This window comes from Heterocephalus glaber, unplaced genomic scaffold, assembly GCF_053883595.1.
Source record: "Heterocephalus glaber isolate CG9 unplaced genomic scaffold, H.glaber_assembly_v1.0 deba00001442, whole genome shotgun sequence".
In the NCBI taxonomy this organism is placed as follows: domain Eukaryota; kingdom Metazoa; phylum Chordata; class Mammalia; order Rodentia; family Bathyergidae; genus Heterocephalus; species Heterocephalus glaber.
The window spans coordinates 44,304,532-44,446,647 of NW_028258296.1; the positions used below are offsets into that span (position 1 = coordinate 44,304,532).

Genomic DNA, 142,116 nt, shown 5'->3' on the forward strand with positions numbered 1-142,116 from the left:
CAAACCCTTTGGCCTCCTGATACGGACTTGCACGGGACACAGCAGTGAGCTCCAGGCCTTTGATCTTTGACTGGATCTTTTGGATCTCCAGGGCACAAACAACCCTCTTTCAATCTTCCACACCTGACTCTGTAGGCAGCCATTGTAAGCCTACCTTGTAAATCCTTATGTATTTATTTTCATTTATTATTATTATTATTTTGTTTTTTGTTTTTTTGAGACAGGGTCTCACTATGTAGTTCAGGCTGGCCTTGAACTCACTATGTAGGCCAGGCTGTCCTTGAACTCATGGCAATTCTCCTGCCTCAGCCTCTTGAGTGTTGGGATTACAGCTTTGTACCACCACACCTGGGAAATCCTTATATATTTATATATTTTACATTAAATCTATTTCTCTAGTGAACACTCACAGATACACTGAGATTGAACAATCTGAAAAAAGAAATTAAAAAGCATTTTTATTTATAATACCTACAAAAAATAAAATAAAACATCTAAGAATAAGTTTAACAAAGAGGTGAAATATCATTATAATGAAAACAACAAAACACTTAGAATAGAAATTGAAGAAGACAAGTGCAAAAATGGAAAGACATTCCATAGTTATAAAATGGAAAAATTAATATTAAGATGCCTCTACTATATAAACCAGTCCATAGATTCATTAAAATCCCTGCCAAGATGCCAATGCCATTCTTCACCGAAATGGAAAAATCCAAAAAGTGATATGGAACCACTAAAGACTTTTACACCAATCTTGAGAAAGAAGAACAAAGTTGGAGGTATCATTCTACTTTATGGTAAAATACTATACTACAAAGCCATAGTAAACAAATAGCATGATATTGGCATAAAAATAGATACATTGATCAATGAAACAGAATAGAGACCAAAGAAATAAATCTACGTGTTTACAACTCACTAATTTTTAATACAGGTGCCAAGAACACACAATGGGGGAAAGGACAATAAATGGGTTGGTAAAACTGGAAATCCACTCTTTTTGTTCTAATGAATGAAGAATTTTTTTGTTTGTGCATTTTTAAATTAGTACATGCTTGGGCCGGGGATTTAGCTCAGTGGTTCCACCTTCTGCCTCAAAAGCACAAGGACTCAAATTCAATCTCTGGTACCAAACAAACAAACAAACAAACAAATTAGTACATGCTTGCCATATATAATGATCACATTCATCATGGGGGGAATTTGTACCTATACATAAAGAAAGCAATCAATAGAGTGGAGGGCCAGGGATTTAGCTCAGTGGTTTCGTTGCCTGCTGTGCAACTGCAAGAACCCGAGTTTGATCCCTGGTACCAAAAAAAAAAAAATAGAGAGAGTGGAGAGACAACCAATGGGATGTGAAAGAAATACATGTAAACTATTAAACCAAAACAAGCCCAAATACTCTTGATTTTAAAATAGGCAAAAATATGAATACAGATTTCTCAGAAAACATACAAATGACCTATGAGATATGAAAGATGCTCACTATATTTCATATACCTGTAGTTATCTGGTTATACAATTACCAGGGAAATGCAAAGCAAAACTATAATGGAATACCACCTCATCCCATTTAGAATGACTATTATAAAAAAAAGGAAAAAAGATGCTGGCATAGATGTGGAGAAATGGGAACCCTTATACACTGTTTATAGGAATGTAAACTGGTAGAGCTATTTTAGGAAACAGTATGGAGATTCCTCAAGAAGTTAAAACTATTACATAATCTAGCAATTCCACTACAGGCTGTTTCTTCAAAGAAAATGAAATGAATATTTTGAAGAGATGCCGGCATTCTTATGTTCTAGCAACACTATTCACAATATCCAAGATATGAAATCAACCAAAGTGCCCATCAGCACATGAATGGGTAAAGAAAATACAGTAATCTACGCAATGGAATACTACTCAGCCATAAAAAGATGAAATCCTGTCATTTGTGGTAATATGGATGAGCCTGGATGTTATTATGCTAAGTGAAATAAGCCAGGCACAAAGACAAGTACTGCATGATTCAATTTGTGGAATCTAAAAAAGCTGATCTCATAGAAATACAGAGTAATGTTTAGCAGAGCCTCAGGGCAGGATGAGTGTGGACTGATCGGCAAAGCAATGGGTACAAAATTACAGCTAGATAGGAGGAATAAACTCTGGTGCTTTATTGCATAATAGGGTGACATTAGTTAACACTATTATATTATACAGTATGTGTGAAAATACATAGAAAAAATGATTTAGAATGTCCTCATCAAAGATACAATAAATTGGGGAAGGGCAAAGGAAAGAAGGGAAAGAAAAATCATGAGAAAAGGAAAAAATGGAAACAAAGCCTTTGTAAATAGGAAGGGGTGGAGGGGGTGAAGGGCGCACAGATAATGGGGAAAAAATAACCAAGATACATCATGTACAGGTACAAGCACCCAGTGATAAATGTAAACGTATTGTATACCTAAAATGTACAAATAAAAATATTTAAGCAAAAAAAAAAAAGAAATGATAAATATTGAGGTGATGGATGAGAGACCTAAGTTAGCTTGAGAGACTCCATTTTGTCTGAACTGCCCAGTTCTGGTGGGAAACTGTCCTCTGTGTGAACTCTGAGGGGGGGGTCTTATCTCACATTTGTACTTCTGTGTGATGTCTCAACACACCAGATGTTCTTATCTCATGCCTGTACTCCTGCTTTTGATTGATGTTTAAGGGTTTAGACAACCACAAGAGCGCATATGAAACCCACCCATCCTAAATAATGTAAATAAAGGGATGTGTGTTTACATTTTATAAGGGCTGGTTTTACAACATACACCTGGTGACCCAGAGATGCTAACCACGAATTCTTTCTCGCTTCTGTAAATATGCTTATTGTAGGGCTAGGGAGGCGGGAGGAGAAAGAGGTTTTTTCTATAAAAAGCTGACCAAAAGTTCAGTCCAGGGCCAGTCTCCTTCCAGGGGATTTGGTCCCGGCCAGTAAATAAAGTTCTTTGTGGACTTTACATCGTGTCGTGACTCGGGTGATTGTCGCTGTCGGGAACTTAGTTCCAACAATGGATATGCTAGATACCCTGATTTGATTATTGCACAATGTATCAAACATCTCATGATACCCTATAAATATGTACAATTAGTATGTGTCAATTGCAAATAAAACTTTTTAAAAATGTAAAAAAATAGGGCTGGAGATTTAGCTCAGCGGTTTGCAAGGTCCCGAGTTCGATTCCCCAGTATCAAAAAAAAAAAAAAAGGTGAAAACATAGTAAATTTAAAATGTTAAAAACAGAAATAGATTAAAGCAATTTTGGGATGCATTTCATGTAGTTAATGCCAGTCTTAGGGGATGAAATTCAAATTAATTAATAATATACGTACATGAATTGTGGATCACATGGAATGTGTATTTTTTAATTTTTTATTTTGATATAATAACAGACTTTGGGAAAATTTGGAAAAAGAGTGTAAGGAACCCCTGCACACCCCAATTGTCTGCTGTGTCCTCAGGCCCTTCTCTTCCCCCTCTCTCTCTCTGTTTCCAAACCCTCTCTCTGTCTGACTCTAGCCCTAGCTGCTGTGTGCAAGTACAAATGCGGTTGTATTAACACTTCACCTTCTTTCTCTAAGCTCCAGGCCTCGTTCCGGATTATGCTCCGTACAGGATAGTGGCACAGTCACCGCACGGTGTCAGCTCCCCAGGTTAGGTCAGTTGACAGTTTGTTTATGTAACACTTTCCTTTTTGGAAAGCTCTGAAATGTCAGGCCTCAGATTTGTGAAGAACAGGTGTCCTTTTGTCTTATTATTGCCCGTTGTGATGCAATATGACCTCATTCAGATCTTAATTTCTTTCAATTATTTCTTTGTATTTGTTCTACTTGTTTGTACAATTAACATGTAGATAAGAAAAAAAATGCTCCTCGCTCTCCCGGGGAGTTGGGAAGACTTCAGACTTGACGTTTGATAAAACCACCGAGTGACATAAGTTCGTCTCTGTTCTTTTACAAATAGAAGTTAACTGTGCAAGAGTCGGCCAGCTGCCCCGAGAGACAGGTGGCGCAGGACCAGGTGAGAGCTGTCCCTCCCCTCCACCTGCAATGAAGTCAGTGGGTGCCTCAAGGCTCGTAAGATTTTTAACTTTTATTTGATGTCTTTCACAAAATTGAAGTTCTCCTTTCTTTTTAATCTTTGGTGTTATGCTTGAGGAAGAGAAGGCACCCTCCCTGGGGTGCTGCCCCCCTCCCGCCCCTGCATTTGCTTTCCCTTCCATGTGACTAAGCCCTCAAAGCTGGCTCACAGCCTTTCCCTCGGGGCCACACCGCCTAGAGCATTCTCTTACCTCCAGCTCCCTTCCCCTTGTTTACACCTGTGGACACTTTGCCTCATTCACCACCTCCCAGGGGTTCAGAGGAAAGGACAGGATACAAAGTCAGTTGTATTCTGATGTGTGCCCAGGAGCATGTGAAACTTAGTTCCATCCAGGGGAAACTGAGCTTTAAATGGCTGATTCTCAACTCCATGCACAATTATTTAGCCCAGCCTTCCAAACCGGAGAAAACCGGCCCCTAACCGTATGATGTTCCACACTGCCCTCGGGGAGAAGCCTGTGGACGCTGTTTGCGGTCACATGTGGGGTTTGCCTCCGTGGTGGGATTCTAGTCAGAGCCTGATCCTCGTGTCTGTTACCTACAAAACAGACTGGGAATGTTGCTGGCCCTGTAGCCCTCCTCTAAACACCTGCTGCCATATACGTTTTCTTTTTAAATTCAACCTCTTCCCAAAAGTGAGAGAGAAGCCCTCATAGACTTGTGTCGAGGGGCGCCCTGCTCTCCTCTACACACCTGGGTTCCGTCTGCCTCGGCCGCTGGGCCAGAAAGGGACCTGCCCTCCCCCATACCCACCGCGGATGAAATACAAATCAAAAAAATTAAAGATGTCTCTCAGTTGACAGATTAGACCTTTAGGGTTTCTTCAACTTGTAAGTCTTACCTGTTGAGTGGAACTTTTGTAGCGTCTTGCTTTTCTGAGCAAGCTGGTGAGGCATGACAGAGCAGAGGTAAGTCAATTTCACTGTTATGGACCTCTCCTAGCCCGTTGCAGTTTTATTTATTTATTTATTTATTTATTTATTTATTTATTTAGTAGGTGCCGGGGATTGAACTCGAGTCCTTGCACTTGCAGGGCAGGCGGCAGAACCACTGAGCTGAATCCCCAGCCCATGCAGTTTTATTTTTAACAAACTGATAAGTGATATGAATGTAAAGGTAATTGTGTGTGTTTTAGACACAACAATGAAAATTTAAAATGTAGCTTCCATACTTGTGCATAATTCCAAAGTATTTTATTTTTATCAGTGTTAAATAACTTTTTGTACATGCTTCAATCCATTTTTCTGAAATGTACTGTTTTTTAATGAAAGTAACTATAATCTTTTCACATCCCATGGAACTGCTGTTTATATGTTGCAACTGTTTAAATTTAACCATATTTTTCAGAATTAACTTTTTTGGAGAGAGGAAATTCCCCACTTGCTAAATGATACTAAACTGTTGTTTGAGCTCTTATAATTAGGTCCTCAGATTTTATAAAAGGATAGTCTGTAGCTTTCTAGGTTTTTCACTAAAGTTGGTTGAACATAAAGAATATAGAGTGACACCCAAACCCTTTTAAATGTCTGGGTTTTCCACTAGTGATATAGGGTGGGGAGTATGTTGTTCATGCATACTTTAGCCATTAAATTAGGCATGTCTTGAGCTTCTCTTCGTTAATGCGAACCGTTTGTTTTTTTACTGGGCTTGAGGAGACCAGATATTTTAATATAATTTTTGCCTAAATCAAACAACCCACTCTAAATGTTAATTTTTAAATGTCAAACTTTGGTGAGCCATCTATTTGGGAAGTGAGATTACAGTATGCTTAATTTTCAGTGGTGGCTAAAACCAGAAAATTCTGGGATTTGTTATTATTAAAACTTCATTAAGAGGGCCAGGGATTTAGCTCAGTGGTTTCGACACCTGCTGCGCAAGTGTAAGGACCTGAGTTTGAGCCCCGGTACCAAAAAAAAAAATTTTAAAAACTTCATTAAGAGAAATTGATAGGGACTTTCTATTTTTGAAATAAATTTGATAACTTTTCTAAAAAGAAAGAAGCTTGAAGGTTGGGGATTCTAAAGACCTTTTCCAGATGGCGCAGACCACTTTGACTCAAGTCTAAAATTGATGAAGATGAAAAGATGATCCTTTTACTATCCTTGTGAACATCTCCAGAGGGGGAGGCTGGCAAGTTCCAGGCTTGACCAGCATTCTCCTTGGGATCATCAGCAACTCCTGTAGGAGCTCGGTAGTCCCAGCTTCCCTCCATCTGTTGCCCTCCAGTGGCTACAGCTTATCCTCCTTAATCTGTAGTCATCTGGGGCCCCGTACCTGCTGGCACCCCTGGAGCCTGGCCGCATAGAATACACTGGGACTTCCTATTTTTGATCAACTGAATAGATAACCAATGTCAATATATGGGAAACTTTTCTTAAAACTTGTTCATGTATTATTTTGATCCATTTTCTGTGGCATTTGGTGCAATAAACCTTTGGAATTTATCTTGAAAAAAGAAAAAAATGCTCCTATAATTTGAGAAGTCATATCTACTAATTTTTGAAGTTCTTCCTTAGTTCTGATTTATATTAACTTCAATTTCTTTTTTGTTTTTGTAGTTGGAATAATGCTCTATCATTACAGGTAATATTTTTAGAACTTCAACTATTGGTGTCATAAGCATATTGGTGAAAGTTTCAATATTTTCTCCATGTTTTTTTTCTTGTTTTTCATAATTATTTTTCTTAAAATTTTTTTTTTTTTTTGGTACCGGGGATTGAACTTGGGTCCTTGCGCTTGTGAGGCAGGTGGTGGAACCACTGAGCTAAATCCCCAGACCCTTAAATTTTGTTGATACTCAGCTTTCTGAAAACTTGAATTTGTATTACCAAGTTAATACCTGAGACATGTAGGTTTTTTCCCTAAAACCAAGTTGGCAGCTTCTTGTAAATGGCGATTTTAATTTTTTTACACATTTAAAAAAATATCATTTTTTTGGTTTTGCTAAGTTTACTCAGACAGCATGTCTTAGTTACTTTTCTCTCATTGCTGAGAAAAATACCTGACACATAAAATTAAAGGAGGAAGGTTTATTTAGCTCAGTTTATAGAGGTTTCAGTCCATAATTGGCAGGGTAGCATGGTGTACAAACATCAAAGAAGAGAAACAATTGATGGTTGGCAGACGGTAGGAAAGCAACAAGGACGACCACAGACCTTTCTATCCCTTATATCTTCTCCAGGCTACTCAAGGTGGGTACCACTAACACCCTTAATCCTAGTGGCCTTGATCCTAGCCTAGCATAGTACCACGAATCAACCTGAAAGTCACACACTCTAGATCCAGGTACCACTGAAAGAGCCCCACCTACGACTGCTTGAGGCTTTTGGGGGAACATCTAAACATAATCCATAACATTTCACCCCTGGCCCCCCAAAGACTCATGCACATCCCTTTATGCAAAGGGCATTTAGTCCATCTCTAAGAATTGCCAAAGTCCTAATAATTGCATTGCTGAAAAGTACAAGTCCAAAATCTCCTCTGAGATTTAAGGCAAATTCTTAGCTGTAAGTCCCTGTACAAATGAAAACAAAGTTAAACACTTGCAACATTCAATGGCGCAAGATAGACATTTCTATTCCAAAAGTTAGAAATGGGGGATAGCAAGGGGAACAAGGGGGATAGCAGATAGCAAGGGGATAGCAATGGGAACAAAGCAAAACCAGCAGGGCAGCAAACGTTAAATCTCACAGTTCCACTTCCAGCATCCATAGCAACCTGTGGCAAGTTGTGAACACCAAAGGGCTTGGATGGCTCTGCCACTATGGCACTGCCAGTGATTGTTATAACTCTCATGGCTTCTCTCTGGGGCCAGTTCTGCTCTCTCCTTGCAGTTTTCCTCAGATGACCCACCACATTCCCGGCTTTTCCAAATTTCTGGGGTTTCTACTGTACCTTTCCCTTTACACTCACGGCTTCACACACTTTTGTCTCAGGAGCACACTGCCCAGCCTCCCAGGCTTTCTTCTGAAATCTAGGTGGAAGCCTTCCTGACTTCACAACTCTTGCATTTTGCATGCACCTAAAACTAGCGCCATGTGAATGACGCCAAGGGCTGCTGCCAGCTGGAGCAGTAGCCAGGCTTCCTTCTCTCTTGGCTGTAGAGGTTAAGTGCCTATGAACCAAATCCCAAGGAACAACTTCCCTAGGGCACCGCCTTTCTGGAAAATGGCTCTCTGGGGCTCTCTTCTCAAAGCAGTCTTTCACCTTTGCAACTCTGATGCTGCCAAGGCTGGAGTCCTATTGATTCTTGTGATGTCCTCAGGCCATCTCTTCTGTTGCCTTCTGAAATACTTGACTTTTTCTTGCTAGTCTTTTCAGCAACCAATTTCTCCTCTGTTCCATCTTTGCAGGCTACAAGTTTACTGAAGCTACTTTTCTGGCTAAACTCACATTTTCAATTATTCTGCTGGGCTCTTTGTTCTTGTTTCTCAACAGAAATGTGGCTAAAAGCCCCAAACAGTACCCATGCCACCACCTCAACATTAGACTGTCTTGAAATTTCTTCTGCCAGATTAATTAGTCTGCCACCTTTAATCCCAGTCTCAGGCAAAGTTTCTGGTCACAAGCAAAATGCAGGCAAACTTTCTGCCAAGCCATAACACACATCATCTGGAGTCCAACAGCCAATGTAGTCCTTCTTCCCAGCAGAAACCTCCTGAGCCTGGTCTTTACTGGCAGCATTTCTATCAGCATTTTGGTCTTCTGAGCTCTGATCAGAATCTCTCATCAAATACAGCCTAAGGCATTCCAGCTTGACTTTTCAGCTGGCATCTCCAAACCTTTCCTAACTCTTTCCCTTCCCACAAGCCAGCTCCAAAGGCTCCTAAACCACATGGTCAGGTACAGTCACAGCAATGACCCCACTTCTCTGGTATCAAATTCTGTCTTAGTTACTTTTCTCTCATTGCTGAGACAAAATGCTCAACACTCAAAGTTAAAGGGGAGAAGGTTTATTTAGCTTACAGTTTGTAGAGGTTTCAGTTCATAATTGGCTGGCTCCAAGGCAGGTTGGCATGGCACATGAGCATTGAAGAGAAGAGTTTATAGTGGGCAGAAGGTAGCAGAGCAAAAAGGGACAACCACAGCTCTTTCTATCCCTTATGTCTTATCCAGGCTACTCAGGGTGGGAAGCACTCACAGCCTTAATCCTAGTGCCCTTGAGCCTAGCATTGCACCATGAATCAATCTGAAAGTCACACACTCTAGATCTAGGCACCGCTGAAAGAACCCCATCGATGACTGCATGAGGCTTTGGGGGGACATCTAGACACAAGCCATAACATAGTACTTAAGAAATTTTAAAAATAGTTCCATAAAGGAGGGCACATTTTAATCTGTCTGTTATTTATTTCTAGTAAGTTGAATTTTAAAAGAAAAATTCTGAATTAATTTTATGTAGAATTTCTGTGAATTTTCCTTGAAGATGTTAAATATTAGTTGCAGAGCTTAAAGGGATTATGGAATCCAGCCCAGAGGTCATCGTTCTATGAGCTCTTGGCCAGATTGACCCAATATATATTGATTATCCTTCATAGTGTCTCTTTAAACAATGAAAATTGGCCCACACTGTATAGGTGGAACTAAGCACACAGATGTCCATTGTATCAGGCAGCATTGGGATGAATTTCTGCAGGGTCACTAATGGCTACAATCCCTTGCTTGAGACCCTGCCTAGTGTTCCCAATCCAAACTACTCCCTCTTGCTTTTCAGAAATCCATGTCACCCCTTCGCATGATCCCGAGGGACCCTGTTTTTGAGAGCCTGCTGGTGCAGCCCTTCCCCTCCCTTTGACAGGTGGCGCATCCTTCTCTGAAAGGCCCGTGCTCTGGGCCCCACCTTCCCAGCTCCTCAGTGTCCTTGTCCTGGCCAGCAAGGCCTCCTTGTTCTGCACGTGACTCTCTCTGTCTCCACTCCTTTCAGGGTATAAAGACATTAGGATGTGTTTCATACTTCCAAAATTTTCCTGAGGTTCCCATCTGACTCGTCTTTTAACAGTAACTACAGTGAACTTGAAGGACTCTTTGTGACAGTATCTATCTGTGGCATGATCTCTACAACCTTTTTTTCAATAAAGGAGGGACCAGATGGGTGAACAGGAATATACAATACCTGTCCTATGTCTTTCAAAATTATTATTTTAATTGATGCTACTTAAAAACATTTCCCCCCATTGGAATCTAGATTTCTTTTGAAATTCAAGATGTATATAATTCAAAATGACAAACTCTTAAGGGTTAGAACCATACCAGTTCAGAGGGCCAGGTGCTGTGTGAGGGCTTGGCTCTATTGCATCTCTGTGGACAAATTGCAGGGGAATTAACTCAAGGTCAGAGGCTGCTTCCTGAGCCTGGAGGTTGGTCCTGTCTGAATGGGTGGGGAGCATATGCAACAGGGACTACATTGTGCCAGCTACAGGGCTCTGGTCTCTGAACTGGCCTCATTAGCAAAGGCGTGCAGACCATCTGATGTGCATTGATTATTGTGGATAAATTTCTATTAATTATTATCAATAATTATTGTGGATTAAAGTGGTGTACTGGTCTTTCAGGTCAAGGCACCCCTTATTGGCCTGACCCAGTAACTAACTGTAGGGTTGAAGACTGAGCAACGGCAGGAAGGGAAAGAGGGGATAACCACACTGCTTTCAACAGCCAGCCATGGCCAAGGGCAGTTGTTAGCTCTCAGAGGACTCAGCAGGTGGGGGCGGGGAGCCGCCGCCGAGGCTGGGGAGCAGAAGAACCCAGCTAGTCCTGCTTTGGCTGCTGGGCGTCCCAACCTGGCTCCCAGGACCCTCCCGTCTAAGGCAGCAATACTTCCAGGTTTTCATACTCGCCTTGGCTCAAGCTAGGGCGTCCTGGGTTGGCTGGAATTGGGGGCGGGGCGGGGCGGGGCGGGGCTGGAATTGGAGGTCTCTCTGCAACCAGGCGCCCGCTCCTGGGAGAGTCCGGCTCTCCCAAAACTAAGAGACCAACCTGGTAGAGGCCCGGCCTCGCAGTCCACAACACCGACATGTCCGTGACTCTAGGTTACTGGGACATCCGCGGGGTGAGCTAAGGATGAATAGTGGCTTGGGGCGGGGACCAGCTGAGAGGCTAGGGCCGGATTCTAAAACATAAATCCTTTTCAGGATTTGCTGGAGCCCTCTGTCCCAGTCAGAAGGCCTCTGCAAGCTTCCTGGGGTGTGTGTGTGTGTGTGTGTGTGTGTGTGTGTGTGTGTGTGTGTGTGTGTGTGTGTGTGTGTGGAGGGGTGGGGTTCATATGGAGGACGTGAAGGTCATTCTGAATATCCCGGCCGGATTCTAAAACATAAATCCTTTTCAGGATTTGCTGGAGCAAGCTTCCTGGTGTGTGTGTGTGTGTGTGTTAGGAGAGGTGGGGTTCATATGGAGGAAGTGAAGGTTATTCTGAGTCCCTGCATCTGTGACTTCTTTCACGGGTTATCTCTCCCAGCTGGCTCACGCCATCCGCCTGCTCCTGGAATACACAGACACCAGCTATGAGGAGAAGAGATACACCATGGGGGACGGTAATGGCACCTTCCTGCTCAGACCCCTGCCCAATCCTGATGACTAGTGTCCAGCAACCCATGCCCTGGATACCTGTCACTCACCTTGGTAGCTCACTTTCAGCTGTATCAGAAGTCTGGCCCTTCCAGAAACCTCCCTGAGGGTGCAGTTTGGCCAACAGAGTGATCCTCAAAGCTTAAGCTCATGTCAAATGAAAATTCCAAGGCAGGTCTGGGCATTTAGCTCAGTGGTTCTGCTGCCTGCCTGGAAAGCCCAAGGTCCCCAGTTTGATCCCGGGTACAAAAAAAGAAAATTCCAAGGGGTTTGGCCCTATAATTTGGTTGGGTCCCGCTTAGTACTTGCAAGCCTTAGTCCTGTGGGATTCACAGCCCCTGCAAACACACTTTACCCTGTGACCTTGGAACGTGGGACTCAGTGGTTCATATTCCAGATGCGCTATCGGGGAGTCTTGCCTTTGATTCTTGAGAGTGACACTAGAGGAGTGACAAAATTAGGATAATTTGTTTCATCTTCCTCACCACAGCTCCTGACTATGACAGAAGCCAGTGGCTAAATGAGAAGTTCAAGCTGGGACTTGACTTCCCCAATGTAGGTGCAGGGGATGGGCTGGTTTGGGGAAAGTAAAGGTGTCTCTAACTCATCCTAGTATAGTTTCTAGGATCAGTACTTCTGCTTACTTAATCTCATTCCTGGTTGTCCTGCTGTCTTTCTATGATGGCAGTGTTCCAGCTCATTCATTCATTCTACAGTATAGGTGTGCAGGGCTTGCCACAGGAAGATACACTGAGGGCCAAGTCTCATGTCTGCCCTAACTCAGGAAAGGGATGCTGGGACCTAGAATCCCAACTGACCTTTCCTGGTTGTCCATGCAGCTGCCCTACTTAATTGATGGGACTCACAAGCTCACCCAGAGCAACGCCATCATGCGCTACATTGCCCGCAAGCACAACCTGTGTGAGTAGGGCTGGCTGCTGGGTGTGGGGGGACAGTGGCCATCTTCATGGGCTTGGGTGCGGTCAGATGCTGAGGGGGAGTCTCTGTTGTGTGGGCTGCAGGTGGGGAGACAGAAGAGGAGAAGATTCGTGTGGACATTTTGGAGAACCAGCTTATGGACACGGGCATGCAGCTGGCCAGGCTTTGCTACAACCCTGAGTTTGTGAGCCCCCCACCCTACCCCAGAGTCAGATCACTGGCCCAGATCCTTGCATTCCCATGTACTCTAGTCCAGTTTGCCACCTGAGCTCCTTAACACTACTCATTCAGAATGACACTCAAACCCCAATGTCAAGTCAAATGAGAACTCTCAGTAGACTCTCACCCATCTTAGGATATGGGCCAGTAGGAAAGTTAGTACCTGGAGAGTAAACTTGTGTTCAGATTCCTCCATATCTGACTGCTGGTTTCTGCCCTGGGCCTTGGCTTCCAGTTGCTTTAAAGCACCATAGCCCTGGAATACACAGACTGAAACTATGAGAAGTATAAGCTGGGCCTAGTAGGGCACCCTTACCTCCAGACTCTTTTCCAACTAGTTTCCCAGTAGTGTCTCCTTGACACCCATAGGGATAGATAGTTTTTCCAATAGGCAGTTCAAAGTTGGTCTAATGGCCTTTGTTCCTCTCTCATTTTCCTTTTGCCCTGGCAAATTTGCTTCATCTGTTTGGAAATTATGCAAAAGCCAAGCCCTTTTATGCCTCCCCACGAAGTAGAACTTTCAGCTTTTTTTCTGGGCACAGTTAATTGTTGGGTTCTTTGATTCTGCCTAATGGCTGAGATCAAAGCCTGCCAAGTACACAGCACTTTTGGGTCTGCCTCACACTACTTGGTTTGAACATCAGTGGTAACAAATTCAGGGGCACCGTTGTATTCCTACCAATTTCTCATTACCTCTGATGGATCATGTTTGGTATGAATGTTGATATATTAAGTTGAAACTTGGGCATTTGCCCATTCCCAATCTCAGGAAGATGGCTATTCACACTTGGCCAGTCAGGACCATGCATAGCATTGAGGAGCCTGGCTTTCCTGCCAGGGATTCTGTGTCTAAGAGAGGTGACAACTGTTTTCTGCCTCAGGAGAAACTGAAACCAGAATACTTGGACCAACTCCCTGAAATGATGAAGCTCTTCTCACAGTTCTTAGGGAAGCTACCATGGTTTGCAGGGAACAAGGTAAAGGAGAGGAGAATGGAGAGAAGTAGCCACTCTTCCCAGGCTCTGAGCTTCCAGTTCACTCTTCCTTGGCTTTCTACAGATCACTTTTGTGGATTTCCTTGCTTATGATATCATTGAGATGAACCGAGTATTTGAGCCTACATGTCTGGATGCATTCCCAAACCTGAAGGACTTCATATCCCGCTTTGAGGTGATTCCTCTGATTCATTTTTCCTCTTGGATATCCTTTTCCTCCTTAGGTATCCTTTCCCTTCCCCATTTCCCAGATGCTTCCTTGAAGCCGAAATGAAGAATAACTAGCATTTATTATGGCAATGGATTTCTGCCAGGACTTGTGCCCAGCATATCATATCCATGGTGTCAAGTTTATCATTACAACATTGCTACAAGGCTAATAGAATTACCAGCACCACTATGCAGATAAGGGAACTGAGACTGTAGAGGGTAAATCATTTGCTGAAAGGTCCAGTGCCAATGGAAGTTGTGCCGGGCTCCGTGTCAGCCTTTGGCTTCTAAGGACAACGGGAGGTGGTTCTTCCTATTTTGTGCTCAGAGAAAAGAGCTTTAGACCCATGTGCAGCCTGGGTTTCCAGCCCAGCACCCTTGGCAGGAGGGTGAGCACGTGAGGAGTGTGTGCAGCTGGCGTTAGGAGGGCTTGGACAAGGCTGCGTGGATGCGATACACCAAGATGCAGACCGTATTGACATCTGATCTGCAGAGCACTTTGCCCAGTCAGACATCCATCTGGGGCAGCCCTGAGACCCTGTGGGTTGTAGTTGGTCCTGGACTGAGTACACATATGGGAGCCCCATTGGAGGATTTTATCTTGACCTGCTCTATGGTTGGGGACGTTCCTTCTCTCCCTCCTCCTTCTCCTGCTTTCTTCTAATGCCCCAATTCTCCATTTGTGAAGTGGGCAGTACACTAGTTTCTACTACTCTTCACTGACCCTCTCCACCTCCTCTGTATGAGGCTGTGTGTCAGTCTCAGAGGGAGATGCAGAGACCCCTCAGTCCTCTCCTGGGACTCAGTGTAGCCGAGGACAGCAGACATACCAGATTGTGGGGTACATGTGGCACCACCCGGGTGCTGGGGAGCACAGCCTGGACCTCACCTCCTAGCTAATCATGTATCACCCAGAGTCTACCTTTTTGAGCCCAGCAAAGCCTATTTCATTAGAGGTTTGGGAATTTGAGGCCTTAGTCTATGTGGTTTTTCAGCCTGGAATCTGCTTTCCCTTCCCCCCCATATGGCATAATGTGCTTTCTCAGCTAGTTCTCATCAGCTGTGGCTCTGGTCCAGGCAGAATGGCCTTGAAGATTGTGCAAGAGCTGATAGACTGTGGGGAGGGAGGGCTGAATTCCCAAGCTGAGAGTTGCAGCCTGAGGCCAGCTGGCCTGGCTTGTTGGAATCAGGCAGCTCTGGATTTTGAGTTCTTCAGAAATCATCCTGTACTCATTCTCCTGGTACGTTGATGCACAGCACCTGAGTGTCATTCTGCACATCCTCAGTAGCAGGGCTCTGGATAAGGTAGTCTGGGACACAGTGAGCTTGGGCTCAGGTACCAAGTAGAAAAGTTTGAACTTTCTGCTTTCAGGGGAATGATTAGAGTCTGCCTGGCCTTTCCAGTTGTTTTACTGCCTGATGTCCAAGTTCATCCAGGATTTGCTGAGTGACTGGATGAGGTCTGGGCTTATTCCTAGGGAGTCCAGGCACATTTTGAGCCCCTTTGTCCTACTGGAGCCATCTTCTTCCTTTAAAGTCAGGCAAGTCAGAATTGTCCCATTGAAGAAAGACAGTGTCGGTGAGGTAGGGAGTGACGAGTCCTCCCGTGGGGAGAGCAGGAGAGCAGCAGAGACAGAGAGTTGGAGAGGCAGAGCCAGGCTGCATCCAGGCCTATCTCACTTCCTAGCTGTGTGGGCATGAGGAAGTCTCTTCCCCTCTCTGTGCATCTGATAATGGGATGGTAGAACCCATCTTGCAGGACTGTTGAGTGGATTTTCTAACTCTGTATTATAATCTGTAGTGTGTATAAAATGCCTTTAACAGAGCTCCTCCATGTTGTCCCTTGTGACAGTAGGTGTAGGAAATTGAACAGTTCCTTCACCAGACCTGGACCCAAGCAGTCTGTGTTGTGCTCTAGCACTTGAGCCACATGGATAGGCTGTCCCTGGATGCCCCTGCCTGAACTCACTGTGGCCTAGATCCTGAGCTCCTTTTTCTTTCCCACTCCCAGGGTCTAAAGAAGATCTCTGCCTACATGAAGTCCAGCCGCTTCCTCCCGAGACCTGTATTTACAAAGATGGCAATATGGGGCAACAAGTAGGGCCTTGAAAGGCCAGAAGACCGGCGTGAGAAGCCAGTTCTCTTCTTGCTGCCCAGAGCCCTGTGGATCAGCCAGCCCCTCTGCAGCCTTCATACCACCTTCTGGTTCTTTTCCCTTCTCAGGCCCAAAGCCTTGTGAACACTCTTTTCTCTCACTTCGTCCCTGCCTCATTCAAGCCCTTTAAAGCGCTAGCTCCTCATTTTCCTCTAGCAAAGCCCTCTCCTAATGCTACCTCTATGGTGTCCTGTACTAAAGCCTGCCCGACCACCCTGCCCATCAGTGGCTGTGTCTGCTTCAAGGAGCTGGGCCGAGACTTCCGGAGCTCAGCTCTGTGCTCCCCAGAACTTCCAGGAAGACCAGTGTTGCCTGGTGTACAGCCCTGCACCATAGTGGGGTCCCTGCCCCAGGCCTGTGTGATCCCAATAAAGTTTGAATCACACTTTCTATTTTTGTCTTACTGTGTCTGGCTCCATGCACTTGACATTTGGAACTGCTATTTCCAAGGGACTGACTGGTTGAGTTCACAGGGATTCTGGTAGGGGAGGAAGGGGGTTGAGAGTTCTGGGTCCCATTTCTGACACCCTCAGTGCAGGCAGCCCCAGGAGTCTCTAGAGAATTAAAGGCCCTTGTTTGGAGCTTTCACCTCTCCTGCAGCACCACTGAAGCATCCACGGCAAGACAGGGCTGTGTGTCACACTGACTAGGGACCCAGGCTAGGGAAAACCCCAGCAGAGAAAGGCAGGATCCTTTTTGCCTCCCAAACAGTGTGGCTTTGTCATACCTGTTAGATCGCCAAGATCTTATGTCTTCTCAGTTTCTCAGATGCCTTCAAGGGTTCTCTGCTGGCTTGCAGCCCAGTTGGCATGGGGACTTGGTTTATTTCTTCACTTTCCTGGGTACTTGTAAAATAAACTTCCTTAGTCCTTGCATAAATGAAATGTTTTTACCCTGGTGTATCAGTACTTAACTGGGAATAAAATTTGAGAAAATAATACTATATATTTCTACTGGATTCATACACACCTTTTTGGTAACATATATCTGAAAAGAAGGCTAACTCCAGTCTGACTCAAATTCCTTTTCTAGATATCTGCTTTGATACTTACCATGATCTCTTTTGTGTTTCTCAGGTCTCTAAGTCAAAAATCTATGGGAGGTGGCTGTAGGTGACATGGTACTACTTCACACTCTCACAAACATTGCTAGCATAGGCTTCCTCCACTTACATTCATTGATTATCAGTTCTTTAGCTGCATCACATCCTCCTGAAGTAATTTTAACTCACAGAAGTTTCTAGTAGTTCAGTGATTCCTACCCATGGTACCAGAATGAAATGCTTAATTTGTGAGTAGACATTCAGGTCAGGCTTAGGTGAAAGAAATTATTGCAAGTCAACATAGCACAGGCCTCTTACCCAAAACAGCATATACAGAAGTACACCTCCAAACGTGGGTGAAAACTGGAGCAGGAATTTCCCATGAGGTGCAAACTGCTCTCTACCCTCTCCTGGAAGATGAGGCTGCCCAGAGCAGGCTCTCTACTTGGAAGACCCAGCTCTCTACCCAGGTCCCCTTTTCTCTATGCTGATCTGCAACCTGATGCCACTGGAGCCAGGATAAGATTGTTTCTAGGTCCTCCCTGTAGCAGCCCCCTCTGTCCCCTGGTTGCCAGGGGAGCCAGTGCCTACTCTGGTCTCCCTCCTGCTAGACAGCATTTCTTGGGCATTATTTTTCCAACTGTGGCTTTTTACTGATTTGTGGTCCTAGTCAAGGATTTTACAAAAATTTTACCCCCTTCTCCAAGTCAGTCCCTTTAATTATAAAAATGGTAGCAGAAAAAGGAAACTTCCATAACTTAAAGGAACACAAAGTAGGTTAAAAAAAAATCCTTTCCACTTAAAGAAAGCACCGTAAAACATTTCAGGAATTGTTGACAGAAGTGTGTTCAATGTACTCTGACCCCATTGATTTCAATATTTGAATCCAAATCTATCACATATTTAACTACTCGTTTACAACAAAGGAAAATGTTATTTTCTTTTCCCAAATATATGAAACCATTTGGCTTTCATCAATCAGAAACTCGACTGGCTTTAACTAAACCCTAATGAAGAGGAACATAGGTTATACAGAGTCCTTTAAAACAAATTACATAGATATGTGTATACAAGCAGGCCAAAAAAAAAATATATATATATATATATATATGAATGAAATGAAATATGCATACGCTACTTATACAACAAAGTCTGAAGGAACTTAAACTCCTAGACCACATAATACCTTAACTAAACTTTTTACACATAGACTAATTCCTTGGAAAGTAGATATCAGATGAAATAAAAACTTTTGTCAGAGAATTTAGTCCCTTTGATGTTATTTTCTTCATGGTTTTTCTCTCAAAAGATAAATTGTATACTTTTTGTATTTGTAAACATCAGACTTTCAAGCCATTTTACTACAGTTCTTTGAAAAAAAAATTCACTTTTTCAGGTCTTCACGTACACCTAGCTGGGAGAGGTGCTAGCTAGGAGCTCTTCTATTTCTTCCTTCAAAACAAACCCAGCAGGCCCTGGGTGTTCCTGTACCAGGAACCTCACAGCATGGTTACACAGTGAAGGCTGGTATTTTCTCTCCAAACCCAGTAACCCAGAAGGGGCTCTAGGGCATTCCTGCTACCTTCTGAACTGACAATTTGATTCCAGAATGCTCTCTAGCTTTCAGGTCAACAAATTTCTCCCATACATTATCTTCTGGTACAATTCCTGCAATTTGTTCTCACAAAAACAATTTCCAAGGCATAGAACAGATGTGTCTTGTTGATTGTAGGAATGAATTAATAGCTACCAGGTTTTAGCACTTGACAGCAATTCTGTATAATTGTTTCTAGATCAACCACATGGTCTGCAACTTCAGAAGCTACAAAGCTATCAGATGTTCTTGCAGTCTCTTCCACAATCTCCTTCAGGCAACACACTATACTCTGTACTCCCATCCAGAAACTGATCAAATGATTCATGGCACTGAGCTGTTTAATGTTCTATTCACAAGATTAATTCAGTAGAGGAAGCCCCAAGCTGCCTTAGAGGATAAAGGCACCAAAAAACCCCACAAAAAACAAAACAAAACAGAAAACCAAGAAAACCCACCTGTTTCCTTCACTTAGCAATCCACCACCATGACCAACATGGAGAATCTTCATCCCAGACAAAGGCTTTCCAGGCTGGTGATTAGCAACAACTTTCACAAGATGGTGTCCAATGAAAAGTGGTGCTCTTAGATCATTCATAAATGAAGGGGTGCACACCTCCCTACTTGTGAGCCAGGGCCAGGAAGAGTTTTTCTTCACTGCTGTTGGTGGTGGTTTGTGAAACATATACAGTAGTCTTGACCAAGGAGATCTGTAGATTTGTAATCTGTTCCAACAGGAAAAGGTCATCCTATAGCAGTGATAGCAAACCTTTTAGAGCTTTCAATGATACAAACAGCCTGCTTCAGCACACATACCATAGGTTCGCCACCACTGTGATTTAAAACATATGGTTCTGTACCATTAAAACTAGAGTTTAAGGGCTGGGGATTTAGCTTAGTGGTTCCGCTGCCTCCCTCGCAAGTGAAAGGTCCTGAGTTCGATCCCTGGTACCAAAAACCCCCCACAAAAACTAGAGTTTAATCAATAGAGTCCAGCACAGTTTATTCTTTGAATAAATTGTCCAAGAGGTTAAATAAAGATGCTCTATTTGCGTGTCTCAACACCCACACCTAAGGACTCCTGAGAAACTGACCACTAGAGGAGTTTAGTGACAGACTAGCATTTCTTTCACTTTATTTTTTTGTGCCCGGGATCGAACTCGGGACCTTGCGCTTGCGAGGCAGGCGCCGGAACCACTGAGCTAAATCCCCGGACCCAGACTAGCATTTCTTAACCTCACCATTACTGATGAGTTGGAGCACATGTTTTTTGTTGTGTGTTTTGTTTTTAGTGTCTTGATTTTTATAGTACAGTACAGGTAAACATTCTGAGATAATTATGCTTTAAATCGTTTTTAGAGGCATACTTCTGTTTTTATAATAAGCAAATTTGCAAGACGGTAGATTTTAGTTGTCCCAAGTGTGTTGCAGCCTGAATGATATCAAGAGGCTGACCTGTCCATTTAATTGTACTATCTTTAATTTGTTCCTTAGGGAGCAGATTTTTAGCTGAGATGGTATGTTGATCAGCTTTATGTTACTGTAACTGTAATTTTGTATAAATCTGAGTTCTTTGTCTCTCAAAATTGAAGAATAAATTTGAGGATAAAAGGAGGATTTTAAGACAGTGTTTATTAGAAATTATAATAAGAAAAAGCTCTTGGTAGATACCATTAAGAGGGTGTTGCATCCAGTGAGTCTGGGGTCTAGGGCCCCCTGACTCACCCTAGCTGGGCTTGTCTCTCTCTCTGACATAGAAAAAGACCAATGCAAAGCAACTTTACTACAGGTATTTCATGAGAAAGTGGTATGAAGCTACTCCAGAGGAGTAGGGGGTCCAGAGCTGGGACACCATCAAATTTGGGGCTGTGGTCCTGTTTTATGGGGTAGGAGCCCATTTTCAACCCCTCTGAGGGTCACTACTTGATGGGTTATTGGACTTGTTGCTAGGGGACTAGGTTTGGTGGGCCACTAGGGGAATTTTGATGGAAGAAGTAACCTACTTGAAGGGGAATTTAGGTGGATCAGTGTCAGCTACACAGAAGGTATCAAACCGCAGGCTGCCGGCTCAGCTGCTTGCTGCAATGCAGAGGTTATTTCCTTCTTACTTCTTGAAGGGGTCTGGCTCCCTAATCTAACTCCACCTAAGGGTCCTGACTGTCCCTTCAAGGGAAAAGAAGTCCAACATGATTTCTTTGTCTTGGCCTTATATAGATGGGCAGAGTACAAGGCCTTGTTTAAAACAGCTTAAAAGAAAACTGGTCATCTTGCATCTATTTCTCTGGTTGAAATCTGGGGTCTGGAAACAATTGTTAAACGTGTTAACTAAATTAGCACTCCCCTGGAGGGAAGAGTCTTTATCTCTCTGTTCTCATCCCAACTTTTTATCCTTTGTTCTTGTGTTTTCTTTTTTCATTTCTAAGCATAACTGGCTGCTTGCTTAACGAGCTGCTTGATTAAATGGCTGCTTGTATTAGCTCTTTTATCTGACCCTAGCCTTAGGCTTCTCTAAGTACCTTGTCCTAATAACTAAGCTACTACATTTCCCCCTCTGAACAAGTGTCCCTAACTGCCCTTAAGGGAGAAGGGAGGAAGACTGATCTGGCTGCATCAAGCTGAAAAGGGTATGTATAAGGGAGATGGCAGTCAGGGATTTTCTCCAGAGAACTGATCTAAGGAGTCCTCGATGGAGGTTGAGTTGGACTTCAGCAGCTATGGACTCCTTAGGGGGACAATCTAGTGGACCTTGGTAAAGCAGTGTGGCACGTTCATCATTGGCTCTATCTGCATGACTGGAGTTTGACAGATTCTAGGTGAGAAGGAACAAGTTTTACCAAGAGATTAAGAATGTACAGTAACCCAAACATAAGGACCAGAATGAAAAGGCAAAGGAGTGTAATTAGAGAAGCCCGGTCGACATGCTGTCCTTAAAGGATTGGAGTAGGCATTGTAACCAGCTGGGTCCTAGACTTCCCTGCTCATGAAGGTCATCTATAAGTCTGATGTTTCCTTTTATGGTTTTAAGGTCTTCTTCTGCCTAATGTGAGTTATTTATCTAAAGATGAGTTTTATTTATTTGTGTGAAAGTCCCTCCAATTTCAGTCCAGGTTTGGGAGAGGATTCTGTGGTTTTGAAGTACTATCTTAGCTAAGAAAATTATATACTCTTACTATGTCTCTATAGCTGTCACAATGGCCTTCTTAAAGCCTTGTTGAGCCATAATAGTGATAAATTACAGGTGTAGCTGAAGACTGCCAGCAGGAGTCAGTGTAGTGATTGGAGTCCCCTTTTTATACCAGCCTGTATTACTAATCTCTGTATCTATATGTTTACATATCTCGATCTCTATCTCTATTTATCTTTTGGGTTAAACTTTTCTGCTGGGTTTTGAAGACCAAGTTAAAATGAGACCTGTGGGCCTGGAGATGTAGCTCAGTGGCACAGTGCCTGCCTGGCAAGTGCGAGGTCCTGAGTGCAATCCCCGGTACCAAAAAATAAATAAATAAATAAAATGAGACCTGTGTTAACTAAAATTAACCTCTCTCTTTGGCCAGGTGTAGTGGGAATGCCTCTAATCCCAGCACTCAGGAGGCTGAGGTAGGAGGATTGCCACAAGTTTAAGGCTAGCCTGGGCTACAAATGAGTTCAAGGCCAGCCTGTACTATGCAGTAAGATCCTGTTTCAAACAACAACGAATCAATCAGTCAATCAATCAATTAATCTCTACATATCAAAGTCAGTAAAGGCTCCTCGGGGATTACTTTTGGTATCATGTGTGGAGAAGCTAAGATAGCTTCTCTATCAGGTTATCTGCAAGGATGGATCACAGTCTTGCTTGACCATGTGACTTCCCTGGAAAGCATGGAGACATTTCCCTCTTTGGTAACCCTCCTTTTAGCACAGTGTGCATTGGTAGACTCCCGTTTTCTAGGGTCTAACAATCTCTCTGCTCGGTTTTTAGTAACCAAAAGCCTAAAGTGGGAAACAAGAAATTATTTTAGTAAAACATAGAACCTTTGGGCCGGGGATTTAGCTCAGTGGTTCCGTCGCCTGCCTTGCTAGCGTAAGGTCCTGAGTTTGATCCCTGGTACCAAACAAAACAAAACAAAACAAAGACATAGAACTTTTGCTTTTTAATCTAGTTTTGTAAGTTTAACCAAGAGCATCTTAATATTTTAAGAAAACCTTATTGCTTTAGACATAGAAAACTTTTAGACTCTTAATTATAGCTCACTTAAGTATATATCATAGTAATTGATTTAGTAATGTTTGTTAGGGTGTGCTACAGTAAGACTCTGGGAAAAAATAGAGAAGTCACCTGCTAGTGGAGAAAATGGAAGCAAATTTGTTTAGGAAACTGCTTTTTCAGCTGCAGAAGCGAGTTTTGTTCAGTAGTTCCCCAAACCCAAGCCCAAGCCCAAGAGATCCCTGAGATAGGACAGAAGGCATGACTTAGATTGGCTGGGAAGAGAGGCATGATGGGATCCTAGAATCTATGTGGCACCGTATCTCAGGACTCCATATGTAGAAGTTTTCATGGGTTCCTTCTAGGTGTGGATGGCATAAAATGATGCAGACACCATGAAGAACTCATTATCATAGCTTTCCTCATGGTTGTCTGGCCTGTATTCATCAGGGTGTGCTTTTTTCTTTCTTTTATTCAGTGAAGTTCTCTCTGCAGAGCCAATTTCTCCCTTACATTTCACTTTTACTTTTTCAAATAAACTTTGTCACTGGTTTTGCTTGTCTTGTCCAATTCATCATTTGAGAAGAGAAGAATTTAGAAACCCCCTCCAGAAGGAGACTCCAGTACCCCAAAACGTGGTTACCTTTTTTGGCTTAGCCAGCCAAGAGAAGGCCAAGTAAGGCCCAATGGGCATACTCTTTTGTTTTTTTCTAAAACTTGCTGAAGTCTTCTCTGCCCCTTTCTCTTACTCTCTCCCCTAAATTGGGTATACTGGGGACTTTTTTATAGCATGCAGGCAACTGTTTGCTGCTTTTCTGGCCATAGGGGATGGAAGAGGGGAATGTATGGCTTTTGTTTTTCTTCCAGCCACAATAGACTTTTTTTTTTGTGGTATGCCTTACTGTCCACTTGTTTGTTTGTACCCTTTTTGGAAATTATCATGGTCTCTGCTTACCCCAGTTTGTATATGTGCTGCCGAAGTGAGCACTGAGGCAGAAAGAGCTGCCAAACATAACTTGGAATGGATGATTATTGGAAAATATTTGTTAATGAGCCCTGTGCTAAAACCCTGTTTGAAACTTGTCCCTGTGTGAAAACTCCAGGTGGGCCTTCTCCCTCTTGTGGGGCAGCCTGTTCCCGGAGAGATTAGAAACCAGTCTTGAAGTGTGTTTATCTAAGCTACCCTCACCACGTAATGCTGCTTCATCACATCTCTGACACATTCTGCTATGTAACAGCAACTTAAGCTATCCTGTAAGAGATATAAAAAGGAGAAACTGTCTTAACTCGTGGTCAGCCTGTAAGTACTTGTTTCCAGAGGCTGTCCATTGCTGTCAATAAACTTTTTTTGTTTTACCCAACTCTCCTGTCTCTGAAAGATCATTTCGACTCCTTTTGGCACAACACCATGACTCTGTAACTTTTATATTCTGCATGCCTGAAAAGTCAGCATTACATAAATGATGCCACCACCCACCACCAGCACAAGCAGTTACCTGAGCATGCTCGAGTCATACCTGCAGTAGCCTCAGATTCCTTGCCAGCTGAACAAGAGCACATAATTGCCTAGGCTATTCTCAGCAGGTAGGGCCCCCTGGATCTGTTATTGCAACAGATTCTGACCTGGAATATCTTTGAAACAAATTTGCCTATGATTCAAAGATGGATGAGGATGGTCTTGAAGATTTCTGAGATGCCCTTGAGGCAACTCTTTTACTGCCTTGATGTATGACACTTGGCTTTCTTTTAGCAATCACACTTTTCTGGACTGCTACTTTACACTCACTCCTTTTTTTAGGTACAGCTGCAAATAGTTTAAGTCATTCTGCTCTGCTCTTCTCTGCTATGGATTCTCACTATAAATTTGCTTTAAAGCAACCAGTAATACTTATGCCACAGTCTGACGTCTTTGGTACCATGAAATTTCCTTCACCAAATGAACTAGTTCATCATCTTTAAGCCTGGCTTCTCACAGAGTATCAGAACATGGGCAAAATGCAGCCAAATTCTTTGCCACCATGTATAGCACGAGTGATTTCTAGTCTAAATGTCTGTAGAGTCCTCCTTTACACCTGAAACCTCATAGCACAGTCATTTTTGTTCACATTTCTACCAGCATTCTGGTTGTCTTAGTTTCTTTTTTCATTGCTGAGACAAAATACCCAACCCAAAGTTAAAGGAGAAAAGGTTTATTTGGCTCACAGTTTTTAGAGGTTTCAGTTTATAAACTTTTTTTTTTGTACCAGGGATCGAACTCAGGTCCTTGTGGTTGCAAGGCAGGTGGCAGAACCACTGAGCTAAATTCCGGGCCAGAGGTTTCACTTTATAGTTGGCTGGCTCCAAGGCAAGGTGGCATGGCAGAGCAGCATTGCAGAGGAGAAACAGTTCATGGCAGGCAGAAGGCAGCAAGGCAGCAAGCTACAAGAAATAAGTGACAAACAACAAACAACAAGAAAGGACCTGTTTTCTGTTCCTTATATCTTATCTAGCTTACCTACCCTTTGGGTGGATAGCCTTCATCCTTAATCCTATGCAAAACTATGCCAAACCAATCAGTAGACTAATTTGATTATCACATACCCTTGATTTCAGCATCATACACTCAGATCCAGCCACCTCCAAAAAGCTCCACCTATGATTGCATGAGGCTTTGGAGGGACATCTAGACACAAAAATATCAAAACACTGGCCTTCAGAGCCTTTCTCAGAGTTGCCCATTAAGCTCCATTACAAAAAAAAAACCTTTATCCCATCCCCCCCAAGCCCCTTCCCGTCCCTATGTACAAAAGCTTTGTTTCCAGTTTTTTACCTTCTATTTTTACTTTTTTTCTTGTCTTTTCCTTCCTTTCTCTTTCCCTCCTCCCTTGTTCTCCTTCCCATTTGAACATTTTCTTCCCATTTGCAAATATCTCTTATAGATTTTAGTCCTTATTTCCACTTTCTGTTTCTCACCCCAGAGAAACAATGCAGTATTTAAACATGTGTGTCCAATTTATTTAACTTAAGAGTATGGTCTTAAGGGCCATCCATTTAGCTATAAATGTCTGAAGCTCATCCTTCTTTATGGCAGAGTAGTACTCCATTGTATATATATATAAAAAAAATCTTTTATTTTTTGGTACCGGTGATCGAACTCGGGACCTTGCGCTTGCAAGGCAGGCGCCAGAACCACTGAGCTAAATTCCCAGCTCTAAAACACATCTTCTTTATCCACTTGTTAATTGAGGCCCATTTGGAGTGTTTCCAATATTTAGCTATTATAAACTGCTGCTATAAATGTGGGTGTGCATATATCACTGTGGTATGATGCTTTTAATTCTTTTGGGAAGATATCAAGACGAGGTATATCTGGGTCAAATGGAACCTCTAATTTTAGTTTTTTGAGAAATCTCCACAGTGATTTCCACAGTGGTTGCATCAGCCTACACCCCCACCAATAGTGGAGAAGGGTTCCTTTTTCCCCACAAGCATTTGTTATTGGTTGATTTCTTGATAGCACCCATTGTTTCTAGAGTCAGATGGAATTTTAGTGTTGTTTTAGTTTGCATTTCACAAATTGATAGAGAAAAGTTTTAGATAACTTAGTAGATTGAATATTTAAGATAGTTGTAGAAGCAAAATAAGTAATGTATTCCTTTAAGATTTGCTTTTCCCATAACTCTTGTTGTTTAGGGTGATGGTTATCTGACTCTTTAATTAGTAACTTCATTATGGATAAAATTTTAACCTAACAAAGTTGCAATGCCTGGGTAAATTTACAATATGTATGTGCTTATCTTGTGTCTGTGACTTGTAAATAGGAACTGGAATTGTATTTACACATCAAAGACCACTAGGAAGGAAATAATGGCAAAAAAAGAATATAAAAAGAGAAACTGAACAAAGTGCAGCCACAGACACTGACCAGGCCAGTTTCTGGTGGTCCCGCCTGCTTGCAAGTAAAGCTTTTATTATTTTACCCAAATTCTGTGTCTCCATATATTTCTTTACGTGATTCTCTGGAACAGAATGACTAGTGATATTGAATATTTTTTCATATATTTGCTGTTTCTAATTCATCTGAAAGTGTCTTCATTTCAGATGCTCATTTTTGGATTGAGTCTTTAAATTTTGGGGGTCTGATTTTTTGATTTCATCATATATTCTAGATAATAGTCCTTTATCTGATGAATAGCTGGTAAAAATTTTTCCCATGTGGTGGGTTGTCTCTTCACTCTGTTGGTGGTTTCTCTTGCTGTGCAAAAGCTTTTTAATAAGGTGAGGTCCCAGTTGTTGATTCTTTGTAGTGTTTCCCATGTGATCTGAGTTTTGTTAATGAAGACTTTGCCTACTCCTATGTCAAGCGTTCTACCTATTCTCTCTTCTAGTAGATTTAGTGCTTCTGTTTTAATATTTAGATCTTTGACCTATTTTGATTTTAGGTTAGTACGTGGTGAAATATATGGGTCTAGTTTCAATCTTCAGCATGTGGAAAGCCAGTTTTTCCAGCACCATTTATTAAAGAGGCTATCTTTCTTCCAGTGAAGGTGTTGGGCTCCTTTGTAAAAAATTAGGTGGCTGAGTATATCTGAAGTTGTTTCTGCATCTTCTAGTCTGTTCCATTGATTCTCAGGTTTGTTCTTTTGCCAGTACCATGCTGCTTTTATCACAGTAACTTTGTAGTATAATTTAAAGTCAGGGATTATGATACCCTCTGCCTTGCCTTTGTTGCCCAGAAATGCTTCTGTTATTCTAGGTCTATTCTGGTTCCAAATGAATTTTAGGATTGTTTTTTCTAATTCTGTGATATATGTTAACCTCCATTTTTTAGCATTCTTGGCTTTCTCTAGCTTGTTTCTCCAAACCCTTCCAAATTCCTCCCATAAACCAATAAATCAGTTCCAAAGTGTCCTCTACATTGTCAAGCATAGCTATAGTCAACAGCCCTGCTTCTCCATAAAAATTTTCTGTATTAGTCAGCTTTCCATCACTACAATAAGATACAGTAAAGACTTGGGTTGCAAGTAACTTGTTCTATGAGTGTTCTGCAAACATTTTAAGTAAACAAGTTATGACTTTCAATATGAGTAGTACATGACACCAAATGTCACATGATCATAACTGAGCCAATGGTTCTCTCTCTCTCTCTCTCTCTTTTCCTCTCTCTCTCTCTGTAGGAGTGTGGATAATTGTCTCCCAACAGCAAAAGGTTATGGAGGAGATCTCAAGTGCAGAGGAGGAGAAGAAAAAGGTAGAGGAATCCCTCACTTCAAATGAGATTAGAGAGATGTGTAAAATGTGGGAAAAAGTGCAAATTTTGTAGGCAAGGACCACCTGAATAAGGCTGTAGCAGTGGAAGCAATGAATCTGTTTAACAACTATGCAATTTTTATGAAATCCTCAAAAATACTTTTATGAAATCCTCAAAAGGAGGCAAAAGCAAGTGTTATTGGATAGGTTTCTCATTAAAGTTGCATGAAAAGAAAAAAGATTCCATTGAGCCAATAGATAGCAATGATTCCATTAGTGATAGTGAAAGTCATTGTACATAATAACCATCCTCTCTCTTGTCTCTTTTACACCAACCATGAAAGTTTTCAAAGGTAAGTGCAGGTCAATTTATTTTTCTTTTTCTTTTTTGTATTTTCTTTATTATTTTGTATTATATAACAGTATTGTAATCATTAGTATATGAATATTTTGATTGTTGTACAATGTAGCATCTGAGTTTCCATTATTTCCTATGGGGAAATTCACTTTGAAATCCAAGTGTTTTGGATTATAAGCATGTTTCTGGGAGGAATTATGCTCATAAACCAAGGTTTTACTGTACAAGTAAACTGTAAAGAGAAGAGGTTTATTTTGGCTCATATTTGAAGGAACCATCCATGACTGATTGGCCCTATTTATTTTTTGGTACTGGGGATTGAACTGGGGACCTTGTGCTTGCGAGGCAGGAGGTGGAACCACAGAGCTAAATCCCCGGCCCTTGGCCCTATTGTTTTGTGGGAAAGCGCATCATGGCAGGAACATGTGACAGACCAAAGTAACTCACTTCATGGCCAGAAAGAGAAAGGCAAGGAATAAGCAGCCAGGATTCTATAATCTTCCAGGGCACAACCCAAAATCCTAACACCCACTGGGCCTCATCACCTACAAGTTCCACCACCTCCCAATTGTGTCACACAGGGGATGAACACTTTAATACACAGGTACTCTGTGAGACATTCAACATCCGAATTGGAGCAGATGGAAATCAGATTTCTCTGTTTTGGATTTAGAGCTATAGGCTTTGGGAGCGTGCCCGCCAGGGAGACTGTGGGATCTTGGTTTCTTCCTCTTTCTCTTTTATTCCCAGCCATGGGGTAAAGGAGCTTCCTCTGCCATGTGCTCCCACTCAGATGTTATTGTTATTACTGGAAAGGAGTCCCTGTCTCACCTCATATCCAGGCTCTCTGTACCCTGAACAAAGAATTGAGCAGGATACAGAAATAGAAAGAAAGGCAGAGACTTATTAAAGGGACAGTACACTCTGCAGAGTTAGAGTGGCTGATGAGAAAGCTCAAGAATGACTTTGACTCAGAGCAGTCCCTGAATATTTTAGGTTAACATGCTCCCACCAACTTGAACCAACGGTGGTATGTTCATGAGTGTCCCATTGGGTGGTTTGTACTACTGGTGGTACAAATGGATCTAATCACTTTTATCAGTCTTTTTGCTAATAAAATTAATAAAAAGTCACTTGATAGGACAGTCATGCATATACCACCAGTGATTCAAGCTGCCTGGCAGAAGGACATACTAATTATGGTCCTGTCATAAGCATGTTAAAGCACACTTTGGAGAGTTCCAAATGGGCAGTGCCTATAGATGGCAACTGCCAGTAATAAAAGTGCATTCTCAAGTATGATGGACTGGCAGAGAAAGAGATGACAATGGCAGTGAGTTCCAAGGTTAGCTTCTTTTTTCTTTTCCTAGAATTTGAGAGTAGCCAGGGGTGGCAACTGAATGGGCTTCTGTCTAATTAAATGTGTGTCTCCATCCTCATGTTGGAAGAGGAGTTTGTAAACTTATATGGGCCTAGATGGAACCAGCATGGCTGCCAAAGCCCACCACAAAAGTCAAAAATAAAATGCTAATGCTGCATCATAATGACCTTGGAGTTACCCTCGGTTACTCTGAAGCAGTTACAGCACATGCTCCTTGGGCTCATGTCAGAGACTAAAGAAGCGTGATAAGGGGAGGAGCATAGTTTTTAAGCTCATGTCAGGATTTAACAGAAATATGGTAAGGGCAAGATCATGTTTCTCGGCTCATGTCACAATATTAAGGAAGTATGGTGAGACTGGGATGCTCTTATGATCTCTAAGAGCCAGAAGGGATCCTATCTGTTGTGAACCTAAAGCTAGGGTGTTTCCCAAACTATTGCCTGCTTTATTGCTTGCCTACAGTCCCAAAAGCAGTGGGACCAATGGTTCATGGACTGAAATTTCCAAGATTAAGTCAAAATGAATCTTTACTCCTTTGAAGTTGATTATCTCAGTTATTTTGTTAAAGTAATGGAAAGCTGACTAACACAAGTTTTGTCTTTGAAATGTTTAATAAACTTTCCTCCCTCCCTCTCTCTCTCTCTCTCTCTCTCTCTCTCTCTCTCTCTCTCTCTCTCTCTCGCTCTTTCTCTCTCTTCCTCCCTTCCTTCTTTTTTGGTGCTAGGGATTAAACTCAGGGCCTCACACATGCCAGGCATGTGATCTAACGCTGAGCTATACCCATCCTTTAAACTAGTTCTTTTTGAGTATTCAGTATAGTTCCATTTCAGCTCCAGAGAAAAAGTAAAACATACAAAGTTGCTATTATGCTTTAAACATAAATCAAAGTTTTCAATTAAATGCATACCTAAGCAAATGACACAAACTATAACAGATATTTACATGTGAAACCAAAACACGTAAGAATCAAACTCTAAACAGGAAGCAAAAATACTGCCCTATCAAAATCTAAGCCACTCCTCAAGCCAGCTTAAAAAAAAAAAAAGATTCCTCAGCCATAAGTGGGGTTGTAATGCACATTTTAAAAATATAGCCATATTTTGGGATCTCCTTCTTATGTGGTATCTATATGATATAGGGGACCAAGAAATCCAAATAATGTAAATAGTCCAAGCAAGGAAAATATTATAACTCCCAACCTGCTAGATATCTGAAATGCTGAGTTTGTGTTCTCTGAAATCAAAGAATGAATTCTAGGAACAATGGAGTTTAAGAATAGGAATTTTTTTTCCGGTACTGGGGATCAAACTCAGGACCTTGCATTTGCCAGGCAGGTGGATTGCCACTGAGCTAAATCCTTGCCCCTCATAGTAGGAATTTATTGAGAGAAGATAACTTCAGCCTAAGAGAGACAGAGGGGGACTGGAAAGTGGTTTGCCCACCCACCACGATTCTCAAAGGTATTTTATTGAACAAAACCACGAGGTGAGGAGGGTACAAGGTGGGAGAAAACTATAGTTAACTAATAAGATTACAAGTATAGTTGCTTAGGTAATATTGATGCAATCAGAAATCACAAGGTGGGACAAAACTATGATCAACCAATAAGATCATAACAAGTATAGTTGCTTAGGTAATACTGATTAAATGGGGATCAAATGGAGAAGCAAGTCACATAGCAATTGTACATGGAACAAATAAGGATTTTGGGGAAGATTTTGGTCCCCATCCAAGGTGATTGATACCTATTAAGAATATCAATCACTGCTGTTCATGCCTAGGGGAAGTATGTGAATGTGATAGTTCTTCTTTTTTGAATCCTGGCTTTCAGTAAATGGGCCTCAATTATCTTCTGTATAGACTCCTTGGAGGGCCCAGCCTTGCCTAACTGTATTATAATATTTTCTAACTAGCTAGGCTGTGTACAATAGACACACAAAGCCCCAGTAACCTGCATCTCCTTAGAGATGGAAAGTCAAAAACGTCAAAAAAGTAGCAAGATAAAACAGGAAATTAAAAGACATCCACAGAAGAATAAAGGGTAAGTGGGTATCCCAAAACTAAATAATTTAAAACAAAAAATTTAAGGGTTTTTTTTTTCTTCTCCTGAGGCAAAGTGATTTGCCAAGAAAGAAATTTATGATGTTTTAAAAGTTCATTTTAACAACATGGTAAGATTTACCTGAGGAAAGCTGAAGTGCCTTCCCTCCCCTCCCCTCCCCTCCCCTTTTGTTCTCCTTTTCCTTTCCTTTCCTCTCCTCTCCTTCCCTTCATCTTCCCTTCCCTTCTCTTTCCTTTTCTGTTTCTGTTTTTTTTTAATGTAAAAGGAAGGTGAGAACAGAGCTGTGCATATTTGAGGTTTCACACCAGTGAGTTTCATTGATAACTTTTAATTAGCTTCTCAAATTTCTGCTACAGGTCAGTTAAAATCATTAAATGCAAAAAAAAAAAATCATGAAATGCAAAGAAAAATTGCAAGTCAGGATGAGTGGCATCAAAAACAAAACTGATTTGGAAATAATGGTGATGGTTGCACAACATTGTGAATGTAATTAATGCTGCAGAATTGCACTCTTAAAAATAGTTCAAATGAATTCCACTGCTCCCAGGGCAGAGGAAGTGAGCCACATGGGCGCCAGCAGCACCCTCATCCCCCCACCCCATGGAAATGAGAAGACACATAAACAAGCCTCAAAAACAGACTTCCAGATCACCTACAGCAATCCCAAAGGGAAACAAGATGAAACAATCTGATACTCAAACACATGGAGTCCCTGAACTGGCAACAAAAGAGGATCTGGAAAAAATGAAATCAGAAATAATTTCTCAGATAACAGCAGAGATTGTGCCCATAGTGCAAGATATGATTAATAAATCTAGAGAGGACACAGATAAAAAATAGAGGAGCTGAGGAATGTGATGGAATCCCAACATAGGAAACAAATGGAATCCATAAAACAGATACAAACAGATTTCCAGGAGATTAAAAACTCCATTGAAAGTCTATGCAGTAGAATGAACCAATGTGAGGACGGAATTTTGGATACAGAAGAAAAGATTGCAATTAGAGACCAGGAAAAGAAAAATTGCTTAAAATTGTAAGGGACCATGAGAAATCAATCCAGCAGCTGCTAGACAATGCAAAAAAGAATAACATAAGACTGATTGGAGTCAATGAAGAAAGAGGAGAGAGTGCAGATGACATAAAAAAACTGTTCACAGAAGTGATGACAGCAAACTTCCCAAGCAGGGGAAAAGAACTTGACATACAGATAAGTGAGGCATATAGGGCTCCAACTAGCTTTGATCAAAAAAGTCTACACATAGGCATATAATTGTTAGGATTCCAGAAACCCAACAGAGAACAAAATTCTACAAGCAGTGAGAGAAAAGAAACAAATCACATACAAAGGAAAGCCCATCAGAATCACAGCAGACTTTTCAATACAAACCCTCAAGGCAAGAAGAGCTTGGAGTGACATATTTCAAGCCCTAAAGGAAAACAGCCTCCAACCCAGATTGATGTACCTTCCAAACCATCTTTCGGAGAAATAAGATACTTTCATGATAAAGAGCACCTTAGGAACTTCATGAATACCAAACCAGCACTCCAAAAAATTTTAGACAATGTCCTAGGAAAAGACAATGAGGATCACAACCCCAGGAAGCCCAGCAGAATGAATCCATTGGGCGTGACAAATTAAATGCAATGGGGGGAGAATTCAACAAAAAGAAAAAGTCATGACAAGGCTTTTAAAACTTTTAACTTCATCTCCCTAATGAGTTCATAACTCAATCTTGTTATTGTACTGATTAGTATTTTTCTGATTCTAGAGTTGCACACCTTTCCTTGTGCTGTACTGGCTCTTTATCATCTTCTTGTGTCTACTTTTTAATTGGGTTGTCTATTAATGAGCTGTAAGAGTTCTTTATATATTCTGGTCATACGTTATATGTATTGTAAATATGGCCTGTTTAAGGACTACTTTTCATTTTAATGATGTCATTTAAAGTTCTAAATTTTGATGGAATCTCACTTATCAATTTTTTTCTTTTATATATCATGTTTTTTGTATCCTAGGAACTTCTTGCCTACCTTAAATTCATGAACATTTTCCCTTATAATTTCTTCTTGAAGTTTTATAATTTTAGTCTTTCATATTTAGGTTCATAGATCCTTTCAAGTTATTTTTATGTATAGAAATAAAGGGTTGAGATTAATATTTTATATACGGATACCAGGTTGTGGAGAGCGGTGTGTGCAGAGCGGTGTTAGCCAAAGAGGCTCCATTTTGAATCTTACCCTCCATTGTATAAAGCAAGGAGACTATGTTATGAGGAACCGCGTCCTTGCCGAATTAGATTGCCCTGGAACGTGATGAACATTCTGTAATACCGAGAAACAAGGAAGCCCATGAGGGTGGGGAATTCCCAAAGAACTAGAAAACAATGAAGCAGGTGTCTCTGGATAAGGGTCATGATTAACAACCAAACTCACCTGTTGTATAAAAGAGAGGAGAAAAATAAACTTGGGTGCTCGGTATCTGGGAGCCCTCCTGACTCTATCTCTTTGTCTTTATTTTTCTTCATCCTCACTCCCCCATTCAGGTACAGTTCGACAAGTGATGGCGGGCTCCGTCACCAGGTGTTCTAGTGCCATTTGCTGAAAACACTATCTTTTCCTCTGGTCTTGAATTGAGTTTATATTCTATAAAATGTTAATGTTAAATAATCTTTCAAAAAAATAATAATCTTTCAAAACTCAGTGGACCATATATTTGTGGTTCTATTTCTAGATTCTCTGTTTTATTCAAATGATCTATACGTCTTTCCTTATACCAACACTGCCTTGATTACTGTAGCTTTAGAAGAAGTCTTAAAATTAAGTACTAAATGTCTTCCAACACTTTTTTTTTAACTTTTCTAGGTCCTTTGTATTCCTACCTAACTTTTAAATTTCAATATCCAATTCTTCATTTATAGCAAGTATACACAGACCTGAATTTTTATATATACCTTGTGTTTTCTAATCCTGCTAAATTCAAATACAAGTTCTAGGGGCTCCTAGAGATTTCTTAGTATTTTCTCTGTAGATGATCATTTTATCTACATATAAAGATTTTGCTTCTACCTTGCCAATCCTATCCTAATTGTGTCATTTTATTGCCAGACTATTTTGGTGGGGCCTAGGTTTCAAAGTTTAATGGACAGATAAAGAGTAAACATATCTGCCCTTGTTCCCCACCTTAAGGAGAAAGCATTGTATCTTCTCCATTCATATAAGGCGTTCTCACTGGAAGTATGGAGTACATGTCTTTAATCTGTTGAGAAGGTTCTGTTCTACTTCTAGTCTCCTGATAGCTTTTACCATGAACAGCTGTAGAATTTAATTCAATACTTTTTCTCCAATTACTGACAGGATCATATGGCTTTTTCCTTTCCTCTGTTAAAATGATGACTTCTGGGGGTGGATCTTCCAATGCTGAACCAACACTGCCATCCCTATAACAAAACCACTTTCTACATAGTGCCAGATCTGACTTCTAATAGTTTGTTTTGTTAAACAAATTTCTATCTATGTTCATACTTTTCTTCTATTATCTTTATCCAGTTTTAGGATTAGCACAATGTTGATTTCCTAAAATGAGGGGAGAAGTGTTCCTTCTTTTTTCTGCTTTAATTGTTTGATATAATTTATCAGTTAAAATGGATATGAGCCTGTTGTTGTCATATGGGTAGGTTTTCAAGCTAGGAATATACTTTCTTTAATAGGTGCTATTCAAATTTTATATTTCCTCCAGAGTCAGTTTCATTAATTTGTCTTCCAAGGTACTTCATAGAAGTTGTCAAATTTATTTCAAAACAGATTTTTGAAATATGCTTTGTATATCCTTTTAAATTCTGTAAAATCTGTGGTAATGTCTCCTAGATCTTGATATTGTAATTTAAAAAATGTATAATTGATATTGTGTAACAGGATGTAAAGGTCTAAAGGAGCAGGGGAAGTGGGAGAGGTAGGGGAAAGGAAAGAAGTGAAAAGAAAAACTATGAGAAAAGGAAAACAATGGAAACAAAGTCTTTGCAAATAGGGAAGGGTGGAGGGGGTGAAGGGAGGGCAGGGGAAGGGAAAAAAAATAAGAACCAAGACACTCATGTAAAGGTACAAGATCCCAGTGATGAATGTAACTGTATTTTATACCTAAAATGTACCAATAAACTTAACTGGAAAAAAAATAGTTCAAATGGCAAATTTTATGTCTGTTTTACCATAGTTTTAAAATTTAATAATGTAATTGTGTTTACTTTGGCGGCACATATACTAAAATTTAATAATGTCATATACTAAAAAACATCATACCCTTACATTAATTTTGATACAAAATTATATCTCAATAAAGCGGTTTAAAAAAATGCTGAGCAGAGGCCAGTTGTTACAAACCAGGCAGTGTCAGCAGATCTGGAGAATGGTAGCTGGACCAGGAAGCAAGAAACTTCCTGAAACAGGCACCAAAGTTGTCCCACCCATGATCCAAAGTTTGCTCTCAAAGACAAACAGGGAAAGCAAGGACCCTTATTGACAGACAGTGAAAGACAGTGTTTGTGTGTATATGACCCTTCAGTCACCTGCACCAATGTGGGATGCTTCTAGCCTCAGACCTGCCATCTGTTTCACTAGGAAGGTGATATTGGAAAGGAGTTTTCCAGCCCTAAGTAGGCAACAGAGGTAAGATAACAAAACCTCCTTGTGGGCTGGAACCTCTTATTAAAACACACTCCAACGGGCTGGGGATTTAACTCAGTGGTTCCGGTGCCTGCCTCGCAAGCAGAAAGACCTGAGTTCGATCCCCAGTACCAAAAAAAAAACAACAACACATTCCTGAGATCTTGTCAGGGTTAGACACCAGACAGCTGGCTACCAAGACCCAAGCTAACACTTGTGTCCCTAAGATGGTAGAATCCAGACAGATGTCCTCTTTGCTCACAATAACAAACTTTCAGAGCATGAGACAAGAAGGGGATTTCATTTACTTTCTCTGTTTTGGGGACTCATAGCAAAGTTTTGTCTAAACACACACTGGTCTGATGGGAACCAGGAACTCACCAGTCTGCAGGGCTAGTGTGAACAACAAGCTTACCTACTCCCGTGTTCTTTCTATAAGCTTTTGCTTCTTATGATAATCAACATAGAAAGACAGGACAAAGGAAATCAGAGACAATCTCTGACAGGAAAACCATCAAATAGAAATCCAGAGCACTCACTAAACACTCAAAGTTGCTTTTACCCAAAGAACTAGTTCACAACATGTTTTCTCCTGTCAATCTAAAGTTTTAGAGAGGGAAAGAGACAAAGAGTCTTACTGTTCTCGCCTTGACAGATCCCCACATTCAGGAGGCTGACTGGCAAGGAATCTGACCCTTTGCTGCTTTTTGTCAGAGTCCAAGGTCCTGGCTCCAGCAAGGCCTGAGCAAGCAGTATGCCAGTGAGGGAGAGCCAGGCTGGGGTCAGACTCGGCAGGGGAGAGAGAGCCGGCCACTCTACTCCCTTAATTCTTATGTGGGCTTTTGGCTGGATCTAGCAACCCAATTCATACAGGAGCTAATCAACAAGAGAAAAGCATAAAAGTTTTATTTACATATACACAGGAATTTTCAAAGGAGTGAAGTCTGAAGAAATGACCAAAGAATGATGCTTTTATACTTGTAAACCACAAATACAATTTGAGGAATGATAGGAAAAATGGATCTCTGGACTAGGTTAGGAAATCTTAGGGATGTTACTAAGACCTATATGAAGGAGGGATGTAGAAGCTAGTGGAAGATAAGGGTTACTTCAGATTTTGTTTATTCAGGTTCACTGAAGTTATTACTGGGCTCTGGTGAACAATGTTTTCTGGCTTTGGTACATGAAGGACTTATCCCCTCCCAAAGAATCCCTGTGGCTTACTGGGTGTAGAAATAGATAGGTTACCCCCAACCTTTGCTTCAGCCTCCCAGAGGGCAGGGAGTACACGCCTGTGCCACCAGAAAATGACGATCTCTGAAGTTAGAGTTCCTTGAGTGATTTCAACTTGAAATAATCAATATATCAATTCAGCCCATTTTGGGATGACACGTTCCTAACTCCCTCACCGTTTAGGTTATTGGTCTAATGCAGTATCAACTTAGCTAATGATTTTTAGAAAATCACCTATTGATTTAACAGGCATGTTAGTGGAAATTTGAATATTTTTCTTCTTAGTGCAGTTTCATATTTTCTGCAATTTTATATTTGAACTTTTTTTTTCTTTTTCAACTTTTTGGAAGCCTTAGTTTATTTTGCTTTATTCATAATATCTTAGGTAGGTAGGAAATTTATTTTGTTTAATTCTCAATTAAACAATATCTTATAAATGATGATTTTTATTTTCTTATTTTCAGGGTTAAGATTTCTTTACATTCTGGATTTCCTAAGTTTAGTTTGATAATATTTCAGAGAAATTTAAGACATGTCCACGAAGTAGAACAATTTTGAGTTGTCTCTTGGTTTTATATCTAGTAAGTTGTAATTTTAGAACAGAATTCTGAGGCCATTTTATTTAGAATTTCCATAAATTTCCCTTAAGAGTGTTAAAATGTTAGCTGTAGAGTCAGAAGGAATTATGGAATCCTGTACCATGGTCATTTGTAGTCTCTTGGCTAGATTTGACACAGTGTGTGTGTGTGTGTGTGTGTGTGTGTGTGTGTAAGGCAGGCACAGAGACACTGAGCTAAATCCCCAGCCTGACACAGTATATTTTGATTATCCTGCAGTGTCCCTCTAAAAAACTGGAACATGTTACACCCTATAGTCAGGACAGAGCACACAGAAGTCTAGAAGATAGGCAGCACTGGGATGAATTTCTGCAGTCAACAATGGCTACAATCCCTTGCTTCAGACCACTGCCCAGTGTCCCTAGTTCCAGCTGCCCCCTCTTATATAACAGACACCTCTGCCCAGTATTAGCAGGCTATAGTGGCACAAGCTTCCTGCCTCTCCATAATTCGGCTGTGTTGCATTGGAGGTAATCCAATGAGCTAAATTCACTCCCAGTCAAGGTCAACTGACTCCAACTAAATTCTCCCCTTCTGAATTAACCGTTTGTTCTCTTCAGCAAAGATATGCTTGTGCCCTCATTCTGCAGTCCTGCCTGCTGGATACTGGTTATCAGCAGGTGTCCCAAGGCCTCCCCAGCTTCCCCCTTCCCACACTTGTAATGAATAAACACAGGACGTCCTGGGAGGCCTTTGTCTTTGCTGTCCAGAGCAGCTTAGATTAGCCCAAGACTCAGTTTCTCTTAAGTCTCTGTCTGTGTGTTCTTTCTATTTCCCACTTTCCTATCTCTCAGATGTCATACTGGCTTGCAGGAGACCAGGACCACTGCAGGGTCTCTGGTAACGTCCCCTTTCCTTTTCCCTGTCCCTATACCCTTACTTTTCAGAGACCCGTGTCATCTCTTCAGATGATCCTTAGGGACCCTTCCTTTAAGAACCTGCTGGTACAGCCTGTGTCCTGCCTCCGACAGGTGCTGTCCTCCTCTGAAAGGCCCGTGCTCTGGGCCCCACCTTTGCAGCTCCTCAGTGTTCTTGTCCTGGCCAGCAAGGCCTCCTTGTCCTGCCCTTGACTCTCTCCCTCTCCACTCCTTTCGGGGTATAGGATGTGTCTAGACCCTAGGATGTGTCTCATATTTTCAAAATCTTTCTCCTGAGGCTCCCATCCCACCTCTAGCCTTTAATAGCCATACCATAGTCAGTTTAAAGGACCATCATCTTCACAGGGACTAGTCACTTTTTTCAATAAAGGATGCCCTAGATGGAGGAACAGCAATGTGAAATATCTGTTCTATGTCTTTAAAAGTTGCTATTCTAATTCATGTTAGCTTTTCCCCTCCTCTGGTATCAGGGATCGAACTCAGGACCTTGCACTTGACAGGTAGGCATGGCATCACTGAGCTATACCCCTGTTAGCTTTTTAAGGAAACTCATTTCCTCAATTGGATCTGGAAATGTTATATCTCTGTGTTCAAGATTTATAAAGCAGAGCAGGACAGAATCTTAATGTAAAAGGAGAGCTATAACTCATGGCCCAGACACATTGTGTGTGTGTGTGTGTGTGTGTGTGTGTGTGTGTGTGTATGTGCATGTGCAGTCACTTCACAGTGGGCAAACCTACATGGGGCCTCAGGCTGCTTCCTGAGCCTGGGCACAGTCTGGGAACCTGAGCTCGCAGGACTGGCACTCTCTGAATGCATAAGCAACTGTGTAACAGGAACTGTACCCTGCCAACCCCAGTAGCATGTCTCTGAACTACCCACCTTCACAGAGATTGGCAGAGTGTGTGATTTCTCTGGTAACAGAGATGAGACAACCTCTGTCTGACTTCTTCCATACCTTAAGCTTGGTGGTTGGAAACTTTTGTTGATATACTAAATTTACATCATGCAGTCCTTCAAAAATGTGAACTTATTTTCAAAATTTATTTCCTGCAGAGCAACAGTCTGACCTCTTATCTTGTAACCATTTTATTTTTAAAGTTCAACGCATCTGTTTTTATTTTTCCATTATGTTTTGTGAGATTATTTAAGCAAGGCAAAAGGAACACAGTAATTAACTGCACAGTTCTTCATTTTGAAACAGTCCTCTGCTTTCAGAGAAAGAAGCTGGCAGGTAGGACAGTGCTGTTAGTAGGATATTGCCCTTCTGGAGTTGCCCTTGGAAGCAGGAGAGGTGTCTGGCCCCTTGGAGCCTTGATCTTCCACCCCAGTGCACCCTCTAGCTATAGCAACTCCACTCACATCCCTGTTCTGGCCAGTGGGAGAATCTCTAGATGACTGGCAGTACATTGCAGTGAGGGCACCTCGGATATCCTGTAGCCCCGTGTCTGGTTGTTGTATTTAAATTTACCGTCTAATGATGGATGGGCTGGGCCTCCCAAATTCCCTAAAGGAAAATTCAGAGACCACCTGGTCTTGTGCCTGCCCCTTCTTCAGGCCTGGGTCCCATTTCACTGGCACTGTCCCTGCAAAGGGAGGCTGCGGTGGATAGCAAAGCTTCAGGCAGCTCTCAGTTTGACCAAGTCCTCTTCCAATGGTGGCTGCCAAATTAAACTCTCAGGTTGCCCTCGCTTTTGGCCTCTCCCCAGCAAAGCCCATGGGATTTTGGCAGCTGAGGGGTGAAGACTGAGAGGTACAAGGAAGGAAAGGTGGGGAGAATATCTTTGCTCTTTCACCATCTGGCCTGTGTCCAAGTGCATTGTCAACTCCTTGTGGACTCAGCAGGATATAGGGTGGGGAATAGCTATCAGGATTAATTAAGGAGCAGAATACTGAGGCCTGCTTTTGGCTTCTGGGCGGTCGACCATGCTAGCTGGGACTCAGGCTCTCATGAGGTGCAGGAGGGAGGGGACTCACCCTAGGCCTCACCCTTGTCCTTGTTGTGTCCCAGATAAAGTCAGAGTTCAGCCCTGCTGGAGCCAGTAGTCTCAACCCTCAGCATCAGCACCATGTCCATGATGCTGGGTTATTAGGACATTCATGGAGTGAGCCAGGGATCCACCTGGAAGGATGGAAGGGGAAGCAGGGGCTGAGATAGAGTAACTGGTGGGGGGCGGATGATTCAAGAGATAGATGCTTTTGAGGACTTGGAGCCTTTTGCCTTCCCTCTCAGTACTCAGGAGCTCATACACGTGTGATCCTGTGTGTGTGTGTGTCTGTGTGTGTGTGTGTGTGTGTGTGTGTGTGTTGGGGGTAAGGGGACTGTTGGTACACTGAAGGGTCTCACCTGAAAGAGATGAAATCACAGAGCCAGGTACTTCCATCTCTGACCTGGGGGCCAGTTCTAGCAGGTGGATCTGCTTCAAGGCTTGGTGAGAACCATAGCTCTGCTTCTAGGAGCTCACACATGGGGGCTGGTGTGCATGTAGTGTGTGTGTGTGTGGGGGGGTACTGGGTGGTGTTTGGTGTAGGCCGGGAATTCACCTAGAGGAGATGTCATGTGGTCAGGGTCCCTTCATCTCTGACCCTACCATTGCTGTATCGCTTTCAGATGACCCATGCTATCTGCTTGATCCTGGAATACCAGACACCAGCCATGAGGAGAAGAGACACACCATGGGAGATGGTATGGCATCCTCCTGCTCAGACCCCTGCCCAACCCCTGCTGACTAGTGGCCAGCAACCCATGCCCTGGGCACCTGTTTTTCAATTCACCATCTCTCTACTGGTTGGACCCAGGACCTTGCTTCCTGCTTCCTCCCCCAAACCCTTTTGAGAGCAAATCCTTTGGAATAGAATGCAGGATCCCCCTTGATCTGTTATTGGGTCAGATCCACCTGCGCTTGCCTAAACCTATTGCAAGCCATAGTTCTGTTGGGTCCACAGCCTTGGAATGTGGGACTCAGTGGTTCACACTCCAGATCCACTGTCTCGGGGTATCTTGCCCTTGACTCTGGGAAGGTCCTGAGCAGACAGGGTTAGATTTAAAGGAGGTTTGTTTTTACTTCATTTTTGCCCCAGGTCCAGACTATGACAGAAGCCAGTGGCTGAATGAGAAGTTCAAGCTGGGCCTGGACTTTCCCAATGTAGGTCAGGGGGTGGGGATGGGTCAGAGAAGTGAAAACTATCCCTATCTTATCTCCTTTCCCAGCTAAAAGATTCTATGATGAGAGCTCCTGCTCAACCACTTTCATTCCTGGTATCTTTCTATGGTGGGTCTATGTCTCAGCTCATCTGTTCATTCTACAGTGTTTTTGTATAGGGCTTGCCATGGGCGGGCACAGAGGTCTGCCCTAACTCAAAGAAAGAATGCTGGGATCTGGTATCAAGCTAACCTTTCCTGGTTGTCCATGCAGCTGCCCTACTTAATTGATGGGACTCACAAGCTCACCCAGAGCAACGCCATCATGCGCTACATTGCCCGCAAGCACAACCTGTGTGAGTAGGGCTGGCTGCTGGGTGTGGGGGGACAGTGGCCACCACCCTGGGCTTGGCTCCGGTCAGAGCATGAGGGGGAGTCTCTGTTTTGTGGGCTTCAGGTTGGGGAGACCAAAGAAGAAAAGATTTATGTGGACATTTTGGAGAACCACGTTATGGACACCTGCATGCAGCTTGTCATAGTCTGCTACAACCCTGATTTTCTGAGTCTCCCTCAATGGGTCTGCGCCAGACAGGGTTTGCAGCAGGAGCTAAATTGTTACATTCATGTCTATACTTGTCCTGTTTCTCATTTCTACTCCTAACAGTACTGAGTCACCAAAGAATTATTTGTCCTAATAACATAGAGCTGCATAACTCCAAAATTGTGTCAAATAAATACTGTGTGAATTAATTGACACCAATCTTTGGTTACAACTCAAGACAGTTCAGGGAAGAAATTCAGTTCTTAGACATTAGAGTTTGTGTTCAGAATTTCTTTCTGATCTTTATCTTCTGATATGGGTCTTATCTCCTACCTGTTCACATCATCTGCCTGCTTCTGGAATGTGGAGACTAAAGCCAAAAAAGTACAAGATAGGGGAATTCAGTGCACCCTGGTTTTCAGGGGTCTGCCACACTGTTTCTCCAGTATGGTGTCCTTGACACCAGCATGAGTTGAGATCTTTTCCTAATAGGCAGCTCAGGGTCAATCAGAGGCCCTCTGTCCCTTTCCCCCTTTCCTTTCCACACTGAATAATCCTCAAGTTTATGCACACTACTCAAATATCCATTGTATACTTCTGCCACTCCACTAGCTAGACCTTTGTCTTTTCTCTCAGATCTTTTTTCACTTTGCTTCTTGGATTTCACCAGACATCGGAGTCCAGAGCCTGTCAGGCAGGTGTCAGGGATGCCTGGGTCTGACTTGCAGCACATGGTTTGCACATCAGCACTGACAGATTCAGGGGCAGAGTTGTTTTCCTGTCTGACTTCCTATCACCTCTAACAAATGGGGATGGCTACCAAGTAGGAATCTAATAAATGTTGAAACATTAGATAGAAGCCCATACCCTGACCTGGGGCCATTTGTAGGAAGATGTCTGCAAACTCCTGGCTAGCCAGGGCCTTGCACAGCCTGATGGCCTGGCCTCCTCTGCCAGGTAGCTTGTGTCTGAGGATGGTGACAGTTAACTTCTGCCTCAAGAGAAACTGAAGCCAGAGTTCGTGGAGGGCCTCCCTGACAAGATATAAAGCTCTTCTCACAGTTTCTGGGGAAGCAGCCATGGTTTGCAGGGAACAAGGGAAAAGGGAAAAGGGATGGGGAAGAGAAGTTACCGTTTTTCTCAGATTATGAGCTTCCAGCCCACTCATGGTTGGCCTTTTGCAGATCACCTATGTGGATTTCCTTGCTTCTGATGTCCTTGACCAGAAGTGTATATTTGAACCCAAGTGCCTAGATGCATTCCCAAACCTAAAGGGCTTCATGTCTCGCTTTGAGGTGACACTCTCAACCTTTTTCCTCTTGAGTGTCTTTTTTCCATTCTCCATTTCCATGCTGATTTCCTAGCACTTGAACTGAACTGAAGAGTAACTAACATGTACTGAGTACTGGATATATATTCCAGGACCTGTGCTCAGTATCTTACATCCACTGTGTCTAATTTATCACTGCAGAATTACCAGCCCCATTGCACAGATAAGGAAATGGAAACTGTAGAATAAGTCATCTGCTCAGGGTCTCAGCACCAGTGCAGGCTGCAAGAGCTCCCTGTTGGCTTCAGGCTGCTAAGGGAGGCAGGCAGTGACTCTCCTTGTTTTGTGCCCAAAGGAAAAGCCCGAGGCCCTTGTGTAGCCTGGGTTTCCAGCCCAGCACCCTGTGGAGCAGGGACAGCATGTGTGTGCAGTTGGCATTGGGAGGCCTGGGACAAGGCTGGATGCTAAGAAGTATCAAGATGTAGACAGAGAGGTTGGGTACAATGACACATGCCTGTAATCCCAGCACTTGGGAGGCTGAGGCATGAGGATTATCACATATTTGAAGCCAGCCTGAGCTACGCAGTGAGTTCAAAGCCAACCTGAACTACATAGCAAGACCCTGTCTAAAAAAACAAAAAATAAAGGACACAGACAACATGACACGTGATCTGTGGAGTGCTTTGATGAATCAGATCCCCAACTGAGGAAGCACTGAGACCTCAGGGCTGTAGCTAGTGCTGGACTGAGTGCACACATGGGATTCTATCTTTAATTGTTCCCTTCCTCTCTTCCTGTTCTGATTTCTTGTAAGACCCTTGAGTCCCATTTGTGAATTGGAGTCATTCACTTATTTTCACTTGTATTCACTGACATTCTGCTCTCTATGCGGCACCTTAGCCTAGAAATTTAGCTCCGGAATTTGCTGAGTCACTGGGTGTGGTCAGGGCCTTCTTCTAACCTGCACTGGGGTGCTCTCAGGCAATTTCCTGCTAGGTCCCTCCTCTGTGCAGATCCAGACAAGAGGGAGCCTGCCTGTAGAAAAGGAGAACGTTTGTGCAGAAGGGGAGTGACTGGGTCTCCTGTGGGGAGGACAGGAAGGGGTACAGCAAAGAGAACACAGAGCTGGAGAAACAGAGCCAGGCTGCAGGTACTGTTTCCCACTTAATAGCTGTGTGAGCATGAGAAAGTCACTTAACCTCTCTATCTCAGGTTCCTTCTGGATAAATGTTGATGGTAGTGTTACAGGAAATAATACTGGAGGTGAAATATGAAATTATATCTCCCAGCCTGTTAGCTGTATGATACATCGAGTTCTTGTTCTCTAAAAATCGAAGAATGAATTCTAGGAACAATGGAGGTTAAGAGTAGGAAGATTATTTATTGATAGGAAAGCTCCAGAGGGGGAGGAGGGGTCCCGAGTGGGTAGCCTGGGGATCCCACTTTGCAGAGGAGTTTTATAGGGTGAAACTCACATGGGTACAATGTGGGCCACAGCCATGAACATCCAATAAGGTTACAAGTATAGTCACTTAGGTAATGGTGGTCCAACTGGGAAGTAAGTCACGTAACAAGCATGGATGGAAAGAATAAAGATTCTCTTAGGAAGTGCTGGGTCCAGAGGTCTCTGGTCACCCACCAGGGTGGTTGATGTCTGTCTAGACTTCATTAGGCCCAGTGTTTGTTCTTTGAGGAAGTATGCATGTCTGGTCGTCTTGTCTTTATCTTGAGGCCTGGCTTTTAGCTGATGTGTCTCCGGCCACAGCTGTGGTGTGTTTCACCTTTCTCCTAACCCTCTTGAGAACCTATCCCTATCTGACTGCCTATAATATTTCTACCTAACTCAGCTGTCTATCATAGTGGCACTGATCTTGCAGGGTTGTTGAGTTGATTTTTTTCAACTTATATTGTAATCTCTAGATGGTATAAAGCACCTTGCATAGTGTAGAGTTTCCTAAGTAGCAGTCCTTAGAAAGGTATGACATTAATTAAAATAAATAAATAAATTGCCAGCGCTGGGGCCTAAGCAGACTGTGTTGCGCTATTGTATTTGAGTCCACGTAAAAGGCCGTTCCTGGAGTGGGGTGTGTGAATGCTAAGGAGGCAGCAGAGCTGAGCTTCTGCTTTGTTTCCCACTCACAGGGCCTGAAGATCTCAGCCTGTGTGAAGTCCAGTCGCTTTCTTGCAAGCCCTGTGTATTTAAAGATGGCTCGGTGGGGGAACAAGTAGGACCCTGTAATGCCAGGACAGGGAGATGGGATATATGGCTGCCCTGGCTGGTGCTGGCTGTGGGGCACACTGGCACTGTGCACCCCAGCCTCCTTCTTCTCATTCCTTTCTTGCTCATTTATGCCACACCCTTCCTACAAGGACACTCCCTTTTTTCTACCTGACCTCGCTCCCAGTCAAGCTTTAGTATCTTTTTTAGCAAAGTCCCCTTCCCCTTCTTTGTCCTTGCCCTAAATCTAACAGTCCTCAGGTCTGCCTCTGGGAGCCTGATGGATCCTGACTTGAATGACCAGTACTGCCTGGCGTGCAGGCCTGTTCTCCAGTGTGGCAGCTGCCCCAGCCCTGCCCGATCCCCAGTGAAGTCTGACCCACACTTGCTCTGTGTCCTGTCTTATGGCTCCCAGCTCTCAGGACCGCCCTGTTGAGGTGTTGGGGTGTTCTTTGTTCCTTGTCCACAGCAAGGGCTGGGTGGATGTGTATGTGTATGGGGCTCTGCTTGGTCAGGCAGGGTAAGAGGTCATTTATGAGACCAAAGCGACTCCATTTTGCTAAAATCCACCATTCCCCTAGCCTCTCAAATTAATGGTTAAAATGTGTTTGCTCTGGGACAGGAGACACAATCTGTAACAGGACAAGATTCCTAAGTTTATTACTCAGCCATTTGTTTACCCTAGAAACAAATGTTCTGGGCCCGCTATCTATAGGACAATCTGTTAATGTGCTGACTGTCCACACAGGGTGGTCGTGACTATTAGTCAGGATGTCTGCTGACCATCAGTATGTGACAGTGGGCCACTAACCTTTGTCCCCTTTTTCCCTTGTAAAACCTATACGTAATCCCCCTCAACCCCCCCGATGAGCCTAGCCAATCAGAAATCTACACTTCATGCATGCTAAGCGTCCACCAATCATTATAATTGCTAGATAAAACTTTGCTGTAGCTTCTATAAAAACCCTGCTAATTCAAAATTCGGGGCTCTCAATCTTGACTCGCTGCTGCGTCGGTGACAGTTGAGAGCCCCTGCTTAGCTTAAATAAATGACCCTCGTGCGTTTACATCAGAATCGGCTCCTTGGTGGTCTTTGGGGACTTCGCAATCTGGACACAACACATTAACGTCACTGCTGTCCCTATCCATATCCCTCTGTTGCTCACCCTGGGATCCCTACAGTGGGGTGCTCCTTCCAAGCCAGGTGTCCTCATTCATGTGGCAGTGTGCAGTGCTGCCACAGGCCATGTGCAGCTGTGTGTCATGCTTCAGAGAGGTGTGGGCTGATGGGAAGGGGCTGACTGCCCAGGTGGACCCTTCTACTGTCACCTTCTCACAGAAGCTTTCTCTGATCTGGATCCCTCTTCTGTGTTCTCAGGACACCTCTCCATAAACATATCTACTACATTGCAATTGGTGTTGTATGATTTTTTTTTTTCTGAACCAAACTCTATTACAGGTGTTGTGCATTTTATCTCAGACATGTGTGACAGTGCCTGACCATCTAAATTCTGGAAATTTGGAAACTTGAAAGAATTGTTCCCAAGAAAGTCTTGATGAGACCCTGAAGTGTCAGTATTGGGATTTAGAGCTCTGGGAATAGCTATTTTAGCCCAAGGAGATACAGAATAAGGTGAAGAAGTTTTGGGGAGGCCGGGTAATGGGGGTCAAATTCACAACCTGTGCTCAGAAGGCAGGCACGGTGCCGCTGAGCTAAATCCCCGGCCCATAGGTAAAGAAGATTTTACACGAACAGGTATTGGTGTCTGAGCCAGCAGCTTTTTCTCACGGAAGTATTGAGGGGCTCCAGCTGCCCTGGAACAAGGTGACTGGAGATGTGCAGGCCTAGTTTGCTGGGCCATGGGCAGCAATGTGTGTGCTTGGAGGGCTGCAGGCATTCTAGATCAGGTCACCTGCCAAGGAGCACCAAGTTAGCAGCTTCCTGGGACAGCAGCTGGATCATGGATTCTGGCCTTGGTCAGGTCCTGCCGACCTTGATCAGGCCCTGCTGAGACCTACCTGGTAACAGAAGGCAGATTGTTGGGCATTTGTCCATATGATCATTGCCTTCAGCTGCCTCCTGCATTTAAAAAACAAGGGAGCCATAGGTATGATGTTAAAGAGCACTGTGAAATAAGTGATTAATTAAAAAGCCAAAACTGGGGCTGGGGATTTAGTTCAGTGGTGCCACTACCTGCCTCGCAAGCGCAAGGTCCTGAGTTTGATCCCTGTGTACCGAAAAAAAAAAAAAAAGCTAAAACTGATAAGATGAACATTCAGTAAAACTCAAAGTTCATGAAGTGGTAAGATCAAAACTATTTAACCCAAATATTAAGTCATTAAATATGTAAGAACTATAGGTTCATAACAGTTATTTATTTATTTTGGTACTGGGGATCGAACCGGCGACCTTGTGCTTGTGAGGCAGGTGGTGACACCACTGAGCTAAATCCCCAGCCTTTATCCAAATCTTTATTAAATTTGAAAGATAGATGGGTTAAAAGGGAAAAAAATAATAGAAGTTAGGTGTGACAGTGTGATAAAAGGTAAGTAGAGAAATAAAATATTGAACTAGAGAAAATAGATATGGAACCTGAACAGGTTAGGAAACATGGGGCCAAAATTTTTGGCTTAGAGGCCACATGACTCTGTCACATTTCCTCAACTCTGTGGTCATGTAGAAGCAGTCTTTTTGCTTCTTTGTTTTGAGACAGGTTCTCACTGTATAGATCAAGCTGGCCTTGAACTCTTGGTGATCCTCCTGCCTCAGCCTCCTGAGTGCTGGAATTACAGGCATGGGGCACAACGCTTGGCTTAGACCACCCATAATGAATGAGGGTAGACCTTCATTTACAAATATAACTTCATATACAAACACAGGTGGCTGCAGCCACCATAAAAACCAATCAACCAAAAACTTGAAAGGACATTTCTGAAAGAAGAAACACAGATGGCAGTAAGCATTTGAAAAATTGCTGGACACTGATCATTAGAAGAAGGTAAATCAAAACTACAGTGAGGTTCCACCACATGCACATTAGAATGGCTACTATGAATAAGCAAGAAATAGTAAGTTTGGTTGTTACAGAAATCTCTGAAAGAAATACACAGAGACACAGAATTTGGATAAAATAATAAAATTTCTTCTCGTGAGTGGGCAGAACTCCAGAAACCAGTCTGGTCAGTATCCTCTCCCCCTTTGTTCAGCGTTTCCCTTTTTATATCCTTTTTACCCATTATCTCATCCCTGGTGGTCTTTGATGTGTAAATACAATTCCAGTTCCTATTTACAAGTCACAGACACAAGATAGGCACATATACATTGTAAATTCACTGGGGCATGGTAACTTTGTTAGGTTAATGAAGTTACTGATTAGAGTCAGATAATCATCACCTTAAACAAGGAGTTACAGGAAAAGCAAATCTTAAAAGAACACATTACTTATTTTGCTTCTACAACTACCTTAATATTCAATCTATTAAGTTATCTAAAACTTTTCCATATCATGGTTAGGATGTGGAGAAATTGGAACTTTTGTTCATTGTTGGTAGGAATGCATCATAACGGTACAGCACTGTGCAAATCAGTATGGCAGTTCCTCAAAAAACCAAAAATAGATAAAGATGGAGCAAGATGGCAGCTGAGTAAAATCCTTCATCAATTGTCTCCTCACATACACACTAATTCAATCAGCCATTAGCATACCAGTCCTCTTCACATTAACCAAGGAAGCCAGGTGAGAGACCATATGGATGGTTTTAGTATAATAGTGAGAAAAGAGCCAGGCATGGCAGTGCACACCTATAATTTCAGCACTCTGGGAAGCTGAGGCAGGAGGATCATAAGTTTGAGTCGATCCTGGGCAACTTAGTGACTTAATGAGAACTTGTCTCAAAAGAAAGGTGGAGAGGGGAGAGAGAGAGGAAGAGAGGAAAGGAGAGGAGAGGACAGGACAGGACAGGAAAGGAGAAGAAAAAGCACACTGGAGAAGCCAGGAAGGAAAAAAATCATACCCATCACCCCTTCCCAAATTCCAAGCAGCATAAAGAGAGATATTTCTCACTTAGAGGAGGGTGAAGGGATTAAGTCCAGGCCTTAGACTTGAAACCCAATATCAAACCTAATACCAGGCAGACAGTGAAACCCAATACTAGGCAGAGACCCATAGCCCTTGCCCCAAGGCCAGTATCTGTAGACTGAGCTTGTAGAAGTGGGCTAGCCAAGTAACCAAGAAACTGCTTCCACTTCCCTTCCTCCAACCTCAGGCAGCAGCAGTTGTGGGGAGAATATGAGGGTTGGAGGACGGAGTCCTACTGGGGAACAGGGCATACAAGCTAGCACAGGGCTTTGCCTTGGAGCTCAGTGCTGGGCCTGTCATGATAAGGTCTAGCAGCAAGCAAATAACAAAGGCCCCTATACTTAGATCAGGGCTCACAGACAGAGCCTTTAAGCCTGCCCTGGCAGTAGGCAGAGATCTATACATTGGTGGGACAGACTGATGTTTGGACCTGCATCCTTGCCTGTCTTGGAGAATGTCTGGGGCAACCCCTTCCTAAAGACTGTGTGGACCCTGGTGCTGTGAGACTCCAGCATGACCCAGCTTAGTGTCAGTCTTGGAGGTAAAGGGACTGTCATTACCAACCATACTTCAACCTTGGGCAGCATAATGTGAAGCAAGATTGGGGGTATGATGGGGTAGTAAGCATAGGACTTTGCCTTGGAATTCAGGGCCAGGCTGGTAAAGTTTAATACTGGGTAGGTACTATTGGTACCCATCCCCAGGCCAGTGCCCAGGGATGGAGCCTCTGTGGATGGAGCCTCCATGTCAGGCAGTCACATGGCCCTAGTCTATTAGATGTCTATACTGGCCAGCATCACTCGTAGCCGGCTGTAATGATCTTCAGCTATGAGTAGTTTAGTGGTAGGCAGCTCATAGCACTGCAGACCTTGGTTCTACCCTAGTGTTGTGCTGGTCTCAGTGGGCTGTGGGCTCCAGGTGTGACTGAGCATTCTGGTATTGGTGGCCACAGGTATGGCATTGGAGCCTGGGGCTACAACCTCCATGGCCCCGCCCACTCTGCTTGATTATAGGCCGGTGACTATGAATGAAGCACTGGACCTACCCTGGCCCCAGAGACAGGCTTTTGAGGACAGACTACTCTTTTTAGCCACTCCCCTAGTCCATGCTGAACAACAAATCAACTACAAATTTGGGACAGAACTGGGAGGGATTCATTTGCTCCCTTCTGTTCAAGCAGCAACAACACACCAACACTGGACTTACGGCAAACCTCACCTTAGGTCACCATCTAGTGCTGAAATAGTGGAAGTGACTATAGGCTCAGGGAAATGCAGCTTGCTTAGAATTTCTGGAAAGAAGGGGCATGAACAAAGCCAGATTACCAAGACTAGCATAAATACCTAAGCTTTTAGTGTTCATATGATGTCACATTCCAACAAGCACCAAGAACTTTCATGGAACAATAACCTCACTTTAATAGTCAAAGTAAAGCACTGGAAACTGACTACACAGCACCCAGGATAGGCAAGATGTTGGGTGGAGAATTTAAAACACCTGTTTTGTCTGGGTGTAGTGTGCACTCCTGTAATCTCAGAACTCAGAAAGCAGAGGCAGGAGGATCATAAGTTTGCAACCAGCCGGGGCTATATAACAATTTCCAGGTCAGTCTGGACTTCAAAGTAACAGCCTGTCTCAAAAAACAAAAACAAATTTTAAAATAGCAACAAAATAATAGCTGTTTTAAGGAAACTAACGGAGCTTCAAGAGACTATTGAGAAATAATAGAAATTAACAGAGAAGTGGAAGGAATTAAAAATAGCAATCTTTGAGCTGGAAAACACTCTAACCAAAATTAAAAATGCAATAGAAGACATGAATAGCAGAATAGATCAAACAAGAATTAGTGAGCTTAAAGACAGGCTACTTGAATATACACAGAGGAGAAAAAAAGAATAAAGTATGGGACAGCATTAAAGGAGAAAATATTTGGTTTATTGCCTGAGGAGGCAGTCTTAACAATGCCAGAGGCATAAGAAAGCTTACAACAGAGATAATAACAGAAAATTTCCCAAATCTAGAAAAACAAACAAATATCCAGGTACAGGAAAGTCAAGGAGGACTAGTAAGATTTAATGCAACCTAGTCTACCCTAAGATACATCATAATGAAGTCCTTTTTTTTTGTACCAGGGATCGAACTCAGGGCCTTGTGCTTGCAAGGCAGGCTCTGGAACCACTGAGCTAAATCCCCAGCCCGGGAGTTCTTAAAGATTAAAGATAAAGAGAAGATCCTCAAAGCATCAATTTAGTGAGAGAAAATACAACTATTCCCAATAATGGAGCACCTAAATATATAATGCAAATAGTAGATCTAAAGACAAAGTAGACTCCAGTACAATGATAGCTTTACATTTTAATACTACTTTTGGCAATGGACAGATAATCCACACAGAAAATCAACAAAGAAATGAAGAAGTTAAACTGCAGTCTAGATCTACAGAACATTTTATTCAACAATTGCAGAATATATATTTGCTTCAACAGAACACAGAACATTTTCTAGGATAAATCATATGATAGGCCACAAAAGAAGTTCCAACAATTTTTTAAAAAATGAAATCATACAGAGTATCTTCTCTAACCACAATGCAAAAGAACAGAAATCAATGACAGGAAAAACCTTCAGAACCATACAAATACAAGGAAATTAATAACTTACTCTTGAACAACCAATGGAACTTATATAGGAGATGAAATATGAAAATATTATATCTTCTAACCTGTTTTAACTGAGTTCATGTTCTCTAAAAATCGCAGAATGAATTCTAGAGACAATGGAGGTTAAGAGTAGGAAGATTTTTTTTTTTGGTACCGGGGATTGAACTCGGGACCTTGGATTTTTTTTTTTTTTTTTTTTTTTAGGGAGATACTTATTGAGAGGATAGGTCCTGAGAGGCAGGAGGGGACCTGAATGGGTAGCTGGGTACCCTACTTTATAGAGAAGTTTAATAGAGCAAAACCCATGTTGGTACAATGTGAGTATGATTAACCAATAAGGTTACAAGTATAGTCACTTAGGTAATAGTGATCAAATGGGGAAACAAGTCACACAACAAGTGTGCACGGAAAGAATAAAGATTTTCCTAGTAAATGATGGGTCCAGAGGTCTTAGTCACCCACCAGGTTGACTGATGTCTATTTAGACTTCATTAGGTCCAGTGTTTGTCTTTTGAGGAAGTATTCAGGCTTGGTCACTTTGTCTTTATCTTGAGGCCTGGTCTCTAACAGGTAAGTCTCTGGCTACATTTGTGATGTGTTTCACCTTTGTCCTGACTCTCTCCAGGGCCAAGTCCTATCCAACTGCCTGTAATATTTCTATCTAACTTAGTTTTTTTTTTTTGGTACTTGGGTCCTTGCGCTTGCGAGGCAGGCGGTGGAACCACTGAGCTAAATCCCCAGCCCAAACAGTTCAGCATGTTTTTTGGGGCAGGGTATCAGGGATCGAACTTAGGACCTTGCCCTTGTGAGGCAGGTGGCAGCACCACTGAGCTAAATCCCCGGCCCTTATCTAACTTAGTTATTTATAATAAATCAAGGGAGAAATAAAGAAGGAAAGTAAAACTTTTTAAAAATTAAATGAAAATGGAAATACAACATACTAAAATCTATGGGATATACCAAGGCATAGCAAAATTTCCCAAGTAACAGGGAAATTTATAGCAATCACCCCCACATCAAAAAAGCAGAAAGATCTCAAATAAACCTTTTACCTCATCCTTTTATTTTATCCTCAAGAGGATAGAAAAACAAAAACAAATGAAACCTCAAATTAGCAAAAGGAAAGAAATAAAAACCAGAGGAGAAAGAAATGAAATAGAGATTAAAAATACAAAAGATCAAAGAAGTGAAGAGCTTCAACAAGTCCACATTGTAGGGGGCTTTAACAGTTGCCCACCAAAGCAAGTCTTACCAAAAAGATCCAATGGCACTCCACATTTCCTACACTCCTGTAATTCTTTTTTCATCAGAAATGTAATGTTGGGAGGACTGAGAAGGTTTTAGTTACAGTTCAAAAGAATGTCTCTTAATATTTTGTACCACTGAAGATAAAATACAAACCTGTCTCCTAATTCTAATTTTCCTTTGAACTTCTGATACATTGTCCTGTTTATTCCTATTCTATTGAAAATGCCCCCAGCAGCACCTGTTTACTTAAAAATCAAATATGTACACATCCACTTAATTTTTTCTTCTGGATTTAAGTCCCATATGAGTCACCTGTAATTACTTCCATTAAAAACCCCTCAAGAACATTAAGATCCTGTTCCTGTTAATTTTCAAAGGTATTTAATTCCACTTCAGACTAAGCCAGGTGGGAGACAGTCCATGGCGTCAAATAACCTACCCTCCGGCCTCAGGGTTCTCACAGGTCCTAGGGCCTGTGAACTTAAAGTTCTGTCCTGACTTCAAATACTTTTACATGAACTATCTCCACCTGTTTTAAGAATAAACTATTCTACTTTTCTGTGTTCTGTCTTTCAAGTGTAACAGAGAAAAAATTTTAGAGTCCCGGTAGGTCATTGATCACTCACATGAAGCAAATGCTTCTTTTGTTCTTCCAGCTCTTTAGAATGCAGGGCATCAGTACATAGGTGTGAGCACCTCTCTGAGTCAGGTTTTATGCAAGCATTAAGTATCAAAATTTGAATAAAACATAGTCCCTGATTTCAGGAAGGTCTTATAGGGTTTTGGGGTTTTTTTTTTGGGGGGGGTGTTGTTGTTGCTTTGTTTTGGTTTTTGACTCCAGATCTCACTATGTAGTCCAGGCTGGCCTTGAAATCGCCATGCAGCCCCGACTGGCCTCAAATTCACAGTGAACCTCTTGCCTCAGCCTCTTGAGTGCTGGAGTTACAGGCATTTGCCACCACCCCCTGCAAGACTTAACAGTGGCAGAAACAAGCAATTAAGAGTTCAGTGTGTTAGCCCAGAACCTGGAAGGAAGCTTCCCCGCTGCCATCCCACACTCCTAGGGCAGAGAAGGTGAGCCGCGTGGGCACCAGAAGTACCCCCCCCCCACACACACACAGTGGAAATGAGAAGACATGTAAACAAGCCTCAGAAACAGACTTCTGGATCACCTACAGCAACTCCAAAGGGAAACGAGATGGAACAATCTGATACTCAACCATCTGGACTCTCTGAACGGGCAAAAAAAGAGGATCTGGGAAAAATGAAGACAGAAATAATTACTTAGATAACAGCAAAGATTATGCTCATGGTGCAAGATGTGATTAATAAATCTAGAGAGGACACAGATAAAAAAAATAGAGGATCTGAGGAACATGATGGAATCCCAACATAGGAAACAAATGGAATCCATAAAACAGATGCAAACAGATTTCCATGAGATTAAAAACTCTATTGAATGTCTTCACAGCAGAATGAACCAACATGAGGATGGAATTTCAGATATAGAAGATAAGATTGCAATTAGTGACCAGGAAAAAAAAAATTGCTTTAAAATTGTAAAGGAACACGAGAAATCAATCCAGCAGCTGCTAGACGATGCAAAGAAGAATAACATAAGACTGATTGGAGTCAATGAAGAAAGAGGAGAGAGTGCAGATGACATAAAAAACTCTTCACAGAAGTGATGGCAGAAAAAATCCCAAGCAGGGGAAAAGAACTTGACATACAGATAAGTGAGGCATATAGGACTCCAGCTAGCCTTGATAAAAAAAAATCTATGCATAGGCATATAATAGTTAGGATTCCAGAAATCCAACAGAAGAACAAAATTCTACAAGCAGTGAGAGAAAAGAAACAAATCACATACAAAGGAAAGCCCATCAGAATCACAGCAGACTTCTCAATGCAAACCTTCAAGGCAAGAAGAGCTTGGAGTGATGTATTTCAAGTCCTAAAGGAAAACAGCCTCCAACCCAGATTGATGTACCCTACAAAACTATCTTTCAAAATTGATGGAGAAATAAGATGCCTTGATGATAAAGAACACCTCAGGAACTTCATGAATATCAAACTGGCACTCCAAAAAATTTTAGACAATACCCTAGGAAAAGACAATGAGGATCACAACCCCAGGAAACCCGGCAGAATGAATCCATTGGGCGTGACAAATTAAAGGCAAAGGGGGAGAATTCAACAAAAAGAAAAAGTCATGACAAGGATTTTAAAACTTTTACCTTCATCTCCCTAATGAGTGTATAATTCAATCTTGTTATTGTACTGATTAGTATTTTTCTGATTCTAGAGTTGCACACATTTCCTTGTGCTGTACTGGCTCTTTATCATCTTCTTGTGTCTACTTTTTAATTGGGTTGTCTATTACTGAGCTCTAAGAATTCTTTATATATTCTGGTCATAGGTTATATGAATTGTAAATATGGTCTGTTTAAGGACTACTTTTCATTTTAATGATGTCATTTAAAGTTCTAAATTTTGATGGAATCTCATTTATCAATTTTTTTCTTTTATACATCATGTCTTTTGTATCCTAGGTAGTTCTTGCCTACCCTGAATTCATAAACATTTTCCTTTATACTTTCTTCTTAAAGTTTTATACTTTTAGGCTTTCATATTTAGGTTCATAGACCCCTTCAAGTTTTTTTAAATGTATGGAAATAAAGAGTTGAGGTTAATTTTTCATATACAGATACCAGGTGTTCTAGTGCCATTTGCTGAAAACACTATCTTTCCTCTGCTCTTGAATGGAGTTTATATTCTATAAAATGTTAATGTTAAATAATCTTTCAAAAAAATAATAATCTTTCAAAACTCAGTGGACCATATATGTGTGGTTTTATTTCTAGATTCTCTGTTTTATTCAAATGATCTATATGTTTTTCCTTACACCAACATTGCCTTGATTACTGTAGCTTTAGAAGAAGTCTTAAAATTAGATACTAAAAGTCTTCCAACACTGTTTTTCTTTTTTAACTTTTCTAGGTCCTTTGTACTCCTACATAACTTTTAAATTTCAATATCCAATTCTTCATTTATAGCAAGTATACACAGACCTGAATTTTTATATATACCTTGTGTTTTCTAATCCTGCTAAATTCAAATACAAGTTCTGGGGGCTCCTAGAGATTTCTTCGTATTTTCTCTGTGTAGATGATCATTTCATCTACATATAAAGATTTTGTTTCTACCTTGCCAATCCTATCCTAATTGTGTCATTTTATTGCCAGACTATTTTGGTGGGGCCTAGGTTTCAAAGTTTAATGGACACATTTGACCCCACTATTCCACTGCTGGGGATCTTCCCCAAAGCATTAAAAGAATCATACCACAGTGATATATGTGCACCCATGTTCATAGCAGCACAGTTTGTAATAGCTAAAACTTGGAAACAGCCCAAATGCCCATCAACTGGAGACTAGATAAAGAAAATGTGGTTTTTTTATAAAATGGAGTACTACTCAGCCATAAAAAATGAGAAATTACAGACATTTATAGCTAAGTGGATGCCCATTGAGGCGATACTCTTAAGTGAAATAAATAGGACACACATGTGTAAATACCGAATAGTTTCTCTGGTGTGAGAAACTGAAAGTGTAAATAAGGACTAAATGTATAATAGGTAATGTGAAATAGGAAGAAAAGGGGCAAAGGGGAAGGAAGTGGGAGGGCTAGGGGAAAGGATAGAAGGGAATGGGATTAATATGAGAAAATGGAAAAATAGGAACAAAATCTTTGTAAATAGGGAGGAATGGAGGGGTTGAAGGGAGGACTGGGCAAGGGTGAAAAACAAGAACCAAGAGAGACTATGTAAAGGTGCAAATTTCCAATGATGAATGTCATTATATTGTATACCTAAAATGTACCAATGATTAGAATGAATAATCGATAATGTAAAATAGGAAGAAAAGGTCCAAAGGGGTAGGGGTAGTGGGAGGGGCAGGGGAAAGGAAAGAAGGGAAAGGAAAAACTGATGAGAACTGGAAAAAATGGAAATAAAGTCTTTGTAAATAGGGAAGGGTGGAGGGCTGAAGGGAGGGCTAGGAATGGGGAAAAAATAAGAACCAAGATGCATTATGTAAAGGTACAATTCCCAATGAGAAATGTAATTGTGTTGTATACCTACAATGTACCAATAAAAGAATTTAATACAAAAAACCCACAAAGTTTAATGGACAGATAAACAGTAAGCATATCTGCCCTTGTTCCCCACCTTAAGGAGAAAGCATTGTATCTTCTCCATTCATATAAGGTGTTCTCACTGGAAGTATGGAGTACATGTCTTTAATCTGTTGAGGAGGTTCTGTTCTACTTCTAGTCTCCTGATAGCTTTTACCATGAACAGCTGTAGAATTTAGTCCAATACTTTTTCTCCAATTACTGACAGGATCATATGGCTTTTTCCTTTCCTCTGTTAAAATGATGGCTTTTGGGGGTGAATCTTCCAATGCTGAACCAACACTGCCATCCCTATAACAAAACCACTTTCTACATAGTTCCAGATCTGACTTCTAATAGTTTGTTTTGTTAAACAAATTTCTATCTATGTTCATACTTTTCTTCTATTATCTTTATCCAGTTTTAGGATTAGCACAATGTTGATTTCCTAAAATGAGGGGAGAAGTGTTCCTTCTTTTTTCTGCTTTAATTGTTTGATATAATTTATCAGTTAAAATGTATATGAGCCTGCTGTTGTCATATAGGTAGGTTTTCAAGCTAGGAATATACTTTCTTTAATAGGTGCTATTCAAATTTTATATTTCCTCCAGAGTTAGTTTCATTAATTTGTCTTCCAAGGTACTTCTTAGAAGTTGTCAAATTTATTTCAAAATAGATTTTTGAAATATGCTTTGTATATCCTTTTAAATTCTGTAAAGTCTGTGGTAATGTCTCCTAGATCTTGATATTGTAATTTAAAAAATGTATAATTGATATTGTGTAACAGGAAGAAAAGGTCTAAAGGTGCAGGGGAGGAGGGAGGGGTAGGGGAAAGGAAAAAAGGGAAAAGAAAATATAAGAAAAGGAAAAAAATGGAAACAAAGTCTTTGCAAATAGAGAAGGGTGGAGGGGGTGAAGGGAGGGCTGGGGAAGGGGAAAAAATTAGAATCAAGACACTCATGTAATGGTACAAGATCCCAATGATGAATGCAACTGTATTTTATACCAGAAATGTAACAATAAACTTAATGGGGGGGGGGAGAGTTCAGCATGTTATATACTGATCCAGAAAAACATCAAATCCTATTAGAACAGAAATTTAAAATAAGTGTATTTAACTAGCCTGAGAGAGGTGGAGGAGTATTGATCTCAATCAACCAAATCTCAGTGGCTTAGCATGCAAGTATTTCTTATACATGTTTCAAGTCTTGATGTAGTCCAGAGAGGGCTCTGCTACTTCTACTCTGTCAGAAACCTAGACTGATGGAGGCTTCAACTTGGTGCATGATCCTTGAATCATGACTGCATGTGGTAGGAGGCAGATAGGGCAATTTACACATGGGCTTTTAAAGCTTCTACTTGGAATATGCATATAATTTCTTTCTTTCTTTTTTTTTTGTACTGGGGATCAAACTCGGGGCCTTGTGCTTGCGAAGCAGCCGCCGGAACCACTGAGCTAAATTCCCAGCCCCTGTAATTTCTTTTTTTTTTTTTTAATTTATTTTATTTTATTTTCTTGGGGCCCCTGTAATTTCTACTCATGTTTAATTAGCCAAAGCAAATCATGAGGCTGCATTTTAGTTCAAAAGGGTTGTGAAGTTTTCTCACAGAGAAACAATCAGAAATCTTATATGACCACAAATAATGACTTCCACAAGGCTTATTAAATATGATTTCTATTCTGGGATTAGAAGATTAATAGGCACTCTGTTTCCCTGAAAATAAGATCTAGCCAGAAAATAATCAGCCTTGAAACCTAAAGATCAAAAATGCCAGCCCCAGTGAGCCTATCTTTTTTTTTTTTTTTTTTGGTACCGGGGATCGAACTTGAGTCCTTGTGCTTGCAAGGCAGGCAGCAGAACCACTGAGCTAAATCCCCGGGGCTACTCTGTAGGTAAGGCAAGTGAGACAAGGATAGGATGATTGGGGCTGGCATTTTTGGTATCTAGGTTACGAGGCTATTTTCTGGTTAGGTCTTATTTTCAGGGAAACATGGCATTAGGCTGGACAAAGAGAAAGTGGTGCTTTGGGATAGTTTACATTTGTAGATTTATGTAACATTGATCTGTCCTGTGTTCTAGACATACTGATTTCATGCTCATACCTTGTGGGGAGGGCTTACTTATCAGAGAAGACACCGCACACATGCAGCCACTATCAACTCGCGGCAAAGCTAGGGTTGGAACCCAGGTGACTTGATTCCAGAATTCTTGCTCCTGAGTCCACACTGTGCTGCTCCCTAGTATAACTGAGAAGTTCAAATAGTTCTATAAAAACTGAGTGTTTTGTTTTTTTTTTAAAGACATCTGCTTCTCCAAGCTTCTTCATGCTGGCAGTGGAACACCACCCTCACGCCCCAACCCTGGTGCCAAGAAAAATTCAACACTTCCGGCTTTATGCTGAGCCAAAGCTTGGCTAAATCTACATGTAGATATTCCCTGGCATTTATTTGGGTACTTCTGTGTGCATGGTGGTGTTACCAGGTAGTCTGCTTCTAAAAGTGGCTCGCCAACTAAATGTTACCAGATTCTGGGTTGCTCACCTCTCCCTCCGGAGTTGTTTCTGGGTTCTTCTCATTTTGAACAAAGAATTGAATAAAATGAGCAAAAATAAGTGGCCAAGTTTATTGGAGAAAGTAAAAGTGAAGAATAGGGGAGAAACTGGCTCTGCAGAGCGATCTTGGGCTAAGTAAAGAGAAAAAGAGGGTAAAAGCAAAAATAAAAGTACACACTGCATCTGGGAAATGCAGCATGGGCTATCATGGAAAGTTACAACTGCAAGCTCTTGACTTCAGTATATCCTTTATAATGTCCAAATCTTAAGGAAACCAAGGAGAACTTCTTAAATATGGGTCCTGAGAGATGGTGTTAGGATCCCATGTCGCAGGCTGACATCAGGTCTAGGCCATCCTACTGAAAACCTGCTCGAGTTCTCTTGAGAAGTCCACGTGCAGGGCTTTGGGAACTGTTCTGCACACTGTCCAGGATCTTGTAATTAATAGGTCATGCCTACTACCCCAGCTGGCTTTGCAATACCCTAATCTATCTCAGAGGGGAGGGAAACACAACTAGCTGTCCTCCCAATCAGCCAAATTGTAAATAAACTCATTTTCTTCCTCCTTTGCCTTTCTCCTTTCTCTCTCCCCCTTCCCTTCCCCCTCTGCATCCCTCTCTTCTTCCTCTTCCTTCCCCATCATTATTTCTTCCCCTTCTCCTTCTCCTTCTTCATGGGCTCTTCATGTACTCTTGATGGTGGGTGGGGGAATGAACCTAGATAGAGGACCCAGTTTCAGGTCTGACCAAACCCTGCCAACAGCACTAGGAAATTCACAAAGGCTGAAGCCAGAGCTCCAGAACTGGGAGAGAGGGCATGTGCTAAAAGATCTGTGGCAGAAAAGGAAGCAGAGGTCAGATGATTAAAGCAAATGAGAGGAGACAGTTGTTTTCCTGAGGCCCAAAAGTCATTAAATATATTAAAGCAGGGGAGTGATGTGCACAAATTTGCACATTAGGAAAAGCACTGGTTAAATTTTAATTCCTTTCCTCTCTCTTACTATTCATCTGAACTCAAGGCTTTATGGGCATGGTTCATTTGAGCCACCTGCCCTGCACCTGAAGAATAGGAATGTGTGATTTCTATACAAAGGCAGCTGCTCTCATAAGCCCTTTATAAGCTGGCTTTAGAGGCAGGCCAGTGTCTATATGTATCAGTGTCTCCTGCTCCACCCATTGCATCAGTGAAACAACTCTACAATGAATTTTTTTCTAATCACATAAGCTGTTTCCTTCTGACTGGAAAAGGCTTTAGCCCAGTTCCTCAACCTTCAACAATGAAATGTTTCCCTAATACTTTCAGAGAAATGCTGCACCAAGTTTAATGTGTCTATCACAAGAGTTTTTATTTCCCACACACCAAGGCTACTGATAAACCCACCATTAGTATGTAAATATCTCAAGATTTATGGGTCTCTGAGCCTAAGGGATGATAGGCTGTCTCCCACCCCAACCCTACCAGAACCTACCTGCCTCTTGTTTGAGGAAAATTGTGATAGCCATCTTTTTGGGGGCCTGTGTTCAAGTTAGGGGCAGACTGGCACGTGGGAAACTATCTCTCCTATTCCTGTCAGTGGCCTTCCCTGCTTTTTGGGTCAGTGAGGTTGGTTTTGGATAATTGTTCAGTGATTTTGCTAACAAACATTAAAAATAAATTAGAACATGGGGTCAGGGATTTAGCTCAGTGGTTCGGCCGCCTGCCTTGCAAACACAAGGACCCGAGTTCAATCCCTGGTACCAAAAAAAAAAAAAAAAAAAAAATTAGAACATGTGATTCATGTGATTTGTTCATAGTCTGCCTACTTGGAATTCACATGAAATGTTACATCTGCAGACTTGTGCATTTTACATTTCTCCCTTGCAACTAATTACTCATTCCCTTACCATGTTGTTCTCTCCTGTGACCTGTCTTTCTCAGTATTCCTTATGCAGAGGACAACAGGACAACAGGACCAACTTCCTGTTTGTTTGCCTTCTGCTCTGTGATGAATAGACTCTGAGATGGTTCCCATAATCCCATCTCACTGTACTGACACACCCTTGTGCAATCCTCTCAAGTGTGAACAGGAACTGTAAATTAGCTCTGATAGAATAAGGGTTTGGAATGTCACCGCTATGATTTCATGACATAGGACTGCAGTGTCCATCTTTCCAGGAGATTCCTTTACAGGCTTTGATGATATAAGAGGCCATGTTGGAGAAGTCCTGCAAGGAACAGAAGGTGGCCTTTAGCTGCCAGCCAGTAAGAAACTGAGGCTCTCTGTCCAGCAGGGCACAAGGAACGGGGTACTTACATCAACCACTGCTTGAATTTGGAAACAGATTCACCTCCAGTTGAGCCTTGAGATGAGATCACATCCCTGGCTGACACACTTTAGTACATTTTGCAGATGAGAACTGAACTGAGCACCGAGTAACACTTTGCTGACTCTTGGCACACAGAAGCTGTGAGATGATGTGTTGTTTGAGGCTGCTAAATTTATAGTAATATTGTTACACAGCAATAAATAACACATTCCCTTTGATTTCTGGTTGTTATCCCTATTTAGTCTCAGAGGCATCGTCAACTTCTCTGGTCTCCCTTAAATCCACAAGGCACACCACTCCCTCACTCTGGAAATTCATGTCAACAGTTATCATACCAAAGGGAAGCACGTCATCTTTACCTCTCTGGCCGAAGATTCCCCAAACCCAAGACTTTGGCCTGGACACCTAACTGGTGTTGGTAGGAGTGGTGACAAAGGTGGAAGTTGAACCATTTGCTTAGTATTTTGCATTTGTACTTCCTCTCTTGAGGCAGCCCTCCTGACACCAGTCTGAGGGCCATTTGGGTCCTGTCCCTCACTAGAGATCCTTGACTTCCAGTTCACAGGGGACAGCAATCTGACCTGCAGATCACTCTGTGAGGCTGGACACTTCTGACCTTATAATGGAGAGAATGGTGCCAAGTCAATCTCCACAAGAGTCAGTTTCTCATTTGCTTTCTTAAAAGTAGTTTTCATTACAAGTGGTGAATGTGTGAATATAAATTTCCTAGTTAAAAAAAGAGTTTTATTTCACAAGTCTCCTTTAAGTTACCCATGGAGTCTGGACTTCCTTCCTCTTTGCCTGAAGCCATTACCAGTTTGGTTGTGTCCTTCCAGACTCTTTTCTGTGCATCTGCTTATGTAAATGTATCTGTAGAAATACCTTTTCTTTTTAAATCATAAAAGATGCATACTAATCTACAACTAATCCATTTGAAATTCAACTAGTGCATCTTGAAGATCCTTCCATGTTAATTCATCTAGCTCAGTCTTTTAACTGCCATATGGTATTATGGTATAATTAGGCATTAAGATGTCCACACAATGCTATAATGAACATCTTAGTATATGACAATATTAATCTTTGGGTATATGGATGAACTTTTATGGAATGGAATTGTTGGATTATAGGATTTGATTTGAATTTTATTTGGTACCAGGGATCGAACTCAGGTCCTTCTGCTTGTGAGGCAGGCGGCGGAACCACTGAGCTAAATCCCTGGCCCTTGATATGAATTTTAAAACACGAAGACAAATTGTCCTCCAAAGAAGCCATATCAATTTACAAGTTTACCAGCAGGACATGCCTATCATTTCCCAATCTTTGTCAACACTATAGAAATTTCTTAATTTTTGTTCATCTGAGATAGAAAAATGACTCCTTACTAATGACTCCTTACTATTGGTTTTTGTTTGTTTGTTTGTTTTTTGGTACCGGGGATCGAACTCTGGTCCTTGTGCTTTCGCAGCAGGCAGCGAAACCACTGAGCTAAATCCCCGGCCCACTCCTTACTATTGTAACGTGCAGGTCCTTGGGTTATAAAGATTTTAAAAAGTTTTTTGGGCGTGTGTCATTTTAAGGTGGTTGGGGAGTGGCCCGGAGGAGGCAGTGGTGGCCTGAGGAGCGAGGGATGGAGCCGGGAGCCATGCAGCGCTGAGGGGCGGGCTGCCAGCCACCGACACCACCGCCTCCCGGGTGGGCGCCCTTCACCGGACGCCAGCGGCCCCGGACGAGGGTTTCATCACCTTAAATGGTTTTGAATCAATGAAGCTGTGACCCCTTAAAGACACAGACAACCCATCGTGTGAACCATAGAGTTTGTGGACAGATTAATATTGGGTTCATAGTGGCGTAATGCATGCAGACTCCTGCGAGTTCCCTTAAGTTCCTAGAGGACCGCTTTGCCTTTTGAATCAGAGAGTTGCAAAGTTCGATAAAGAATGGCCCTTGTGGATAAGCACAAAGTCGAGCGACAGCGATTGGACAGAATTTGTGAAGGTATCTGACCCCAGGTCACGAACGGCCCCCTGCACCCCCGGCCCCTGGTGGCGCTGCTGGATGGCAGAGACTGCACCGTGGAGGTGCCCGTTCTGAAGGACCTGGCCACTGTGGCCTTCTGCGACACGCAGTCCACACAGGAGATCCACGAAAAGGTGTTAAACGAGGCCGTGGGTGCTATGATGTACCACACCATCACCCTCACCAGGGAGGACTTGGAGAAGCTCAAGGCCCTGAGAGTGATCGTTCGGATCGGCAGTGGCTATGACAATGTGGACATCAACGCTGCTGGCGAGCTTGGGATCGCTGTGTGCAACATCCCACCTGCAGCCGTGGAAGAGACGGCCTATTCCACCATCTGCCAAGTCCTCAATCTGTACCGGCGGAACACGTGGCTGTACCAGGCACTGTGGGAAGGGACCAGGGTACAGAGCGTGGAACAGATTCGAGAGGTGGCCTCAGGAGCAGCCCGAATCTGTGGAGAGACACTGGGCCTCATCGGCTTTGGTCGCACGGGGCAGGCGGTTGCTGTTCGAGCTAAGGCCTTTGGATTCAGCGTCATATTTTATGACCCCTACTTGCAGGATGGCATAGAGCGATCCCTGGGTGTGCAGAGGGTCTACACCCTACAGGATTTGCTGTATCAGAGTGACTGTGTCTCCTTGCACTGCAATCTCAATGAACATAACCACCACCTCATCAATGACTTTACTATAAAGCAGATGAGGCAAGGGGCATTCCTAGTGTATGCAGCCCGAGGTGGCCTGGTGGATGAGAAAGCCTTAGCCCAAGCCCTCAAAGAGGGCAGGATACGAGGGGCAGCCCTTGATGTGCACGAATCTGAGCCCTTTAGCTTTGCTCAGGGTCCATTGAGAGACACACCAAATCTCATCTGTACTCCCCACACGGCCTGGTACAGTGAACAAGCATCCCTGGAGATGAGGGAGGCAGCTGCCACTGAGATAAGTGGCGCAATAACAGGGTACATCCCAGAAAGCTTAAGAAACTGTGTCAACAAGGAATTCTTCATCACATCAGCTCCTTGGTCAGTAATAGACCAGGAAGCAATTCATCCTGAGCTCAATGGTGCCACATACAGGTACCTACCAGGCATTGTAGGTGTGACCCCGGGAGGACTTCCTGCAGCCATGGAAGGCATTATCCCTGGAGGCATCCTGGTGACTCACAACCTCCCCACAGTGGCACATCCTTCCCAAGCTCCCTCTCTCAACCAACCCACAAAACATGGGGATAATTGAGAGCACCCCAACGAGCAATAGCAGAGAATACTGAAAGGTAATCATTTGGATAAACTTGGGACCAAGAGACAGTGAAAAATGGATGAACTAAGAAAAGTCTTTGACAGGCTTTTTAACTGATCCTGGACTACACATCCTTGATGTTGCAGTGTTAAACCTATAAGAGCTAGAAAACTGAAGATGTCTTGCTTGCGGAAGCGCTGAAAGACTAGGATGTGACTTATTAACCACTAACTTCTGTTATTGTGTGTTAAGTTTTTCATCTGTGCATCAAATCACAAAGAATAAATAGAACTTTTTCCTTTATCAGTCCCTTGGACACAGCAGGTCCTGAGCACCTTGCTCTAGAATGTTGCATCAAGAGTTCCAAACATCAAAATAAAAAAATGTTAAGAGGAAATCCCCATCTTATGACTCTAGTCCCTTTGGTCTACAGGGGCTTGTTACCTCTTTTTATTAATAGGAAGATTAAATTACCACAAGATGGGGAGAAAACTGCCTGTTAGACATCTGCACGAATAGGATTGAAGAGCACAGGCTCCTGTACAGAGAGGTGCCTCTCACATCTGAACTGCATACTGAGCGCGCAAGTTGGTTGTTAGTTCAGTAGTACCCTCTGATGATGCAAAAAAGAAAAAATTATTAGGTTTCACAAGCTGTTTGTACTCAAATATATTTTCTCAGTTTCAGATCCTCAGCTATTTTATTGAGTGGAAAGTCTTGAACTGTAAGGGTTCAAGAAGAATAATGTTGCATTTCCTTATGTCTCAGGAAACACTTTTTATGGTAACTTGTCAGATTGTCTATGAACAAACCCACTTTTTTAGACATTGATAAATTCTTTTCTTCACGTGATATTTTATACAAGAACACTTCAGATGTGTTATTAGATGTGACTGATTTTAACAAATCCTATTAGATTTGTATCAACTAGTTACATGTTCTATTCATAGTCTTTTGTGAATCATTGCCTTTTTGTTTAAAAAGATGGCCTATTTTGAGCCTTTGTATAGGTACATTCCTGTTTTTGTGACAAAAGAAAAACTTTAAACTGTCCCAAACAGAAAAATAATGGCTATCCAGAAGTATGTCTTGTTTTAGTGTGAGTTACCGTTACTGTATTTGTTTATTGTAAAGGTGTACATTTAGCGTTCAGTGCAGTTTTCAATAAAAAGTAATTAAAATTTGTTAAGTTCTGAAATTCAAGTACATCTCACCAATGTAAAAGTTCTCTACTTGAGATGTTTAAAGGCAACTGCATTGTCAAGTAGCCAATTTTCAACTCTGTCCTCCAAGGTTCTGCCTCTTCCTATTACGACTCAAGAATGCTAACAATTACCTCATGTGTTAACAGCAATTAACTGCAATACAGCAACCTCATACAAGCCCATCATTCTCAAATCATGTCATCCTTAAGATTAAGTCATCTGTTACAACAAAGTCAATTCCAGAAACAAAGCCCATCCACTTTGAGAATTTTGTTGTGTTTTTTTTTTGTACCACGGATCGAACTCCGGTCCTTGTGCTTGCAGGGCAGGTGGTGGAACCACTGAGCTGAATCCCTGGACCAAGAATTTTAATTGACCCAAAACCAAAATTATCTGGCTCAAGCATTAATGCAGGAAGGGAAGTGAGTCTTAACTTTTTTTTTCTTTTTGGCCAATAACCTAACTGAAAGTGTTGCAAAATAGTGAACATTAACATTAGCTGTTTTTATAGATTGAGAAGTTTAAGTTCATTTAATGCATCTTCCTTTTAAAATAGCATTGAACTCTATTAGTATTAAGTCCCACAATTTCAAGAGCCAAACTCCCTGAGCCTTCCCTTATCCTTCCCTTCCCATTTAAAACCAAACTAGTATCTTATAGCATTAGCTTGCCTGGCTGGCCGTGTGTCCTTACTCATTTTCAGGTAGTAGCCCCATTCCAACTGTGCCATGAAAAATCTCATTAAAACAACCTCACATAGAGAAATGTGGAAGATAGAGTTATTGGCCTATCACCACAGTATGCAGACAGTTTAGCTTCATAATCACTTATCAACACAATGAAATTTGCATTAAAAAGGGCCATGTATACCGTGTATACCACTGTTTTACCTTAACCTTTTATTAAATCTAAAACAGGATAAGCCTAAGAGTCAAAAATAGAAATGGTAAGTCTGAACCCATGGTGTGTCTGGGTTTTAATTAGATCTTAATTGCTCAAACAGTCCTTTGGAAACAATTATATATATAAATTGATTTCAAATAACAAATGAGAACAGAAACCACCACATTGGTGTCATCCTAGAAAAAAAAAAGTTCAGTTCACATAATTTCATGCTATTGTCCTAAAGACATTCATGTCTGTCACCTAGCTGCATATACCTTTGACAAAGGACTTTGTACTCTTTCTTGGGACAATAATTATGGCTGCTTAATAGTTCAAGAGTTTAAGAGAGCACTGATTTACCAAGATTTTTAATAGCTAGCCAGTCTGTTATGAAAACCACTTTAAGTTCCATTCCTGTCTGGAGGCCAGGAAAAGGAACCGTCTTAATTCGTTCCCACAGCAAAGAATGCTGCATCCATCAAACGGTATGTGGTCAGAATCACTGGTCAGAAATAAATAAAGAGGGAACTTGGGGAAAAGGACACTCACTGGACCACAACACAGAACGATGTTGAGTACTGAGCCTGTAATTCTCCGGACAGTGTTTTAGTACAATGTAGACCCCAGACATCAGGTGCTTCTCCAACAATTCTTTTTGGCTTCATTTGGGAGGGCAGATCTTGCTTAACAACTGGAACAGGATCACTGCCCCCTAAATAACTATCCCTATGCATGGAGAACAGTTACTATAGATGCTGTTAAGTAGTCAGAATGGTGCCCTTATAAAAACTTCATTATTGGGCCAGGGATTTGGCTCAGTGGTTTTGCTGCCTGCTGTGCAGGTGCAGGAACCCGAGTTCGATCCCCAGTACAAAAAAAAAAAAAAACTCTATTATTGACTAAAATAAAAGCAAACCATATAGAGTCAATTTGTAAGAAAACTACTTAAACCAGTAATATTTACCAATAGTGTAATACGCCCAAACTCATTTATATGGAACCATAGTGTAAAAACTTTTTCCTGCAAGTTTTAGCAGGCAGCAAAAATGATCCTTTCATTCTAAAAACACTTTTTACTGAGTGTTCAGAAAAGGAGAAAGACCTTGAAGACATGACAGCTCATGGATATTTTCTATTTTTAGTATCCCAGCATCAAATTTGAGGATTACATACTTTGCAATACCATCTAAACAGAAAACAGAGTAAATATTTAAAGGTTTTCACAGCCTTTTCATCAAAAAGAAAGTGTCCTTGTGTGTGCATGTTTGCTTTTTTGCAAATTCCTTGCCACATCAACAGTACACAAAAGTGCTTATCAGGATGCTGAATCTTGTGTTCCTGAGATAGGCTAGAAATTTACGTAGTATTGAATGTATACCTGAAGTAGTCAAATAATACCTACCCTTCAAAAAGTTTTTCTACCTAAGATTATAGTTTTAACTTTAAATAAAAATGGCCACAATCATCAACATGCCAAAAAAAAAAAATCTCAGACTACACAGAAATTCATACAATGCATTTACCATCTTATTGCATTTTTAAAATCTTTATTCTGTACTGAACTGGTATTCCCAAACAGCCCAAGCAAAGACATGCCCTTCTAACAGCATTTGCTTAGAACAGAGGTGTACTGTATGATAAAAGATGGGAAGAATCCAAACACCCTCTGCCTGGCAATTTGGGAGTAGAACATTTTGGATGGACTCCAAGTAAACATTTCACACAATCCATTCAGTGACAAGTGAGCCTGTTCCCTTTCCATCCAGGGAATAAATACAAATGACCACTGCCCAGAGTCTGGAATAAGAACCCTCCTTTTAGGGTACTCTTCCAAACAAATAAATAAATACCTAAATACTGAAAGGGGGCAAATCAGAAAACTTAAGACAAAAAAAATGCCTATGTGAAGTTTATAATCAATAAAAAACTATCAGCTTTTCTTGTAAAAAAAAAAATTTTGGGGGGGGGGACATTGGTGTGGTATTTTTATTTTGTAACTGTTCATAGATTATGCCCATTCTTTTAAACTCCTAATGATTTATAGTTATCTTTACACTAGTCCCTTATTTTTGTCTCATTTAAGTTTCCTTACTCGTGGCTTGTCATAGAAGCCTTAAAACTTAATATTGTTCAATTGGTAAATCTTTCCTTTTATGGTTTCCTTTCTCGAACATCCTTTTATTTCTACTTCAACAGCTTTGTGTTTTGTGCTGGGCCTTAAATTCCTGATAAATTAGCTTTAGTGAGTGTATGAGTTTTGGGTTCTATGATTTTTAATTAGTAAGCTGTCACAAATCTACTACTGGCCAGCCTGTCAGTTTGAGGCACCATCTTTATCACACTAAATTTCTATACATACAAGGGTCTGTTTCTCAACTCCAGTTCTGTTTAAGCTCATCAGTATTATGCAGTTTTATTTGGTTTCTTCACTAGGTCTTTATGGCGGGGGGGGTTCCATATCCATTTAAAATATCTGCTCTCTTCAATTGTGCAGTATCTTTATTTCTAGTGCCTACTCTCAGGGCTTGGGGATGAACTTCTAGCCCTTGAACTTAATTAAGGGATAAAGGGATGTCAATGTTGCAGTAACTGAATTCCTATTTTGATCATTCTTTACATATACTTACTCTTTTTTGTCCTATACACCCAAGAGAAATCTAGCTGGACACCAGTAACTTAAGTGTTATTTATTGAAAAGAGCAGAGAAGAGAGTACAGGCCTCGTAGGGGCAGGCCAGGAAAAACAAAAGCAGTGCAATTCTGTCTCTTGCTCAGCATATACACTTGTTCCCCCACTTGGCCATCTTGTTATTGATAGGCATCTTAAAGAAGCGGTCAGACTGCAGATAGGAAGCTATTTTCTCCAAAGCCTGAAGGAAAAGCACACCAAACTTTATAAGCACACCAAACTCTAGCCCAGCCCAATAGGCCCACACCACAGCAGAAACATTTACATGTTGCCTGCCTCTACCTTTCCCCCATTTTGGGGAGATGTAGAAGTTGGCCCTCCCCAGAATACAGGCCCAGATATGTCCAGCCATTGAATTATTTAGGCCAAAGCTAGTGTTGGGCAAGCATCTACCACAGTGAGGTCCACTGGGGCCTAAGGGAGCCTGTGAATATTTCTCTAAGAGAAAGGTACAGGGAGTATCATCACCTCAAAACGGCACATGAAATCCTTCAGATTTGGGAACTCATCCAGGCACTTGGGTTCAAATATACGGTTCTGGTCTAAGACATCATAGGCGAGAAAATCCACAAAGGTGAGCTAGATAAGAGGACAGTATGACAGTCAGGTCTTGGGAGTTCATGAACACCTACAAGGATAGACAAGTAAAATCTCCCTTTCTCTTTTCCTACCTTTTCCCCTGCAAACCATGAGTACGTCCCCAGGAATAAGGAAAATTGTTTTAATTGTCCAGGTAGCTGTTCCAAGTACTGAGGTTTCATCTTTTCCTGGGAGACAGGGAAAACAGAACAAGAATAGCGGTTGCCATCATCTACATGGCGAATCCAGGCACAAGCCAGTGATGAACACTTAGCAGCACTTCTGCAGGTGCTTTCTTTTCATTGCCATCACTTGGGGGTGGCAGAAAGGAAAGAAGGGGTTTGGAAAGGAGAAGGGAGGGGCCATCATCTGAATTACATAACAAAACAAACAAAAATAAAAGTTCTGTTTCCTATGACATTGGGTTGGTAGGAAGAAGGCAACAGCAGGAGGCAGAAATAACCTTTAACTTCCTAAATGCTTCTTTTCCTGATACCCCACTTAGCTGATTCCTGCAGGGAAAACTTACAAAGTCAGAGTCGTAGCAAAGCCGCACCAGTTGGATGCGGAAATCCATTATTTGATTTTCCATTATGTCCACCCTAATCTTTTCTTCCTCAGTCTCACCACCTGTAGGTCACATGACAACAAATCACCCTTGGGATCATCCACCCCAGGTGAGCAAATGGCCCAGTTTCCTCTACAAGCTCTACCCCACTCACACATGTTGTGCTTGCGAGCGATGTAGCGCAAGATGGCATTGCTCTGGGTGATTTTGTTCTTGCCGTCTATCAGGTAAGGAAGCTGGGAGGAAAGGACAGACTCAATGAACAACTTCTCTCTCCTGTGGAAGGGGAGACTTGCAGGTGGTGAACAAGAGCGAGATCTTGTGTTAGGAGAAAGATAAGGAGAAGGTAGCAGTGAGTCCCCACCTGATTCTGTACAAGGGTTCTTAAATCTGTGTGTATGTGTGAATGCATGTGCATACCATAGAGCCTTTCTCAGAATAGGGTTTTAAATGCCAATTATATATATTCACATAATTGTAAAACATTTTAAAGAAAAGCTGTAATAAGAGTAGTATGTGCTTATTAATGCATTAAGTAGTAAGCAGATGTAACTACCATAATTTCAAACTATTGATGACTATAAAGAACATTTAAAATACTTACAATACATTTAGTAGAATACAAAAATAACTGATTTCTATTAAAGTCATAGAAATGGCTAATAACTAATGTCTTTTATTGCCTATCCTCACAATCAGAGGAAATGTTAACTTTTGTTAATGAGTAGTGGAAATGAAAATGTAGTTTTTAAGGACTCTTGAATTCTATCTATTCTATCCATGCTAAGAGTCTCTATTCTAGATTTTCTGAGACCAGAAAGGGACAAAGTAAAGATGAATATATTTGAAGGTCTTTCCTTCTATCCTCTCCTGTCTTAAATCCACCTACATTAGGAAAGTCCAGGTTTAGCTTGAATTTCACATCCAGCCATTGGCTTCGATCATAGTCAGGAGCTGTAAGAGAGAGAGAAGTGGGAACCAACCTCTTTTATAACCTTATCATCTGATGAGGGTAAAAAGAGCTAAAGAAACGACTTCTTTTTTTTTTCTGGTACCGGGGATCGAACTCGGGTCCTTGCGTTTGCGCAGCAGGCGGCGAAACCACTGAGCAAATCCCCCGCCCCTTAACGACTTATTCTTAATAACCCAAATTCCCAGTCCCCAAAGTTTAACCTTTTAGTCTCTTTGGCCTATTTACTAAGTTTCAACATGGGGTTGGGGGCCGGGGATTTAGCTCAGTGGTTCTGGCACCTGCCTCGCAAGCGCAAGGTCCCGAGTTCGATCCCCAGTACCAAAAGAAAAGAAAAAAGAAAAAGAAAAAAAAGATGGGGTTGGGTCAGGGCAAAGGGAAAACACCCAAGTGGAAATGAAAGGTGGGCTTCTCTGCACATCGGACCCTGCGGAGAACAAGTTGGAGGGCCAGCTTGGCCTGGGGCGCCAGAGCGACTTTACCTTCCCCGCAAGTGTAATACTTCTCCTCATAGGCTGTATCAGTGAACTCCAGGAGCAGGCGGATGGCATGCGCCAGCTGGGGAAGACATCCCCGGGTAGTCAGCGCCTGCGCGAGACCCACAGGGCAGAAACCAACCCCCACCCCAACCCCCGTCCGCCAACGTCCTCCAGCCCCGGCCTCTCCGGCGGCGCTTCATTCTGCTGGAGCATCTCTGTTAGGCAGAGATTCCGGCCCGACCCCAAGGCAACATGACCTCTGCAGGGCCAAGAAATCCCAGAGGCTGGGCGGGGTGGGGGGCTCCTCCGAGGCTGGGCAGCGTGACCAGTGCTGGTCGCTGCTGAGGGCCGGCCACGTAAAGCGGCTTCTAGGTTAGACCGCTGACCCAGAGGCCCCGCCACCTCCGCGACCGTCTTTGACGGAGTGGCTCGACTGTTCAGGGAGACTCACTCCGCGAATATCCCAGTAACCCAGAACCATAGCCGAACTGCAAGACATGGTAAAGCCGTTTGCTGTTCTTCCAGGAAAGGAGGAGGTTAGGCGTGAACGGCGGAGTTCTTTATACCTCACCGAAGTGGGCGGGGTCAATGTGACTGCTGACCCCACCCCCTTGCCCGCTCGCAACGTCACGCGCAAGCGCAGTCTCTGACTACTTAAACCTATCGCGGAGCGCAGCGTGTACTTGAGACCGCTGGGAGGTTGAGGCGCTCGGGTTGGCCTTCGGGTCCGAGTCACGCCTGAGGCCTGAGGGCTTTAATAGTGCCACGCTGGGCGGGAAGTGCACCAACATCCAAGCAGTAGGAACTTTATCCGGGGAGAGTGAGATTCATGTTGCATTTCCCAAGCTGCGGTGCAGTGGGGGACTGTTGCTGACCCTGAGAGGCTGGCCGGACTCTGACCAGCAGGAATTCTCCATCTTTGACTACAGTGTTGGCAAGGGGCAGGGAAGGGAGGCATAAATGATAAGAAACCCATAAAACTCTCACCTGAAGTGCTTCAGAGAGAAGTATCTATTCTGGTCAGGTTCTGAGAAGGCTTTAAGGAGGAGGTGGGCATTTGAGCAAAGCCCATTGAGGAAGGATGGGCCGTGGAAATTGGGAATGCTGCGAAGGGTAAAACAGACGCTGGAAGGTGAGAAATACAAGTGTGTATAGAAGGAACAGCAAATACTGTTGAGTTAGGCTGGTTAATGAGGTTGTGATGGGACGTAGGGAGAGATACGGTTGGAAAAGCATATAAAGGTCAGATTACAGATGGCCTTGACGACCAAAGGGTGTGGGTTTTTTCCCCCTCTGGTCTGTGGGGTATCTAGTCTAGATTAGACTATCCAACAGAAGTGTAATGCAAGCCATACAGTGAGTTAAAATTGTTTTTGCATCTGGTAAAAAGAAATAGGTGAATCGATAGTATATTTTACTTAGCCAAATATATCCAAAACTGCGATAATTTTAGCATGTAATTTTGCTGGACACAATACCCAACACCTACAACTTAAAGGAGGAGAGGTTTAATTTGGCTCACATTTTAAGGGGAGTCAGTCCAAGGTCAGCTGGCTTCGAGGTAGAAATGTCATGGCAGAAGGGTCTGGTGGAGCAAAGATTCTTACTTCATAGTGTCTGGGAACCAGAGCAAGGGAAGAATGCCAGAGAGGAAGGGGTGAGGGACCATAGCCCCAAGACTGTGCCTCCACAAACCACTCAGACACACGCAGAAGTGTGTTCCACCAATCTCCTGGGTGGCTCACAAAGTCAATCAAGTTGACACTCCACCCTAAATGCCACAAAGCCCCTACTGTCCTTGGAAGAGCTTCTGAGTTGATGCAGGGCCTAGGAGAATAAGAGGCCCAGATTTAGAATAATATCAACAATGGGAGAGGGGGAGGGAGAGAATCTGTGAGCTGACTGTAGGAGAGGGAGAGTCCAGAGCGCCTCTGAGGGTTCCTGCCTGGCCTCTACAGCATGGTCACTTGGGGCTCTGAGCCTCTATTCCTCTGGCTTAGGTATGGGAAATCACATTCACCCATTACTTCAGTGGAAGCAAAATTGAGACTTTAAAAAAGGATATTTTGCTAAGAGAAGAAAGGGGAAAGTGCAATCACATAGGGACAGACAAATTTATAATTCCTATAATTCTCCTCTCAAGATAATAAAAGATTGGTCCCAAATTACCTTGAGGTAGAAGACTAGCACTTATTGAGCGCCTGTGACATGTCAGGCAATAGTCTCCGTGTTGTATACATGTTCACTAATTTATTCCAATTTAAGCTTCACACAACTTTGTGAAGTAGGTGTTATGCCCATTTGTAGGAAAAGAAACCGAGGCCTGGATGATCTGGAGTTCCCACACATAACCTGGGGTTCAGAACAAGATATGTCTAATACCTCACTTGTGTGAGTTCCGCTGCACTTAGCTATCTGGATAGCTGCTTACCTCACCTCAGTCTTTTCTGTAATACCCAGGAAAGCTGAGCTAAAAGGCTCTATTTTCCTAGTCCTGGAGCATTTCCCTGGTTTTAGGGCTCCTTCAGCTTTGAGAGGCCCCAAGAATAATGGGTTGATATCTCCTCCCTCTTGAGTGCCAAGTAACCAGAAAGAGGTCATTATGGCCTCCTGTAGGCCCCACGTAACAGTCACGTACTGTTCTCAGAAAATCTTTTTTAGAAACCTGCAACTTCATCCTCCCTAAATTCCTTCCCATGTCCTTGGGTCCAAGCTACTCCTTCCTTCTAGCCCACACTTTTTCTTTATGAACAAGGCTGATCCTGCTCCCCAGCACAGACTTCCCTTTGTCTCTCCCAGCTATTCTTCCTAAAAATGTACTCTTATCTAAATAAACTCTCGCCTTTATCTTTACTTTGGTCTTGGTGAATTCTTTTATTATCCATGTCACCAGTCTCTATAATGCTGTCTTGCATGGTGCTCCCCCCATTCTAAGAAATAGCTTTTCTAATTAAATTTACTCTTAAGTCAGTCTCTAAGAATTTCACCTTTTAAAATATTTTGTGGGGAAAAACTTTTTGCTTTCCTATTTTCTATTACCAGCTATAAGAGATGATTTTCTGAGGCTGGAAGTTGAAGGAAGGATATAGGCAGTCTAAAAATAGGGCAATCTGGGCCTCAGACAATGGTGAGGTCACAGAACAAATTCAGCTAAGAGAGACTTAAACATCTTTAAAATCCTCAAGGGACTCCTGAATCCATAAATTTTTATCTGTAGATTAAATCAGTAAAAATATGGCTTATATTAGAAGGCAGATGTTCATTCTATGACAGTTTTGAGATTAAAGTAGGCTACTTACACTAAAAGCTGTTAGAAGCCACAGACAACCCAAACTCTTAACATTAGAGAGAATGGGGATCCAAAGAGTGGAATGACTTGCTAGAGATCACACAGCTAACTGGAGGACTTTTACCTTCCACTCCAATGTCCCTTATGCTGTGCCCCTGAAGGTGCCCCTGAAGGGGCAGAGGGAACTGAAGTTTAGCTCACATAGTACAATAGGGGACAAAAATCGCATTGCAAGAGGAAGTTATCAAGTGGAGCCTGGAGCACCTGACTTGGTTATTAGTGCTCCTCTGATCATCAGCCAGCATGATGGCCACAATGTACAGCTGTCAGCGCAGCACTCTGCTGCTGTGAAGCGCTATGTCCTCAGCTGGGCTGAGTGGTTGGACTGTACCAGGAGACGTGGACATGGAAGCTTAGAGATGCTGAACAGAGCCCTGTTTTGGAGTTTATATAATAAGGAGAGCTTGGATCACAGTTCTCAAATGCTGATTCCCAGCTCTAGGTCGCAGTGTGAATTCCCTCTCCCATTCAGAAAATCCGGCCTGCTGGTAGATGTAGCATTGCTTCTGTTTCATGCCCAGCTGTTTCATGTCCCAGGCCTTCCCTGCCCTCTGCCTTTGGGCCCCTCTGCCATCAAGCCCAGAAGAAGCTACAAGGGAGGCACATGACAGGCTTGAAGATACTTTTATTGGGAAGGAGAGGGACTGAGTAGACTCCTGACAAGCCTAGACATAGGGTTAGGAAAGAGGGAAAATAAATAGGTAGTAATTGGGAAGTGTTCCCAACATAGCAGGAAAGGTACTATTTGCTGCAGCACCTGGACCTGCTCCTCCTCTTGCTGAGTGAGCTGGGCTGTGTGGTTTGCTGCAAACTGGGGAGTTGGAGGAGGAGTTCTCAGGATTCTAAAGTATATCAAGCACTCCTTCTTGTAAGGCGAGGTCCTTGGTCTTGGAGGTTTCTGAGCAAGTATCTAAGGGCTTATCTGATGGAGGAAAAGAATTAAGAAGGCCTGGTGCCAGTGGAGGGAATCCCAGACCTCATGGCACCAGTAAGCTTGGGGTCTCAAGGCACACCTGAATGCAAGGAGACAAACCCTGGAGGAGTATCCTGTGCCCAGTACCTGCTGCACTCAGTTCCACACAGGGCTGGGCCTGATGGATTGCCACCTAGCACTCATACTCCCACTCAGGTAGGACCAGACCCTCCCAGTGGGAGTCAAGACCCCAGGATGTTCTTACCCCTAGCGTCCTTCTGACAGCCTCCAACCGGGCCACAATCCGTGGGGCCTCCTGGGGACACAGCATCTGCAGCTCCCCAGGTCTCATGCGAAGAAGCTGGCTTCCCACCATGGACCCAAGGGTCTTCACCGTGCTTTGAACAAAAATAGCAGAAATCACCCGTGGTGAGTGGGAAAATGTGCTTCAGTATTTGTGTAGAGAGGGGGCTTTGGGGGTTTGGAGGTTGGGGTTACAGGAGTGTTCATGGAATAGGGTATCTGAAAGGGCAGGAATAAGCTAATTGGTTTGGTTTCAACCAATTTCATGACTCCAGGTTTGGAAGAAGTGCTCTGGAAGAGAATGTTGTGGTAGGGAGGGGTCACTGAAATAGCAGCCAAGATTTTTCCCAAGTTTACTACCCTGATCCTGCTGCCTTCACAATGCAGGGGCTCCCCAACTTATGACCCAATCTAGATTTAAGCACCCCTCCCTTTCTGTCCTTTCAATCAGCAGAGACAGTCTGCGATGGAGTTGTCATGGCCATTGGAGGCTGGGTTACACATTCTGGATCTCTGGGTTTTGATGACTATCATCTGAGTCCTTTGCAAGGCTCTCCCTCAACACCCCATGGGGATGGGCACTCACACAGTGGAGAAGTTCTCTGCCTGCAGCCAGGCTGTGACCTCCTCAGGCCTTGAGCTAAGTCGAAGCATTGGTGCCTAGAATGGGGGACATGGGGTGGGGATCAGAGGCCATCTCATCTCACAGGTGCACACAGCTCCCAATATTCAGGTCCTTTCTCTGAGGACCCCTCAAATCACTTATCCTACCCCATGATTCTCTGGTCTAGCAGTGACCTTGTCTTGTTCTCTGCCCTGGGCCTAAGACAAACTTGGCACCCAGTAAGCATACAATATTAGGATTAAGGCCGGGGATTTAGCTCAGTGGTTCTGCCACCTGCCTCGCAAGCGCAAGGTTCTGAGTTTGATCCCTGGTACCAAAAAAAAAAAAAAAAGGATTAAATCAAGCCAAGACTGTCTCCTCCACTTGTCATTAAATCCTCCCCGCCCCCATCTCTGATCTAGGACTTATGGCTTCCGGACAACACAGGCTGTGTAGTACCCGATGGAACGACTGGCCCTGGCTTCCAGGGGCCCCCAACTGAAGGGGCTCCAGGATGTTGCTGGGAATGTAGCCGCTCTGCCCTGCCTCATTCTTCACCAGCCACCACCGCTTGCTCTGGTCCAGAACCTGCCAAGAGTCACCATGTCAGTCACCCCAGCCTCTGTCTAACCAGCCTCCCCCCCGACCCCAGCTTCTCTTATTTTCCTTCTTCCTCTCTTGACTACCTCCTGGCATGTTCATACTCCCCACTCCAGGCAGCTCCTACCCACCATTGCCTCCTTTTCTAGCCTCAAGGCCAGACCTCACCTCCAGCACCTCTCCCTGGACCACAGTCAGTTCCTGTGGGTTCCTTGCTTCAAACTCATATAGGACTTGCATTTTCAGAGTTGGCTTGACTGGTTTGGGGCTGGAGGACCAGAGGTTGGGGTCCTCAGGTTGAAGGCCATGGTTATATATTTCGTCCTCAGCAAAGCGTGGGGTGCTGTTTAATCTAGAACGTCTGTTGAGAGAAACAGAGACAGAAAGGCTGGAGAATGTGTCTCAGAAACAGCCCAGCCCCAGCCTCAGGAGCCCCAGATGTCCCCTGACTGCCATCTAGTGGTGACTTTTTGGTTCCCTTATTGGGTGGGGGGAGCAGTGTTAGGTGGGGTTTGAGGTGGAGGTTTCTGCAGATAGGAGGCCTCTGAGGACTTTTCCAGCAGTGGAATTTTCTATGTCTGAGCTCTGCTTTGAATATTTTCTATCTGAGCTCTGGGAAATCAGAGGGATGTGTGGACAGTACCATGAGAAGAAGGGATTGGACCCTAGGAGGGTACAAAACTGATCACACAGAGTAGGGGAGGGGTGTGTTTGCACATGTCTGTATCTGGCTAAAAGAGATCCCAGAAGTTCTGAGATGTAGAGATCCAGAGGTCCAAAGGCTAGGCCCCCTCTGTCCCTCCCCATGACTGCACAGTCTTTGCTAGGCTCAGGGCATACCGGAGGGAAACAGAGTCCTCGTATTCTATGGGTGCCTGTAAGGAACACAACAGAGAGGGAGTGAGAACTAGAGGCACTCAGCCTGGTGATAGGGAATAGGCTATCAGATCACATCCCTCCTCCCACAGCTGCCCCCTGTCCCTTTCCTATTACTTCCAAAGCAATGGACACAGGTATTCACAACCACTCGCTCACCCACCACTTAGTTGTCATATAATAATGGTTTGGACTGGGAAGGCAGAAACTAATCAGAGACCAGGGCTTTGGGTGGGGCTCTGTTCCAAGTGTCTCTTACCTGGGAAGAGGGCTCTGTAGGCTGCCAACCGTCAGAGAATGTGGGTTGGTAGGGCGGGGGCTCATTGCCTGTCCAGTCGACCCTGAGGGGAGAACAAGGCTGAGTCGATATCACTCTGTGCCTTGGGGAATCTTCTAGCTAATGGGAACCTGGTCCATATACACAAATGAAAGGCTGCAGAACACCCACATGGGAGCAGTTTAGCGTGAAGAAACCCCATAGTGCAGGCGTCTGAGAGCCAGCTTCACCTCTGTCCACAGAGTGCAGATACATCATCTCCCTGGGAAGGAACACAGTTGACACTTCATCATCTGGATTGGGAGGTTAGAATTAACTAACTCTGGGGGTGGAACCCAAAGTGTTAGGGCTAGAAGACCCCTTGGGGTCTGATGCAGTATTTCTTTCCAACTTGTTGACAGTGTCCCAGCATCTGATCTCTTTCTTTCTAGCTACAGTGTATGGGACAGTCCCATATGAGACACATCACGGCAGGGTGCTCTGGTTGGCACTAGAATGGGGGTAGTGCTTGCCTCTCAGCCTCCTCCTTGCTCACCAGCAGGGCCTGGGAAGGGCTCTGCCACTTGTGGCCTACAGGCTTGCAGTGCCTGGATAGTTCTGCCTGCTAGCCAGGACTCCACCCACCTCCTCGAGGAACTCCTGCTCCCTGACTCACTCGTGCAGAGGTCAGTCTTCCTTTGAACTTGGTAAATCATTGGATTATTGCTTCTCCCAGGCTTTATTGCACATGTTTCCTATCTGTCCATCTTTCTTACTCTTACTGAACTCCTGGAGGACTGTCTCCCTAGTACTGTGGCAGGTACATAGGTGGCAGCAATAAATGTTTATTCAGAGGGAATGGAGAAAATATTCCTTCTTCTGAACCTTCTTCATAAATGCCTTCTTTTTGCCTTAGAAACATGCTCAGATCTTCCCTTGACTCAGTTATGATTCCTTTTAATCTGTCGCCCTATGGCCTTCTCCTTACCAAATGTCCTGTGAATGTGTTTACCTGCCCTGCCTACACTTTCTTGCCTTTGCTTCTGTCATTATTCCTGCAGCCTGATTTCTACCCCTGCCATTATTTTATTAAACAAGTCCACGATAATCTCCTGATTGTCGAGTCTGGTGGCCTTGCGTAATCTCTGTCCTTCTCCAGTACCATGGCATTTAATGTTACTTATAACTTTGGGTCAGGATTGCAAGTTAGGGTCCAGCCTGCGCAACATAGCAACTTAATGAGATGCTATCCTGTCTCATATATATATTTTCCTAAGGTCTCAAACTCTTGAAGGAAGGCTGAATTTTGGAACACAAAATGATATGTTCAACATGGTTACTCAGTGTTAAAGTGGCTGAGTAAAAGTATTCGAGGCCTTTTTGTTTGAGTCCACTGCAGAGCCTCTGTTTCCCTCCCTTGCCAGTGGAAGGCAGATGCCAAGGCTGCCCACACAGGCAAGGTGAGAACTACCCACCAGAACTTTGGGAGCCAGTGGGCTGGAGACTGGCTAACACAGTGTTCTGGGTGGTCCACTCTAGGATCGATCAATTATTTCATTTAGTTGTTAAATCAAGACAGCATATTACAAATAAGTTATTTGGGATATAAACAATTCAAGAGTCCTTTGACGAATGAAGGGATAAACATACAATGGAATGTTATTCAGCCACAACGAGGAAGGAAATTCTGACACATGCTACAACATAGATGAACTTGGTGCCATAAGTCAGAAAAGGAAAAACAAAGTCTGATTCCACTTAAATGAAGTATCTAGACATCTTATATGGTATCTTCATATCTATATATCTTACATGAAGTATCTAGATACTTCATATCTTTGGCTATCTAAATAGCCAAATTTATAGGGACAGAGAGTAGAAAAGTGGTATCCAGGGGCTGGGGAGAGGGGGGATGAGCATCATTGTTTAATGGGTTCGGAGTTTTTGTTTGGGGTGATGAAAAAGTTCTGGAAATAGAGACTGATGTTGGTTATACAATATTGTTAATGAACTTCACACTACCGAATTATATGCTCAAAGTGACTAAAATAGTAAATTTTGTGTATATTCTACCACAATAAAAATGGATTGTATTGAACTAATTCATGTCTTTAAACAAGTAGAAAAAAACTCCTTTAAATGGACTGAATTGAAAAGAACTGATCATTAGGCAAAAGGCTGGCTAGAAAAGCTGGCTTATTTCTCTGTTGACTCTGTCTTTCTAAAACCCTCTGCTCTTTTGCTTTTCATCCTTTAACCCTTTCCTTTTTTTTTTTTAATAGGGTCTCACTGAGTCACTAAATTGCCTAGACTGAGCTCAAACTTGCAGTCCTCCTGCCTCAGCTTCTCAGAGTGCTGAGATTATAGGCATGCACTATCATGCCAGGTACCTTTTGCCTTATTGACCCTTTTTCCATTTGCCACCTCTATGTAGCAGTTTCCAAAGGCCCTGCTCTTTCCCCTCATGGAAAGGACAAACATATTTGCTTAAGCAAGTTCTGGGGTGGCCACTGGAGTTCCAGTCGCTCACAGTGTGGCCCCAGCTGTCACTTCCATCCTCATTGTCCTACCACACAGCTAGGCAGTCCTCTCATCCAGAGGCCTGGCCGCCTGGATGCCTGGCCTCTGTGATGATTCTGCTGACCCCATGGCCGGTGAATCCAAGCCAGTCTCATCCCCACTTCCTGTGGCTCTTACCAGTTTAGCTTCCTGGGCAGTGGCCCATCCCAGTTACACCAGCTCTGGGTTTTGGGGTCTCTCTAACACCTAGTCAGCTGGCTGCCATGGCTTTGATGTTATATTTGCAGAATCTCTTAAGTCAGTAAATCTTAAAATCTCTGCTGGATTGAAATAAAGTTTTCACTTTACCCTTGCAAAAATGAGAAAATATTTTAGCAGAAGTTTCACTTCTCTCCTTTCTTGGGAAGAACTATTCTTTTTTTAAAAGATAATTCCTTCCTTCAGTTGTGGATAGAATTGATGTGTTTTTATTTTGTTTTGTTTTAAACTGATCACAAATGAAAAGTTGAGTAGAGTCCCCCACATTGTTTTGAAATATTTCTGATCGGTTTTACCATGATGCCTGGATCCCCCTCATGTCTTGCTCTGGCCCCCACGGCCCTCACCCCTGCTTCAGTTCAGGCCTTGTTTTCACTTACAGGCTGGTGGTCCAGGCTATGCCCAGCTCCTTCCAGAGGTTACTCTCAGATGGGCTTAGACAGGACTGCAGCAGGTTGATGGCTTTGGGGGTGAGGAGGGGTGAGACGACTTGAGCTGCAAGACCATCCTCAGGGCACTGGCTTAGGATCTGAGGGAGGGATGGAAGGCATTAGGAAGCCTGGGCCAGATAGAGTAGGAAGGGATCCGGAGTCCCCAGCCCTGCTACAAGGCTACCAGCTTGTCTCCCCTAGGGCAGTGGAGTCCTTGGCTCTGACCTCAGCCCAGCGAGTCTGTTAGGGGGTACTGTGCACCACAGGGTTGGTGTCTTACAGGTCAAGTGGGAAGGTGTGATGGGTTGAGCAAGAGGCAGACCTCACAGCTTCCCTCTTCCCCCTGCCCCCTTCCCCAGCCTCTGGTCCTTCCCTTGCTCTTTCTTGATCTCTGCCTGCCCCTCTTCCACACCCTGTCCATCCCTTACTCACGAAGTTCAACGTTGGGAAAAGAATATGCACAAACTCAGGGGCACTTGTCTCCTGAAGCCTGATGGCCAGCTTCCCCTGAGGACATAGGGCAATGTCTGTCACCACCTTTTACCCTATGACATCTTCACCAGGACCCCAGCACCCCATAATTGTTTTGTGCCTTGGTGGGGAACCTGGCCCTCCAGGAGGAGGAGAAGCTAGATAAGGGAAGGCCTCGGGATGATGGGAGAGCAGAGGGCTGTTGGGGAAGAAGGCTAGGGACTTGCAGGGGGACACGGACCAGAAGGTTGAGGCTGTACTTGATCTTCTGAAAGCAGTCGATGTACTGTTCCCTTGTTATCCCTGTGGGAGAAGGGGTGAAGGCAGGGTCACAGATCATCCCAAGACAGCTCACTCTTCTCCCGTGGCTTTTAGCACTCACCCTCTTGAGTTTTGTTCTTGTGCTTTCCAAGTTTCTTCTTCTTCTTATGGCTGGCCTTTCCCTGAGCCTCCTTCAGCCTTCCTGTGAACAGCTCGATGTCCCTTAGAGCATGGTTCAGCACCTCCTGGGCCCCAAAACCCATGGCCTTGAGTGGCCACCCTGGAACTCCTGACCGAACCCGCCTCTGCCCTCTAGCTACCACAGACCCCCATCTCAGACCCAGCCTTGGGACTGACCGAGCTCGCCTGTCCCTCCTCAGCCCAAGCTTTCCCTGGCCACCCTGGGGCTCTAGTCTTCTTGGAGGAATGAGATCGTTCCTGTCTTCCTTTACTCCAGGTTCAGAGAGCCTCAGCAAGCCTAAGACCCTCTGTAGTTACCTCATCCCTTCCTGGGTGCTCAGGGGATGGTGACTGCCTTGGAGGAGACAGAGCGAAGGCACTTGGTTCTCGGGCACTAGGGTAGTGTGGCAGAGGCTTCGGGGATGGTGGGATGCCTGCAATATAAAGGCACCATGGGCCTAGAGCTGCTTCGACTTTTGATCTAAACTTTCTTCTCCTCCTCCCCACAAATCCCAAACTTACTGTGCTCTGGGGTCATTCGGTGGGGCTGTTCTGGAGGGGACTCCCATTCTGAAGGGGGTGCCTTCTCCACAGGGAGTGGCCTTTCCAGAGGGGGTCCCTTCCATTTCTCCTGGCCTGAGTAAAGGCTCCCAAACTGAGGTCTCCTAAGGACAGGGTAAAGGGTGTGTCTTGGAAGAGGTTCTCGGGACACAGAAACCTCTTCCTGGAAACCCCACCCCTGCTCCCTGCTCTACATCTGGATCTCTCAGACTCTGCTCTGCCTCATCTTCCAGTCTCCAGGGATAGTCTTCAGTGCCTTGTGGGACCAGTCCTTTCCCTATGCCCAATCTCTGCCCCGGTTTTTCCTCAGTTCTAGGCCTGATTGACTGTGCTGGAAGCTCCTAGGTTCCCCAAGGTACAGGGCTAGGGTCTGACTCCCTGAGACCTGTGCTATGAGGCTTCACATGTATCTGGGCAAAGGCTGCCTACCTTTGCTCCAACTCCTCCTCCAGGGCCTTATGCAGACTGGTCCTGAGCCGCTGTGCCTGGAGGAAGCAGCAGTCAGGCAGGTTGTGTGTGTGTGTTTGGGGGGGTGGTCATCAAACCCAACTCCTGGGCACTCACCCCCACTTCCTGGCACTGGAAGAGCAGAGTGCTGGTGCCTGGCAGGCCAGACTCCTGGACAGTGATGGACAAGACAGAGTTGTAGGAGCAGGTGTTGAGAGCCACATCTATGGCCTTGATGTTATCCAGGCGGTAAGAGTCCAGCTCCTCCTGGGTCAAGCAGAAAGTTTAACTGTGAGGCCACTGAGAGCCAGGTTGGCTTCTGGGAGCTCTTGATGTGGTTACCCCTGTGGCCTGGGCTGGGGTGCCATCTACTCTTGTGCCTCTGTCTCCATCCCTTATCCTCTGTTTTTTCCTAGGCCTGGTGTGTGTTGGATATGGGAAGGAGTGGCTGCTGTTTTGGCCATGGAGGAGTGGAGTAGAGGAGCCTGGGTTTCGTAGGACCCACCGCTGGATTTCCTGGAGGGCTGACCTTGGTCTCAATGTCCAGCAGCTGGAGCCATCCATCTTTGACCTGCAGGATCAGGTCTTGGCTCCACACCCGGCCCTGTGCATCCATCTCCTGCAGCTTCTGCAGGACATCCTTGGGCTCTTGGATTCTCTGTGTCCCCAGCTTACATGTCATCAGGTGCTAAATGGGGAAGAGGCCAGAGAGGTAGAAGGTTTGGAGGAGTGCCAAGTATGGGAAGCCAAGGGGAAAGATAGTAGAGAAGGAACGCATGTCCTTGGTCCTCTTATGGGGATGTCCCAGACTCCCAGTGGAGCACCCTTCAAGGGCAGCATGAGGGCCAGTGTAGAAGCAGTTGGGCTAGGGAAGGGGTCTCCAGACCTGCCTCTCCTAAGGGGGTGTCTGAACTCCTAAGGGGGAAGGGGACACTCAGATCTGTCCCTGGCTTCCTTTGCTGCATTTGGAAGCTGACCCCCTCTGCCTGCTCTTCCTCCTCACTGACCCAGTATTCCTGTCTCCCTGCCTTTCTCATACAGCTCTTCACACCTAGGAGTCACCTCTGGCAATCCACTGTCTTGGGTCTCTCCAGAAGATCAATCCCACCTTCTAATTCTTGCTTGGAGATCACAGTGAACTGTCTCAACTCAAGTCCTTTGGTGAGTTTTTGGCCTTACCTACCATTCTCTAGGAATCCTCCTTTCTCCCAGCCACATGAACTGCCCTCTTTCCATTTTGGTTTCCTGCTCCAGGGAGATGCAGTCTGCATTCTGCCATTTGATCCTCCATCGTGGCCTGGGCCAGCTCCTCTCCCCACTTTCACACTGCCAGCAGCTCAGGGGATCCTGGCACCCTTGTTATCCTGAAGGTGTTTCTTTTGCCTGCTGGGCTTCAGTGAAGCCAGCTCATGGATCCAACTTCAAAAAGAAGCCAAATACTCCTGGGCTCTCCCCAGCTGGCTGAGGAGCCCAGTCTCCACTGACTTGTGGGGTTTTCAGGTCTTCTGGCCAGTGTCACTCCTTGCTTTGTCTCCACTATAGCCCTAACACCTGAAACTGCCAGGGTGAGGGTAGTTTCTACCCTGCACCCTGTGCTGTGGCCCCTACCACATCCTCAGTGACGTGTGCTCTTCTGGCCACACTCTTGTAGCCTGTGCTTTGCTTTCAGTGTGGTGTTGACAGCCCTTCAGGTAACTGGAAGGTAATCTTGTAGGTAATCTGGAAGTGTCATCCTCCTCCTGGGTGGGGCCAGAGACTGCATTCCAGCAACAGCCTGCCAGAGAGCCCAGGCCCCACATACCTCCTCTCCCACAAGGGCCTCCTGGAGGGTTGCAGCCCTTGTACCTTTCTTCCTTTAGTCACACTTGGTCCTGAGCAAAGAGCAGCTCTGTGGAGATGGGTGTGGCAAGTGGTGGTCGGGGAAACAAGTGGGGTTGGGTGGAGTGATTCTAGGTGTCTCCTGGCCTATCCTCCTACTCCTTCAGATCTGGGAACCAGTTATCTACCACCTCAACTTCCCCTGAATCTCCTCTGCCAACCTTCAACCATCCCTCCTCCTTGCTACATGTACCAGGTGCTCAGTTAGGTTTCAGCCTTTTTGGAACCAAGTCCACCGAAGTTGGCCAGGTCAGGCTGTTGGCTTCCATGGCAGGGCCATGCCTGAGGCATCTGTGTTTTGGCAGAGCGGTGGGCACACAGGAACTCTTAGCTTTAGTCAGAAACCACCTGGAGCCTCAGGGTTACTCACCTCCACCCTGTGCTGCAGAAGGGTGGGCTCTGAGGTCAGCCTCTGGGAATATTCTTTCCGGTGCACTGTGGGATAAAAAACCAGGCACAGGAAGTGCCAGAAGGGTGAGATGAAGCTTAGATGATTGCAGGAGTGGTCAGTGTGAGGAGGGAGAGGCCAGAGGATTGGGGAGCGGGCAGGGAGTTCAGCTCAGCCAGTAGTTAAGTGAGCAGAGAAAAGGGGTTGGGCAAGCTTACAGTAAATGGCTTTGCTGCTGGGCCGGGACATGTTGGCGCTGCCGAGTACAGTTCCCTAAAACCCCAAGAGAACCGGAGACAGCCATCAGAGCTAGGAAGATAAGCACCAGGCACATTGGGGCAGAAAGCTGCTATTGTTCCCACCTGGGGCCTCTGGGACAGACTTATAGCCCCTGGTTCCAGGGACCCTTTCCAGAGCCATCTGCAGGCAGTGACCTTCCCCAGAGAGCCCTTCATCTTAGTTGTGCCTAGAGGCCCTGAGCTAGGAAGGAAAGGGCCTGGAAGACCACAGCTCAGCTGGACCCCAGGGCAGGCCCTGGGTCTTCCATTATTTGGATCTGTGACCATATCCTACCCTATCCTACTGGGACTGGCTGTGAAAAATGTCAGATGAATGAGCTATGCCACTTCTGTAGGGAAGACAGAAAGAAGGCTCAGCAGCCTTTCCTGCCTGAGCAGGCCTTCTCCAGCCCCACTTCAATTTTTCAAGCAGGGAGGAAGCTGATGCTAGCCCTAAACTGGGGACATTCTCAGGAGGAGGGTATGTATTCACCTGTCTATGAGGGAGCTCTGTAGAGATTGTTGGTGATCTGCATTTCCCCAAGTGTCTGAAAATTCTCTCCCCCGCCCCCCGCCCCTTCCCCTCTCTCTGCCTTCCTTGACTTCCTGTTCTTTCCCAGAGACCCTCTCTCCCTCAACCTTTGAAATCCAGCTCATGAGTCTCCTCCCTGATGAAGCTCTCCTTGGCTACCACCCTGCCCATAGTGCCCTCTGAATGCCTCACTGAACCTTGTACATTCCTCTCTGACAACAGCAATGAAGCAGCCTCCATGGCCAGTGCTGTGAGACACTTCTAAGGCCCTCATGCACACACTCTGTGCAGTCTCTACCATCTCCCATTTGTACTAAGCACTATTCTATGGCTTTTACCATCTTCAATTATTTTAATCTTCAAACAAATTTCATGAGGTGAGTACTGTTATTATCCTCACTTACTAGATGTCTAGGACTCTGACACTCAAAGAGGGCAATATGCCTGAAGTCACAGTGATTATTTATTTTCTGTGCTTTAAACAATTTATTTAACTGGAATGCCATACACTGTCTTCCATTTATTTTGATACATCTTTTCCTCATAGTGATTTAGAGGACCTTCCAGCCAATATAAACATTTCATAAATATTTGCCATTTGGGTATATATCTGCACAATATCTCATATCTTTCATCAAGAAAAACCCTGAAGAGTAAAGTCCTGACACAATTAACTAGGTACAATGAGAATCTGCTCCAAATATTTGTTTCTCTGAGGTAAAGGCACCACACACCTGTTCAATTAAGAAAACCATCCTTACAACACAGGCTGATTTTTTTTCTAAGTGGGACCTAGAACACTCAGCCACTAATTAGGCATGGAATGGCAGAGCTACGTCCCCAGCTTATGCCATGAATTCACAGGGAATAGGTTCCAACAGCTCAGGCTCCTTCCCATTGGTTCTCACAGAGCGTGTGTCTCTGGGCAGGGTGGGCTGGCACTCCAGGAACCTTTCTCTTTGGCTTCCTTCTTTTTTCTGATCATTTCCCTTGACCGGTTTCAGGAAGCTGTCTCAACACTTTGAGTGTTTATATGTTTAATATGCACATTAATCCTCTTGGCAAGTATCTTGCCTTTAAATTGCTTGTTTACAACAATGCCAACAGCATGCTGGGTAACACTGTAGACTCTTCCAGTTTTACCATGGTAACATTTGTGTGGCATTCCCTTGATGTCTACAATATCACCCTTTTTGTAGATTCACATGTATGTGGCCAAAGAAACAACCCCATGTTTTCTAAAAGGCCGAGAGAGCATATATCAGGTTCCTCTGCTCTTTCCCTTTGTGTTTGTCATTTTGGCAAATTAGTGGAAGATGGAGGTTCTGGCCAAAAGGCCACAGTGATTATTTAATAGAGAATGAACCCCGATCTGTCTACTTGCACACACCATGTTTTAATTATATATAAATGTACCCCTATCCTTGGGCAGTGGGCTGGCATTGAGTGGGTCTAGAGCATTTGTCTGTTGAAATGGAATGGAATTAAATGTGGTGGGTGGGTTGGGTGGAGTGGGTGTTAGTCATGCAGATGAGTCAGGGGTATGAGCTATCTGAATGAGGAATGCATGCGTCATGAACTGGTGTTGGTTGGTGGGTCTCCATACCTTTCCATGGTGCACTTGATGTATAGAATTCTGGAATATGCTGGGTAAAGTGTAAGAGAGTACCCCCACCCATTTATTAGAACTGTTATGAAAATAGTTACAGAGGATCTGATAAGACTCAGTGATTGGGGAAATGAATCTCCAGTGAACAGTTAGGAGGTTTTATAGAGTAGGAGGCTGGACCTGTTTCCTTGTGTGAGAAGACCCCTTTCCTCTCCAAGGAGGAGTCCTGGAAGCCTGTTCCTACACCTCACCCCCATCCCAGTGTTAGTGTGCCACTCACTTCCTGATTCTAGACACGGAAGAGAAAGGAGCCTTGTCACTTTGACCCCCCCCACCCCGCCCCTGCCCTGCCCCGCTCCATTCCTGGCCACTGGAGTAGTCTCTGTGTATCCCTGTGGGTCTATGGGGAAACAGCTGTTGCCAAAGACCTGGACCCCAGGCTGATTTTGGCCCACCTACCCCCTTGGAGTGTAGGAAGCTGTGGCAGCCCTGTTCCCCATTTGTCCCCCAAAATGTAGGAGCTTAAAGCAGGGAACGGGTATCTGTATCACAGACATTGGGGCAACTATCCCAAAGCCACTTCTGGAGCCCCTTGCTCTGCTTCTTAGCCCACCAACCAGCAGTGGAGTCCTAAGCCCCTCCCTGGGGTTACACTGGAGAGGCCCTGGGCTGGAAAGCCGCCACGTTGCCACCTCTCACCCTGGGATCCCCTACTGCAGGGCCAGGCCCTGATCTTCCCTGAGAGACAGGCACTTACCTGGATGCCAATGTGGTAGCTGGTTCCCCAAGGGGGCTAGTGTATGAGCCAGTGGTCAGGTGCCGGTGGTGGAAGGGCAGCAGCTTCTCTGCTTGCTGTCTTAGGGACAGCCCTGCTGGCAAGCAGGTGGCCCTGAGTGATCAGGCAGGCCCTGTGATGATGAGGCTCTAGAGAGAGCCACACCTGTGCTCTTTGGACTCTGGTAGGTGGAGAGGCTTCCCAGGCCACCACCCACCTTACACTGAACTGGACAGGAAGTACCTGTTTTAACTGATTCCTTGAGCTTTGTCAGAGACCCTTGCTTTCCAGATTCCTCCTTGCTAGCCTCTGACCTTAGGTGTGACTGTCCTCAGCCTTCTGCCTTTTGGGTACCACCTCTGGGGTCCCAGGTTATTATCAGGCATTGAGGCTGGGAGCAGAAAGAAGGGGCATCCATGGTATAGAGAGCCTAGGTTCTGTGATCAGAGAGGGGACAGGTCAGCTGGAGGCAGACTCCAGGCATAGGGGGAGCTGTGAGTTGGCATGTGTGCTGTGTGTACATGTGTGCTGCACCTATGGGCATGTGATCATGTGTACCCAGGAGGTGTATGTGAGTAGGGCATAGACCTGTCAGAGAAGAGGGAGATAGAGGTGTAAGACTATCATAGCCATCCACGGAAGGCTAAGATTTCCTTTCAGCAGGGTTCACCTCGTTCTCTCCTTTCTTCTCTTCCCTTTCATCCAGCAAGGAGCCCTCCTACCCACTCATTCCTGTCTATGCTCTTCCAATCTCTTTCCTCCTCTATCCCACGTCCTGCTCCCAGACCCCTAGTGGATACCTGGGTGGCTTCAGCAAAGGTGGGAAGTCGAGGCCTCCTTCTGTTAGTATTCAAGAACCTACCACTGTACTATGTTTTATTTAAACACCTCCCTTGGCAACCTAAGCAGGTCAGGCTCTCTGCCTTCTGGGAACTCACAGCACAATGACGGAGGCTAGGAATAAACAGAAATTAGAGGAGAAAAGCAGGAGGGGAGGGGACAGGAGGGAAATACCAGTGTAGGAATTGATCCATATGAGACTGAAGATCAGGCCCTGCTGGGGTTTGGGTCTGTGATGGAGCACTCCATAGAGTCTGGACTGTTGGCTGCAACCTGCACTGCCATCTTTGGCTTCTGTGGGACAAGTCCAGGAGATCTGCCCCTCCTCCCCTCAGCCAACACTGCCCTGGTTGCCTGGAGTCCAGGGATTGGAGCCTAGTGAGGGGCCTTCCCAACCTGGGCTGGTATGGGCCCCTGGGAAAGTCCATTGTGGAGCCAAATTCTGGGCTCCAAGGGTCATGTGCCTGTTGCACCAACACCTGTGTATGATCCTATGGGAATAAGGCCTCCTGACCTCCCTGGCTGTCCTGATCCTGGGGCCTCTTGGCCTTCCTTTGTTTTCTTTTTTTAAAGTACTACGTCCAAAGTATTTGAAATGCTTATTGCAGAAGGACCTCATTCTCACCTTTATTTTTCATTTTTGAAAAATATAAAAGTTTTATCAGTATTAATGAGAGCAGCCCACTTGTTATAACTTGAAGTACAAAACATGCATAATAAATGTTTTACATTCCAGTGAAGTTGAAAGAGGAGTTGTGGACTGAGGTCCCCAGTCGCGTGCAACACAGGCCGAATCACCCCGCTGCAGACAGGCAGCCACCTGATTCCACACTACAAAGACACAGAGGACACCAGACCACCAGACCAAGGTACTGAGTCCCACTGTTCCCGGCCCAGAGGTAGGGGCTTCTGAGTCTTCATCCCACTGCTCCTGGTGCAGAGGAAGGGGCTTCCCAGTCACCATCCCTCCCACTGCTCCCAGCCCAGAGGAAAGGGCTTTTGGGCCACCTTCTGTCCTGCTGCTCCTGGCCCAGAGGAAGGGGCTTCCGGGCCACCATCCCTCCCACTGCTCCCGGCCCAGAGGGAGGGGCTTCTGAGCCACCATCCCACTGCTCCTGGTCCAGAGGAAGGGGTTCCTGGCCACCATCCCTCCGGCTGCACCCAGCCCACAGGAAAGGGCTTTTGGGTCACCATCCCTACCGCTGCTCCCGACCTCTGTCCCACCTCACCCAGCTCAGATGAGGTAATCCGTGCAGGCGCTAACAGCCCCCCGCCCCAGTCAAAATGAGAAAACACATAAATAAGTCTCAAAACCAGACTTCCAGATCACCTACAGCAACCCCAAAGGGAAATGAGATGGAACACTCTGATACTCAGCCACCTGGACCCACTGAACTGGCAACAAAAGGGGATCTGGAAAAAATGAAAGCAGAAATAATTTCTCAGATAACAGGAGAAATTGTGCCCCTAGTGCAAGACATGATTAATAAATCTAGAGAAGAGCTCAGGAACATGATGGAATCCCAACATAAGAAACAAATGGAATCCATAAAACAGATGCAAATAGATTTCCAGGACATGAAAAACTCCATTGAAAGTCTACACAACAGAATGAGCCAATGTGAGGACAGAATTTCAGATATACAAGATAAGATTGCAATTAGTGACCAGGAAAAGAAAAATTGCTTCAAAATTATAAGGGAACATGAGAAGTCAATCCAGCAGCTGCTAGATGATGCAAAAAAGAATAACATAAGACTGATTGGGCTCAATGAAGAAACAGGAGAGAGTGCAGATGACATAAAAAAATCTCTTCACAGAAATAATGGCAGAAAACTTCCCAAGCAGGGGAAAAGAGCTTGACATACAGATAAGTGAGGCATGTAGGACTCCAAATAGCCTTGATCAAAAAAAATCTACACATAGGCATATAATTGTTAAGATTCCAGAAACATAACAGAAGAACAAAGTTCTCCAAGCAGTCAGAGAAAAGAAACAAATCACATACAAAGGAAAGCCCATCAGAATCACAGCAGACTTCTCAACACAAACCATCAAGGCAAGAAGAGCTTGGAGTGACATATTCCAAACCCTAAAAGAAAACAGCCTCCAACCCAGATTGATGTACCCTGCAAAACTATCTTTCAAAATGGATGGAGAAATAAGATACTTTCATGACAAAGAGCACCTTAGGAACTTCGTGAATACCAACCCAGCACTCCAAAGAATTTTACACAATATCCTAGGAACAGACATTGAGGATCACAACCCCAGGAAGCAAAGCAGAATGAACCCATCTGGCATGACAAGAAATTAAATGTAAAGGGGGAGAACCCAACAAAAAGAAAAAGTCATGGCAATGACAAGTCAATACGTTTCAGTTATAACCATCAACGTTAATGGTCTCAATTCACCAATCAAAAAAAATAGACTGGCAGAATGGGTCAAGAAGCAAAATCCAACACTATGCTGCATACAAGAAACACACTTCATTCAAAAGGAAACTCACAGACTGAAACTTAAAGGGTGGAAAACAATACTCCATGTGACAGGAACCCGAAAAAAAGCAGGAGGAGCTATCCTCTTGGCAGATCAAGTAGATTTCAAACCAACACTGATTAAGAGAGACGTGGAAGGACACTACATCCTTGTAAAGGGAAGAATCCAAGAGGAAGAGATGACAATCATAAATATCTATGCACCAAACACTAGTGCACCCAACTATATAAAACAAATACTAATGGACATGAAAAATCATATATTCACTAATACAATTGTAGTGGGGGACCTCAACACCCCACTGTCACAAATACATAGATCAACTAGACTAAAAATAAGTAATGAAATACTAGAAGTCAATCGAACTCCTGAACAAATGAACTTAACAGATGTTTACAGAGTCTTCCACCCCACAAAGTCAGAATACACATTCTTCTCAGCTGCACATGGGTCATTCTCAAAAATAGACCACATACTCACACATAGAACATGTTTAAGTAAGTGCAAAGGAACTGAAGTTATCCCCTGTACCTTATCAGACCATAGTGCGATGAAATTGGAGGTCCATAGCAAAAGAAACTCAAAAAATTTCATAAACATGGGGAAATTGAACAACACACTTCTGAATAACCAATGGGTCACAGAGGAAATTAAAGAAGAAATCAGACAGTTCCTTCAATTAAATGACAATGACAATACAACATACCGGAATCTATGGGACACAATGAAAGCAGTCTTATGAGGGAAATTCATAGCAGTGAATACGCATATTAGGAAAACAGAATGAGCCCAATCAAACAACCTGATGCTGAACCTCAAGCTTCTAGAAAAAGAAGAGCAGGACAAACCCAAAGCTCATACAAGGGAGGAAATCACAAAGATCACAGGAGAAATCAATGCAATGGAGACTAAGAGAATGATACAAAAAAATCAATGAAGCCAAGAGTTGATTCTTCGAAAGAATCAACAAAATTGACAAACCTTCAGCCACCCCTGTCAGAAAAAGGAAAGAAAAGGCCCAAATCCATGAAATTAGGAATGAAAAGGGAGAAATTACAACAGACCCAGCAGAAATCCAGAGGATCATCAATACCTACTTCCAGACCCTATACGCCAATAAGATGGACAACACAGAAGAAATGGACAGATTCCTAGACACATACGAATTACCAAAGTTGAACGAAGAAGACCTAAAAATTCTGAACAACTCAATATCAACCAATGAAATTGAAAATGTAATTAAAAACTTATCAACTAGGAAAAGCCCGGGCCCTCATGGCTTCACTGCTGAATTCTACAAGACATTTAGAGAGGAACTGCTGCCACAACTCTTTAAGGTCTTCAATGAAATTGAAAGGGAAGCAATACTCCCAAATTCATTCCTGGAAGCAAGCATCACCTTGATCCCCAAAGCAGAGAAAGATCCAACTGAAAAAGAGAACTATAAGCCAATCTCACTAATGAACATAGATGCAAAAATCCTTAATAAGATAATGGCAAAAAGAATGCAGAAGATCATCAAGAAGATCATACACCCTGATCAAGTGGGATTCATCCCAGGGATGCAGGGATGGTTCAATATACGAAAATCAATTAATGTAATACACTATATCAATAGAGCCAAGGACAAAAACCATATGATTATCTCCATAGATGCAGTAAAAGCATTTGACAAAATCCAACATGCATTTATGATAAAAACCCTACAAAAAATTGGAATAGATGGTCTCTACCTCAAACTGATAGAAGCCATCTATGAAAAACCAACAGCCAATATCATACTAAATGGTCAAAACCTGAAATGCTTCACACTAAAATCAGGAACAAGACAAGGATGTCCACTATCACCACTCTTGTTCAATATAGTTCTGGAAACATTAGCCATGGCAATTAGACAAGAGAACGAAATAAAAGGAATAAAGATAGGTAATGAAGGAGTCAAATTGTCATTATTTGCAGATGACATGATACTCTATATAGAAGACCCCAAGAACTCCACCAAAAGTCTTCTAGACTTAATAACCAAATTCAGTCAAGTAGCTGGTTACAAGGTCAACACACAAAAATCAATAGCTTTCCTCTACACGAATGACAGACTCACTGAGAGAGAAATAGGGCAAATAATTCCTTTCACAATAGCATCCAAAAAACTGAAATACCTAGGAATCATCCTAACAAAAGAAATCAAAGACCTCTTCTCTGAAAACTATGGCACTCTGAAAAGAGAGATTGAAGATGATATCAGAAAATGGACAGACATCCCCTGCTCCTGGGTAGGAAGGATTAATATAGTGAAAATGGCCATACTTCCAAAACTGCTATATAGATTTAATGCAATTCCAATTGAGATCCCAGCAGCATACTTCATAGACCTCGAGAAAACAATCCAAAAATTCATTTGGAACAAGAAGAGACCCAGAATAGCAAAAGCAATTCTAGGTAACAGAGACATGGCTGGGGGTGTCACAATCCCCAACCTGCAACTATACTACAAAGCTACTGTGATAAAAACAGCATGGTACTGGCAAGGAAACAGACCTGAGGACCAGTGGAAGAGATTAAAAGATGCAGAAACAACGCCAGATACACTCAGCCATCTCATCTTTGATAAGGGAGCCAAACACCCTCACCAGAGGAAAGATAGCCTCTTTAATAAATGGTGCTGGAAAAATTGGGCTTCAACTTGCCAAAGATTAAAACTAGACCTATATCTCTCAGCATGCACTAAACTAAAATCAAAATGGATTAAAGATCTAAATATTAAAATAGAAACTCTGAACCAGTTGGAATAGAGGTTAGGTAGAACTCTTGAAGACATTGGTGTAGGAAAAGATTTTATGAACAAAACCTCAGTTGCCCATGAACTAGCACAAAAAATCAACAAATGGGATCTCTTCTTATTAAAAAGCTTCTGCACAGCAAGAGAAACCACCAGCAGTGTGAAGAGACAACCCACAATGTGGGAAAAATTCTTCACCTGCTCTTTCTCAGGCAAAGGTCTACTATCTCGAATCTATAAAGAACTGAAAAAGATCAGACCTCCCAAATTTAAAGACCCAATCCACAAATGGGCATCTGAAATGAACAGACATTTCTCAGACAAAGAAGTCGAAATAGCAAATAAATACATGAAAAAATGTTCACCATCACTGGTCATTTGAGAGATGCAAATGAAAACAAGGCTGAGATTCCACTTCACTCCAGAAAGAATGGCTGCTATCATGAAATCAACCAATAACAAATGCTGGCGGGGCTGTGGGGAAAGAGGAACCCTGCTCCACTCCTGGTGGGAGTGTAGACTGGTACAACCACTGTGGAAATCAGTATAGAGATACCTCAAAGAACTTGGACTGGAAGTCCCATGTGACCCCACTATTCCACTGCTGGGTATCTTCCCCAAAGAATTAAAAGAATCATACAACAGTGCACCCATGTTTATAGCAGCACAGTTTGTAATAGCTAAAACTTGGAAACAGCCCAAATGCCCATCAACTGGAGACGGGATAAAGAAAATGTGATTTTTTAATAAAATGGAGTACTACTCAGCCATAAAAAATGAGAAATTAGAGACATTTATAGCTAAGTGGATGCACATTGAGGCAATTCTCTTAAGTGAAATAAATAGGACACACATGTGTAAATACTGAATAGTTTCTCTGGTGTGAGAAACTGAAAGTGTAAATAAGGACTAAATGTATAATAGGTCATGTGAAATAGGAAGAAAAGGGGCAAAGGGAAAGGAAGTGGGAGGGTTAGGGGAAAGGATAGAAGGGAATGAGATTAATATGAGAAAATGGAAAAATAGGACCAAAATCTTTGTAAATAGGGAGGACTGGAGGGGTTGAAGGGAGGGCTGGGCAAGGGTGAAAAATAAGAACCAAGAGAGACTATGGAAAGGTGCAAATTTCCAATGATGAATGTCATTATATTGTATACCTAAAATGTACCAATGGTTAGAATGAATAATATATAATGTAAAATAGGAAGAAAAGGTCCAAAAGGGTAGGGGTAGTGGGAGGGGCAGGGGAAAGGAAAGAAGGGAAAGGAAAAAATGATGAGAAATGGAAAAAATGGAAATAAAGTCTTTGTAAATAGGGAAGGGTAGAGGGGGTGAAGGGAGGGCTAGGAATGGGGAAAAATAAGAACCAAGATGCATTGTATAAAGGTACAATTCCCAATGAGAAATGTAATTGTGTTGTATACCTACAATGTACCAATAAAAGAATTTAATACAAAAAAAAAAAAGAGGAGTTGTGGACATGACTCTGTACTTAGAACTTTGGATGCTGCTGCCCCAGTGTTTCTATGTACCTAAGGAAATAACTGAAAGATCAAAGCATGTCCTGCTTACTTTTAATGTCTGAGAATATGTGTTGAACACAGAACAGAACCCCTGCTAAGGGTTTGAGTCCTTTATAATTCATCCTAAGACTTAATGTAAGACTTCATCTTTTTTTCATGTAAGGCATCTGTTTTAAAACAACATTCATAGTTTATGGCCTACATTAATATAAACAAGGCAATGGCTACTGGCAAAATAGTTCACATGACTGGAGATCATATGAATGCTTGTTGATGATTTTGGTGGGTTTTTTTTTTTTTTTTTTTAAGGCTAGGACAGTCTCCTTATTGCCCCTGCTCACAAGTCTCAGCTCTATCCCTATTAAGGACAGAGTCACATTCTACTGTCACTCCTGCCTTGGGTGCCTTGCCAAGACTTCATTTCCACCCAGCTCAGGCCAGGCCTTGTCTTTTCCACAGGCCTCTCCCCAGGTCAATGTGAGCATAACAGAGACTCTCATGGCAGAGACAGGGGCTCAACCCACTGCTGGGATCCATGTGACATCTTTGGGCAGATAAACAGTGAGTGCCACATGGGATCCTCAATATCTTGCACTCTGCAGTTCCCAGTAGGAGTGCCTAGCAGCAGGTGGATCTCCTTAGATAAAAGCCCTTTGTAGCTTCTTTGGTGCCAGGCACTGGGGAGGTCTGCTTGAGTGAAGTCTCCTCAGGGAAGAGGAATGTCAGGAAGGATAGAAGGGCCAGCTCACTTACTCCTGAGGATTTGGTAATTGATGCTTCTGCCCAAAGAAAGCTGCATGTGCCCAAGCAATCTACGTGAGGCAGCTTGGACTCCAGGAGGAGAAAGAACTAGGGCTCAGGGAGTAGCTCCCTGAAATTGTGAGGTTACAGAAGCTGGGAGATCTCATTCATTCCAGAGCTTTTTGTGGAATTCAAGCCCTCCTGCCTGCCAGGCACTGTGTTGAGTGCTAGGACACACCTGGAGGGTCACAGGTACCTCAGAACCTCAAAACAACTCAACCTCTTCTCTGACATTTCCATCTCAGTGAAGGCACCAGTACCTGTCTGTTCTAGCAGGGGCTGGAGCCATCCCAATGTCCCCATACCTGATTCATCACCCTCCTGAGAGTCCTACCTCCTCAGGAAGGTAGTATATAGATCCACCCTCCTCTAACCTTCTGCTTTCTTTAGGCCCCTATTAAATTCTCTGCCTCTATTTGTGCAATAGTAACTTCACTTGTCCCCCTGCCTCTGCTCCTGCCTCCCTCTTCATTGTGGATTCTTCCTTGACTGGAAATTTGATCATCTACTCCTCTGCCTAAAACCCATCACTGATTCCCGTTGCTCTCAGGATGAAATCCAACTCCCCATCATGACAAATGAAGTCCTTCATAAACTGCTGCCCTTGAATCAGCCTTATCTTTCCCCACCCCCTGCCCCTTGTACTTTACACTCAGCTTGGAGGACAACTGTAATCCTTGAGTATTTGTGCCTTGTCTAGTCTCTCTGTCTCTGTCTCTGTCTCTGTCTCTGTCTCTGTCTCTCTCCTCTCCTTTCCCACCTGGGATGCCCACTGGAAACACCTGCTGTGACCCACATCTTCACATATGCTCTGCCTCCTCTGAAGTCTCTCCACTGCCCAGTGCTGTGGAGACTATGGCTCTTTGCTTCTAGACATCTGTTCCACAAGTCCCTCTATTTTCATGTCACTATGAGGGGGATGTCTCCATCCCTGAACTTCCTTGAGGACTCAGATGGTTTTTTGCCACCTTCTTAAAAACAGTAGAACTTCTAAACAAATAAATATACAGTGTATCCCAGGCACAAAGGGCAAGGCTTGCCTTCGGGACCTCAGGGAAGAAGTCTCAGAGGAGGTACTACTGGGGCCAGCCCTTGAAAGCCATGTAGGAGTCTGGCCAACAGAAGAAGCAGGAAGGGAAATCAGACAGAGGCAGTGGGAATTCTTCTGGATGGAGGGGTGACATGGTATGGGAAGAAATTTGGATGTGGCCTGACCATGAATTCTGTGTGTGTGGGAGGGGGGCACAACAGAGGGGTGGTGGCAGGTGACAAGGGATATGAGTGTCTTCATCACCCAATAGTGAGTGAAGCCTGCTGAATGGTTTTGCACAAAAGTGTGACAAGAAGGTTACAGGGTCTCCCTTGGAGTGGTTCTTCTACTTGTTGTTTCTCATATAAAGAGGGATGTATCAATCAGTGCTCACTAGGGAAGCAGATTTAATATAAGATATATAAATATATAAGGATTTACAAGTTACACTTACAATGGCTGCCTGCAGAGTTAGGTGTGGAAGACTGCACAAGGGTTGTCTGTACTCTGGAGATCTGCAGGATCCAGTCAAAGGTCAAAGGCCTAGAGCTCACTGTAGTGTCCCATGTGAGTCAGTATTGGGAGACTGAAGGGTCTGTGTTGGAAGGCTGAAGAGTCTGCACTAGAAGCCAGGGGATGATGCCAGATGTGAAGGTGAAGACTGGAGCTCCTCCGAAGAAACAGAAGTGACCCTTCTTTTTTTGTTCCCCTTCTAGTCCACTCAGGCTATAACTCTATTGGTTGATGCCACTCGTACCACTATCAGTAAATCCACTTAGCCACATCCAGAGCCATGCTAATCCAATTAGTTGGATGTTTCTTACTCAAGTTTACCAACAGTTAACTGTCACAAGGGGCAAATGGGGATGGGATGGGATAGGGACAGGCCCAGGTGCATAAGTTTTAAGTTGAAGGGAGCAAGGAGCCTCTCTGAGCCATCCTGTTGTTCCCCAGGATGTAGGGCTGGGACTCTCAGAAGCTCTAGAACAGGCCCTGGTCAAAGCTGGTGAATGGGGGGGTGGATCTCGGGAAAAAAGCTCTGTGTTCCTGGAGGACAGCATGGGGACAGGGCAGATCTTTGAGGCCTGTCCATGGTGCCCAAGGATGGGATGTTGTCTTAGTTACTTTTCTTGTTGCTGAGACAAAATACCTGACAACTAAAGTTAAAGGAGGAAAGGTTTATTGTAGCTCACAGTTTGTAGAGGTTTCAGTTCTTAGTTGGCTGGCTCCAAGGCAGGGTGGCATGCCAGAGGAGCATTGGAGAGGAGAAACAGTTCATGGCAGGTAGAAGCCAGAAGGCAACAAGGCAGCAAGCAGGGAAGTAGTGAAGCAGCAGCAGCTGCATCTGCTTTATCCCTTTCAGGCTACCCGCCCTTTGGGTGGTGCCATCCATACCCAGGGTAAACATTCCCATTATCCACACCCAGAACCATGCCAAACCAATCAGTGGACTAATTTAGTAATCACACACCCTTAATCCCAGTGTCACACACTTAATCCCAAGATCACATACCCTAGATCCAGCCACTTTTGAAAAGCCCCACCTATGACCAAGTGAAGCTTTGGGGGAACATCTAGACACAAGCCATAACAAATGTCTCAGGCTTATGGAACCGGAACCCAGAGCAGGGTCCTGCAGTGCCTCTTACCGGTGGGCTAACCAGGCAAGGCATAGCCTCAATGTCAGGTGGATTCTGGGGCTTGACTTGTGGTAGCCTGGGAGCTGAAGGGGAGCCCCATCCATTGCCTGAGAATAGGAGGGCAAATTACTTCTCTGAATAAGGCAGAGGACTCAACAACGGAGATTAAAGTCTCTCTCTCTCTCTGGAGTTTATGCTCCACAGGTAAAAGAAACAAACTCATATAAAGAAAATCAGAGCTCTGCTAAGTGACATTAAAAGGGGGATGTGGATGAAAGCATAGGGATGAGAAGGTGATCTGGATGCATGAATTTGGAGAAGATTATTCTGAGAGGGAAATATGAGCTGAGACAGAGGGATGGGAAGGGAGCCAGGAAAGGGGAGCAGCAGAGCAAAGGTCTCATGGCTGAGAAGGAAGCCAGGGTGGCCAGTGTAGAATGACTAGGGAAAGAGCTGGCTTGAGATAAGTAGACTAGAGTGTATGGTCCTGCCAAGAGTTGGCTTGTATTCCAAGGGCAGTTGGAGGACACTGAGCTCTCAGCAGAGGAGTGGCATAGTATGACCTATATTTTAGACAGTCTCTCTGGCTGTTCTGGGGACAATGCATTATAGTGAAGATGGAGGGGGGCTTGTCCCAGGGGAACCTATAAACAGTTGCTGCAGTGACTGCAGTATACTTTGCAGTTACAAAGTATATCGGGGCTAGAGAGTGGGAAGACAGTGAAGATGGAGACATGCTGCAGGTGGAATGGACACATGCACGGTGGATGGACTGGAGGGTTTTAAGGGGGGAAGAAAACTTCCAGACAGCTCAGGTTTTTGGCTTAACCATAAGTGGGTTATGGTGACAGTTAGTGAGAATAAGGTCTGGAAGATGAGGAAGAGTGAAGAATTTCAGTTCCACATGGATGGCTCTGTGATGTTGGAAAAGCAGGAGCAAACTTGAATTGGGAGCTCCATGGAGTAGGATGCTTGCAGCACAACCATCCCAAACCATGAGGTAAAAGACTCTTCAGGAATATGGGACAAGTTCACAATGTAGACAATGATAGGGGCTTGGAAGTTGGCACAAATTATATCCAGAGGTCAAAGGTTAGATGAGACCACCTGGGAGTGTGTGTAGATGAAGAGAAGTGAACTTGGGCCTGAGTCTAAGGCCGCAAATGTGAGAGACTGGGAAAGTCAGGAGGAAATGACCGAGGGATTGGGTGGGGGCTGCTGATGAACTCCAGGAGTCCAGGAGGGGAGAGTGTTTTAAGAAGGAAGTTGGGATAGGTGCTACCAAGAGGGCAGTACCTGTGTATATGTCCCTGTGGAAGTCATGGGTGGTCCTGTCACCAATAAGCTGAGGGTTCTTTTGTTCAATTTGGATAGAAGTCATGAATAGGCAAAGTGTAGCTATTTTTAGTGTTAACAGCCCTGAGTTCAGAATGCCAACAAACATGAGCTCTTATTGTTAGTAGCTCTCTACCATTCTCCTGACAGCCAAAGCCAGCAGGTACCAACAAGCCTCTAGGAACTCTTCCAGTGACCAAAGAAGGAGGGTCCCTATTACTTTCTGTCACCATTCTCTGACTGCTAGTTACCTCAGTATTACAAGACCCAACTGCTGGCCACTTTTGGCGCCTGTGGCCTTTGGTATCACATGCTCTTAGTATACAAGCTCAGCCTTCTCAATATGGAAATCACGAATAGGCAAAAATATGCCTATTCCTAATGAAGTCATCCATAAGAGGCTTTATAAGAGGAAGCATAAGGGAGAACCATACAGGGACTGACTCACTAAAAGGAAACTGCTTGTAGAGGAATAAAAATGTGGGCTTGTAGATGTGAAGGGCCAGACTTTTTATTTAGTCATGAGTAGGGAAGGATTCCTCATGGGCTTGACTGAAGATGACTGCAGAGAGGTAGAACCATCCATGGAGGCTACAGAGTAGAATTATCTGGGCTGGACTCATGACAAAAGCTTGCTAGAGCCAAAGCAAGTGTCTCGCAGAGCAGCTGTGTAGTATGTGATGTAGCTGTGGTTGGCTGTAAGTGTTCAGGGCAGCTGTAGAAAATAAATAAATAAATAAATGTACCTCTTGGGGAGAGTTGTTCCCCTTCCCTCCTGTCTCAGTCCCCTGGAGGTGGTGGAGTCAGGAGTGAGATGTGGAAATATTTTCAAATATATTGGGGGAGGGAGGGCATATATTTGCTAGTGGAGAGGCCAAGGAGAAGGAGATCTGGACAAGCAACAGAGTTGAATGTAGATGGAGGAGTTGGCCTTCGTGGGAGGGTAGGGAAAGAGATGAACTTGTCTGACTCTGTCCCTGAGTCAGACTCTGCTGAGTTCCCCATGCCTGCCCATCCCCATTAAGGCAGAAAAAAGAGTCTGGGAGAGGAGATTTGGGGGTAGATGGCTACTTTTCTGGACCAGGGTAGCATGAGAGGCTTGAGTTTTCAGAAGAGAAATCCAAGCCTGTAATTGAGGGGAGTCCTAAATAAACCCTCTAGCTTCACTTGCTTTTAGGTAACTTTAAAAATCACTAATTTTAGAGGCCACCCAGCTGAGCAATATATTATTAGTCTCCTACTAGGTTTGCTGTAGACGTCACCTGTGATGCGTGGGTTATGATGATAATGGTTGCCTAGGTTACTTTTCAGGGACTTGAGGACCATTGTTGTCAGAAACTGACTCCTCACTTGGGCCTACAGATATCTCTAATGGGTGACTAAAGCAGAATACAAATGCTCGGCATCTCTGCCTTCATACTCTGTCTCCTTTGCTACCTTATCCTTTGGCTCAGATTGTTTTTGGACATAGATATATTTGTCATTTGGGGGATATTGGTGCAGAACTGGTAGTTCAAGCTTGATCCTCTTGAAATTTCTCAATTCCTTTCTTCTCCCTTCAAAGGTGAAGACAGCAACATAAAAGTAACTAAGATATTTTCAAGATTTACAGGGTCATCATGACCAACAGTTACCAAACACCAGTTTTCACAGCATCCCATTCCAAACCAGCAGAGGAGCACTCACAAGTCTCCAATTATGGATCTTTTTTTAACCTGTCTCCCTGTCCTGACCTCTTGCTTAAGGACAGAAGGAGCTTGAAACTTAGGCTAAGCTAAAACAGACATTCAGGATACTAGCGTTCCATCTTCTTGGATTTGTAGGCTTACCAAATAAATATTTTCCCTGGCTCCAATAGCTTGTCCTTGACTCACTGGGTCCCTTTTGATATAGTGAATAAATGTAGTTGGGTTCAATAAAAAGCCTCTAGAGCTCCTGAAATCCGCCAGTCCAGGGGTGCGAGGTGGAAATTGGGACCTCAGAGCCACCCCCTTTTACTAGTTCACCCTGGGTTCCTCTGTCTCCTAAACCCTCAGTCCCAAAATCAGCTCTGAGGAACTATTTCTTCTCCCTTTTTCTCATTGCCCTGGCAGTTGGATGTCACTCACTCCAGATCTTTCTCTGTCCCACTCTGCACACATAGATCCGGACCTTTCCAGCCTAGATCCATTGCTGAGTCTTACATATGTCTTTTCTCTGCTCTGTATCTCATCCCTCATCCAGGTAGATGGTTCTGGGGACTGGATTTCTCTGGCTCCCTGCCCTGACAGCCCTAGAAGAAAGGCCCTTAGGGATGTCTGAAATATCCTTTGCTAGTGACCTGGACCTTAGCCTGTGATTCAGGGCAGGCTCTCAGGAAAGCCCAGCTGGAGAACCACAGGCAAGGCTGGGAAAGGGCTGCCTCCAGGAAGGAAATATCCTTAGTGATCTCAAGGGTGGGCCCTGGCCTCGGCCCAACTGACACACAGGACAGGTGGGGAGAGATAGGGAGACTTGCGCCCCTCACCGTGTGGACCGTGTCCTGGATGCCTGCTTAAGAGCTGGTGGAAGTCAGGCGGCCAGCGTGCCCTCTCCCTGGGCCTGACCCACTGCTGAGGGGATGGAGGGGATGGGGCCTTGACCAAGGGTATGCACTCACTCAGGTGATTCTGCTCCTGCCCCTGGTCAAACCATTGGGTGAGCCTGGCGTAATGCAGTCATTCAAATCCATGTGGTAAAAGAATATTCAACAATGTGGGGCAAAGTTCACTGAGTAACATTACATGGAAAAAGGCAGGTTATAAAACATAAAATCCCAGCTCTGTGAAACAAACACACACACACACACACACCCCCCAAATAAATTGAGTCATAGGAAATATCTAAATAGGGCCGGGGATTTAGCTCAGTGGTTTCGCCACCTGCTGAGCAAGCGTAAGGACCTGAGTTCGATCCCTGGTACCAAAAAAAAAAAAAAAAAAAAAAAAAAAAAAAAATATATATATATATATATATATATATATAAATGAAACCTATTAAAAATCTAAACAGAAGAAACATTGCTATTATGTAAATCTAAATGTAGAAAATGTTCATGACCTAGTATGAAGTGAGAAAAGCTTGCTACAAAATGGTAATACTCAATTTTTAAAAAATAAGTTATAATGATGAAAATCTAAATGAAGAAAAATTGTAACCATGTGGATATAAGTGCTTATTCAGCCCTCTTTCTGTGATAGGCACTCATCTAAGTGCTTAATAGCAAATGTTCACAACAACCCTTTGAAATGGGTACTAGGATTTTCATTTCCTATAACTGAGGCACAAAGAGGCACGGAGAAGTTAAGTACATGTCGCAGGTCACACAGTCAGTAAATGGCAGGAGTACGACTTGGGCCTAAGCAGCTAGGCTTACAGAGGAGACATTGGAAAAAATATCTTATTTCAAGATGCACTTGTGAAGAGGGCTTCTGTGAGGTTTTAGTTTATTTATACTTTTTTTGTAATTTCTTGCTTTTCTTCAAAGAACATGTTATTTTTGTATTCAATGTAGAGTCACTCCCACTCTACTCACAAGAAATAAATGGTCGGGCTGGGGATTTAGCTCAGTGGTTCCGGCGCCTGCCTCGCAAGCATAAGGTCCCGAGTTCGATCCCCGCTACCAAGAAAACAAGAAAGAAAGAAATGCTCACTTAAAAACTAACAAATAAGACAAGAAGTGTCCCAGGAAGGTACTCCTGCACCACTGGGACTCTGTCCTGCCCAGGGTTGGTTGTTGGAGGGTGGGATCAGTGGCCTAGGAATGAGAAGGGCTCTGCGTGTGCCCACTCCCTGCCATGGTCCCAGAGGCCCTGGGCTGCGCCTGTGAGGAATCAGCCTCCCCACGGCAGAGCCAGACCTGGCCCCGATTAGCCTTGAGTGGGGCAGGCTTCCCCGAGTTTGAGGAGGGGTGTGTGTGTGTGTGTGTGTGTGTGTGTAGGTGTGCATAGCCAGCACAGAGGAATCTGGCACCTTTCCTGCCTCTTGGGGCCACACCTCCATGTGGATTCCCACCTCCACACAAAGACAGAGCAGCCCCCTCAGCCCAACTGCTGCTGGAGCCTGCTTAGTGACCCAGAGCCCATTACCTCCCCAACAAGGAGACTGTGTGGCCCCTACACAGCATGGAGGAAGGGATTCTGTCCCAGAAACGCTCAGTTTGAGTCCTACTCTGGCTTGTAGATGTGGGCCTGCGACCTGAAGTTCTTTGAGCTTGAGGTTCATCATTGTTAAAATGGCTGATGCTGCAAGTTGCCCTGGCACATGCCTGTATTTCAGCTACAAAGAGGCTGAGGCAGGAGGATCTCAAGTTTGAGGTCTTCCTGGGCAACTCAGTGAGACCTGGCCTCAAAATAAAATAACACAAAAGTCTGGGGATGTAGCTCAGTGCTCCCTGGGTTCAATTCTTAGTACTGGGTAGGGGAAAAATGGCTGACGGTGACTGAAAAGTTTACACACAACATAGATACATAGGTCAGACACCTGAGGAGGGGTGTCAATAAATAGGTCTCCGAAGTCAGCCTCCCTGTGAGTCCTTCCTGTGTACCAGGGCTCTCTGTGGAGGCCCCAGGACAACATCTCTTCCTCTGACAGCCTTTCCCCTGCCCCTTCAGCCACTCCAGCACAGTACAGCGCTCAGCAGGCTTCCAACATGGTCTCTCTGGAGTGGCTTCTCAGCTACCTGGTGCCACCAGAATCCCTGGGAGCCTGGGTGAAATGTAAAGGCCTAGACTCCACTCATGGAGAGTCTGGCTGAGACAGCCCAGGCAGCAGTCTCAGAATCCAATTTTTACCATCTCTTCAAGTTGTGATGGGAGCAAATGCTCCACCACTGTCCTGCCTCGAGTGTGCTCCCAAAAGTGGCCAGGGCCAGGCTGGAGCCTAAGCTGCATGAGTCTGTCCCTCCAGCTGCTTCTTGCCATCCCCTATCAGTCACCCAGTGTGCCCTGTGAGGGTGCCTGTGCTGTGGACAAGCAGCGTCACTCCAGAGAGGCTTGCTCTGCTCCTGACTGTCTGTAGTACCTGGGGCCAGGAGCCCCAGACTCCACATCTGTGACCTTCAGTAGCTTTTGTGCCCAGAGTGTTCATCACATAGAGGCCTAGGCAGGCAGCCTCCTGGGCTCCCTGAATGAACCTGACAAGCACTGCCTGTGGCTCTGTGTCCTCCCACCAGGCAGGGCTTGCAGCCTGATGAAAAGAGCACAGAACGCAGGCCACCACAGCTCCTGCCCTGAGAGGCCTGACTAGGGTTCCAGAACACGCCCTCGGTGGGAGTGGGCAGCTGTGGAGCAGCTAGTGGAGGCTGCCCGCTGGGCTGTGACTGGAAGAGACCTGCAGAGAAAACGCAGGTGTCCTAAGGAGAAGATAGGCAGCTGTGAGGCCCTGGGGGAGCTGTGCCCTTAGGAGGGCTGTGGCTTCTGCAACTCAAGGCAGAATACACTGTGCCTGCCCTTCAGTGCCCTCTGAATGTGGCCTCCTGGGCTGCAGTGGGCATTAGGGAAACCCATCGCCCCTTAATTCCTGACTCTCTGAACTGCTCCCTCCGACACCATGCTCACTGACAACTGAGGCAAGGCCCTGATCCAACCGGCCCACTCTGCCCATTCCCACATTGCTCCCCAGGCCGGACTTAGGCATGAATCCCTGGAGCTACCCTCTCTTTGAAGGCAAGCCATTCAGTTATTTAGGCCACATCATGCCCTCCTGTGGCCTCCCACAGCATCATCAGAACCAGAATCCCAGGTATTAATGAATGCTTGGAGCCTGTTTCCTCATTTGTGAAATGCAGACACCACAGCTACTAGTCATTGAATGTGCACCCTGGCCAGCCTCTGCACTAAGCACTCCACACACAGGCACAGTGGTGGCTTCTGAAGGTTTCCTGACTTTGGCCAGCCCCAGGCCATGGGCCTTTGGTGGTCTGCAGAGAGGTACGGGGTCCCTCTGCTGTACAGAAGGTGAATTGCAGTAAGAAAAGGCTAGAACAAGGTAGAATCGAAGGCTGTTTACAGGGTGGGAGGAACCTCAAAGGTGATCTGACCCAGCCTAGTATTTTACAGTTGAGGAAGCTGAGGCGAAAGCCAGCCACCTCAATGGATGGCCTCCTTGAAGTCTGCCTGTGTGAATTCCAGATCGCAAAGCTTTTCCTACAGAGGGAAGTTGGGCTGTTCAGAATTAATAGAGTTCCTGACTCCATAACCCATTGTTGATTCCCTTCGCTCCTCTGGGATGCACATGGAATGGCAGGAGCCTGCATCATGGGAGAACAGTGCCAGACCACTGCCCGCCATACCTTTGCTCAGCAAGCTGCACTTTGAGGGAAGGTTCTAGGATTAGGTAGGCATCAGGAGGACTGGGCCACCCTTGGGAAGGACAGAGGGCCAGTGAGCTGGGGTCTCCCAGACTGTGCTCCTTAGGGAAGCAAGTGGGAACAGTCTGGGTCTGCCTATAAGGCTGGTAATTACATGGTGGGTAGAGGCCCAAAGGAGCTTCCAGTGGGGAACCCTAGTAGACATGGAAGACTCTGGCAGTTTTGTAAATTCTGTGTTTACCATTCATGGTAGTAGCTCTTATTTATTGAACACCTCCTTTCCAGGAGCTGAGTGGTAACTGATGGTTATTATTTCTTTACTTTTCAATAATACTACAAAATAGATATGTGAGGTCCATTTCATGGACAGGAAATTAAGCCTTGGAGTTGTAAAGCCATATATCCTGGATCTAGGAGAGATGGGATAGCAACCCCTGCTGATGGATATGAAAACCTTCCCACTGCCTCACTGCCTCATGTTTGTCCTTGTCCCCACCATCCCTTCAGTGGGTAGTCACACATCCCTAAAAAGAATGGGCCCTTCTTTCTTGACCTCTCTCCCTGACCCTACTCTGTCCCTGAGTGAATGCTTCAGCTGAAGGCACCTCAGTCAATGGCTCTAGCCCCTGTCTCTCTGCACCTCTGGCGTCAATATAGGACTGTCTCTTGGTCACCTTTAGTCAGTGCCTCCCAGACATTTCAAGCTCACCACACTCTAAACTGAAGCTGCCTTCTCCACAGTCCCCACTCCTGGCTCCCACTGCCCGCATCCATCACCATGTTCTGTATTTTTCTTCTTTAAGTCTCCAGACTCTCCTCACAATTTTGCTTCCCTGTTGTCCCTGCCTTAATATAGACATCTCAACCTACAGTCTCCCCAGCCTCCTATGCCATCTTCCCATGCCATCTTCCCTTCTGGAGGAGTCTCCCTTCTGTCCAACAGAACCTTCTTAAATTCAGATCTACGCATGCCACTGTCCTGTTTATAAATCCTTCAGTTTTTTCCATTGCTTAAAAAAAACAAACCCTTCAATTTGTCCCTGCCTCCATGCTGGTTCACACCCTTCCCACTCTGCACCCAGGCTCAGAGACTACCTGAAGCTCCCTGCAGTGAGTCCAGCTGCCTCACCCCACACTTCACTGTTCCCTCTGTCTCTCACCCTTGTTTGCCTGGATAGCACCTATTTATCCTTTCCATCTCACCTTGAACATCTCCTCTTTTGAGAAGGCTTCCTGGACTACCCCGACCCTACTACATCCCTCAGCTGGGTCAGGGTTTGTAGCCTGAGATAGCATTCCTCTTCTCTTCTCTGCATGATGTTCAGACATTGCTGGATGTCTTAGTTGTGTCTCCTACTAGACAGTGCCGGTTACTGATAGCTAATGTGTGGTGATCACTGAGTGAGGGAAGGAAGGAAGGCAGGCAAGCAAGAAAGAAGGAATAAATGAGCCAGAAGTTAGGAGAGTAGTAGCTAGGAGTGGAGGAAGTGCCCTAGAACCCTGCTCTGAGTGCGTAGCAGTGTCTGTTGGACAAATATCTCCTGTATCTGGGTGCATACAGGGGCAGATCTTCCCCTACCTCTAAACTACAGCCTGTTGACTCTTGGGCACTAGCGTTGGGAGGGCAAGGGGCCTGGAGGTGATCAGAGACCTACCCTGAAATCATCCTCCCTCCCTTCCCGAGGGCCTGCCAGCTTCCCCAGGGAGACTGAGGGGAGGGATAGGAACCCGAAGGGTTGGGCTGTGTTCTCCTTTCCCACCCCATGTGCAGAGCCTTCTTTTGAAACCCTGAGTTGTGAACATTCCAATGGGATGTTACCCTTTATTCTAGCTGAGACTGGAATGGGCCCAAGCCAGAGGTGCAAGGATCGGGCTCAGGCCAAGGACAGGTAGAGGATAAATTCAGCAGGATTAGGACCCAGAGCAGGGCAATGGGTGAGGAGATGAAATCTGAACAGGGCCTTGAAGCAGAGAGGACAGGCAATGGCATTGCTGGCAGGAGGACAGCCTGTGAGAGGCTGGAGGTTAGGCCACATGGCCAGTGTGTGTCCAGGGACAAGGAACAGCTGTTTTACCTGGGGCCAGGCTTTTGGGATGAAGTAGTAGGAAATCAGCTTGGAAGGGACATTGCAACCAGGTCCTGGAGGACTTTGCCTGGAGTTTGGACTTTGTTTTTTTAAATAGGAGGTCTTGCTTTGTAGTTCAGGTTGGCCTCAAACTCGGGGTAATCCTCCAGCCTCAGCCTTCCAAGTGCTGGGATTACAGGTGTGTACCACCACTGCTGCTGAACCCACAGGACAATGTGTGGGACTGGAACCACCGTACTTGCTAGCCAGCCCTTGGCTTCCTCCTGCCCCTCGACAGTTAAGAGCCCATTCCACATGGTAGCCAGCAGGGGGCAGGACCAACTCACATTCCCTTAGGTCAGGATGCATCCCGCTCAGGACTCCAGATCCTGGGAGGACTAGGGTGGAGTGGCCTTTCAGGGAGTGGAGAGGCACACCAGGCACAAAGGAAACAGGCCAGCTGTGCACAGCTGGGGGAGAGGAGAGGCCAGTGGGCTAGATTATGGCCACTGAAGCAGGGTCAGGTGATCTTCCTGGGCGTATGCTCCCCCACACCAGCCCAGCTTCCCAGCTGAGCCTCTTTGCCTTTGGTATTCACAGCCCCTCCTTCCCAGTAGGGGGACCCTTAGCTTTGTGAGGTGTCTGAATTAGGGCTCTGGGGGCACTCTAGCCCCTTTGGAATCAAACCAGAGTACAGTTGGGGAAACATAGTGCCCCTGCTACTCCCTCCCCTCCCTTGCTAAGAAGGATGAGTAGGTTGTCAAGATGACGGGAAGGAATTCATGTGGGCATCTGATAGATTCTTATACAGCAGCCCCTATGCTGGGGACAAAGATACAAAGAGGAAAGTGCACTTACTAAGGTATCACCTCACCCAGGCCCCCAGTCCCCAGAGTAAACAGCTTGGTGACTCAGGTGGTGTGGATGAAAGGGTGTAAGGGACTCAGCGTCATGGACGGTCTGCAGAGGAGAGGCTATTGGTGCTTGGTAAGGGCAGTGGAAGTTTTGACAAAGGGGGTGATACTGGAGCAGCGCCTAGGAATATGCATCTGGAGAAGGAGGGGCATTCCTAACAGGAACCGGCATGAGCAAAGGCTTGAGGTGAGGCTATGGTTAGAGGATGCAGATGAGCAGATATAGCTGTTTATGTGTTTCAGTGACCACTTGGTATATGGCCAACATTGTGCAATCGTGCTTATTTCTATGACTTTTAATTCTCACATCAACCCTTAAGGTGCTATGATCCCCACTTTATGGATAGAGTCTGAAGGTCAGAGTAAAGGGACAGTAAAGTGACAGCCCTGGTAAGGAATGCAGGAGCTGATTTCTTAGTCCTGGTCACGTGATCCCACTCTGCCCCTAGAGAACTGGTGTTAAGGGGTATATGGTGGAGGGACACAAAGACCAGAAAAGTCCTCTCTCCCAGGGACCTCTCTCTCAGCATCTCTGGCCAGGCCGTAAAAGCTTCTGGTCAGAATCCTATTCTTAAACAGTCACCTATTTGTCTCTTAATTTTTTTTCTTTTAGAAACATTCTTGTGCAGATTTCGTTTTTGTGGGTCAGAGATTTTGTTGAGCCTGGGTCCGAAGGACAGGGAGGAGGCTGAAGGTGGGATGAGGAGAGGAGGGGCTAGGCCAGACCCCCTGGTGTGTGCTGGTTGTGCCCCTGTCCCTCATCTGTCTGGATGGGATGGGAATGCTTGCGGACAGCGCTCTCTCCATGGGCTTTCTTTTTCAGATGAAAGGCAGTCCTGCTTCTATGGCACTCCCTTCCTCAGAGAAGGCCCTGCTGGGTAGCCCTCTCCACCCCCTGGCCTGTCTTAGTCTGTCAGGCTGCTGTAACAGAATGCCATTGACTGTGTGGCCTATAAACAACAGGAATCTGCTTCTCATGGTTTGCTGTAGATTTATCATCTGTGAAGTCTGTTCTTGGTTCATAGACGATGATGCCTTCTCACTGCGTCCTCACGGGGCAGAAGGGATGATCCAGCTCTTTGGGGTCTCTTTAAAGATACGAATCCATTTTATAAGGGCATATAATCACCTCACAAAAATCCCACCTCCTGATACTATCATCTTGGGGGTAAGAATTTTAGCATATTAATTTTGGGGGCATCCAAACATTCAAGCCATAGCATTCTACCCTTGGAACTCTCAAATTTATGTCATACTCACATGCAAAATAAGGCCCAAACATCTTAACTTTTCTCAGCATCAACTTTAAAGTCCAAGTCCGAAGTCATCTAATCAGATATAGATGAGACTCATGGTACAATATGAGTCAAAGGCACATTGCCCTCCAGCTGTGAACCTGTAAAATCCAACAAGTTTTGGGCTTCCAAACTATAACGGTAAGACAGGGACAGGCCAGATCTTCTCACTCCAAAGGGAGCCATAGCAAGAAGAAAGGGATAACAGGTCCTAAGTAAGCCTGAAACTGAACAGAGTAAACAACATTAAATCTTAAGACTCAGGAATAATCTTCTTTGGCTTAATGCTCTGCAGGGAGTTGGGTCCCCAAGGCTCTAGGTGACCCACTCCCACAGCTTTGCTGGTCACTGACCATGTTGCATCTCACAGATTGTAGCTGAGTGACTGTGGCTCTCGCAGGCTGGAATTACATGTCGGTGGTTCACTGAGTTTGGGCTCCTCCCTCAATCTGGATGTTGTGGTAGTGCGGACTCTGCAGTGACTGCACCCTCTCTGTGTCTCTTTGCCTGGGTGCCAGGGCTGAGGCTCCCGGTATCTCATCTTCATAATCTAGGTGGAAATAGGCACACTTTCACAGTTGGCTTTCTCTGCAGACAAATGGGGATGGCACTTCACACTATCACCCCTGCATTTCAGAAGGGTGGTGACCACGGCCAAAGTTGTACCTGAGCCACTGCAGCCACATGTAGTATGCCAAGGAGCAGAGAGTCGGGGTGTGGGGAGTAGAGCCTGTGCCCCCCGCCCCAGGCCCTTGTGCTAAGTGCCTGTGGTAGAAAGGAAGCAAACCCAATAATCTCCGAAATATTTTCGGGGACTTCCTTTCCTTGACTTGGTGAATAACACCTGGCTTCCTTTGAGACCCTCCATCCACACTAATTTCCACATCAAATCATTGATTGGCCACATCCTTGATGTTTTCTCCCAAACACACATTCTCATTCCTTTCAATATACATAGGCTGAAAACCTTCCAAAATTTGAAATTCTGCTCCTTTTTTATTAACATTTTCATTTTATATCATTTTTCTCTTCTTGCATTTTACTATAAATACTTAAATTCTAAAGACACTTCTACATTTTAGATATTTTGTTATATAGCACCCCACTCCCAACATCAATTTTCTGTTTTAGTCCTTTCAGGCTGCTGTAACAAAATGCTATAAGCTAGGTAGCTTATAAACAACAGAAATTTATTTCTCACAGTCTGGGAGGATAGGAAGTCTGCAATCAAGGCACTAGCAGATTCTGGTTCATAGATGGCAACTTTTAGCTGTATCCTCACAGGGGAAGGGAAGACAGCACTTTAGTCTCTTTAGTAAGAGAGCCAGTCACTCACAAAGACTCCTGCTTCTTAATGCCATCACCTTGGGGATTAGGGTTTTAACACATAAATTTCAAGGGAACACAGACATTCAGACCATGGCAGTCCCTTTCTCAATAATCATCTTGTCTTCCTAAATTGGGGACACTCATCTTTACCTTGGCAGGGACCCTTCAAAAATAATTCTAACATTATAACCTTATAGCAGAGAAGTGTACATAAGAATCAAAACCATTCTACCCACTCTTTCCCTTTGTTGCACTCTATTCCCCCAGGGAACCACTCCACAATTTTCTGTCTATACATAAGATATGCCTATAAATAAACAGACAAGCATATTGAAGTAGAAGCCGCCATATGTGTTCTTTAAAACTGGGGCCATACCATAAACAGATTTTTTTGCAATTTACTTTTTTTCACTTAATCTTAGAATTTGGACACATTTCAAGCCAGTGTCAGTAGATCTACCCATTCTTTGTGGTGATTACAAAGTGAATTGTAAAGATGTGAATGACCAGTTTTTTTGGTTTCTTCCATTCCCTTCCTCTTCTTTCCTTCCTCTCTCACTTGCTTCTTTCTTTCTTTCTTTGTTTCTTTCTTCGTTTCTTTGTTTCTTTCTTTCTTTCTTCCTTCCTTCCTTTCTTTCCTTGTTTTATTTGCCATTGCAAACAGTGCTTAGATGAACAACTATACTTACAGACCACTATTTGCCAGCTGACTAATAATGTTGGCATTTAAAATTTGAATGTATGTTCCCAAGTTGCCTTCCAAAAACTTTGTAACACTTTATAGTTTCACCAGTAGTGTATAAGAATGCCTGTTTCCTTATATTTACACCAATGCTGATATCATCAAACTTAAATCTTTGCTAATTTTATAGGTTAAAATGATATGCAATTTTAAATATTTAAATGCCTCAGTGTAAGGTACAGGATTTAGTATATACCAGTCTCCCCAATCCTTGAGGATATGTTCCAAGACCCCCAGTGGAAGCCTGAAACCAAAGATGATATCCATGCTATATATACTCTTTTCCTTATATAGATCAAATGCCTTTTCCATCTTAAGCATGAATCATGTACTGTGGCTGTAACTTTTGCAGTCTGAGGTATAACAGAAAAACTAGCCTGAATTTCTTTTCCCTTGGCCACCCTTTCACAGATAGATTTATTCTTACCATAGATCTCAGCATTTTCAGCAACTGATTTTTTTCTCTCTTTATTAACTTGAAAATTTTTACCTTTTCACTTACAGGAAGCACTTGGCTGCTGCTCTTCGGCATAGTCGAATTGCCAGCATCATTGCTCTTGAACCTTGGGGCCATTACGAAATGAAATTTGGGTTACTAGAACACAAATGCTTTGATACCACAGCAGTTGATCTGACAACCAATAGGCCAGCGAAATCATGAGTGGGCGGGCAGTGTACACTGCCTGGATAAGATGGACGGAGGGATAATCCACATCCCAGGCAGGGTGGGTTGGACTGCATGGGATTTCGTCATACTATTACATACAATTTAGATCTTACAAATTGTTTATTTCTGAAATTTTCCATTTAATACTTTTGGACTGCGGTCGACCACAGGTAACTGAAACCTTGGAAAGTAAAACCACAGATCAAGGAAGGACTACTACGTTTGTTAGCTATTTGAACTTTTTCCCCCTGTTTTGTGACCCCATTTTGCTGGTCTTTGGCCGTTTGTGGGGCTAATCTTTTTCTCTTTGATTTGTAGGAGTTGTGTTTATTAAGGAAATAAGCATCTGAGATTCATTTTATTATTTCCTTCACTACAAATTCCATGTTTGGAAGGATCTTATGAAACGGCCACTGTTAAGTTATTCTTTCTCCATTTTCTCCATCTGATCCATGTGTACTTACCCTCAAGATGTTTATCAGTACAAGATGGCCAATGTTTTTGCACTGAGTTGATGTAATTCTAGCCAAAAGCAAAGCCTTGGAATTTGTGTTAATCCCAGAAACCTCCTGTGCCTCAGTGTAGGACAAGTATTAGCTTTCGGAGATATTTTAAGCGACTTGAGGAACCCTAGAGGCCTGGGGTCCTAGAGCGGGAGCCACAGCCTCGGACTTGGACCTTCAGCTAGTGCTTCCTCCAGCCAGCCCAGCTCACTGGGACCAGTGGTGTGGTCTCCACCTGCGTGTACCCTGTCCAGCTGTGGATTCTTCTGCTCTGGTGAGTGGGCCGAGTGTTTGCATATTTTCTCCTTTGTTTACAGGCGCTTATGGGTGTGGGCCCCTCTTCCCTTTAGCAGAAGTCTCCGAGGCCCAGGTCCCATGGGATTTTACCGCTGCCGAGCCTTAGGGGCTGAGGAGGAGATGCAGGTGGGGTGCAGCAGGAGGAGGCTCACCCTGAAGGCGTCCAGCTGGCCTCATTCCCCTTCGCCCAGCCTCAGCCCTCTACTTCCTTAAGGAAATTTCCCCTGAGCTAGGCCCTGTTCTCTTGAGATTGGTCACAGTCCTCTGGGCAAGAAGGGAGGTAGTTTGAAGAGCTCTAGATTGCTGGGCACCAAATGCAGATAGGCCTGAGTGTCTTAAGGAAGATCGGGGACACAGTGGAGCGTTAGTATGGGAGCTGGTGGGGAGGGTGTGTCTAGAGCAGGGAGGTGGTTTCAGGCTTCTGGGCACCCATCCCCAATCTAAAGGTAATTTTTCTTGGATGACACTGTTCCCTCCTAGTTGTGCATGTCTAGGAGCTGGAAGAGCTCTGAGCTCACAGATGCAGGGAATGGGGAAGAGCAGAGGAAGGGAAGCCAGAAACCTGTCTCTGATTTCTGACCTGCTTGAGCCTCTGCAGCTGATTTAGAAGCTTCCAGGTTGCTTTGTTTGTTTAACCCAGGGCTGACTTTTAAAGACTGCCACATTCCTGGGGATTGGCAGGGAAGGTGATTAATGGGGTTGGCAGCAAAAGGCAAAGTCTGAAGGAGTCAGCCATAGCTACAATATGATACTCTTGGAGCCTAGGTTCTGTGCTGTGGCCTGGTGTCTGGGGGAACTGGCACTTCTGCTGACCCCAGAAAGCCCACCTCTGCAGGGTGGGGAAGGAGCCCTTGGGAGAGAGAAATTATCTTGCTTTTTCCCATAAATACGCCCCAGCCTTCCGGGGCTGACTTTGTGGGCATTAGGGTTTTGCCCTGTTCTCTGTCTTGGGACAGAGCTCTCCTGCCCACCTGGGGGGACTCAAGGCTAGGAAGGGCGCACAGACTGGGCAACAGCCTAAGGTAGGCAGAATTGGGTCTGTTCCCTGGAAATGTGCCTAGGCCACAAGTGACTCACCCTGTGTGAGATGCCTGAGATTTAAAAAAAAACAAAACATGGCCAGCAAGACACCATATAGACAGTGCCTGGCTTCTTTCATTAAATGTTATCTCACTGACTCCATGAATCCCCACCTGCTCTTGAGGAGCCTCTGAGGAGGAACAGAGAAACAACTGACCCTTCTTTTTGCAGGAAAACGATCTTACTATGTATATACGTCTATGAATCTGAATGGCATTTCTGTGCATAGTGCAGCTCAAGAGATGTGTTGGTTTCTATTTCCTCCGTCCAGGTCCCCATCAGGCCCATCACAGTCAAACTAACAGGACCCCAGACTGACATTTGGAACTTGTTGGTAAAGGACGTGGGTTTGGAGTCAGGCAGATGAAGGACAAACCTAGCCCTGCCAGATTGGAGCTGGCTTTGCAGGCTGAGTCCACAGCTGTGAATGAGGCCCTAGCAGTGCTCACCTGCTCCAGTCTGTTGTGAGTACTGAGTCACAAAGGGCCAGGAGTGGAATAGGACTCAGCTGCTATGCTCCTGCTCTCTGATAACCCTTCTCCCTCTGGGAACTGTCCTGCCAGGCCCTGCCCACCAGGCCCTGCTGGGCATGGCTCACAGCTGATCTTCCCTTACCTGTCAGATGCTCAGATCTTGGAGCCTTTTATAGCCCCAGAGTTGTTTTTGTTTGTTTGTTTGGTTTGGGGTTTTGGCCTTTGTTTTTGAGATGGGATCTTGCTATGTTGCTCAGGCTGGCCCCAGACTTAAGATCTCCTGTCTTAGTCTCCAGAGTAGCTGGTTGGGCTTAGAGTTTAAAGGTCAGTCTCTATTTGGGGCTGAGGATTTAGCTCAGTGGTTTCGCTGCCTGCTGCGCAAGCACAAGGACCAGAGTTCGATCCCCGGTATCAAAAAAAAGGATCAGTCTCTATCACTAGGTCTGGCCTGAGACGTCTGACTCCACATTCAGTTTATCAGGTTAGATTCAAAGAGAGCCGGGGATTTAGCTCAGTGGTTCCAGCACCTGCCTTGCAAGCGCAAGGTCCTGAGTTCGATCCCTGGTACCAAAAAACAAAACAAAACAAAAAAAACCCCGCTAAAGATTCAAAGAGGAGTCTTAGGCCAAGAACTTGCTGCATGGTTGTTTGGTGTAAGAGGGTCAGAAACTTCTGGCACATAGAGGGGGTGAGGGCTCAGCTAGGGGTGAGAGAGAGAGAATGGGGGAGGGCTCTTAATATAACATTTATTGCCAGGCATGGTGCTGCACGCCTGTAATCCCAGCACTTGGGAGGCTGAAACAGGAGGATTGCCACAAGTTTGAGGCTAGCTTGGGCTACATAGTGAATTCAAGGCCAGCCTGAACAATATAGCAAGACCTTGTCTCAAAAAAAATATTTTGTCCCATTTTCCTATTTTTCTAGAGCTAGCCTGATTGAGGCAGAGTCTGCCTTGTTTGGGAGTAGGTGTGACCAACTGTAGCCCTTGGTAGGGCCATAAAAGAAAGGCTTCTGAAATTTTTTGGTGCTATTTGGAGTCTTTTCTATGCCTCTGCCATCCATGAAATCAAGGTTCCTATTTAATAGATTTCTTCAAGAAATGCATTGAGCACTGCCCAGGAAACTGTGCTGTAGGCCCAGAGGCTCCGTATGTGGGCCACCAGAGATACAGGGAGGACAGGTATGATTCCCATGGCCCCTGTGCCCACACCCAGGGTGCAAGTGCAGAGGCAGGGAGATGGCACTCAGCTAGCTGCAGGGCTCAGAGGGGCTTCTTGCTCTATCTGGGATGAACAGCAGGAGGCTCCACTGCCAAGGGGGACATGAACCTCCACCAAAGTCCAGCTGGGCATCAGTGCAGTCGTATGGGTGTCAGCACTCAGGTGTGAGAGAGCACAGGCAGTGGGAGACCTAGATTTAGCGTGGGGTAGCTAGAACCTTGTGGACAAGAACAGTGGAATAGACAAGCTGGAGATGCTCCTGCTGAGGGTCACATTTCCAAGGCCTTGGGCCCAGCTGAGGACTTTGGAGTCAGGTCTGTGTGCAGGGAGCAGGGGTGGGGAGGGCATGAAGATCCTGGTCTGGGCAGGATGGGCTTTTCCCCCAGCTCCAGCTGTTGTCCCAGGTGAGAGAGGAGACTCGGTGCTCGCTATCAACCAACTAAATCTCTCAGAGGCTGGAAATCCAGAATTATATGTGGGTACTGTTATTTTGAAGGTTAGCAACTAACTTAACACAAGTTAATACGTAATGAAACAAATCACACAGCTCAGGCCAAACAGGAGGGGTCTGTGATCCTGATTTGGCCACTGGTGTGTGACAACTGCTGCAGTGGGAAGGGAAGTGCCTGCAGGTCACAAGTGAGAGTGATTGGGTCGAGTTTGCTTCTCATAGTGCCATTCTGGGGATGGCAATGAGGGGGGTCAGAGTCAAGATAGGCAGGGAGGCCAGTTAAGAAGTCAGTAGAAAAACCTCATTCTTCTTTATTCCTTGGTTTAACAAATATTTGTTGAGCATGTGCTGTGGGCCAGGTGCTAGCAGCTGCTATTAAGGGAGGCTCAGCCTCTTTGTCCCTGCCCCAGACCAGGGACCAGGCTGATCCTGTTATCTTTTTCCGGACATCCTTTCTCTGTAAGCTCTGATGCTACATTTCAGAGTCCCAGGTCAAACCTGCCCACTACAGGGCCTCTTGAACCCCAGCAGGGCTACTTGTCTACCTTGTGCCCTACTTTTCTCCTTTGCTGGAGCTAGAGCTCCTTCTCAGCTCTAGCCCTGTACACTCACCCTCCAGCTCCTGGGTTCCAGCAGATGAGGAGCCTCCCCAGCTTCCCTGGCCTTGCCATCAGCAGGAAATCGGCAGAGCTTCTACTCTGAGCAAACACTGTATTTGTGCATCTAGCTGAGCACCTAGCCTGGGCTAGTCAGGGAGTGCTGGGGACATAAGGGTCCCTGTCCTCAGCGTGCTCCCAGGTAGAAGAGAATCAGCCCTGTCCAGCACCCAAACCCACTCAGTGCCCAAAAGATGGTCCCCATGGGTCAATAGGGGCCACAGGAATGTAGATTCCTAATTCTTAGCACTAGGCGCTTAGCTTCCATGGTCTCATGAAAGCCTCACCACAGCCCACTAAGTTCAGCTCTGTTACTGTCCCATTTTACAGATGAGATCAAGGTTCAGAGAGTTGAGTAACCTGTCTATCAGCAGTGGCACTTGGGTTTGACCCCAGGAGAATTGACTACAAAGCTCACTTCCATCATGGAGCAGCAGTGCTCCACTTGGGCTTTGGGGCAGGGTGTGCCCAGCCTAAACTGGTAGTAAAGGTAAGTGTTCCCCTTCTTCATCCTTTTTCTCCATTTATGTTTATTTCATGGATGGGGTGTGGAGTTGGGTGCTGCAGGGGCACATCCCCATGGATGTCTTCCTGGGCTCTCTCCAGAATGGGGAGTGCTAGATAGAACCTGCCTCCTGGAGCAGGGGCCTGCAGGGTTCCTACCCTTCTCCAGCCCCTCACCCAGCCCCTCTTCTGGTCTCTGGCTCCATTGTACATGACTCTCTTTCTCCAGTTTATCTTTCTTCCTCCTACACAAAGTTTTTCCAATGCTGTGAATGAGCATAGAGTAGGAGCCAGAGTCAGTAACTCACCTGTAAACTTGATTCTGGGCCTGTAAAATGGATGTAAACATTGAGCAGCCTGCAGGGATCTAGTGGAAATCAACAATTGAAGAGTACAGAAAGAAACGTCCAGAAAAATCATGAGACATGAATCAATTCATTCCAAGATATATTGATCATGAACTCTGGCAGGCCCTACACTGGATTCTAGGGGCACCATCCTAAGGAAAACAGGCACAGCTTTCCCCTGCTTGGAGCTGGAAGGCTAGGGGCAGAGGTGAGGAATAAGGAACCCTATAGGTACACACCTGAGTACAAACCAAAATTGGCCCAGCAAGATTGCTTAATAGATAACAAACATGGGACCTAGAGGCTTTCCTGAAGAAGCTGGATTTAAGCCAAAAGATGAGAATTAGCTGCACAGAGCAGAGAAGGGGATCCCAGGGCACAAGTGCCAAGCCCTGGAGTGAGGAATAAGTCAGAGGCTCGAGAAGCTTTCGACAGGGCAGCAGGAGCCAGGGGAGACTGAGGGCCTAGCTGGGTCTGCATTAGTCAGCTTTCTGTCACTGTAACAAAATAGCTGAGATAATTATCTTGCAAAGAGGAAAGGTTTATTTTGGCTCTGTTTTCGAAATTCCATGATCAGTTAACCCAGTTGTTTTGGGCCTGTGGCAAGGTAGGACCTCATGGTGGGAGTGTGTGGTGGGGCAAAAACCACTCACCTCATCACAAGCTAGGAAAAAAAAGAGGTTGCCAGGGTTCCACAGTCCCCTTCAAGGGCATGCTCTCCCACTAGGCTCCACCTCTCAAAGATTTCACTATAAATACACACACACACACACACACACACACACATGCACATGTGCACACATGCGCGCGCGCGCACACACACACACACAAAGATTTCATCACCTCTCCATACTCTCCATAGCATGCCCTGGGCACCAAGTCTTTAACACACGGGCTTTTGGGGAACATTCCAGATCCAAACTATAGCAGGACTGAATTGAGCATGGCCTTATAAAAGTGAGCTACTGAAGAGTTTGGTTAAGCAGCTTACAATAGCAAACCTCTCCTTCCAGTGCTTTGCTCTTTGACTTGTCCCTGGAGCTTCTCTCTGCCTTCTTTGTCCTCTCTGTCCATTCTGCATGATGTGAAATTGGGCCTGGGGGAGATCTAGTTCCTCACCCCCTCCCTGAGCTGAGGGACAGTTGATTAGAAGCAGATGCCATGCCCTGGTGGGGCCCTGGTGGGAGTGGCAGGGCCGTGGTGGACCAGGCTCCCCCATGCTGACCTCAGACCTGCACCACTGGCATGTCCAGGCCGCAGACTCTCTGTCAGCAAAGCCGCATCCGTCCTGCAGAAAGACGGTCACTGTGGCTGTCCACACCCCCAACCCGGCAATTTGCCTGCCACGGTGAGAAACCTCCTGCATTCCCGGGCCAAGACCCAGCCTTCTGCAACTGGGCCAGGAGCCCTGGCTGGGGGAGCGAGCAAGGCCAACTAGGTTCTTGGAAAGGCACAAGGCTGGAGGAGGTCTCTGTCACCTGTACATGGTTCCTCAGCACTCTTGAAACCAGCACAATGCCAAATGAGGCTCCAGGATCCTGCTTGCCGAGTGCTGGGCTCACTGGTAGGGGCTTTGCATCTTCTCACTCGATCCTCACTATCAACTCCTTGAGCTCCATCTGCTAGGGAGGCTCAGAGAGGCACAACTGGTAGGGGCAGAACTGGGATCTGAACCCAGGTTATCAGGCTCCAAAGGCTGTGACCCCAGTGGTCCTCTCCAGCAAGGCCCTGGCTTTACTCTTACCCTCTTAGACACTCCCTGTGCCTTTTGTTCCCAAGGAGGCCCAGGTCAGCTCCAAAGGTCCCTGGAGGCCTGTGTCTTGGCATAGGGCACCCAGATGGGCACACAGAATGTTGGAGAAGCTCTGGGGAGAGGAATGTGAGCTCTGGACAAAGTTGAAGGCAGTGTGCTTTCTTTTGGTTTAATTTGGGCCATGTTCAAGGGTCTCTTCAAGGGGAGATATAATTCTGGTGTTTGTCTCTGAGTTTCCCTCAGGAACCACCTCCCACACATTCCCCTGCTGGTGTAGCATCTTTACCAGGCCCTCTCTCATGTCCCCAAGCCCCACTGGCCACATGGAGGGTCCACCAGTCCCCAAGATTCTTCCAGGGCCTCCTCTGTCCTTTAGCAGCTCTGAGGCCACTCCCCTGACTGGCTAGAAATGCATGCTCTTTCCTCAGTGCCTGCGGCATCTACTCCACTTCCCCAGGGGGACAGGAATGCTACCCTCTTGTGTTGTGTTTCTGATGCTTACATCTGGTGGCCCTGGACCATAAAGAATAAAGGCAGAGGCTCCCCTGCTGGGCTCTGGTCTCCATTTTGGTTTCTTCTGGTTGTCCAACTACTGAGAAACAAAACAAACAAAATCAAACAAACAAGAAAAACCATGGCAGGATGCTCCCCTGGAGACCACTCTTTTCTCAGTTCCTGGCCAGACTCGCCTTGGGGTTCTTGGGCAGGTGAACTGGCACCGAGGCTTATGTGAGGACTTATGTGAGCTTTCTGGGACTTTCAGACCCAGGGGACTAAGGAGGCCATTTAAATATTGGGGGTCTGGAAAGAAGAAGCAGCCTCAATCCCAAAGTGAGCCTTGGGGAACGAAGTGGGACAGCAGCTCTGATTCAGCCTGAGAGTGGGCCCAGGAGCCCAGCAAGCTCAGTGAGGGAGGAATAGCCACAGATAGGCGAGAACAAGCCACGAGTGTGGGCAGGGCTCTGGGAGTGACTGAGCAGGTGGTGGCCCTCTATCCCCTTGGCCATCTCTGGAGTCATCCATCTGGAGGGTCCCTGTGTTGTGTGCTGGTTGTGACAGGGTCACTTCCTCCTGACTAAATGGCACCTCTCAGTGAGGAAAGTCAGGGTTGCAGTTCTCCTGGCTGAGGTGTGGGAGTTGGACCCTGTGCTTCTGTCTTTCAGCCTGGGGATTCCTGCGCGGTCAAAGGGAGACGAAGCTTCAAGAGAAAGGTATCTTTTTCTTCTAAGTATATAGACTGTGTGGTTATGTCCCAGTGCACCACTCATAAATTGAAACAATTACAAGACAAAATGCATTTAACACACCCAGCATCCTGAACATCGAGACCCAGTGCATGTTCTCATAGAGTACAGGCTGCAACCCTTCCTGATCATGTGGCTGAATGGGACCTGCAGGTTAACTACGCTTCCCAACATTGTGGGAGAGGATCATACTGCATATCCTTAGCCTGTGGGGAAGATCCACATTCGAAATTGGAAGTATGGTTTCTAACTGAGTGTGTTCTGCTCTCATACCATTGTGAAGTCTAAAAATCATAAGGTGAGCCATCCTAAATCGGTGACTGTCTTTAACAGAATGGGTCTAGATTTGGCTAAAATGACAAAAGCAAAGAAATGGTATTAACACCTCAAATTTCTGTTGCCTCTCATTATGGTTGCTAAGACAACTGATCCTGTGTCTTTGTTTTTGTTTTTGTTTTATACTGGGGATCAAACTCAGGACCTTGCACTTGCAAGGCAGGCGGCACCACTGAGGTAAATTCCCAGCCCAATCCTGTTTTTTTAAAATTTACACACTATACTTTTAATCATTAGTTTATTTATTCTTTATTTAATTTTTATTAGTACATGTTTGGATAATGATAACATTTATTGTGGGGAGTTGGTACATCTACATAACACATCTTAATTCTTTTTTCATCCCCTACCCTGCTTCTCCTTCCCTACTTCTTCCATCTCTAAAGAAACTGTGGTGTTTATACACAATGGAATATTACTTTGCCATAAAAAAGGGTAAATTTGAGACTTTCATGGATAAATGGATACACCTTGAGACCATAATATTAAGTGAAATAAACCAGGAACATGAGCTTAAATATCACATAGTTTCTCTTATATGGGAAACCCACAGTATAAATAAAAAGTAAAATACAAGGTAGTAGGAAGTAGGGAGATCTTTTTCAAATGGAAAGGGGAAGAAGAGATGGAGGGAGAGGGGAAAGAGGGGAGAGAAATGGGATGAAAAAAAAGAATTGGAAAAAAATGGAGATGGAGCTCTTATTAATGGGAAGGAGGCCAAGAGGTAGAGCTGCTTCTATTGATTAAGAACTTACTGTGTGCCAATACCTCCCATATATATTATTTAACTTAATCTTCACCACAAAGCAGGTATTTTTTTTGGTCACCATTTTAGAGACGAGAAAACTGAGGCACAAAGAAGTTAACCACTGTTCCCAAAGTCACAGGGCTGGCAAAGCTAAGTGCTGGTCTTTTAACCCACATATCCCTCCCTACCATGTCCTTCGACCACAGATCCCACCCTCCTGCTATGTCGGGGGGTTCCCTACATCTATGGGGAGCCCAGACTGTTGCAGGAGGAGTGCTGGGGTGTAGAAGCAGAGGCCTGAGAAGATGGCAGGGCGTCTGTCAGGTGCCTGTCTCCTGTAGCAGCTGGATTCCATTACAGTGTGGACAGCAGTCTTTAGGAAGCCACCTTCGCCAGGGTCCTGAAGGAACAGAATGACCACAGCCAGTGAACCCCGGGGGCCCTCAAATTTCCACTGCCTACCGGCAGGGTTTCATAAACCCATTGACGTTGACAGGGCAGCCTGTGTGGAGAGTGCAGGAAGCCTGGGGCCCTGTGGTCGGCCAGCATTGCTCAGACTTTCCTGGGCTGTCTTTCTGTGGGGCCCTCCTCAGAGCTCTGCCAGGCCAGTGCCTCCAGTCTCAAGGCCTTCATGAGTCCCGTCAGTGGCTCTGGTGCCAGTGAAGCCCCATCTTCAGGGTGCTGAGTCCCAGGGATCATTTGAGGCTCTGGTGACGGCCTTAGGTGTCTGATGTTTCTGGAGATCAGCATCATCAGGTAGGCAGAGACAGTGCTGCTTCCAGCCAGAAGACCCTCTGACTGGCATTACAACCCTGGGCAAATGTCTCTTCTCCTGAATCTGGCCCTTATCCACCTGCCAGGTCATGACAAAACCCTCACCAAATGAGAATGTGTTCTGCTGGCACTGGTGGCTCTCAGTCCTCCCCTCTAGCAACTTCTAGAGTCTAGACTTAACAGGTTCCTGCAGAAGAGGGGAAAGGCTTTCCAGGGAGAGGATAGCCTGAAGCAAGGCACAGAGTTAGGATTATAGACGCACACATCCACACACACACATACACACACACATGCACGCACACGCACACACACACACTCTTTGAGCTCTTTGTGCCAAGAACTGTCTCACACTTGTATATATATGAACTCATTTACCTTTTTTATCATCCGTGTGTGGTAGTATTAGCTTGCCCCAGTTTTGTAGATGAGAGGAGGTAAAATAACTTGCTCAATGTCACACAGCTAGAAGGGGACCTAAGAGCTGAACCTAGGCAGTGTGGGATGAGAGCATGATGGAGCACAAGCTGGTAAGGTGGGCTGAGCCAACTTTGCCCACTGGTGCAGGGCAGTATTGTGCAGTGTTGGCACATAGTGAGTGCTGCAGATGTCTTCCTGGACCATGTGTTCTGCAGAAGGTGCAGCTGGCTTGCTGTTCTGGAGCTCCTACCCTTTCACATAATAAAGGATGCTGGCATTGCTGGGTGGGAGCAGTATGTGACCACCACTTAGGCCTCTGAGATCGGCTGGCCCTTGCCTGGCCTGCCCATCAGTAGGCCCATCCCAGTGCAGCTGCTGGCCCCCGCTGGCAGGAGGAGCCCAAGATGGCAGGCAAGAGTCTAATAGGTCTGCAACCTCCCTCTGGACCCCAACCCTTAGCTGGCCTGTCCTTCCTGAACACTGGTGTCTCTGACTCCCTCCCTAGGGGTGTTTTAGTTTTGAGGAGCTCAGGCTCCACCCAGGGCCAGCGCATGGGGGCACACAGACCATCCTGCACCCCAGGGTCACTGCTGGCAGAGGCTGCTGAGAGACAAGCCTGTCTGCAGGGCTGGGAGCTGTGGGTTGGTGAGAAAGGAGGCTTCCGTTCTCTGTGGTATGCAGACCCCACCAGGAATGTGGCTCCGAGCCAGGATCCCTCTGGGCAAGAAAGGATGACTCAACAGAAACAGCGTCCTGGACCTGGGGATAACTGGAGCCACCACTCTGGGGGCTGGTGCCAAGTGGCAGGGTAGGTGAATTCATGATCCTCAGCCTCAGCCTTCAGCCCCCACTGCTCTCACGGGGATCCTTCTTTAGATGGCATCCTCCGGCTGGGGTTTTAAGACCTTCATAATGGTAAGAGCCTTCTTCACCAACTTTCAGACAGAGCTGGGAGGGGTCAAGCAGTGGCCAGCTCTGTCCTGCTCCCAGGGGCAGCTGATAAATGGTGGAGGGGGAGCAGTCAGCCTTTGAGACCCCAGCCTGGGTGGAGGAAGGATAGTGTAGAGCTAGCCTGGGCTGTGCAGGGGAGTTCTAGCCAGGGAAGCTAGTTGGAAGCACGTTTTAAATAGGCACAGGCACCGGCAATCTGCTTCTCTATTCTTCTAGCCCAGCTCCCCAAATTAAGGATCTTGAGAATCCTTTGTCACCAGAGGCACATCAGAGCATGGGCCAGTCACTACCAGGGACTACAGTGGCCCCAAAGTTGTCATCAGCCGCCTGCTCACTTGCAGCCCAGGTCCTGAGCAGAAGTAAATGATGAGAGAACACACAGCAGCTGCTGACATTTATCCAGTGCTCCTCGTACCCTTCTACTCTCTGTTACCTGCTGATCTCAAGCATTCCTCGTAACAGCCCCGTATGGTAGGAAGGTTCTAGTCTTGCCATCATTTTCTAGAGAGAAAACTGCTGCAGAAGGTTAAGTAGCTTGGCCATGCTCACCAAGTAATGAGTGGTAGAATAAGTCTGGGACTGTAAAAGCTCTGCCTGATACATTTACCCTCACCCCAGAGCCCTACTCAGTGGAGAAAGAAAGGGGACAGAGTTCCTGTGGCTCTGCCCCCTTCCCTGGGTGCCACACAGTGATTGAAGGTCAGCAGGGTTGGCCTATGGAAACACTGACCCCTTTCTAGAAAGCATTGCAACATCTGGCAATTTCCTAAGCAACACATCACAGGGTGCTTAGAACTTGTGAGCCGTGAAGATCCTGGGATCTGGGCTAGAAGACACGAGTCTGTCTCCTGACTTATTAGGCTGTGTAACTTTGACACCCACCCTTATCTCCTGCTACCTCAGTTTTCACACCTGTAAAATGGGAAAGAATTCAACTGCTCTTTGTTATCTGCCCCAGCAAGATAAGATGTAGAATGTAAGGCCCACTGCAGCCTGGGACCTGGCCAGGGAGAGAGCAGAGGCCAGTGGCAAATGATGGGATAGGGTGGCACGAGGCAAGGAAGAGGCTGAGGGGTGGGGGAGCAAGGAGGGGACAGGAAGGGAGGGTCTGGGGCTGGCACCATGCTGCTAGGATCCTGGGGTCCTGAGAGGCCAGCAGAGATCAGGATTTCCTGTCATAGTAGATCAGGGCACAGTTACTTTGCACTAATCCCTCTGTCCGATGGAATCACCTGGGCGTAAGCCAGGAGCCTTTGGTGAGGACACAGAGCCTACCTCTCCCCAGGCAACTCCCACAGGCAGCCCTGCTCTAGACAGGTGCCAGCTGACAGGCAGTTCCCTATTTGCCCACTTCTGTCCTGCTCTGACCCAGCTTCTGTTGGTTGACTAGTTCCTGTTGCCCCAGCAACAGAGCAACAACGTTGGTGGTGGCAAATGGCTATGTAAAATCACTTAATTATCACAAACAGGCACTGTGCCAAACCAGGGTGTTTACAGTTATGTTAGGCTTAGTCATTCTTGCAAGTAAATGTAGTTGGGATGGTCCTACACATGCCTGAAATAATAGGTCCCATAACAAATACATCTTGATGGACTGAAGTGCTCTTGGAGTTATGAAGACATTATATTATGCTCACTAAAATTTTACCACTGAGTTGATTTTATTAAGAGTCAAAACCTTGGCAAACCAGTGGTATGCATGGCAGGCTACCCCCCAGTTGCCCATTCCTCAACTCTGTACAAGGATGTATTAATGCTCGAACGTCCATTCTGTTTAGCTTGTTATTATGGTTCTATTCTGGAACATCCTGTAGAGGTTAGTTTTTGTAACATCATTTAGCTCATAATCTCTTAGCAACAGGACTTTGAGGGCTAATGGCCGATGTATTATCCAGCAAATGATTGTGACCCGTGGGCAAACAAGCCCACAGTGGTCACATCAGAGCACTCTCTGATTATGGATTTAATTGTTTCAGCTCATTGAACGTCAAGAGCACCCACCCCGGGTCAAACTTGCTTTGTTACAAGCCTGTGAGCATTTGCTAAGCAGCCTCATATCCAGGGCCTGGGGGACTTTGAGAGTCTCTAAGTGCCCTAGGCTGTCACAGGCGGTTTCCTGTTTGGCACAGACCGAGAACCTTGTGTCCAACTGGGAGGAGGTTTTACTTCCCACTCTGCATGTGCCTGGCACGCCACCTCACAGCACCCTCACAACCCCCATGAGTGGTAGTGTTAGGGCCACTGTTAGAATTTACGCCCACCTACAGGGCGGCTGGGTCTTCACGGGACCTTTGGTCTCCATAAGGTTCTTCTCCAGAGCAGAGCACTTGAGGGTCACTGCCACAGCCTGCTCCCAAAGGTCAAAGGCCACACAAACAATGTATATATTGGCGGCGCCACAGAGCTCAGCACTCAGGGCAGTGTGGGGCTGCCTGTCATGGGGGTTTGCAATTTCCTTCGGACTGCAGTTCTTTCGGGTCCCTTCCAGAGGTTGAGACAATGGTTCTCCATCAGTGTAGAGTGGGAATAAAAATGCTTCAAATAGCTACCTCATATTACAAAGAATCACACTTACACATCTTTATCTACTCCTTAAAACCTTGTAAGGTGTGCTGAGGGTTGGTGTGATAGTCTCCCTCTAAGTTGCAGAAAACAGGTTCCTGCTGTGATTCTGCAGCCTCCCCCTCCCTTACTTACGGCAAAAGTGAACTTTGGAAGCCACACTCGGTCCTGGCCCCTTCCAAGGCCCTAGAGATCTTTTCAGTCACATATCTTCATTGAACCTGCAAAAATAAGATTTTTGAATATTCCTTTTCTAAAGGAGAACTCCCTCAAATTGTGTAAACCTCAGGCTCCTCGGGAAACTTGGATCTGCTCGTGATCTACCCTACCTAAAAATTTACCCCTCTCTTCTATCTCCTTCCATACCTTGTGTGTTTTTTTTGTTGTTTTTTTTTCTTTTTAGCACTTTTTACTAACACACCATATTCTTTATGTATTAATCTCATTTATGATACATTACAGGCACCACTCAATAAATGTTTTGGGTGAATGAACGAATGAATGCGGCCATAGTTCATATACTTTAAGAATTTTGTGTAGTAGATGGAACTGTGATTATTTCCATATTATAGACAAATAAAAATGTGAAAGACAACATGCTCAAAGGCACTCATTCCCAAATCCAATTCCCTTTCCCATCTCTGAGCTGCCTTTGAACTTGGCCATGTTCAAGTTTCCTCTGGCCCTGACATCATAATTTACTCATAGACTAGACATCATCTCACTGGTGCTTCATCCTTTACTCTTCTTTCCCTCAACAAACGCCCCTGACTCCAAAAGCTTATCAGCCACCTCCCAAATGTCTCCTAAACTTAAGTACCTCCATGGCTCCATCCCTTACATGGTCTTCATTAGCCTCCTAACAGGACTCTCGGCCCTAATTGTATCAATCTCCAGCTGGAATTAACCCATGGCTCCTCATTTCACAGAGATCATACTAAAATCTTCAGCCTACCCTACACTAGTTCCCACCCCCTCATTTCTGAAACACAGCATCTCTTTCCTGACTCAGAGCTTTCGCACATGCTCTACCCTCTTCTGTTGCCAGAACATTTTTCTCTTCTCTCCCTCCCTCCTAACCCACTTGATTTTATTCACCCTCTGGTGTCAGAGCAAGCATCACTCCCTCAGCCTGAGTCAGAGCCTCTGTGAATTGTTTTTACAGCTCTCTGTATGTCTGTGCTTGGAGCTGATCACACCAATTGAGTGTTGTTTGTTTTGTTTTGTTTTGTTTGAGTTGTTCTTGGTGCCCCTCTCTTCCTCCTCGCCAGAGCCCTAAGCTCACAAAGGGCAGGGGGCCCAATTTTCTTGCTCATGGCTGAATAAAGATGTTTATGTGTAACCCTCAAAGATGAGTGTTCACATTGGCTCCATGTGATTACTTAGGGACCCAGGTCCCTCCCATGCTGTACCTTGTCATCCCAGGGGTTGTTATCTGCATAGTTGAGGCTGGGTTGTTGACATATCTGGGTTGGAGCCAGCAGGAAGAGAGACAGGTTTTCTGAGTTATGGTTTGGTTCTAGTTATCTATTGTTGAACTATGCAAAACTTAGTGCTATAAAACATCAACCATTTTATTATCCTCACAGATTCTTTGGACTGTTACTGTGGGTGATGGGGTCTGGGACAGGTTCCTAGGTTCTTATGAGAGATCTACAAAGAATTGGACACAGCACAACAGCAAGGCAACAGCAGCAAAGGTTGCTAAGGTAAATGGTACTTGGAGTGAGTGGGCTCTGGCAGGCAAAAATGTCACAACTGCCAATGGCATAAAGTGTAGGGGTTTTAAATGTTCTAGGATGCCTCCAATTGGGGTCTTCTAGAGCATGATTAACAACATTATTGACAGGGTTCGGAGTCATGTCAGCTGCATCCTTTCCCATTATGCACTCTGTTATAATTATATGTATGAGAAACAGTCAGTATGCGTGAACCTTCTGCAATGAGCTCCAGGTGGAAAAAGGTTACTGTAGGTCATGCAAGGAGATCTGATGAGCATTTGTCCTGATTTGAAATTTTTGAATTTTTCAAAACAGGTTTGCTGGTGTTGGGAGTATCTTTGTTTTACTTTTCTCTGCATTATGTAGTAACATTAGGACAAGGCTTTGTCCAGATTCAAGTGAGTGGAGGGGAGCAGCCCCCAACTGTACTAATTACATTAGATCTGCAAGGCATTCTGTGGAATTTGGATCGAACAGAGAGGATGGCTTGCCTCTCTGCTCTCCAAGGCTTCAGCTAGGAAGACTCAAAATGGTTGAGAGCTGAACAGCTGGAAGAATCTTCACTCACCTAGCATTTGGCTGGAAGCCTTAGCTCAGCTGGGCCTGTACCCAACATGTGGCCTCTCCAACATGGTGGCCTCAGGGGAGCTGGACTTTCATGGTGGCACAGGGCTTTAAGAGTGAGCCTTTCCAGAGAACAGGGTGGATGCGGCATAGCCTTCTGCTCCCTAGCCTCAGAAGCAGCATTGCTTCTCACAGCAATCTCATCTGAAGATTTTCCAAGTTCCAGTGGAAGGTCATAGATCTCCATCTCTTGCCAGAATTTGTGCTCATATTTTAAAACCTCTATAGCCTGAAAAGGCATGGGCCAGTTTCATTCACACTCCACTAGTGAGAATGTAGTCGTGTGGCCTCAGCTAAATGTACAGGGCCAGGAATTGTGTCCCTTGTTGGCAGCCATGTGTCTGGCTTTGACTCCATTACAGTGGAGGAAGGGAAGACGGATTTTGGTGGACTATTGCAGTCTGCCTCTAGCCATGAATAACTACTTCATATGTGGCTCTCTTTTACCAAGGGAAAAAAAAATCAAGGTCCCAGTGATGGCATCCACTGCTGCATATTTATTGAGGCACTAACTGATTGGATGTTTGCAGAGCATCCAGCTGAGCCATCATGAAGATGAGGCGGTCAGAGGCAATGTTCCATTGTTAATTTGAGAGCCTTTGCACATGCTCTATCCCCTTCAGGTGCCAGGACATTCTTCCTCCCTCCTATCTTGCTTAATTTTTACTCACCTCTTTGATCCCAAAGCAAGAGTCAGAGGTACTCCCTTGGGATACTTTCCATGTCCATGCAATTTGTATCAGAGCTGGTGGCAAACTCAGGTGGCCTTAAGTCTCTCAGATATGGAGAAAAATCTGCTTTTCTTTTGTCTTAGTGCTTAATTCAGTTTACAGAGTAGGAAACATCAGTATATGTTAATTGAAAAGAATATCTCACTCTGCCCCCCAAATTGATTCCAGATGGATCAAAGATCCAAATGTAACAATAAACCCATAAAATGCTAGGGGAGAGAACTAGGAATAGATAGTTCACAGAAAATAAACAAGGGGCCAACAGTGGTATGTAAAGATATCCTCTGAGAATGTGGGGGAGACAGGAACTCTCCTGCATTCTTGTCGATGTTTAAACTGATCATTTTCAGAGGGAGGGTCTGGCAATTTTTTCAAGATGCCCAATCTTCAATTACTCTTTAATCCAGAAACTCCACTTCTAGGTATTATTCTATAGATAGACAGTATTCTTACAAATGAGCAAAACTATGTGGTAAACGAGTATTCACTGCAAGCTGTTTTAGAATAACACAATAATTGGAAACCACCGAAATGCCCATTCATGGGAAACATTAAATAAAGTAGAATCCTAGGGAGCTGCTAAAAAGAATACAGTAGATTTGTTAATATTCACGTGAGAAATGTCCAAGGAATACTGATAACTAGAAACAAAAGGCAAGTTGGAGAAAAATATGTATAGCGTAACTCCATTTGTATTAAGAAAGAAAACAAGGTGATAAATTCATATGTTTAAAAAAAAAAATACCTGGAAGGCTGGCCATGTAGCTTAATGGAGGATACTGCTTAGAATAAACCAGGGCTTGAGTTCAACCTCTAACACCAAAACAAAACAGAGCAAAATAAACAAACAACAACAAAAAACCTTGAAGATCTGTAGAAAGTTTTAACAGTGATTACTTCAGGGAGAGTGAACTTAAGGCTGGGAGTAGCAGGATGATTTTTACCTTTAATGCTTCTCTGATGTATGGGTTGCTTTAATGGACAGGTAATCCCTTTTATGGGAAAATGAAATTCGGAATGGTGATTATCTCTAGTAAAGAAGTAATAGATCGGGGCCGGGGATTTAGCTCAGTGGTTCTGCTGCCTGCCTTGCAAGCGGAAGTACCCGAGTTTGATCCCCGGTACCAAAAGAAAAAAAAAGAAAGAAGAAGAAGTAATAGATCATAGGGCCCTTTAACTTTAATTTATAATATTATCTTCAAAAATAAATTGAAATACAGAAAATGGTAAATTTCATGTTTATTTTACTTTAAAAAAAGAAAAGAAAAAAGAAATTGAAGCAAGCATGGTAACATGTTAAGAACTAATAAAGCTGGTTAGAGGGTATTCGAGTGGTCATTATATAATTCTCTATGATTTTCTGAATATTTGAAACATTTCACAACTTCAAAAACAGTTTTTTAAAGGACTCCTTCAATATAACAAAATAAAAGAAAATTTAAAAATATAAAAAAGAAACCAGAAAAAAATGAAGCAAGTAGAAAATAAGGCAGTAAAACAACATCCCTCACACCACATTCAGCAGATAACCATTTTACAGGTAGCTCAGTAAATTTAATCCTAATCCCAGAGGAAATTGGGAAGCTAATGTTTCCCATTTTTATCTCTAGCATGAACCTCAGATAAAAGAAACAAGAGAGACAAGTTCCTTAGAAAAGTGTGATTCACACCTGCACAGCGGCTGGGTTTGGGTGTGGTGAGCCCAGATAGGAGAGGAGTTAGGAACTGGCTGCTCAGGTGCGGGGCACAGGGAGGCTGGGCGCACTCCGAGCTCCTGGAGGCCTACCGGGGCAGAGGGGCCGGACAAGGACAGGAGCCAGCCACCATACGGGTGGGCATCCCTCACTTGCCTTGCCTGCCCACACTCACGGTCCTCTGGGCCTGGCCCTCCGTTCACAACACTCAGGGGACCTGGCTCCCCCACCCCACCCTTTGCCCTCTCTGCCCCTTCCTCAGCCTTTGCCCTTGCCCAGAGAGCTGGAAAGTCAGTGGGGTCTGAGGGGAGGGGTTGCCTCCCCTGACTCCACCCCCTTTTCTCCCCCTGCCCCCTTCCTGCCACAGTCAGGGCCTAATCTGCTGCCCCTGCAGTTCTTTTATCCATTTTGGTTTCCTTTCTTTTGAAAAACACCACAGTGCAATCCTGACTTTGATGCTTTGAAAACCCTCTTCCTGTGAACTTGTGATGCAGGTGATAAGAAATAAAGGGCAGAGGCCTGTGGGTGTCATCAAGGTCTTTGCTATGGAGACCAGGGAGCTTGGGGGGGGGGGGGCTTGAGGCTCTGAGGACTTGGGTTGTTGGGCTCTAGGCCTTGGCATCCAGGGCAGGCAGCATCTTTCTGATCAGCTGCCCAGCCAAGTCACATGCCTGGGAGGCTATGAGTACCCTCTCTACTATGTTGTCACAGGGGCAGGGGTGGGACTCCCACACTGCGGGAGAGGAATCAGCACTGCCGAGTGTCTTTCCAGCTGGGCCCATGATTCTTGGAAGAGCTGGGACACCTGGCCCAGCTGTCTGCCCGTCTACTACCTCATTTGCCCTCTCAGACAGAGCCAAATGCTGACAGCCAGCTTACACATGTCAGGCTCTAGGCTAGTGGTGGCGAACCTATGGCACACATGCTGCAGCTGGCTGTTTGTTATCATTGAAAGCTCTAGAAGGTTCTCCATCACTGCTTCTAGGCTGAGACCCCTAAATATATGATCACATTTCATATTGGAACAACCAAAACATAAGTACCTTCACCATCCCTCTTTCACAGAGAAGGAAACTGAGGCCCAGAAAGGTTGAGTGACTTCTCCAGAGCCCCCAGCTAGGAAGGGTGGAGCTAGGATCAGGTCTCTTTTTGCTTCCAGCCTGTCTCCAAACTGGCTACCCTGCTCTGCTCCCCAGGAAGCTGCCCTGTGGGACACCATCAGCGGGTGCCCTTACCTTCCAACAAATAGAGAGTGAGGTCAGGGCACCTGACACCTCCTGCAGGCTGCTACATCCTGGCTGCACCCTCAGCTGGGGCCTTGGTCCTGCCCGGTAGCCCTGCCACTCAGTTCCCTGCAGGGCTGGCAACTTCCCTGGCCTATTAGGCCTAGCTGTGGGATGGCTACCCATGCTACTCTTGGTCCAGCTTCCTGCAGTTCTTTCAACCCTACCCAGATCTTTGACAATAGCCTCTTTATGGACTGCTCCTCAAATCATCAAATTTGTGGGCTGCCTGCTTCCTGCTGGGACTGTGCCTGATCCATACCATTCGGCCCGTTCATAGGCAGTGACTCCTGGGGCTGCTGAGTCATCACAGGGTGCAGTTGGGCCCACGGGAGGGAGGTCTCCTTCTAATTCCTACTCTCTTCTGTGGCTCCGTTCATGCCCGCCCTGACCCCACCCCCCATCTCCCTCCTCTGCCTATTAATGCCACCTGAGATTTTCCCTCTGCCAGATGTTTGGGATGTCTAAAGGATGAGAGTCCCAGTTAATCAAATTCTCCCTGACTACAGCCACCCATGATGCATCCAGGAAGTGGTGTTTAGTGGAGGCTCTGAGTCTTAGGTGTCACAGGGAGTCACAGAAGCTCTGACTCCTCAGGACAGGTGTCCCAGGAGCCAGTACTGAGAAGCAGGGTGATTTCACATTGCTTCGAGGGGCCCCCTGAGGACTCCTGGCCTGTATAGTCTACTCACTTCCCTAACTCACTTCAAATGCAGCGGGGCTGACTTCCCACTGAGCCCGCCTACCATAGGGGCTGGTGCATAGCTTACTCAGGGGCGCTGCCTGCCTCAACCCAGGCTCCTGTTCATCCCATCCCTCCTTGCTTTGTAATACTATTCACGCTGATAGCCTCTGTCCATTGTCTGCACCCTGTGCTGAACTCTCTGCAGCCTAGAAGCAGGAGTGTGTCTGTATGGGTCATCACTGTTTCTCTTGTGCCTGGCACAGGGCTGGGCACACTGAAAGGGTTCAACAAACACTTGTTAAGTTGAAATGGAGAAATGGTATTTCAATAAATACTGTGCAGACTACTCCTCTTGTATTTATTGAAATACTATTTCCATTTTGGAATGTTGGTCCTCAGTGGGTCCACAGGCCTCACTATACCCTAGTTTGCAACCACCAAGCTGCTTCAATCATTTCTACCATCTCTTTGTATCTTGAGGGAATTTGCATGTGGTAGTGACTAGTAGAACCAATAAATATTCTTACTACTGAGACTAAAAGTTTTTCAGAAGATAAGGCCCACATTTTACTAATTTTTATGGCTTCTGGTGCTTGGCTTGTTGCACTTAGGACGTTCAGTTTGGTTTGGATACTCTGTAAGTGCTGAGTCACAGCATCTACTAGAGTGATTTAATTGAGTCCAGAGCTGCAGGGACGGGTGGTGGTTGGTGGGGAGGAAGAGCAGTAATGGGTTAGCAGAATAAATTAGGTGGCAGTACTAGGAGGGGCAGGCAGTCTTGCCAGGTACCTGTGCCCAGACCCTGCAATGGGAAACCCAGAAGCCCTGTTGCTATGTTTGTCCACTTTCCTCTGCCCCTGACTTTCTTCTGTTCTCACTGCTTGATTGTCCTACTTCACTGCCTCTGAGCAGTGTCTCAGCAGGATTTGGGTGTTGTAGGACCTGCCTCTGCTAATGAGGACGGAAAAGAGTAATTCTTTCAGAGGCAGACTGTCAGGGCTGAGAAGGACCTTAGATTTGGCATCAACAGCTGTCTTCAGTATTAACATTGGAGTCACGTTACAGAGTACTTCCTTGTACCCCTCAGGCTCTGCATTGTGCATTTTCATTTCTACTTTTTTTTTTCTTTAGATTTCTTAAAGCCTGGAAAGGGAGAGAGAGCTGGCTACACAGCTTTACCACTGCAGAGTAAGGATCAGATATTAGGTGTCCCGAGCCTCTGGGCCAGAATCTCCTCTTTATGATAACCATCCACTCACGTCTGTGGGCCCATGGTTTGACAGGGAAGCCTGGCTTGACTCTAGCACAGCTCTCCATACAGGATGCTCTAACCTCTCAACCTGGATTTCTTCCTTCCAGTACGTTTTCCCCTCAGATGCTTCTGCCTCCTGCTAACGCTGTGCCACATTCCTCATCCTCAGCCTGGCCCAGTACCAGCCAGGGCACATAGTCCAGACTGAGCACAGAGACTGTTTCCTGGCAAGGGTAGAAGACATTTGAGGCTTGCGCATATGGGCAGCTGTTGCCCAACTTCGATCTTCAGAGAACAAACAAGAGAGATCATTTCTGTCATTTTTGGGTAGGGCTGTGCCCTGAGAATTGGAGTTTCCTCCAAGAGGGAAAAGGCTCTCTCTGTTATGGGAAGGGGTGGGGATGGTAGTGAGGAGCTAGGGTTCTGCCTGGGTGGGTCATCTGTCCCAGGGAGGGAGCAGGTCAGACTGGAAGCTCACCTACCCTCCTCAGGTGGAAAAGTGGAGGACAGACCCTCCAGATACAGTAGCCCAGGGGCCAGGACTGTAAAAGCCTGCAAACATCTGCCGTGTTGTAAATCCCTTGCGTGGGATGTTTTTGTTACCCCATCTGCTTTCCCTGAAGAAGTTAGTGGTAAATCCTTGAAAAGCATGTCTACAGGGTTGGAGAAGAAGGGTAGCTGGGAGCCTGGGTTCCTTTTGCACCCATAGAAGTATGGGGAGGGTAGGCACAGGTTGCCAAGACTGAGAGACACGGGAGGCTGGGTCCCTGGAGGACTGGGAGGCAGCTTCCATGAGGACTCAGAAGGGCTTGCATGACCCTGAAGCCCAGCCTGGCTTCCAAGAAAAACTCTAAAAGTGGTCAGCAACCCAAGAGGAGGATCCTGTAGTTTGTCCCACCTCCTTTCATAAATGGGAGCTTCTCAAGGATGCAGCCTAGAAAAAGACAAAGCACACAACACACACACACACACACACACACACACACACACACACACACACCTATCCCTTCACTGTCATGGTACGTAGGCCACAGATCCCAACTCCCCTGGGTCAGGCCACAGATGACACGTGTTTAAGGAGGATCCCAAGAAGACCTAACCATTCACACACAACCACTCCCAACACAGTCACCCATAATCATGCTATATTACATAATACACTAGGCATGCACATTACAAGGAGCACATAACCACAGGCAATCATGCACTCACAGGTATGGCATATGGTCACACAAAGTCATACTGCACATAGCAAGTCTTAACCGTGTCCCCTCACATTTGACCACTTCATTTGCAATAACCATACACAACTGGACACAGTTATCCACAGTGATTCTGACTCACTCAGGTCACACACAGATGTGTATCACTCCACACAGCCAGAATCATGTTCAACCACACTCACCAGCACATGATAACACACAGTCCTAGGCAATTCCACACAATCATAGCCATGGTGGTCACAGCAATCATGGGTAGGCCATTAGGGGGCAGGAGGGGCCTAGTTCTCTGTGAGGGCCTGCCTGTGTCAGAGACGGAGGAATCCACTCAGGCCACCAACCCGTCCACTTCCAGGTCCTCCTTTCAGAGCAGGAGAATTAGGGAAGTCATCCTCCTTGTCCTGCAGAGCATCCTGGGTCCTGATACAGTCTGCTTGGCCACCTCTCCACTCCCCTCTGGCCTGGCAGGGCAGTGATGAGTCAGTGGGAAGGGGCTCAGGGCACGCCAGGCTGTGGGTGACCATAAGGCCTGCAAGTGCTGGAGCTTCTGAGGGGGGAGGATGGAAAGGCTGCCATCTGCTGTGAGGTGACCTATGCCAGGCAGAGAAGGCTACACTGAGGGCTGTTTTCAGCCAATCCTGTGTGCAGGGCCTCTGCTCTTGGCAAATCACCAGCAAGCAGAAGTGAGGGGTTGTGCTCTTCCCACAGGGAAGCTGGGGCTTCTTTCACTTGCTGTGGGTTTCTGCCTCCACAGGGTCCCCAGCTAGGCTTGGCCCAGTGCAGCCCTGCAGCCCAGACCACAGCCTGACACGTATGTTCATTTAACCCCACAGAGCACCTACTACACCAGGATGTGTGACTGCCTTCAAGTGGATAAGTTCACTTAAAAGGTGATTCCAGAATACTGCGGGCTCATAGGGACAGAGAAATGCACGTGTTAGTGTGGAAGCTGTTGGGGCCACCTGCTCTGTGACCCCTCTGTGTCCAGCCCCTGCTGACTTGCTGGCTGCTGACTTGACACCCTGTCC

General features: G+C 44.9%; 3 protein-coding genes, 2 long non-coding RNA genes and 3 pseudogenes across 13 annotated transcripts; 3 read left to right on the forward strand and 5 right to left on the reverse strand.

The window, feature by feature from the left end:
* The first annotated feature begins 11,028 nt into the window (after positions 1–11,028).
* LOC101707238 (glutathione S-transferase Mu 2) lies at positions 11,029–16,611 on the forward strand. Of its 2 annotated transcripts, XM_004853654.4 has the most exons (8): positions 11,029–11,188; positions 11,594–11,669; positions 12,194–12,258; positions 12,543–12,624; positions 12,726–12,826; positions 13,743–13,838; positions 13,921–14,031; positions 16,078–16,611. In XM_004853654.4, exons 1-8 carry the CDS (start codon positions 11,153–11,155, stop codon positions 16,165–16,167), a joined length of 657 nt encoding a protein of 218 aa, XP_004853711.1. In that variant the 5' UTR covers positions 11,029–11,152; the 3' UTR covers positions 16,168–16,611. The 2 variants fall into 2 exon arrangements, with proteins under 2 accessions (XP_004853711.1, XP_087069363.1); XM_087213237.1 differs by lacking the exons at positions 12,543–12,624; positions 12,726–12,826.
* Positions 16,612–16,739: 128 nt separating this feature from the next.
* On the reverse strand, positions 16,740–37,476 carry LOC101711064 (uncharacterized). Of its 2 annotated transcripts, XR_015452028.1 has the most exons (3): positions 37,371–37,473; positions 19,316–19,606; positions 16,740–17,066 (listed from the first exon to the last, which is right to left on the reverse strand). It is a non-coding gene; the product is annotated as an uncharacterized LOC101711064 (long non-coding RNA). The 2 variants fall into 2 exon arrangements; XR_015452027.1 differs by lacking the exons at positions 16,740–17,066; positions 19,316–19,606 and adding an exon at positions 25,220–25,461 and having other exon boundaries at positions 37,371–37,476.
* On the reverse strand, positions 17,063–19,228 carry LOC147827719 (ubiquinone biosynthesis O-methyltransferase, mitochondrial pseudogene; annotated as a pseudogene).
* Positions 37,477–41,529: 4,053 nt separating the features above from the next.
* LOC101707857 (glutathione S-transferase Mu 2-like) lies at positions 41,530–58,281 on the forward strand (annotated as a pseudogene). The gene is made up of 8 exons (XR_015452029.1): positions 41,530–41,565; positions 42,072–42,146; positions 42,542–42,606; positions 42,877–42,981; positions 43,060–43,165; positions 44,145–44,239; positions 44,326–44,438; positions 46,556–58,281. The product of XR_015452029.1 is annotated as a glutathione S-transferase Mu 2-like (transcript).
* Positions 58,282–65,438: 7,157 nt separating this feature from the next.
* Positions 65,439–67,067, forward strand: LOC101708227 (C-terminal-binding protein 2 pseudogene; annotated as a pseudogene).
* Positions 67,068–71,672: 4,605 nt separating this feature from the next.
* On the reverse strand, positions 71,673–74,935 carry Gstm3 (glutathione S-transferase mu 3). Its single transcript, XM_004853656.3, has 8 exons — positions 74,736–74,935; positions 74,288–74,363; positions 73,725–73,789; positions 72,990–73,071; positions 72,797–72,897; positions 72,360–72,455; positions 72,157–72,267; positions 71,673–71,869 (listed from the first exon to the last, which is right to left on the reverse strand). Exons 1-8 carry the CDS (start codon positions 74,781–74,783, stop codon positions 71,771–71,773), a joined length of 678 nt encoding a protein of 225 aa, XP_004853713.1. The 5' UTR covers positions 74,784–74,935; the 3' UTR covers positions 71,673–71,770.
* A 3,306-nt stretch (positions 74,936–78,241) lies between these two features.
* Positions 78,242–91,925, reverse strand: Eps8l3 (EPS8 signaling adaptor L3). 6 transcript variants are annotated; one of them, XM_021265618.2, is made up of 19 exons: positions 91,757–91,925; positions 88,799–88,853; positions 88,563–88,627; positions 86,844–87,002; positions 86,432–86,581; positions 86,297–86,352; positions 85,829–85,971; positions 85,625–85,740; positions 85,248–85,371; positions 85,107–85,168; positions 84,827–84,901; positions 84,344–84,492; positions 81,189–81,270; positions 80,894–80,928; positions 80,222–80,414; positions 79,913–80,041; positions 79,436–79,509; positions 78,812–78,944; positions 78,242–78,555 (listed from the first exon to the last, which is right to left on the reverse strand). In XM_021265618.2, exons 2-19 carry the CDS (start codon positions 88,827–88,829, stop codon positions 78,544–78,546), a joined length of 1,788 nt encoding a protein of 595 aa, XP_021121277.1. In that variant the 5' UTR covers positions 88,830–88,853; positions 91,757–91,925; the 3' UTR covers positions 78,242–78,543. The 6 variants fall into 6 exon arrangements, with proteins under 6 accessions (XP_021121277.1, XP_021121276.1, XP_087069364.1 ...); XM_021265617.2 differs by having other exon boundaries at positions 86,820–87,002; positions 91,757–91,895; XM_087213238.1 differs by having other exon boundaries at positions 85,625–85,764; positions 86,820–87,002; positions 91,757–91,895.
* A 34,733-nt stretch (positions 91,926–126,658) lies between these two features.
* LOC147827720 (uncharacterized) lies at positions 126,659–132,084 on the reverse strand. The gene is made up of 2 exons (XR_015451863.1): positions 132,014–132,084; positions 126,659–127,574 (listed from the first exon to the last, which is right to left on the reverse strand). It is a non-coding gene; the product is annotated as an uncharacterized LOC147827720 (long non-coding RNA).
* Positions 132,085–142,116: the final 10,032 nt, after the last annotated feature.

Bases quoted from the DNA above. Each gene is read 5' to 3' on its own strand.
- Gstm3 (XM_004853656.3), bottom strand. From the start codon at position 74,783: ATGTCTTGCAGTTCGGCTATGGTTCTGGGTTACTGGGATATTCGCGGA. The intron at 73,072-73,724 runs GTAGGTGGATTT...CTTTCCTCCCAG, and splicing joins TAAACCTGGACTTTCCTAAT to CTTCCTTACCTGATAGACGG. The intron at 72,268-72,359 runs GTAGGAAAAGAG...CCTCTTATCTAG, and splicing joins CATGGTTTGCAGGGGAAAAG to CTCACCTTTGTGGATTTTCT.
- Eps8l3 (XM_087213238.1), bottom strand. From the start codon at position 88,829: ATGTCCCGGCCCAGCAGCAAAGCCATTTACT. The intron at 81,271-84,343 runs GTAAGTGAAAAC...TTCTCCCCTCAG, and splicing joins ATAGCCTGGACCACCAGCCT to GGTCGACTGGACAGGCAATG. The intron at 80,042-80,221 runs GTGAGGTCTGGC...GACTCTTGGCAG, and splicing joins TCCAGGGAGAGGTGCTGGAG to GTTCTGGACCAGAGCAAGCG.
- LOC101707238 (XM_004853654.4), top strand. From the start codon at position 11,153: ATGTCCGTGACTCTAGGTTACTGGGACATCCGCGGG. The intron at 12,827-13,742 runs GTGAGCCCCCCA...TTTCTGCCTCAG, and splicing joins TTTGCTACAACCCTGAGTTT to GAGAAACTGAAACCAGAATA. The intron at 14,032-16,077 runs GTGATTCCTCTG...TCCCACTCCCAG, and splicing joins ACTTCATATCCCGCTTTGAG to GGTCTAAAGAAGATCTCTGC.